The sequence below is a fragment of the Amblyomma americanum genome, chromosome 11 (genome assembly GCF_052857255.1).
Source record: "Amblyomma americanum isolate KBUSLIRL-KWMA chromosome 11, ASM5285725v1, whole genome shotgun sequence".
NCBI lineage: Eukaryota > Metazoa > Arthropoda > Arachnida > Ixodida > Ixodidae > Amblyomma > Amblyomma americanum.
The window spans coordinates 62,581,655-62,725,833 of record NC_135507.1 but is presented as its reverse complement, the minus strand read 5'-3'; the positions used below and the strand labels follow the sequence as shown (position 1 = coordinate 62,725,833).

Below are 144,179 nucleotides of genomic sequence, written 5' to 3'. Positions count from 1 at the left end.
CCCAAGGGGTCATACAAAACAACTCATTTATAATCGTTAAAATGAGTTGGTGCCAATTCTAGATCAAGGAAACTCATTATTGCTGAGCTTGGGCAAGAATATGCGGCTTTCCCTGTATTTAAAAGACAGACATTGTATAGGAGGATAACGTCTTCGATTATTTGGCCCCTAGAGTCAAATCATTCGCTTCCCAAAACGAGGAGCGAACATTAAAATCGCCAACTACCAGACATGGCTCCACCCGCCGCGGTGGCTCATTAGTAATGGCGCTCGACTACTTATGCGGAGTTCTTAGGTTCGAACCCGACCGCGGCGGCTGCGTTTTTATGGAGGGAAAACGCTAAGGCGCCCGTGTGCTGTGCTATGTCAGTGCACGTTAAACATCCCCGGGTGGTCGAAATTATTCCGGAGCCCTCCACTACGGCACCTCTTCTTCCTTTATTCTTTCACTACCTCCTTTATACCTTTCCTTACAGCGCGGTTCAGGTGTCCAACGATGTATGAGACAGATACTGCGCAATTTCCTTTCCACTAAAAAACAATTATATTAATTATTATGGCTCTCGAAGTTCATCGACCAGGCCTTTTAAATCTTGGATTGTTAATGTGATGCATGGAATGTGTACAGAACATACTGTTATTTCGTAGGTAACGATGCTAACTGAGACTCCGTCAGGTTTTCTGTTATGTTTGTTTTATTTAATAGGGACGCCACTTCGAATTACAAATGCGGTGCCTCCCGAGAGTCCAGACGCCTGCTCGCGATCGCGTCGAAAAGTTTTGTTTTCAGATGTTCACATTTTGTGGACGAAGCTTGGACTTTTGAAGACACAGAGTTAGAGGTAACATTAACCCTAGAGATAGAGAGAGAGAAAGAGAGAGAGGTTGCCAGGAAGAAAGAAAAGGAAAGTGCACAGGCCTGCCCACTGGCTCAAGACGAGCCACAATCGCTACCACGTGCCGATAGTAGGAGAGTTGAAAGACGGGATAGAAAGACAGGATAGTACAGACGCGGTAAAATAATAATAATAATAATTGGTTTTTGGTGGAAAGGAAATGGCGCAGTATCTGTCTCATATATCGTTGGACACCTGAACCGCGCCGTAAGGGAAGGGATAAAGGAGGGAGTGAAAGAAGAGAGGAACAAATAGGTCCGTAGTGGAGGGCTCCGGAATAATTTCGACCACCTGGGGACCTTTAACGTGCACTGACATCGCACAGCACACGGGCGCCTTAGCGTTTTTCCTCCATAAAAACGCAGCCGCCGCGGTCGGGTGCGATCCCGGAGGCAGTGCAATACCGGGCCAACAGGTGGCGGGAGTGAAGCATCCTTCAAACTCTGCGCCACATTTCCAAAAATAAGTCCATTGGACCCGTAACAGATACTCTACGGGGTCCGTACATTCCGGTTAACCCTAGAACGTGTGTTATGTCACTTAAATTCCGCAGCAGTCCTCTACAGTCACATTGAAGCGGAAAATGTGGAGGGCGCTTAAGCTTCGTCTTTAAGAGTAATACGCCACAGTGCGTTGCAGCGCTGCCAAGGAGTCCACGGAACGCCAACGCCCGTTAGGCTCGACGCAGGGCCCGTTGGACAGTTTAAGGAAAGGGCACCTGTCTCACATAACTCGGTGAACACCCGAACCGGGCCGCAAGTAAAGGAAATTGAAATGAAAATTGGTTTTAAGGAAAGGAAATGACGCCTGTCTCACAATTCTCGGTGGACACCCGACCTTCGCCGTAAGGGAAGGAAAATTCCTTCCCTTACGGCGTGGTTCAAGTGTCCAGCGAGATAGCCCATTTTTCTCTCATGGCCAAAGTCGCCGACGACAACGGCTTTTTGCAACACAAGCTGCTTAACTCTGTGGCGTTAAAAATAAAGTAAAATTAGTTTTTCGGGAAAGGAAATGGCGCAGTGTCTGTCTCGCATATCGGCGGACACCTGAACCGCGCCGTAAGGGAAACGGGTAAAGGAGAGAGCGAAATAACAAAGGAAGAAAGAGGTGCAGTTGTGGAAGGCTCCGGAATAATGTCGACCACCTGGGGATCTTTAACGTGCGCTGACATCGCACAGCACAAGTTCGCCTTAGCGTTTCGCCTCCATCGAAACGCGGCTGCCGCGGTCGGGTTTTGACTTGGGTACTCCGGATCGGTAGCCGAGCGCCCTAATCACTGTGCCGCCGCGGCGGGTCCAGATAATGGGTTGGTGAGTGCAAGTTGCCTCCTCGCTTCTTTAAATTAAATGTTTTTTTTGTCTGTGCGGTGATTATTTCCTTTTTCTTTTTCCAGGACGGACACGCCCTGCAGTACGCAGCGTGGCTGGCATCGCGATTTGCGTAGCGTGGGGCAGCGTCACATTCCTCGGAATGGTGGTCCTTCGAAGCGCGTTTCGCGCTAGTTTTGTGGCCGTGGCAACTCCGTGTGCTCTGGTCAAACTTCTGCCAATTGAAACATCGGCGAGGATTGGGTATTTCGTGTCTGACGTTCACTTCGAGGCATTGGCTGTTGGATTTTATATTTTTGTCTGCAGAGGCCTTTGATTGTACAATAGATATTTATGATGGTATTTCCGGCCACAAAAGTGCACATGCTACCATTATATTACCAAGAATTGCGCGAGAAAACAGATGGTGAACATTTAGAATTTCCGCGCAGCTGATGGCAATTCACTTATTGACCACTTGGAATGTGCCTTGGATATGGTACCACAAAATGATAGCGTTGAAAACCTATGGCATTGCTTCATCTCAACAGTGAGGCGTTGCATGAGGCAGTTTGTACCGCTGCAAAAAAAAGCGGTCACGAAAACCGGAACCTTGGATATTCTGCCAGAGTTGTAGAAAGAAAATTTATTTTCAATTCCTTCAATAATTTTCGTCATTGCGCACTGAAAGTAGCAATTGCATTGCAATTCTTACGCTTCTTTTTCCGAGGACGTTGTACACGGCGTTTCAAATTGGATAATATTTTGAGTAATCCAGGTAGTAGTTGTAAGTAGTTTTATTAAAATAATAATAAAAAGGAAGCAAAAGAATTTTGCTAGTCCCGGCATCTGTCATCGGTCTCCAAGTTAACAGGACCCCTGTCCTTCCGTCTTCCAATCTATCAGGCTACATCCTATTACCACTCCTTTTCCCGTCGAAACTTTCCTGTATCCAGCAATTAACCGCCTGTGTCTTGGCCACTCCTCCGTAGTGGGTATGTGCCAGCAACGTCTGAGGCCTTCCTTCCTTCCTTCCTTCCTTCCTACTGAAGCACCTGTGCTGGGGCAGCGGATATAAAGGATAACAGGTAGAATGGAGAAATTAAATGCAAAAGTTGAGGGGTCGGGAAGAAAGGATACGGGGAGATGTAATATAAAGAAATAATTTAGACAATAAGAAATGTGTTGTGGTTTTGCGCGTGATTAGTTCATAATGGAACAATAAAAACACACGCGCACAGCACTGTGATGACCACAACGGGAGTGCGGCGTCCAGTTGTAGTTTCTTTTCTACAGCACTGCCAGAATATATGCACAGCGCTCCTCTAAGAATCTAGAGGTCTCTCTTTGGCTCTAAGTTAAGGAAAAATGCCGTAGTAATAAATGTTGCGTTATGCTACGAATTTAAACTAGTCACCGAAGCCTCTAATAGAATTTTTTGTGTCGGTATTGACTCCGAAACAGCATTTATATTCAAAAAAAGCGCCAGGCGCCCAGCAGCACGATGACTTAGTCATACCACAAGAAGGTATTCTTCCATTAATATTAAAACTGGATTCAAAGAAGTCACCTGGTCTTGATAACATACCTAACGAATTTTTGAAGCGTTACTGCAAATGTATTTCCTATTTTTTAGAGATAATATTTACAGCATCGTTACATTATAGCACTGTACCGGGTGACTGGCTCTTAGCAAGAGTTGTGCCTGTTTTTAAAAGAATTGATCTCTTCCTAGGGATAATGCCGCAAAGCGGCGGCTGGAGTCTTCTTTTCTTCATACATGCGAAGCGATTCTGGTACACCCAGTCGTTCATCTTTAACTGCGCAAAAAAAAAACGAAGACAGAGAACAAGAAGCTAAGACATGGGCGCGGTGGTAGGGATTCATGTTTAACTGCGCAAAAAAACGAAAACAGTGAACAAGAAGACACGACACCGCCCGTCCAACCTACCAAGCTGTGCCCGTGTCGTGCCTTCTTGTTCTCTGTATTCATTTTTTTTGCGCACTTAAGCAAGAATTCCTATCAACTCGCCCGTGTCACCTCAGCGTTTATAAATACAGCCGCACATACGCACTTTATCCACACGACCGCACACACGGCCGCAGTGTCGGCCGAGCCCTGACGTCATGGACTGCACACCTGATGCCCTTTTCCTGTTGCATCGCATGCGCAGTCACGTGCGGGGTCGGCGGGCGTAGTCTGGCCGGCGCGGCTCCTGGCGTGGCGGCGGCGGCGACTCTGACGTCATGCGTCACGCATACGTACATTCGGCCTCCCAGGCTCACAGCGAAATGTTTGGCTTGGTAGCGCAGAGTAGCTTTCGCTACAAATTGTTTTTGAGGAAAGGAAATAGCCTAGCATCTGTCTCATATATGTGTGGGCATCTGAACCCCGCCGTAAGGGGATGGATAAAGGAGGAACAAAGAGGTGCCCTAGTGGAGGACTCCGGAATAATTTCGACCACCTGGAGATCTTCAACTTGCGCTGACATCGCACAGTACACAGGTGCCTTTTGCGTCTTGCCTCCGTCGAAAGGGGGCTGCCGCGGTTCGGTTCGAGCCCGTGAAGTCCGGCTTAGGAGACGAGCGCCCTAACCATTGAGCCCCCGTGCCGGGTAAACGTATTGCTCCGAATGGAAAACTACGCCAGTCAGCCAGCCTGCTCGGCTCGTCGCGTGGTCGCACTTCAGCCTTATGCCGTGGCCGACGAACGACCTTGATCCGCTGTTGCCTAGCAACGCCGCAGCCACGCTTTACCAGATGTGCTCCGCTGGGGTAGAGGGAGAGGAGATGTCGCTTCGCGGGGTATATATATATATATATATATATATATATATATATATATATATATATATATATATATATATATATATATATATATATATATATATATATATATATATATATATAGGGAGATTGCACGAAAGCCGGCGGCGCTATGCACTCTGGGTAGTCCGCCATTTTGTTGTCCTTGGTAGCAGCCGACGCAGGAAGCGCACTTTGGTTTTTACGCTCGCGTAGTACGTGCGTGCAACAGTGCTGGCGTTATGGTGTACTGTGCTGTTGTGGGCTGCACCAGCAGAACCCAAAGCAAAGCGCAGAAACTGAAGACAGGACAGGCCGACTGCCGGTTCTTCAAGATTCCAAAAATACGCCTGCACGAGTGCGAGAAAGCAAAGCAGCTTTCATATCGACGCCGACGAGAGTGGCTGGCACGTATTAGCAGGAGTGAGACTGACGCCAATCCAGACGAGTATGAAGTCTGTGCACTCCACTTCGTTTCAAGTGCGTACAGCGATTTCTTGGCTTACTGCGCGTTTTTTTTTACTTCTGCACCCGCGCTTTACGCTTTGCAAAACAGGCACCTCGCGACGCGTCTCTTCGTAGTTTTTCCTAAACATGCGCCTCGAATGTATTTGAAAGTTAGGAACTGCTGCCGAAAGTGATTTTGCTGCAGTGAACCAACAGTTGATCATACGTTAGTCCAACCGTACTTCTGTCATACAGCAGACGCAGATCTGCACCCTTGCAGCTTCGTACTGCAGGCACATACAGGTCACTGTACCGCGGATTTGTGCTGGCCACAGCCGGTCGATGCCCCGTCTCGATCACTGAGGCAAAGAATTGTTGCCATTCTGCGGCCGTCGGCGCCGGCACTGTTGGTCGTGGGTATGGTTTCGGCGCACAGTCTGCGCCCTCGGATTTGTCGTTAAGGCGGCGTTTCTTCATGGTCGACGACGACAGGTCCATTTCCGACACCGGGCGCACACAAATCGTCTTGATGGTGGCCGACAGCCAGGCGTTGGGGCCGTCTGTGCGTTGGGGCCGTCTGTGACGTGCGCGCACACCACACTCCACATAAAATAGCAGGGCAGCAACATGCGAGCAGGCCTCTCCGTTGCCGGCCATGCAGGTAGAGTGAGCCGACACAATGTGACCGTCGCTTTCTGCGAGGACCCACAGGTCCACGGGTGGCTTATTCAAACTTTGCGAGTGGTTCACCTGGGCGCAAATGACAACGGCGACGAAAGGAATTAGTACTTCACGAAAAAAAAAGGTTTTATGTCCTTACCTGTGTTCTTAGTATCACTGGGCCGGCTACGACCGTTTTCATGCATGGCTCGCGTACCCATCCACTTGTGAGGAAGTTGTGCCCTTCCAAAGCTTTTCTGGCCTTAAGCTGCTGCCGAGTAACAAAACTAGTTCTCAGAACTAGAAATTCGTGAATATCGGCGAAGTCGACGGGCGGCCACAAGTTGAAATCGACAGTGCAGCCATCCGCGCGTGGCATGAATGGGTCCACGCTGCACTGTTTTCTTTTCTCCTCGTAGCGCGCCCGGTCTTTCGGGCGCAGAGTCGACACGTAGGTCTCTGACGAAACTGCCGACATCTTCAAAGCACGCTGGGGCGGCGAATATGCAACCCCTCGTTAGTTCTGATGACTGTAGAAGATGATACGGCACTCGGACAAAAACACTGCTGCCTGGCCTGGGTGCGTCGGCTGCTAACAAGGACGACAAATGGGCGGACTACCCAGAATGCATAGCGCCGCCGGCTTTCGTGCAAACTCCCTATATATGCCCTTCGCCTCAGCGTATTGCAGGATTGTCCGGACCCTGTAGAGTATCTGTTACGGGTTCAATTGGACTTATTTTTGGAAATGTGGTGGAGACTGAAGGATGCTTCAATCCCGCCACCTGTTGGCCCGGTATTGCACTGCCTCCGGGATCGGCCTTGTACTTAACTCTTCTTTACTATCCTGTCTTTCTATCCCATCTTTCAACTCTCCTACTATCTGCACGTGGTAGCGATTGTGGCTCGGCTTTAGCCAGTGAGCAGGCCTGTTCATTTTTAAGCAGCTTTTAACAATATAATTTGTGTTTAGCGAGAAACGAAACCGCACAATAAAGAAACGAATTTATCATGTACGCAACTAACAGCGCCCGAATGATGCGGCACTGCGGCGCCGCCATGTTCATTCAGTTCGTGTTTATGTTGGTGTGAAAGCGTGCGGACCACGCCGGCCGTCCTTTGAGCCGTGTGCGTGGTATTTTGCTGTACAGCTACAAAGCGAACTCGCCGTCTTTGTGCCGCTTTGCGTGACTGCTCTTGGAAGCTCGCCGTCGCCTGTCCTTTGAAATTGTGCCTTAATTGTGTTGAATATGGCAGCTCAAAATGAGGAGAGCTGCCAAAGCAAAGAGCGCACGACTTGGACAGACGAGGAGACGCGTGCGCTGATTAATATATGGGAAGATGTGTTGCCAGATCTGCGCGGTGCCAAAAGAAACCTCAAGGTGTATATGGCCATCTCTGAACGGCTCCGTGCAGTGGGAGTCGTGAAAAGCACGAAGGAAGTAAAAAAAAAGATCCAGAACATGAGCAACAAATACAGGTAAAAGCTAATTTATATTCTACTTAACAGCGTCATTGTACATCTGTTTTACTTGAGGCAGCTGAATTATTTCATGTATTCGTCGTCTGTTATGTCGGACTCTTTTGTTGGCATTTGTGTTTGTCCCAAAGCTGCACGTGGGCCACTAAAGAAGGCATTGTGAACAGTCCCGGAATAATTTTGACCACCTGGGGTTCCCTAACGTGCAATGGCGTTGTACAGCGCTCGCACGTTTTTGCAGTTCGCCATATAAAAGCAGGAGTAGCTGACGGGATTCTATTGTGGCTCAGCAGCCGAAAGCCAAAGCGGCGACTCAAAAATTGCTTGTTGTCGCCGCAGTTACGCCACAGAATTAACATTTTCGGTCTGCTTTATTTCCCCTAACTACAAAGAAAGTATTGCGGTTGTGCATTGCTGCAAACATTGCAGCAAACTATGGCGTCATTTTGAAAAATTCTATTTCAGGCTACTGACCAGGACAGGCACAAAGACCGGGTCTGGCGGAATGCAATGGAAGTTTTACTGGGACCTCCACCGGTTCCTTGGATCGTTGCCAGCCAATGATTCCACCCTCATTGAAGAAAGTGGATGTAGTGCCATTGATGGCACCTCTCCAGAGGAGGTATTCACCGTAATATCGTTCGGTAGTAACTGGTGCAGGTGTCAGCCAGTCGAGTTGGTATAGCACGATGCACTGGCTGTCGCATTCACATTCAGTGCAACATATATTTTGTTGGCTCAAAATTCAGGGTTTGGCAAGTTGGTTCATGCTCTTATGCATGTTTGAAAACATTATAAATATGGATGAACTAGGAATACCGAGTAAAATGACAAATGCTACATTTATTGTCAGCAGAATAGCAGAAGCCATCACTCCATGAGCACATATTTTGTTGGCAGATGTTTGTTTATGCTTGCACTTTTTTTTGCACACAACAATGTTTTTATTCTTCAGCTGTTCAATGGCATGGTGCACGGTGGGGTGGGCCAGCCCTCAGACACACCTACTGACTCACTTTCTGAGCGAAGCTCAGAGTGTCACGAGGTGGAAGCCTCACCACTGGATTCTGGCACTGAAGAGGAACCTGCGGCCCCTACAGCAACAGCTGCAAAGAAAAAAAGGCTGGCTCCTCTCACAAGACTGCTTTAAGACTTGTTGGACGAGCAGCGTCAACTGCGCTGCTCACTAGAGCGCCACAGAACCGAGACTGTGGCAATACAAAGGGAGCGGCTCGGGATCCTGAAGCGGAGCGAAGCTCGGGAAGACAAGCTTCTCGAAATAATGCAAAAAATGTATAAATAAATAATTGATGCCAAGCATGGTGTGTGCCCTTGCAGTCCTCTTTTTTATTGGCGTGACAACTCAAATGTACATTTTAAATATTTTTTAGCCAGATAATGGCAACATGGCTTTTGAAGCTTGTTGGTTGATGGTCTGAAAAGCAAACTAGCCCAGCGGAGAACAAGACAATAGAATGCAGACACGCTGCACGAGCGCTCTCACTGCGTGTTGCCATTCTGTTGCGCTACAGTTCGTTTTCCAGGTGAAGACAGAGCTCTGCTCTCGTTGACATCCTCGTATCCTTTTTTACCTTCCTCTGTCTATGCCTTGGGTTGGGCTTTATTTTTCAAGTCATGTCACACCAAAACTGCCACATTAGTCGAAGAGCAAGATGTAGCAGTTGTCTTTAAAAAAAACATAGTGACACAATCAAAAATGCCTGCTTCGCTTCAGCTTGGTTCCTGTTGCACTCAGTCATGGCGCGTGCTGGGCCTCTTTCTAAAAATAACTTGCTAGGGCGTGCCTTACCTCTTACCCTCCCCCACTGCACTCTCCTGTGTTGCGTGATGGCTGTGCATACAAGTCCAATGCACGTGCGTCACTTTCCCACTGGGGCTCTACACTGTCTTTCATTGCCTCACAGATATTGTGAAGTACACAAGCAGCTCGAATAGCCAGTTTGGCCTTGTTCAGCCGGCACTCCATCCTCTTCATCACAAAGCGAACGCGTGCCTTTAGCCTCCCGAAACCATTCTCGACAATCCTCCTAGTCATTGAAAGATTGTAGTTGAACACTGCTTCACTGCTTCCAGGCTGAGCATTTGGAAATGGCTTTTGCAGGTTCGGTGACAAGGGAAATGCCTGATCACACAAAAGAATCGGTGGAACACTGGTACCTTCTATCATTGCCATGGGAGAGCTGAAGGTCCCATTCTCGATTAGCGTATGCAGCTTCGATCGGCCATAAACACTGGCATCATGGCACCTTCCCGGACTTCCAACGTTTATATACCGAAAATGGTATTTGTGATCCACTACTGCCAGGAGTATGATGCTGTACCTGTGTGGGAAAGTAAACGTGGGTTCATCAGCAATTGCTATGAAGATACGCATGGAAGTAGTCTTCACCACAGTTGTCTAGAGCACTAAAATGACTCCCTGTTGCCTACAGGAATTGCAATTTTTAAGCAGGCCATCAGCATTGAAGGTGCACAGGCATACAAACTGCCATGTGACTTGCACTGTAGTGATTGTACTGTTGCCAAGCTAGAAGTTAAATTTCTCTGAACTGAAGCTCACTGCTTCAGCACTGCAGACAAGTGTGTTGACTGTAATTTGCTGCATAAAGTAAAACAGAATATTATTAGGATGACTCCTGCGAGCAATATTTATACTGAAAGCATTCAACAGGGAACATTTTAAACTGGCACATATAAATGCACATATACAACAGGAGGCACATAGTGTTACAAATTATGCAAATCGTATATCTGTCAGAAACGGTGCAGATGCATGTGCAGTATTGAGTTACGCACACGTCATCTGCCATGGCTCTTAATATTCCATCATAAACACGTTGATACTATTAGGCAAGCATGCTGCTAGGTAGCAGGCAACTTTTGCATCTTTACATATACAATGCCCGATATGTATATATCATCCCCTATAGAATCCCGCATGAACCCTTAACTGCGAAGAAAACTGCCATTCATTTCTACGTCATAATGATGTCGCGCTAATTGCAAAATTTAGTCTGCCAGAGGCGAAGGGACCTACCAGCCTTTGTAGTTGTAATAGTCCGTGGCATGCTCTTTCGGCGGCGAGACAGGAAAGTGGCAGCCATCCAAGGCGCCGATGGCTTGCGGAAAGCCTGTGAAGGCGTAGAATTCACGCATGTGGGCACTCATTTTGTTGAGATGTATCATTTGTAACCATTCCCCTTCAAGCAGGTCCACCACGGCGACACAGAATTCTTGATGTAGAACATTCACAGTGGAGCGACCTATTCCAAAGAGGTGGGCAATCGTTCTGTCCTCGGCGCTAGAGCACAAGCGGTATAGCCCCACTGCGACACGTTTTTGCACAGAGATCGGCGTCATCATGTTGGTGGTTTGCCGCTCAAGGACCGGGCGGCACGATTCCACTATGTACCGAAAGGTGGAGGGAGACACACGTAGCGCTTGTCTGAAATGAAATTCGCTTAGGTTGGGTAAAGTGTCCTCAAACCATGTGTCACTCGTCACATAGCGCCTCCGTTCCCGATGGGTGGAAGGATAATACTCTGCCAGGACGGTCAGGATGGCGAAATTGTTCGCCATGAGCTGATCCTCCAAGTACCTGAAAGTTGTTTCTGCTTCTTCAAAGTCATCGTCTAGTTGTTGTTCTTGCCGTTGACGCCGGGCTCTCGCGCACAGATAATAGCCTAAAACTCGCTCATATTCTGTTCTAGCAGCATCAACTGCCGCCTCGCCGAACGCCGCCATGTTGTTTTGGATTGGCTAGGCATTCGTCTAGGCCAGCATTGACTTGCAACACACTTATAATAAAGACATCTTCGTATTTTCTTGAGACAAATAGATGAAGTTTGTTTTTATTTATAATTCTACTTAAAACAATCGCTTTTTAGCAGCTTTCAATTGTTAATATACATCTTTAAAAAACGCGCTCTTATTCCGTCGCCATTTTTTTTTTACTGCGAGTGCACTCTGTTTTCCCGTTAAGAAGCGCGTTGCCTAAAGTGTGACTCAAGGTCCCGAAGTGCACTCCCCGTAAGTGCACTTAACTTGCCCGCTTGACAGGGGTATAAGGTTGTTTAAATCGGAGGTTAACGCACTAAATTTCGTTGCATTCGAGGTGGCGCATTAAGGTTCGTTACTACACAATCCATGCCTGATGGGTGTAACTTTTTAGTTCCAAATACCCTGCTAATGCAGCGATGGCGTGGAGGTAGAACATCCGCCTCGCGTGCAGGAGGACCGGGGTTCAAATCCTGGTGCCGCGCAATTCTCCACCGGGTTTAAAAAAAAAAACCGCGTGTCGATGGAATTGCATAACCAGGCCTGGAGTGCGGCCTTATCTCGGTGACCATAACCGACAACGCACTCTCTCACCAGAACAGGATTTGGCCACCCTGGTGTAGTACTTGGCCACAACCTTCTATGATCAAACCAATTAACCCTCGGCCCTCAGTCCCCAGCGGCTGCAGAGCAACTGACCACGGCGGCGGTCAGACCTGTGACGCAGCGGAGGGTGCTAAGAATCTCTGGCTCCGGACAGGCCGCCATTGGAATCTGAACCTGGCAACGTTTAACGCTAGAACTTTAGCTAGTGAGGCTAGCCTAGCAGTGCTGTTCGAGGAACTAGCGGGAATTAAATGGGATGTGATAGGGCTTAGCGAAGTTAGGAGGACAGGTGAGGCGTATACAGTACTAAAGGACGGACACATACTGTGCTATCGCGGGTTAGAGGATAGACGAGAACTAGGTGTGGGTTTCCTCATTAATAAGGATATAGCTGGCAACGTAGAGGAGCTCTACAGTATTAACGAGAGGGTAGCAGCTATAGTAATTAGGCTGAATAGGAGGTACAAGCTGAAAGTGGTGCAGGCCTACGCACCCACATCCAGCCATGATGACCAGGCCGTTGAAAGCTTCTATGAGGACGTAGAATCAGCAATGAATAAAGTAAAATCGCAGTACACTGTACTGATGGGTGACTTCAATGCGAAGGTGGGCAAGAAGCAGGCTGACGACCACGCGGTAGGTGACTATGGGATAGGCTCTAGAAATAGCAGGGGAGAGTTATTAGTCGAATTCGCGGATAGAAATAATTTACGGATCATGAATACCTTCTTCCACAAACGAGAAAACAGGAAGTGGACCTGGAAGAGCCCCAATGGTGAGATTAAAAATGAAATCGACTTCATACTATGCACTAAACCTGGCATCATTAAGGATGTGGCAGTCCTCGGAAGGGTGCGTTGCAGCGACCATAGAATGGTAAGGTCTAGAATTAGCTTAGACTTGAAGAGGGAACGGAAGAAGCTAGCGAAGAAGAAGACCATTAACGAGCTAGCCGTAAGAGGGAAAGCACAGGAGTTTAGGATAGCGCTGCAAAACAGATACTCGGCTTTAACTGAGGAAGATGATCTTGATGTTCATTCAATGCACGATAACCTGACATCAATAATTACGGAGTGCGCAGTAGAAGTAGGCGGTAGGACAGTTCGAAAAGATACCGGGAAGCTATCTCAGGTGACGAAATATCTGATTAAGAAGCGCCAAAACATGAAGGCATCTAACACTACCGATAGAATAGAACTAACGGAGCTATCAAAGTTAATAAATAAGCGCAAGGTAGCCGACATAAGGAAGTTTAATATGGAGAGAATCGAGCATGCTATAAAGAACGGAGGTAGCCTAAAAACAGTGAAGAGGAAACTAGGCATAGGTAAAAACCAGATGTATGCATTAAGAGACAAGCAGGGCAATGTCATTAGCAATATGGATAAGATAGTTAACGTAGCCGAAGAGTTCTACACAGACCTGTACAGAAGCCAATGTAATCAGAGCGCTAATGAGAAAGACAGCAGTGCACAGCAATACGTCATCCCGCCAGTTACGAAAGATGAAGTAAAGAAAGCCTTAGAAGCAATGAAAAAGGGAAAAGCAGCTGGAGAGGATCAGGTAACAGCAGATCTGTTGAAGGATGGAGGGGACATCGTGCTAGAGAAACTAGCCACCTTGTATACGCAATGCCTTATGACCTCGACTGTACCAGAAGCTTGGAAGAATGCAAACATTATCTTAATTCATAAGAAGGGAGACGCCAAGGACTTGAAAAATTACAGGCCGATCAGCTTACTATCCGTTGCCTACAAAGTATTTACTAAGGTGATCGCAAATAGAGTCAGGGCAACGTTAGACTTTAATCAACCAAATGATCTGGCAGGCTTTCGTAAAGGATATTCTACAATAGATCATATTCACACTATCAATCAGGTGATAGAGAAATGCGCAGAATATAACCAACCTCTATATATAGCTTTCATTGATTACGAGAAGGCATTCGACTCAGTGGAAACCTCAGCAGTCATACAGGCATTGCGTAATCAGGGGGTAGAAGAGCCTTATGTCAAAATACTGAAAGATATATATAGCAACTGCACAGCTACTATAGTCCTCCATAAAGTCAGCAATAAAATTCCAATAAGGAAGGGCGTCAGGCAAGGAGACACGATCTCGCCAATGCTGTTCACCGCATGTTTGCAGGAGGTATTTCGAGGCCTGAATTGGGAATAGTTGGGAATAAGAATAAATGGAGAATACCTAAATAATCTGAGATTTGCTGATGACATTGCCTTGCTGAGTCACTCAGGAGGTGAACTGCAAATCATGATCAACGAGTTAGACAGGCAGAGCAGATCGATGGGTCTAAAAATTAACATGCAGAAAACCAAGGTAATGTTCAACAGCCTAGCAAGGGAACAACAGTTCACAAATGGCAGCGAGAGCCTAGAAATGGTGCCGGAATACGTCTACTTAGGGCAGGTAGTGACAGCTGATCCGGATCATGAGAGGGAGATAACTAGAAGGATAAGAATGGGGTGGAGCGCATATGGCAAATTCTCGCAGATCATGAGTGGCAGTTTACCAATTTCCCTCAAGAGGAAAGTGTACAACAGCATAATCTTACCGGTACTCACCTACGGGGCAGAAACGTTTAGGCTAACGAAAAGAGTTCAGCTTAAGTTAAGGACAACGCAGCGAGCCATGGAAAGAAAAATGATAGGTGTAACGTTAAAAGATCGGAAGCGGGCAGAGTGGGTGAGGGAACAAACACGGGTTAATGACATCCTAGTCGAAATCAAGAGAAAGAAATGGGCTTGGGCAGGGCATGTATAGCGAAGGCAAGATAACCGCTGGTCTTTAAGGGTAACGGAGTGGGTTCCAAGAGAAAGTAAGCGTAGCAGGGGGCGGCAGAAGGTTAGATGGGCGGATGAGATTAAGAAGTTTGCAGGCAAAGGGTGGATGCAGCTGGCAAAGGATAGGGATGATTGGAGAGACATGGGAGAGACCTTTGCCCTGCAGTGGGTGTAGTAGGGCTGACGATGATGATGATGATGACCCTGCTAATGGGAGGTGTTCTTGGCTACGCTCGCTGTAGTGGCGACTAAAAAAAATGATCATATGCACACTGCTACTCGGACAATTTCAGATACATACCCGGTACATTCAGGGGCATAAACCAAGCTTCTCCTGTCAAAAATACGAACCCATTACTATTTACAGCCAAAGAAACACTCATTGCAGAACATTTTCTGCTCCGCATTGCACTCAAGCGCACGGCAAGCAGAAATTAAATTATCATTAATGTGAGGCTTCCGTCATGGTAGTTGTCTAAGCTAATATTTGATAGAATTAGAAAAAATTTGAAATTGGCGAAATGAGCGACCTATCACGTTCACGATATGTGGTTGACAAGAATGCCGCTTAAAGATATGGATAGAGGTAAAGGAGGAAAGAGTACTGCGAGGAACAGTAAGCGGACGCAATGCTAACGCCGTAATAAAGTCGCCGACGGCGAAACAAAACAATGAAATACCGTCTCTATTTCCACATTGAATGCTTTCGTCTTTTTTTCAAACTTCATCCTTGCGATATTCTGCGAACACTTGATTTGGTCTTCTGTATGTGCCCTTCTATAAGGAACAGATCAACAAAAATGAAAAAAGCAACTCATATATATGTATATATATATATATATATATATATATATATATATATATATATATATATATATATATTGCTTCTTAAATATATATATATATATATATATATATATATATATATATATAAATATATATGGTGTTTGCGTGTGTGTATGTGTAACACAAAATATAGGGGACCCAATACTAAAGATACAAAATGCAAGAAAAGTAAACTGTACTTTTCAAACAAATCGATGCTCTCCGAACTGAAAGCACTCCAGGCATATAAACTCGGTTTCCATGAGAAAGGTCAGCCATTGCTTCACCGCCGTGTCTCACATATTTGCTCTGGTGTTGCCTCATGTAAACGTTTCTTATGTTCCTGAGGCAGAGGCATCCTTTTGCTCTCGCCTACATCTATCTGCCACATTTCCCTTGCCTGCTCGACATTGTGCATCTTGGCTGAGCAAGCCTTTCTAGCAACTTCTCTTTCTCATAAGTCTGTGAGTTTTCTCCTACTTGTCCGCCTGTGTGTTTTGGCAGTGCGTGTTATAGTTGCCTCAGCGGAATGCGTATTAGAACTCGCATGTTTGCTGCGCCATGCAAATGCTGCAGTCGAACAGGAAAAGAGATTCCCACCCTCCGAACCGCATTCCGCCTGGGGCGTTCACTGCCTTACGCTCAGCATGCTGTCTTCTTTGTGTCCGTTAGTAAGCGTTGCAGTTCCAGATTCTTGTGTGCCGGCTTGCTGGGTTCTGCTGCGTAAGATGCTCTGCCCCCCCCCCCCCCCCCCAAAAAAAAAGCTGATCTTTCAGGTACCGGAACGTGAGCATGCGGAACAAAATGCATCACTTCCTGCTTACGCTTGTGTTCCTTCAGTGCGGTTGACTGCAATATCTGGAGCAAGCACTCTGCAGCCGGAACTAGAAGATTTTTTCTTGCTCCTCTCAAGAGGAAAACAACTGAGGCTTCTAGCTTCTATTGCTTAGATAGAAAAAGCGACCGGAGCGAACAGAGGATGAAATAAATGCCTCCAGATTACTATCGCGACTATATTTTTTTTGTGTTTTGCAGCTTACGAGTTAGGGCTTTATCGGAACCAAACCTACATCCCGATTTCGTGGCTATTTTATGGCGGCTATTTCATTAGCGTGCATTGCGGTTGAAAAAAGGTCGTGGACGCCATTGTCGGCGCGCGTAAACAGAGCAGGTGTGGTATACATCTATACATCTATTCATCTGGAGCTCCGGTATATATCTATATGTCTCTTATCTTTCTGGCATTTTTTTGGTTGCAGTGCCAACACTTTACTGCTATTTAGCCATACGAAACAAGGTGACCACGTGAGCTAGTTGGGGTATTTCAGATATAACTTCGCCAGCGAAAGCACGAGACACCGGGAGAAGAAGATAAAAGACATTGCTGTCCAGCGTTGTCCTGCGTTATTTTCCTGGTGTCTCGGGCTTTCGCTGGTGAAGTTACGTCTGAATTCGCCATATGAACCCAGTCTTTACCATCTTGCTCTTGAACCTGTCAATAAATTGAATAGAGTAGCTAGTGACCAGACCTCGCGCCTTGAGATCCGTCTGACTTGGCTTGGAGATGCGCATGGCATGGTGGTGTAATCGAAAGATAAACGTGGTCCTAGGTTTTTGGACCTGCGGGTGAGGACATGATGACCGCTACCAACGTACATCGAATCTGTCATTTGAGAACCGCCTAGGACAAACAGAGTAATAAGGTATCGTTTCACTCCCAGAGAAACGGTAAGCATCATGAAGAAGCGGCTCAGAAAGGGCCCGTATGTGAAGAGCTGCAAGGAGACCGTTGTTTTTCAAGCTGGGAATGTTCATCTGAGCGTGCATACTAACAGAGCTGAGATGGGCAATTAATGGTTGTCTGCGCGGAGAATTGCAAGGAAGGTAAAATATCACTATGACCTCCAACTGCAGTCAGTCAGATGCCAGATTACTTGAAAATGTGCTTAAACTTGACGACTTTTATGTTGTTGCAGAGAGGGGAACACCCACACCTAGCATGCTGTGACATAGGTTATCAAATTATTTTCCTGCCTTTATTACCTATTCCCCAAAAAGGGCTACGCTAATCATGCTTCTGCACAAAATCCAGCGACGGACATTGTTAATGTCCATTGACTTGTGTTTAAAACCTCTAATGGTTCCAATAAAACCAACTTATTAGTTAAACAATCAAAGCTAGAAAGAAATAAACACCTAGTGCTTGTACAGAAAAATAATAACAAAACTTGCTTTGTTTCATATATCTTTACAGTGGTCCATTAGGCTTTTCGTACTTAGTTGATGTTAGACAGCACACACTGATTGGACACATCATTAAAACGCTACGCTCACAATATACTGCAGCGAATTTGGTTACGAAATACTGAGTGTCACTTACCACCCTCTATTTCAGCCGCCCTCTACTGTTCATACTGTGCAAAACCTGCGAGCTCCTTTCCTTCGACGTTCGCTTCATCGTGACCTGGGGGCCTATTCTCGACAGTTCGCCATTTTGTTCAAATTGTGACGTAGGCGTGACGTAACCATCAAGGCGGTGCAAGTTACGTACCCACAGAATCTGATTACTTGAAAAGAAAAGAAGAAGTAAAAACTGATCTAGAAATAAATACCATCGTCTGCTATTATTGGCGCCAAGTACGGAAATGAACGCCGCTCCGGGAGCTTGTGCTGAGCCTCTGCGTTGCAATCTTCGGTGCATACGCGTCGAGGGGCAGTGCGAAGGAGTTAAATATGTTGCGGCCTCTTGCGTATCATGTCGGATGTCCGGCAGCAGCTAAGCAGGCTACTCAGTGCGAAAGACTCGCACGTCGGTTGTCAAAGGATTCATCGAGTTCGATGCGGCGGTGCGAGCGAGGGCGCAGCCTAGACGACTTTTCAGTCGAGGTGAACTGATGGCATACCCGCGAGTCACGAGCGGCGTCATACGCGTGCGTACTGTTGAGCAGAGAAGCTGGCGAACATCAGGAACGGGGCCAGGGTATTCGTAATGGCGTTCGTGCCGAATGGGAGCGGAAAGTGAAAGCTTTGGCCGGCATGATGCCTTTGTGGCATTGCTCCTCATAACGATCGACGACAGCTTCGCACATTCGCTTACCAGCCACACTGTTTCCTAGGCGCCGCGTCAGCTACCGTCAGGTCAGCAAGGGTGCTAAAGCTTTTAATCGCTACGTATCGGCTTTAACAGAGAGCGGGGTGCAGCGGAGTTGTATCTAAGTGCGCTTGGAAGGCCTCCAAGATGTGTTTAGTGCTGAAATGCATGCTTGGCAAGGCAAGCCGATGTGCACATGTATTTTATGCAACGCGTTGCACCAGACTCTGTTGTTAGTCATGTTTGCATGCCCCCGCGCACGAAACGAAACTGGAAAGCGCGAAATATCGGAGTAAATCCCGTCAAGGAGAATGCACCGAGTGCGCATCCCATATTATCAACTTAAATGTGCAAAGCCGGGGGAAAAAAAAAATTCTTTTCTGGCATTAATAACAGACAACATAAAAAAGCGATAACTCCCCCCTCCCCCCACACACGTACACAACATAATTTGAATAGAGTGTACCCTCACAAAATTCAGTGATGCGCTCATATTTTGCTTCGTAAGCCTGCACGCATGCACTTTTGTGAGGTGAGTGGCACATATATTACTTCATAAAAATTACAAATGCTGTCAGCAATTTTGCTTGTTTTTTCCTTCCTAGAAAGCATAGATTTTTTTCTACTTGTTCAAGTGAATGCGTAGCACTCACGACAACCGCACAGAAGCAGCTACACTATATGTGCGATGCAAGTAAGCACAACATTGTGTGAGGTGGGGCAAAATTATTTTCTTGAGCACTTACAGGCCGCCTCACCACCCTTGCTGTCCACACAAGCAACACGAGTCAGGCAGCGTCTTGAAGTTTCTTCGTTGTAGAATAACAGTTATGCACCTACCATAAAATCAAGCAGCTCCTTTAGATGCCTGATCAAGTACAGTACAAAAAGCTTCCAAGTAAGAGAGAAAGCTATATGCCAGAAAAGGTGGAGAGGTCGGATAAGGAAAAGTTCCTTCACCTGTTATTCCACAAAGGGGCAAGGGAGGAACATAGAGGTAAAGAGTAAATATCGGTGGTGACACCATATTACAGTAAGACACATGCAATGTGCAAGATACTTGCTTTATTTGCTTTGTTTTATGGGGTTTATGATCCCAAAGCGACTCAAGCTATGAGAGATGCGTTAGTAGAGAGCTCTCGATAATTTCGACCCCCTCGGGTTCTTTGCCGTGAACTGGCATCGCACAGTACACGGGTCTCTACCGCTGCGGCCGGGATTGAACCTGCGTCTTTCGGGTCAGCAGCCAACCACCATAACCACTGAGCCACCGCGGCAGCTTTAGCTGTATGATGCAAGAAACTTAATTTAATATTCATGTATGAACACTCATTGCTTAGTACACGTCACAGAATGCCTGAACATGTGTTTTGGGGCCAGGTATTCCAGTTAGTCTTGCACGCAGTATTTAAAAAGACAACTAAGTGGCACCTTGAGCCGAAGAGCTGAAGGAGAACAAAAACATGACAGTAAACTTAAGAGCACTACAGGCAAGGAGGAAATTAATTTATTTCCATATTCTGAAGGCCCGGAGGCATACAAAGAAGAGGGGGGACACATAAAATTGGTAACCGCTTTTTTGAATTTAATACAGCCAGATATTGCAGCAATAGAGGCAGGAACATGGCAGGAAAAACAAAACCATAAGATTAGACAGAAAATAGGCAAGACATTCAATGTTGATGTCGCCCACAGGACAACATATGGGAGGCACCAATACAGACAGCGGTAGTGTTCTGGTTAGGGTACTATTAAGATAAAAGTCTCTAGGATGCACAAAAAGCAATCTAGCCAGCGACGGTATCCACTGGCTTTCGGTAGGTTTTTAATGTGTGCACCACGTAGGATATATTCATGATAATTAATAAACCACAGGAGATTGTTCAACACAAAATAAATTATCCTCACAGCACCATACAATACACAGCCAAAAGGAGAAGTCCGCAGTAGTATTTGCAACGATACAGTGCATGTACACCCCTACGTGAAGACTTCACGCCACGGGGTTCACTTTTTAGCCGTGTAGTGGAGTATTCAAGGCACCCATCATGCTATAAACTTCTGCAAGGTGAGGAAAACCCTTGTTTTAGCCTTTCAAGGCCCTTTAAGCTTCAAGAACACTGAGTGTTGCACTTTGGGGATCAAAAGCAGACCATGTGGCCTGAAGACTTGACTACAACCCTGCAATTCATTACAATTGAAGACAGCTGGCGCACCATTGAAAACAAAAACAGAAATGCCAAATACGAAGCAAAACAAGCATTCCAATTTTTGATCTAGGTATTGTTTACAAAAATACATACTGGAGCAGTTGCTATGCTGTTGTATTCTATCAGAAAAATATGTGCTGAAACCATAAAAAGCACCCTAATTAGAGGACGATGGATGCTAAATGGGATTGAAATGAATAAATCAGTGACAACTAAAGCAAACCCCGAGAAAAGTGAGTTCGCAATGTACGCAGTTGTGTACAAAGTGCCCTAAAGGGTTGAATGCAATTTTCTCATGCATTTAGTCATTTGCATCTTTTTTTGCCGAACATCAGCACAGCCACGCATGCACAGATAATTTTACACAGAGTTGGGATTAGACATTAGTGGCACTGACACAGATAATCGCAAGGGAAGGCCTGAGTACTGGGTAAAGTAGGCGATAAACTGGTGATCAGGATAGATGTAAGTGAAACTGGTGCATTTTATTGACTAAACAAATCAGCTGTAATACAAAGGCAGAGAAAACTGCAATATGTTAGTGGAAATTGAGTGCACTGGAAGATATATTGCACAAAATTTGAGCCTCCTCAGATATTAGCTTAAGCAAGGCAGCAATGTGGGCTGGTTTGTTATACATTTTGGTTTGAATAACGCGCTACACACTAACAAAACGACACCGGAACGAAGGACACAGGAAAATCATTGATGACAGAGAGACGTGGCAGAGGTGTGTCGCGAGGTTTCTACAAGGGAACCTGTCGAGACTGCAGGTGGACGATCCGTTTACAATCCGGGGTTCTGAAGAAGTCATCGTCTTCTTGAAGAAAAGCACGCCAGTGACCTGTATATCAGTGGATGTTAAGGACATGTACTTTAGTATTCCAGTCGCAGCTGCATTAACTGCAGTTGAAGAATGTGTTGATCACTTTGGGGCAGTCAGGTTCCAAAATGAGTGTGGCATTAGTGTTTCAGGTTTCCTAAAGTTGCTGGAAAAATACCTCAGTTCTTTGGTTGTGGAATTTAGCTCGAAATTGTATGTTCAAAAAAGTGGTATTAACATTGGGTCGTGCATAGCTCCGGTCATTTCGGATATCTACATGGCAAAGGGAAACCGGGCCTTGAAATCAAGATTGGCACAGTTTGAATTACTAAAGGAATTTCAATTTGTTGATGATTTTCTGCTTTGTTTCACTTTTGCGATTGCGAACCGATTGTCAGTAAGCGGCATATTAGCCGTTTTCCGAGAGGTTTTCGCATGGCTGGAATTCACGTTCGAGCTGCCACAGAACTCTGCGATTAGATTCTTGGACATAGAGATAAAAGAAGGTGGCAAGCACACGTGTTGGACGTACCTGACGAAAACGGGAAAAAGCTTCTTAAGTTATCACTCCGCGCACTCTAAATTGGTGAAAACAAGTGTAGCAAGTAACAGTTTGGCGCAGTGTCTTAAGAAATCGTGTTCCCATCAGGTAGAGCGTAGCATCAAGAGGCAAATTGGTAGGCTAAGGATGAGTGGGTACCCTGACGCGCTAATTACGTCAGTGGCTGAAAAGAATCTACAAAAGCTACTGAAGAGAAAAATGCCGCAGAAAAAGCATGCAGAGCAGGGTACTGGTGTTGTTGTCATCCCTTATGCACATAATGTCTCGCACGGCTTAAAGAAAGTAGCAGACAGATATGGTGTTCCCGTGGTGTTTACCGCGCCCAGAAAATTAGTGAGCCTTTGTCACGAAATGAATAAGTCGAAGAAAAAATTGGCTAACACTTGTGGTATCGCACACCAAGAAAAGTTCGTAGAATGTGCCACCGGTATAGTGTACAAAATTCCCCTGTCATGTGGCATGAGCTACATAGGTCAATCAGGCAGATGTTTAAACACCAGGTTGAAAGAGCACAGCAATAACTTAGGAAAAATAACGAATCCTGGAAATCTCGCCCCCATTGCGCAAATCACAAAGGTTCACCGTACTTTAATCAGACAGCAATTTTAGGTCGGGCAAAGGAAAAGAAAGAAAGGGAAATAAAAGAAGCCTTAGAGATATTGGAGACCGCAGAACAGTGCGTAAGCACACCCTCGGTGTTGTTATCAAGTGAGGTGGTGCATCTAATCAAAAAACAAAGGAGCGTGCGACACAGCCGTTGGCAATGAATTGATTGTTTCAGCAGGTTCGTGGAATGTATTTATGTACCCTCGTACCAGAATAAATTTTAGTTGTTAGTGCGCACTTGTCCTGTGTCCTTCGTTCCGGTGTCGTTTTGTTAGTGTGTAGCGCGTTATTCAAACCTAAAATATTAGCTTGTTTTAAAAAAAATAATTGCTTTGCTTCCAATTTTCTTTTGAAGCTCAAGCAAAATTTCGGAGCAAGTGAGCTGTAGAAAAAACTTCCTTTCTGCAAAGTATCACAACAAACACATTTGTTTTTGATACAAAAGAAAATTTCATGACTGCTGCAGGACATGTGATGGCAATGTCAGTAATGAGCCGATTGCGGCTGCCACACAACAGAAGTGGTAAAATCCCGCGCACATCAGGATCACAGAGGCAGATTTCTCCAGTAACAAGACAAGTTGCAATATGTGAAAGAAGTGTGATGCGGTAAATGTGCGCATTGATAATGCCCATTTCACGAAGTGCCAAATCCAGTAGATTCCTGTGTTGAATAAAAAAATAGCAATGCGTCTATTGATGCCCCAGTTTTACCAAAGAAACATAGCTTGAAGAGATTGTCTGGAATTTTTGTCAAATTCGCCTAACAGCATTAGCAGCAGCCAAGAAGCAAAGTGCCAGCAACAAGGTTGGTAAAAGCAGGGCCTTACACAGCGAAACTGGTCGAAGTAGCAGACAGCTGCCTTGTTTTCCATTCATACAAGCTTGGCAGATGGCAAACATGAAAGAGTTGCCTCACTTTTTGCTCAGAGGAAAACTAGTGGATTGCTGTATCACTACACATAGCATTTAAAAGCAACAGAGGAAAACAGGCACAGAAGCAAAGAAATGTCAGGAGACAAAGCTTGCTTTGCTCTGTGAGCACACACAGATGACACATTAGGGACCTTCTATCGGACGAACAGTTGCCTACAAAATCAGACTGCGCCCTGAGCAAGATGTGATAAATGACTGCATACACATCCCTATGTTTTGTGCATGTCAAGAAATTTCAGTGAAGCAGTAAACACGTCATGGAGCACAAACTTTTAACAGAAATCAAAGAGAAGTACTGGTTCGAAGCTCTGCTGGCAGGAGAAAAACATTTTGGTGACTTCCTCTGTTTCACTGCACTAAAGCACCAACATGCACATTCTGCATGAAGAGAGCACACAGCAATGCAATACATTAAGAATTAGCAACTGTTCAGTAGCGTTAAAGCATGTGTTTAAGCACACATCCGGCCAATTTGCAGATGGTAGGAGAAAAGTTTCTTCTACGCTTCCTGTCACGTGAAGAACTGCAGCACTAGAGAAAAGCCTAGTCTACACATCAAACACACCTGTCATTACACACTCTAGTGACAAACTTAAAGTAAAATTTGGTCCTGTTTAAAGAGCAGCACAAAAATCACAGACTTGAACAGCTTTCTTGCTGTGTGCAATAAAACTTGAAGCATAAAAAATGTTAAAATAGACTGATCATAGCATGACTACAGGTGAAAACTATGGCAGTGAGTCCTGCCGCTCAGTGCGGATGCGTGCAGTGTGTCGCACAGTGCATGTTGTGATCGGCTTTGAAAAGAATCCTGTTCCATATGTACAGCACTTGACACCTGTGAAGACATCCAATGCAACCGTTCCAAAGAATGATTCTTTGCTTGAGAAGCACTCCAGCTGAGAGGTGAACGATGTTGAACCTTGCAGCAGCATTCCTCAGCACATGACTTCCTAGGATAGCAGTGATGCATTGAAGAGGCACAATATACACATGTTACCTGGAAGGCAATCAACACTGTCTTTAGTGCGTGAGCTTGAGTGCAATGCAAGTTTCATACGCACAAGATAAAAGACTTTCAAATACGAGACATCACAGGGCTGTAATTATCAAACTAAAGTTTCACGTATGACTGTAACTACTACTCAAATAAACTGCTTTTGTAACAGTTATATTTTATTGGTCATCTCTATCAAAATGATGGAGGAAGTAATACAGAACTGTGAAAACAGCTTGACTACAGCCTGACTGATGGGTGTAAATAATTATTAGATATATATTTTTATTGTGTTGCAGTGAAGGCAACTGCTACAAGGCACATTGTAGGGGAAGTTCAAGGTTAACTTTACCTCAGAATATTTAACTGCACTAAAATCTCACAACACAAATGCTTTTGCAACTGCATTTATCAAAATGCAGATGCCAAGCCATTGTGTTTGTATGCAACAAAAGGAAACCATAGACATGCAGACGCGCCTACGAGTCACCCACATCTGCATATTGTAGTAATCTGAAAACTCGTTGTGTCTTTTACTTTACAGACAAGACTATTTTGAAATGCTGTTTTTATTTGCACAAGGCTTCCTCGCTTAATATGCTACAAATAAATGTGCCATGAGATTCATAGCTGTTTGCATGTGACCAAAAAAGGGTAGGAACATAAGGGACTTGTTATTACACACCCGAAGAAAGCCACCAACCATCAATATGAATAACCTTGCATGCAGCCATCTGAAGAAAGTCAACAGCAATTTTTCGTTTCTGTTTCCCTTACCTCATCGATGCTCGAGACGATGTACCCGGCACATGTACGCTGCCTTGCTGACACCGCTGCCTTCAGAAACTGCCCTTATGCACACAGACACTGATGCACATAAATTAAGCATACAGATGATGCACTGATGAGCACAGTCCCGCCGACAAGCCGAACACATTCTGGAAGCATGTTGCTCAGCCGGCAGACAACCTTTTGTGCCACCCTCTCATCACTCACGCAGTTGAATATCAGGTCAGCGACAGCGTGTAAATAGAGGCAAACACTGAACTAATTGGTGTCGAGACGTTCACAGCTACCGATCGCGCCTTGAAACACAGGATCAGAGTAACGGCCGGAGCACCTACAATACCATGTGTAAGGCAGACCAAGGTGCTCACGCGCTGCCTCTTGCCGCAAAGCTTCTTTCACAGCCACCACACCACATATCGCTGGCCAGGCAGTCACACTCACGAACCGTGCAGTCCTTCGAAAACACTGAGGCGTACTCACGAATGCTTCGCTTCTCGCAGCCCGTGACAACAAACGGCAGCTACGGACGCCGCATATCCGCGCTGTAGCAACCACGACCGCGCGGACCGATAATTTCTTAGCATGAGAGAAGCGTTTGAGACGGGAGCGCAGCTAGAGTCCTCACGCGGGTGTAAAATTACGCTTTGATAATTAAGGCTCTAAAAGGCTGCTTAATTAAGAGGTACCATTATAACGCCGTTTCAATGCTTCTATATTCAAAACAACCATGTTTCTGAACAGTTTATTACTTCAAATAAGTGCCTACCAAACTACGGTGAGCTAACAGCCGCATAAATCGGTGTGGTCATAATTCGACTGTGTCCACCATAATTCGACCATCTTGCGGCCGTCTCAAATTACGGCGGCTAAATTGGATATTTTTCAGCAATGGCAGCATTTCCTTTGCGTCACGAAACGTCATTTTGACTTCACTGAATTAAGCTTGCGTATCACGTGATTCACGTGACATTCCCCCAGCCAATCACATCCTAGGAAGCAGCCCTTCACAGTACGAACTTTTTTTCTCAAAATTGCTAAAACGAGCCAAGTTCTTTCTTTCCTGCCAGCTGTAGCTTCGTTCCCCTCCACAGACACTTAAATTTACCAACCTGGCACTAAGTATAACTGTGCTAAAAATCAGTCTTCAAGGCCAAGTCATTTTGACGTCACAGCAGAAAGCGTTTTCGAAGCCTGACGGTTTCGCGCCACAAATTTGAAACCCGTGACTTTCACGTGATCGCCCTATGAGCCAATCAGAGAGACAATATGGGGCCGAACGGCGGCCATGCGTGTCGAGAATAGGCCCCCTGGTGGGCTTTCCTAAAGTCGGCCTTTCCTCCGCAACCCTCCCTATGTACTAGTCACTGGATACAAAATGAGAAGTGACAAGGGCTGCTGTCACCGGCACGTGTATGTGTAGTAGTATAAAGTGTATAGGTCCATAATATTTGACCTCAATACTGTGAGCGGAAAACATGTACCCCTCCACATACTAGGGAAGTCATGACTATTGAAAACGGCAGTATTCGTTCATAAACGCGCAAAACAGTGATTGGATACTACTTAATGCAACAATCAAACTGCTTGGTTTCGTTTTTCAATGTATCTTCTGACAAATTTAATAGTAAAGATAACAATTCAGTTCATTGTTCTCGGTTTTCACTGTGAAGACTCAACAACCAGATGCCCCGTTAAGGACATTAGTTTGCTAAAAAGGCACTTGGCAGCAGCACATCAGTCGGATTTTGCTGAAGCACCTAAATAAGCTAGTTGTGTCAGATGCTTTCGGCATCAAAAATTCATTGGATGTTGTCAGCTTTTTGGAAGGGGAGCCGCAAATTGGATGCGCTTTTCCTATAGATCTTGAGGATTTATTTTATTCAGTACCACATAATCACCTGTTTACTGCTGTTAGTGACTGCATTGAGAGAAACGGCGTCATTGCGTTTCAGAATGCAGCTGGCCTGAGTGTCGATAATTTTATGTCACTTTTAGAGTTTTATATTCCACTTTTATCCAGTTTGACAACCAACGGTTTTTACAACGTCAGGGCATCTGCATAGGATCATGTGTCTCTCCTGATTTGTGCAACATTTTTCTTTCATCAATTGACAACATTTTGGCTCCACTTATTGACGATGGAACAGCCTTAAAGATTTTTAGGCATGTTGATGACTTTTTAGTGATATTAAAGAGACGTAATACAGGTGGTTACCAGGAAGTGACAAATGAGATTTTAGATACGTTCCGACAACACGGCAAAAGGCTGTTTTTCACGTACGATGTGCCTGAACAAAGTAACCTTCAATTTTTATACCTCAACATGAAGCTCGGAGGCAGATATGTTTGCTGGTGTTACCGCCCTAGAGCCAGAAAAGATTTCTTACCTTTTGATTCGGCACAGTCTAAAATGGTCAAGAGGGCTATTTCGACCCTTTCCCTGGAATCCGCTCTCCTCAAGTCGTGCCCTCGCATGATGCAGCCGAGCTTTCAGAGCGAGGTTGCTAGACTGCGTAAAGCAGGGTTCCCTGAACACATATCGACTGCGGTCACTGAGACACTATTGCAGAAAGTCAAAGGGAGACCAAAGAAAGCAAGGAGACCACAACGTAGCAGCGCCAAGCCAGTGGTTATCCCCTATACACATAGCGTGTCCCATAACCTGAAAAGGGTTGGCAACAAGTACGGTGCACCGCTGGTCTTCTCTGCGCCAAATAATTGGCCAAGATGTGTCTCAAGGTCAGCAGCAACAGCCCTGGCAGTTCCGGCTGCGGCACGATGCACGCAAAGCCGTACGTGCAGTGTGCCACGGGTGTGTTACATGAAATCCCCCTTAAATGCGGCAAAGTATATGTCGGGCAGACCAGCCGCTGTGTGAACGAACGTGCCAGGGAACATGAAGGTTCACGAAGTAACGTTTCCGAATCGTTTGAAAATCTACCCGCCCACTGCCGCTCGTGCAAAGATGAGAACGACCAAAACTGTGAGCCACGACTTGAGCGTATCAAAATTTATTGCAGAAGTAAGGATAGATTAGCACGTGAATTGGCCGAAGCATTTTTTATAAAACAAAGGCGTGACAGTTGCTTCAGAACCACATCAGTTTCCCTGCGAGATAGCGAATACAGATTACTAAATAGACGATAGCATGCAGTCTGCGCTCCCTAATCTACCAGAAATATTTCACCCGCATGCGCTCTGGTCCTTCGTTGTGTATAAAAGCGCCCGTCATGTGTACTTCTTCCTGTGTCCTTGTTTTTTTTTTTGTAGCGCTATAAAGAAATGCGAGAAATCAATCTTCCACATATGGCGCCAACTGCTCCAGCAGCTGGGCAGATAACCACGCAGCGAGTAGTGCGTGAAACGGCCACCTTGCCGCTGAACTCGGAGTTTTTACCTGAAAAATGAAGTGAAATGTTTTTAAATGAAATGTTTTTATCTGTCACTTCTCTTTTTTTTTTTCTCTAACAAAGTCTAACGATGTATAATGACTCTGATGTGTAACGGTCTCTGCTAATGCTGCCGACTTCGGCGGGTGACGAAGCTTGTCAAGCGGTCATTGCGAACCAAGGTTTTTGTACGACAAAGGCTGAAATAAAACTTGACTTGACTTAACCTATTGGCAGAGTGGCATAGTTACAGTGGCTTCGCCCCTGTAGCTTTCCCATCATTGCAAGTAAAAGGTGCCTCCGAGTACAGGCTTGAGCTAGTTATGTGAACTTCACTACGTGACAAAAGTGTGGCTAAGAAAATTTGTGCAACAAATCGTAGGCCTCCTTCAAGCACACTCGGCGTTCACGTCGTCAAGCGGTTTCACTGCGCTAGCGCTGCCAGTCGGTAGTGAATGCCGCGGAGGCGACACGACCCCGCGCACGATAAGTTACCGAAGAGTGACGTTAGCAGAAGTTCCACATTTGAGGGCACGGTGCGCCGTTCGATATAGTGAATGTTCCATTGAATGCGAGTTCGATGAAAGCGAATATTAATGCCATGCTTTTACTTGTGATTTTCAAGGGGATGTTCTCGCTGTTGGATGTAGAAAATAATCTGATATATCAGGGTCTCATATATCCGGGCTTCGTTGTATAGGTAGTAGCAATAGAGGCGAGCACAAGGGCTTTAAATATATGAAGTTGCGATTTGTTCTTGGCTTACAAAATAAATGCATGGAAGAATAAACGTATGATCGTTTATAGGGCAGTAATTCACGTACTGAATGCCATTTTGAGAATTCCTGTTTTACCGGTAAGTGCGTTTGGCACGCTTCTGTAAAGAAGTGTACATCAAGGCAGATTGCCTCACCTTATGCTTAAGAAGTAATTTTTCTTTACTTCGTAAGGAGATCAAGAATTATCAAGCTGGCTGCTGTTCAGGCTGTGTCATCTAAGCAGTGCAAGATGAGCATCTAGAAGTAAATATTTCTCTTGGACACCAGGTAGGCAGTTAAGAAGTATGCTGAACATTGGTACTAGAGGCCGCTGGCGCACTTCTGGTCTTCACGCATGAAAAGGAGACTATGCACTGCTGCATTCTATTCATTTTTGCGTATAGCCCTATGTCTCGTGGGGAACTGCAATTTTCGGCTAGTAATTCAGAGCTTTTAGCACGGCTTTGAGGCGCTGCTACTGCAAGACGTCCCTCTATTGCTTAGATTTGGCAACGCTTAAAAACTGGAAAACGGGAGAGGAGCCAAATGCTGGGCCAAATTTATACTTTGTGCAAGAGCAATAGTATGCAAGAGCAAATAGTGCAAGAGCAATAGTCCTGCACAAAGAAAACGCCTGCCGGCATTCTTACCCATTAGATGGGACGGGAAGCACGCAAGCCTCTTCAATGCTTACTCTCGACCAATTCCCGCCTTGCAAGCCTTGTATAGATTCACTTCGGTTCGTCTAACGGCAGTAGAAATGGCCGCCCCAGCTTTCACAGCCTACTCTTTTCATTCATGTTTTCTTTTTCTGTTACATCGCACAAGGCTGCGCCGTTTAGAATGAAAACCGGCGTGTTCCTCTTTCCATCTGAAAGCGTTCCAGTCCACCAGCTCAAATAGCTGCTACTAGTTCAGGCTTTAGTTGTGCTTCAAGGCAGGCAAGAGGCGGAATAGAAAAATAAATATAAAAGCATAACAAGATCGAAAAACTCACAGACAAAACAACGAACACAAAAGGACACAACGTGTGTAGTTGCCACCTTTTGTACCCCCAAGAAGACGACCATATTGTTGCATAGAGTTCAGGTTTGCTTTCACACACCTTCTCTTTGTTGCGGAGTTGCGCTAATGTGTTGCATCCGGGTCCACGAAGAGAGATGAACAAAACATGGCTGCAGGAACACAGTCATGAAGTGTAAATAAGGTTGCGAGAATTGGAAGTGGGCGAACACGAAGAAACACTTTTTCCTCAGTTCAGCTTTTGCTTTTGGTTTTTGCGGCGTAATGTTGCTGTCGCCAAGTCTACCCCGCTTTGAAGGACAACTTCAAAGGAAGCCCGCAGTGGGACATAAAGAAGAAATACGGTGCACCTGGGAAATTTCGTGCATAAAAGACCGGTGAGGCTGCTGCATGCTGGTAAACTACTTGTGCGGGGAGAATAAATGTTCTCCCAGTTGCCTCGAGATCTTGCAAGGCGGCCGCGAGGCGGTTCTGATTCGTGAGATTGCCTGAATGTGGAACATTGCCTTTCCTTCCTTTTCCTTTCTTCGTTATTCCCTCGACGTTATTGGCAGACGTCGCCTCCTTCGGCTGCGCAGTTGTTGAGGCTCCCGCAGGAGTGTTCTATTTTCTACCCCGAGGTTGCACCAAGGCTGTCCTCGGCCGGCGGTGCGATTATGTCGTTCTTATCTGGCCTCCTCGTTTAAATTATTTTTCTTTTGCTGGAGTTGTATTCGAGTTCGATTGTTGTTTATAAAGAAATAACATACCCTATGCTTTGCAATGAGCATTAAGGTGCCGAGGATTTATTGGGCTCATTCAAAATGTCGGTACTACTGAGTCCTAGCCCAGCAGTGCCTTCGGGACTGCGTTTACTATGTGAACGCATTCTCAGACGTTTTAAATGAAAGGAATAATTTGTATTTGGTCTAAACGCACAAAATATCTACAGTTGATGGGTGGATAGGGTATTCTTGATTTTAGGGATCCCAGTTCGTTCGCGATGCACGATGCCGGAGGGTCTGCTCAGGTTTCATTTGCTCACCTTGTGCTCTATACTCACTAATGGACGCGGACAGCAGCAAGGTTTTCTCTTCGCGGCTTCGATACTGTACGTTGTAGATTTCATAAAGCGTTTTTTTTTTGTTTCCTATATTTTAAATATTTCATAGTCACTGCTGCCTGCCGCAAGCGTCTTTAGGGCGCTGCACACCAATAGTGATTAGGCACAGGAAAGAATTAAACAAAAGCGGTTCAGAAGTGCCTTACGAAGGCAAGAAGATGACCTGGCTCCTGCTCTACCAAATAAAGGACACCGCGGGCACTATTTTTGGTATAAAATTTCGCGCGAAGCCTTCATCAATTCTTCGCATGAAGTCCTAAGCCACTCAGTTGGCCACCTGAAAGTGCTAGAAAGGCCAGTATTATTTAAGAGAATGGCATACCGCCGATTCAAAACGGCAGATTTTGGAGTGTAATACCGTGCGGCATAAAGTGGGAACGAGCACAGCACACAACAACGTCGACTCACAACTAAATGTTGAACGCTATAAAGTTCCGCATGGCGGAAATTTGGGCGAGTTGGTAAGTGTTCATAATTTTCGTCACAGCGCAACAAAAACAGGGCACGAGACGAAAGGCTAACACAAACAAACGGTTGTTTGTGTTTGTCTTTCGTATCGCGTCCCGTTCCTGTTGCGCTGTGAGCAAAAATGATGCACGCTCTAATTGCGGCTGCATCATGGTACGTGGCTAGTCCTGGTGCTTATTTCTGGCTGTAAGAAACGCCGTAATGTTCTTAACTTTCCACTTAGAGAGGAAAAAATTGTCATCATGAGAGTGCATTTAATTCATACTGAACAGCGCAAAAGACAGCAGGACACACGAAGAAGAACACACGACAAGAGGTGGCTTGTACTTGTGACCTGCGACCTGTCGTTGTCCTGTTGTCTTTTGCACTGTTCAGTATGAATCAATACCAACTTGCCCAGTTCGCAGCCTTAATCAAGAGCATTTAATTTAAATAGAAAACTTCTAGAAGAATGAAAAATTATGAACAAAATTTTTATCGCATGCTTTCACAGTAATACTTTAATAGATTTACCTTTAACGACATAACATATGAGGAGCCTAATAATAATGTGAACACTTTTTGCAATCCGTTTTCATGATCCTGCAATCATCTGCACACAATTTCACAGCCAAACTTGCACCGTTCAAATTTCTTTGAACTTTTTCCAGTGAACTCTGATGAAGTGCGCCTAACTATGTCTGAGCTTAAGAATACAAGCCCAGGTTCAAGCGGCATTTGTGTTCGCTATCTGAGATTAGCTTCTCCTCTAATATGTGACAGAATCAGCTACATAATCAACATAACTTTTAGCATTATTTGATAATTATCGTGATGCTTTAAAAACCAAATATCAGTCCTGTGTATGAAAGTGGCGACAAAGAGCTTGTAACTAATTACCTATCCGTTTCGATACATTCTTCATTCAGTAAGCTTATTTAAAAATTTTTCTTTACGATTAACTAAGAAGATAAATAAGTTTAGCTTACTCAGAACTCGTCAATTCGGTTTTAACGCTGGGGTTCCACTAATCTATCTTTGCTTAGCCTAACTTACTACATGAAGCAATCGGTGGATGATGTACAATTTGTTGGCACTGTATGATGAGATTTCACTAAAGCTTTAGACACAATTATTCTCAACATCTTATTCACCAAACAACAGAAGCATAAGCACAACTGGTCTTCGGTGGACGATGTACTATTTGTTGGCGCTGTATTATTAGACTTCACTAAAGCTTTAGATACAATTATTCTCAACATCTTCTTTACCAAACAACAGAAGCATAAGCACACCTTGTCTTCAGTGGACGATGTACAATTTGTTGGCGCTGTATTATTAAACTTCACTAAAGCTTTAGACACAATGATTCTCAACATCTTGTTCATCAAACTACAGAAGCATATTGCATAGCTGCTCTCGCACTAATATTTCTGAAAAGTAAATTACTTGACAGGCAGAAAGCGCCGTTCGTGGCTCGTACTTTTTCTTAACTAAAAGCAACTTAGGCAGGCCCTTGAGATCGGTTTCTGGCTTTTTACTTTTTTATTTCATAATAATGATCCCCCTGTCTCCCTCTTCGACACTTACTGAATATGATACGCGGACGACGCAGCCATGCCTTCTTCTGAGAAGTGTCGAATTTCTTAAACTGCGAAATAAATGCCTACTAGGCAACGATGTGACGTGGTCTCCTTATTTACCACCTAATTTTCAACCGCGGAATAACAAAATTTCTGATTTGCCAATAAAGGAGAAAGTTGGTATCTCACTTGCCTCCGTTATCACCTGGTCACCTGGTCATTCTTTTGATGACGCTTTGTTTTTATATGTAGCATGGGTGTTCTCTCTATTTTTATTTTGCCACTATTTTAATGATGTTCCGTAATTTTTAATGTGCGTTTATGCCTGTGTGTATGTCTCAGCTGTTGCGCTGCCTGTCGGGCTCTGCCACTCAAGCCCTATGAGGCTTTGGCAGGCCGCATTTTTTCTGTTTTTTAATATTTGGCGCAATAAAGTATTATTATTATTATTATTATTATTATTATTATTATTATTATTATTATTATTATTATTATTATTATTATTATTATTATTATTATTATTATTATTATTATTATTATTATTATTATTCCATTTACGCTAGTGACAGCGTTACATGTGTGGCATTCAACTTAATTCTCACCTTAAATTTCATCATCATATCAATCACCTGAAAAAAAAAACTGCATTCGGAATACGATAACTAATAAAAGCTCAACTTTTTTTAATCCGTCCACGCTAATATAGCTTTAGTGGTCATGTATTCATGCACACATTAACAACGTCATTGTAGCACATGGAAACACTTACCGTTGTTATTTTACCCGATTTTAACACATTAAATATCTGGCAATACGCATCATTACCAGCAGTTCACATATTTTCAATGCTATGCTTTTGCAACCTGAAAACAGTATCTTATCCATTAATAATTTATTTCAGTGCAATCTAGCTATCATGTTTTCGAGCTAATCAGCGACAAACTTTGTTTTCTGTCTATTGGCAGTAGTTTCTGTAGAATAGTAGCACCACTAGGTTTGTAGCTCAGAAATGTTTTTGCTACCACAAGATATTTTACTAATTACAGAAAACAGAGTACGCAATTCATGGGTATTTCTTCATGGAATGATATACCTGTTCGAGTAAAATAACCCACGTCTTTGTCTTCTTGTCCACGCTAAAACCAACTGAAAATTCTTCTAAAATAGAAGAATTAACAAAGGTATGTGCATTTCTTTTATTGTTGACTGCTTAAATTGATTGCATTGCGCTGTATTTTTTATGTTTTTGCGTTTCTTGCAATATCATATTAACGACGGCTATTTTATTTTCACATATTTTGTTTCTCGCTCTGATAACCCGTTTCTTTCGTCTGCGTCGCATCTAGCGTTTTCTTATGTTTATTGAATTTGTTGTTAATGTATAATTGCCTGTCTGTGAGGATTCTGGTTCATTTGTAATTTAGTTTATTCTTAATTTATCTAGTGTACCGTCACAGGCTGTGAGTAAGATTTATGTTGGCATTGGTAGAACTTTACGGCCGCCTTAGGCGAATCTCGCCGCAGTATTGTGTTTGGCAACAATATCCACATGCGGTTCGCTGTTTCAGTCATGGCAATTTTACCTTCAGGCCGTATCTGCTTATACAGCGGTGAAAGAGAAAAGTGGAGATAGTTATTAATCGATTAAAATTCACTCTCTACTGATAGAAGTTACCATACGATTCTGCATTGTCTACACAACCTTCTGATGCAAAATTTGGAGTTCGTGGGTTTGGATCCCACCGGCGGCATGCGGTTGTTTAAACTTCTGCTTTTATAAATCTGCCTTCGATAAAAACCAGAAATTAAAAGAGTCATCGCCTGTGCTCCTTCGTTTCGGTGACTTTTGGTTTCTGTCATTTATGTCACAACACGCATCTCCTTCCATTCCCTTCTCTTCCGATGCAATAGTGGTATTTGAATGCGCATAGTTCTTCACGCCCCCAAAATGCCGCAGCAGGAATTGTGAATGCGTAAATTTAGGAAACGTCTTTTCTGGTAACAATAGTAAACCAAACGAACAATATTTTCTGCAAGTGTTCACAACACAGCGGACCTTTTAATTGGCAGTGTATCCTTTTAGTACGGTTAATAATCTCCTTCTGAGCGTAAATGCGGTCAGCATTTGTTGGGATCTACGTAAGAGCTTTGTAGCGGCTGTTCGATCTATAGTAGTCCAAGTAACAAAGAAAAGAATGAATACGCTAAAAAGACATGAAAAAATAAATTAAAGCACTTCAAAAGATCTTGCTGTCTACGCAGCTAAAATTTTCCCAGGCCAAAATCAAAGCACGGTATTAGTAAGGGGAAGGGAGGCATCAGATATATTTTACACAGTTTTTATGCACGATCAACGGTTTCCAGCACAGAGTTCTTTCTATACAGAGTAAGGCTTCGTGGTTTTCCAGTTTGTAAAAGTCTATCAGAGACCTTTTTTTTTTCACTCGCCATATCTCTCGGTTGTAGTAGTGGTAGTTGTTGTTGTTTCTCGGTTGTTTACTGCTCTCTGATGGCAAAGTGGCGCTTTTCCTTCCCGACACAACAGCCAGGCAATCTCTTCGAACGGGAGCCGGCCCTTCAATGTTCGTTATCACCCTTTCGTGTTATGGTGGCAGGAGAATTCACATGCTGATAAAAAAGCAAGAAAACCCATGCGACGACCGCGAGTGCACAAATTTTCCGAAGAAAACGTTTTTCAGAGCGGGAATGCTTAATTTTTCTTTCGTTTTCTATCTTTTTTTACTCCCAAAACAGAGTGATCCGAAAGTTTTTTTTCTGGAGTTGTTTCGCCGACATTGCTCTAACAAGAGCCACCATTAACCAACGCCTTTACGCCCTTTTTCTAGGGCTCTTCGTCACCGCGTCCACAGAATACCTCTACTCGCTCCTGAGCAAGGAAGGAAATTAAAGAGAAAACTGATTGGGAAAAGTAGGAAAAGGTAATATAACGGCACATTTTCCCCCCCAACAATTCTTTTATCTGTATCCTTCTCTCGTCACCTAAAAAAGCGACGTAAATAAGCCCCATTCTGACGGAATGCAGAAAAACTCACCTTTGCGAGAATCAAGTTTTTATTCCCTTCCCTATACTCCGTTTCATACATCAGGAGCTAGGCTGTCAAAGCTAGCGCTCTTATTTCCGCTGAGTACACATCCGTGATCAAAAAGTAGTGCGTTCCTTATGGTGAACAAAACACAGTAAATGCTTTGACAGCAGGAATATTACACGACTCATATGTCATGAGCATGACTAAATGCATTCCTATTGCCGACGACACGCTGACGCTTTCTCGTGCCTTAAACAATTCGGCCTCACAAAAAGCGTGGATTAACACAGCTCCATTTAATTTTCCGTGCGGACTACTTCCGTACCTTTCACAGCGTCGCACGTGATGCATGGAACGGAGTAGAGATTATCTGACGGGTCCCGGTGAAACAAAGTACCCTTCCCAGAATGCCTCCACCTGGCGAGAACCTGTAAAATTTCCCTTCCATTTACGAATTTACTGCTCAACGTGTTCGCACTCTTCAGCCTTATACGATGGCCATGCAGCCGTCGTGATATTGGCATTTTACTCTTTGTAGGGCTTTTTGTACTCTCTTTACGCGATAGCATATACAGCTCGTTTGGTCGAAAAGCAGTCGGCGTAGTACTAGTCGGCACCGCGTGTGGAAAAAATTGGGGCTGTGTAAAAAAAAATGATATCATGTTAATTTGTGGTTCTTGTGATTTATGATTGATTGGTGTGTGATAGCTGATGAAGAGTCAATGAAATCATTGTCATAATTTACTGATTAAATAAATATTGCGAGAAATTAAAAATAAACAAATTAGAAAAAGTTGAGTTTGAAAGGTATCAGAACGCTCAGAATGAAAAGCCAATCCTTTATGATACTAAGTAAGAAACATTAGAGCGCGTAATTGATCAAATATATTATTGAAACAATTAAAAGTCGAAAAATGCGTTCAAAGGTGTTAAGCTGCTCAGAATTGAAAGCTTAACCATTATGCTATCGCTTTATACACTTATGACGCAGCTTAAGTGGCCTTTCCAATTTTTCTTTTCTTTAGTAAAGTACGCTTTGATGCCAAACTCAGGGGCCACATGTACGCGACGTAGGCGAACAAGAAGTTTCGGTTGGTGGCGTTTCTTCAGACCCCTCGATTTTTCCGGTTTTTTGCCCTCTATGAATCCGACCCTTTCGTGCTGCTTTGTTCTTACCAACTGCCATCTCTTCGCACCGGCGATATTCCCACTTCTTTTCGTACGGCAATGCAGGTGTGAATGATTGCTGCCCAGCCTAGAAAAGAGTAATGAAAGGCATAACCTGAGGTGAGTGCCACAGTGCACCACAAGAAGGGGTGTCGCAGGTTTCCCGAACGGCGGATAAGTCGACGCTCCTGGTTCAACCCGAAAAAAAGAAAAGATAGCAAGCATAGCTGGCAGGGAAGATAACCGCCAATCTGCGACTAGTCTTTACAATGTGATGGTCAAATCTAAACCTGAAAAGTTTTGTGAAAGTGCATAGACAAAAGCAGTTATTTTGTAAGATATAACTTTATTGTTTTTTTATTCTAACACTCACCAAATGATGTGAGAGAGAGCACCAGTAATTCTGCTCAGGAACGTAGCTTATCTATAGTTGGCAAAAGACTTGATGAACGAACCGAAAGGGTTTTTCAATCCACTGGTAGCATCTGGGCCAGGGCTCGCATATAGGCAGGCCGAGAAATGAAATCTGCACGGAGCAGCTTGAGAACCTTTTCACGTCGTTTGTTACATGCGTGGTTAGCAATCTTACTACGCCATGCGAAAAGGTTAAAATGGGGCGTAGATGCATGTGTATCACTGATGATAGGCTGGGTCAGCGCTTTGATTCCCTCGATTTCATTGGTGGAGCGCACTTTCTTCGTTAATACCGCACATCCAAAATCCCCCGACTCATTGTCAACGTCAGTATCCCCCGGAAGAGGGATTAATGCATAACCCACTTCTGGAAGCCTACTATGTTTTAATGCACGGCATTGATTGTGACAGCACACCGTGAGCCCCCCAAATAGAAAAAAGATACGGTTTTTTTTAGATGGCTGGTGACAGTTTTCGAGCTCGGCTTATGTAGTGATTACTCTACCCATGATCTGTTTGTCCTGTTCGGGTGGCAGTTTTTTTGTAATTCTCACTTGTGAGCCTAGTCTGCAGTTTAGGGCCTGCCTTTTGAACCTCCGAAATTTTAGACTCAACCCTTCACGAGATAGGAAATTTAATACGATTGTGCATGTGACTTCATGCCGTATACTGGCCTATTTGCTCTGCACTTGGGCAGAATCTCCGCAAAAGGCTGGTGAGCAAATTGTTGAACGTTGTAGAGACAATTTTGTTTCATAATTTGCATTCTTTTCTTGACAGAGGCTTACTGGCCTAGGATGTATTAAAATGAGTTCAAGTGAATTCGGCTTCTGCAATCGCCAACTAACCTTCTGGAATCGCTACACTTAAAGTCGCAGAAGGGGGCCGGCATCCACTAAGATTTTGGAAACTATAAAAAATTTACTGCTTAGGAGCTTCCACGTGCGCAAATCTGAAGGGGAACTGTACACGAATTTTTTTTCTTTTTTTCCTTTCGTTCGCCAGCTAATATACCGATGGCTGGTCGGTAGGCTCACCGGCTTCTTCGACATCGTCCGATAGAAAGCTCTCTGTTCTACAGGAATACGCCTTTGTTGCTGTCGCAGGCATCGTCGGTGGTCTAGAGTGACCGCGGAGATTTTTCACGGGTGTGGCAGACCGGTGTTTTGGTGGTAGGATTTTCTGACTAGCGCACTGATCGCTGTCATGGGCGTTGCAGCAAAGCACAGATCTTTAGCAGGCGGGCTCAGTGACGTCACAGAATGCGGCCTTGTGCCCCTCACCTTCACTCGATGAGGGTCACAGGTCAAAGTTGCTACTTGTTCAATAGTAAAAAGAATTTTAAATCATGTTACGCTAAACGCCTGCGAATAAAAGATGCTAGAAGGCATCTTCTTACGTCCAGAAAAATAGCTTAATATTTTTCAGCGCTGGCTGCACATTATGTGTCTGTACTCTTTTAAGTTAGAAATTGTAAAATACATATTGTTCCATGTGTTAAAGTGTTGGGTGTTTATTTTTCAGAGAATCCACAATGAGATGATCATGTAAATAACTTATTGCAGAAGCTAAGCTCGGTCACTGGAATGCTAAATCACCACCGTTACTGCTTTCCACAATCAGTAAAACTAATGATATATAATGCTCTCTTTGTGTCCTCTCTACATTACAGGTTTTTAGTATGGGGCACCACTACCACGACAAATTCAAACAGGCTGTTAAAACTACAAAAAAGAATCTTACGCATAATTGCAAATCTAAAATATACAGAATCGTCTGCCCATCTGTTTAAACAGTTCAACGTGCACCGAGCACATGATTTATACCGTTATATACTGTCTCGTGTGTTCTATTTTAGCGCAAAAAACTTAGTATCTCTCCTTTTGGACGCCACAGGATTGACGCAAAATGATCTGCCATATCCCACAAGAAATACAGCATACTGGAAAATCCCGAAATGCTGCACCAATTATGGTACACAAATGCTCCAGAATACTTTACTGAGGCTTCTAAATGATTACAATAGACAAGACACTGATCTTGTGAAATTAACCCTGTCTGAGTTTAAACAGCTATATACAAACTGATTGTCGTCGTGGATGTTTCTGTTCTTGTTTTTTGTGCATACATGCATGTACTACATAGATCATCTCTGTATAATCTGTATAATCTCCGTGTATATAATCTCTCTGTATAGTCTCTGTATAATCTTTCTATGTTTGCGCATGCTCACATACAAGTAGCATAAGGCTGTAATCTTTTCTTCTTGATGTGTTTATGCTTTCCGCTGCCACTGTATTTGGGGGCCAGGGACCCCTCAAGCCTTCGTAGAACGGCTTTTACCTTGGCCTCCTGTACAATCCGGTGTATGAATAAAAATATGAATGAATGAATTAATGAATGAATGAATGAATGAATGAATGAATGAATGAATGAATGAATGAATGAATGAATGACTAAGCCACATACACGCCCTGAGGCGACACCAGACATCTGTTACTTTTACGCATGCGCTAAGTACAGATGCGTTTTCTTTGTGACGAACAACTGCGTGCGGTGGCTCTCTGGTGTATAGAATTTCTACCTGCTGAAAAGCCCCGCAATATTCGAAGGTCACCTAAACTCCGGCTTGAGGCTATGACGCCATAGCGTTAACGCGTCCCATCGGCGGCTATCGGTCCACTTTGCATATAATTTCATATACACTGAGACCCTTTTATGCATCTTTTTATGAAAGGCTTCTTATCTCTTTCTATTTTTACCCCTAGACTTGCGAGGTTCCCTTTTAACCAAAGCGAACGAACGTTTATCAGTGGTTGAGGCATGGCACCCCCCTGCTCATGACCGAAGTGACAGCGGTTTGATTGCCGCCTCGATCACTTTTCTTTTCAGCGCCATTGGATCTTTTTTGAACGCAGCCACTACGCAATGCTGGAGTAATAACATCAGGACCCGGCAGGCCAATGAGGAATTGTGTACTGACGACAACAGTGTTGTACAGCGTGATCTTTGTATGGTATTTTTATTACCTGTGCAAGGGCATTTGGTTTTGACGTCTTACCTTCTCGACCAATCTGGACTCTCTCGTCACAACGCCGACGCCCGGTTTTGCGCTGGATGTGACCCCTTTCGCTGCACTTTTCTTCATTCTAAACTTTCTAATTCTTCATTCCTCCAATTCTTAATGGCTCTATGTGCGTCTAGCAGACAATTTATAGACAAGTCACGCCTAACATTTCTAAAATGCGTCTGCCGCACTTGAAGGAAGCTAGTTGCTGCTCGTTCTGCACCTCGCTATACCGATACCAACACGACAATTATGTCCACCTCCTTCACAAAATTTCGCCAAAAAATAAGCGGGAAAAAAATGAAAAGTAGTTGTCGGGGACAGGAAATGGCGCAGTATCTGTCTCGCATCTTGACGGACACCTGAACCGCGCCGTAAGAGAGGGAGTGAAATAAGAAAGGAAGAAAGAGGTGCCGTAGTGGAGGCCTCCGGAATAATTTCAACCACCTGGGGATCTTTAAAGTGCACTGATATCGCACAGCGCATGGGCACCATAGCGTTTCACCTCCATCAAAACGCAGCCGCCGAGGTCGGGTTAGAACCCGGGTGCTCCGGATTAGTAGCCGAGCTCCCTAACCACTGATAAAAGAAAAGAAACACGCAGGACGCGCCAGTCCGCGCCAAGAAAACATCCCTCAAAACCGCATTTTAAAGGAAGACGACAAGAGGCGATTGGCGTATCTTTGAAAGTGTTTGCTGAATATTGGTATCAAAAGAAATTTGCACATTTCACGATAGCGCACCTGCTGACTTGCACCACTATTAGCATATTCAGCACAGTGCCCAAGAGTCACTCCTCCTGCCAGTTTCCGGCGCACTGCACCTCACTCGCTGTCCACGATGAAGTTGCGTAAGCTCCCTTCATAATGCCTGAGAAAATATACGGACTCAGCTCGGCATACACGAGGCGGCTGAAAGCGACCCGACGAAAAGGGCTGTGGGAAGTCTGCTCAGGCTCCCAGCTCTCTCCTGTCGGGGCACTAAAAGCCGCCGTCGAGAGCTTGGTTAAGCCGCCGCCTAAGGAGCAATGGGTATGCCCCACGGAAAACACGTGTTGGCCCAGCTCTCGGGTGGATTAACTGCGATGCCTACGCGGATTTTAGGGCTAACTGAGCGGGTCCATTTTCCTGGCACACAGAATATTCCAGTACACAAGGTGCTTTGGACCACATCGTCGTAGTTTTCAGGCCACAAACGGGAAGAGGCAACAGAGTTATATTGCGGAAAGTATGAGTTCAGAGACGAATAGGATAACAGCGTTAACAAAAATTAAGAGCACCGCAAACAGCTATTGAGGCAATAAAGAACAATGTGTGCACACGCAGTACAAGTGGCAAAACAGGCAACAACCAGACGTGATCTTGCGAGATCGTGCTTGGAATACATGTATAAAGGTTATTATGTGATGGATATTACATACGTAATAATTTTGTCACTATACCTCCCTCCATGAAGCGGCCAAATCCAGCGTCTCGCTTCATTCCCATACCAAAAATGCCATCTAGACTGTCTACAAAGATTTAAAGACACAAATGACGTGGTATGGGTATATCATTTTCTCCATATTTCAATAATTTCTATAAACCGAAATTAACATTCTAGTTACCTTCTTTTCACGGTCGATCTAGAGACTGCCTGTAGAGCATAGTCAATACGAATATCAATTTTCTTCGATCTGCAATTCTTCTTGGACTATTTATAGACACTGTTGGGTGATTCGAATATTAGTTTGTATCTATAAAATATACGAAATACCTCTAGACCGGCCTATAAGGTTGGCAATCTTTTCCTCTCTATAGACTGTCTACAAAGCAGCCTCTGATAACCCCGCTTTTCCTCTGTGTCCCTACGATCTATCTGTGTCTACAGATCAAGGTCTTCATTAATTGTAATTTTACGGTCAGTCTTTTAGATCGGTCTCTGCATCAAACTTTGACTATCTCTAGACTCACTTCGATTGCATACTTTTAGGTTTTTGTCTGTTCATAGAATACTAGTGAATCGCAACGGCCTTCTTTTAATCATTATAACACGAAACAATCTTATATTGTCCTGGGTTCGTTATTACTCAATGCGTTTAACTCAAAAGCATTTTAGTAGCAATGAACGTTCCTACAGCTGCAAACAAAAACCAAAATGACCCGTGTGACAATTGAGGAACCGCCTTATCCCTTTCCGATGTTGCTAGAATAAATGGAAAAGCGGCTTTTGGCATGGGATTAGCACCTACCTTGAATAAATAGCTTTGTGCTTGCTTTCACGCCTAGTTGTCCTATGTCCCATCAGTCACACTGAAGTTTGTCTTTTCTCCCCGTTCACTAAAACTTTAGCCCCAGCGAGGCAATGAAGCTGCTCGTGCCAGTCTTCTAGCAGCAAACTGTGGGAGAAACTGGCTTATGCTATCAACGCTCTTCAATGTCAAAAACTCAGCCTTCAGGTGCAAAGCAATGCATTTTCGCTACTTTTAAACCACTTTTTATAAATTGCATTTATGCGTATTTACTGACATGCAGAAAAGGTTGACGGTGGTAATTAATTAGAGCGTATGCTTAAAACGCCATATAAGCAAATAGCCAAGCTACATCCGTAAAGCAGGTATTTGTTTCGAGTTTTACAAGGCGGTTGAATATTATTCGTGTTTTGTTAACCTGGTATTTTGACTTACACTTAGCAGTGCCACCAGTGTGCCCAGAAGTTCCCAGCTGTGCCCACAAGAGCATTGCAGCGGGGGGAAGGGGGGGGGGGGGGGTATTTCTCATAACAAAGCCTAAAAATCGTCAGTACAAGAAGTGCGAAAGCATCTCAAAAACTCACAGAGCACAAAAAACAAATGTACATTGTGACTTCAAGCAAAACATCCATCAAGAGGCAGGCGAAAGAAATGGTAGCACGCTGATGCGCAGCTATGGTAAATTTAACTCTCAGAAAGACTTAAGCTCAGAACAAGTTTTACAATAATTAACGCTAGCGGCAGGCCTAGTCCAGAGTATGGAAGAGTGCGGGGAAAATTAGTTGTGGAAAACATCAGGTTAAAAGCGCGTTTACAGAACATCAAAATCAAGATCACATTGCTTAAAGAGAAAAGTCTAGAAGAAAGGCAATATGGACGTGACAGATTCACTACAAGCGCTTTCCACAAATCCTTCCTTTATCTCATGCACTCGCTGTGTTTCCCTAAAACAAAGGCGTGCCTTGTATTCTCTCAGCGTCTTGAAATGTCATTTGTGGAAACCAAATTTGGGTGGATATGGAGCGAGAGAGATGTCCGTGTTGAGGGAGAAGAGTGAGAGACCTGAGCGGGTAGCAGGACATGAATTCAAGGCGCCTATTTTCCAGCAGTGGAACCATTTCTCAGCCTGCCACGCTCCCGCATGGCTGTAGTCTAGCGAACACAAAGTGAATCATGTGAGGTAGCGGGAAGGCGCGAAGAGGCAGAAATACTTGCAACGAGCGTGTTGCAACACACCGTGCCGTGCTTCTGCCAAGCAAGCACCTGGCGCCAGCAGACATGTAGGGGAAGGAATGGCATGCGCCGAGGTGAAGGAAGGTCAGGCGGAAAAGGTGCTAGAGGGAAAATAAATGCCTGGTCGGGAAAGGCTGTACACGGCAGCGTTTCTCTCCAACGCTTATGTATTCGCGAACCCGAGGGTATAACTCCGGCTTAGCCCTGCGCAACCGCTGCTGGCGGAGGACTGGGGTCTTAGCGTGGATTTAGCGGTGTTCCTGGCCGCAACGTAAGTAGTTCAGGCCCAGAACCAAGAGAGACGCTTTGGTCATTTATATTGCAAGGTATTTTTTTAACCGAGTTTCTTCTCTCCCAAGCTGCCACAGCTGCTTTTGAGGTTTTTAAGAATATCTCTCTAGAGAATTTCTTAGTTGTCTCTACCGCTGTTTCATGTATTTTAGTTGTTTTGTTTTAAGTTTTGGCGAGCCGAGGGTGACTTGTTTTGCTGGGGAGAAAGTATGTGGTGTTGTCACAGGTTTGGTGCCGTAATTTCTTGCAAGTAGAGAGAGTAACGGCGAAGTGACCTGTCAGGCTGGCAACATTGCCCGAAGGAACCGGGATCAAATAGCTACTGTTTTTAAATCCAGGCTACCTTTCCGCTGCAGAGTACTGTTTATGACATCGCGGAAGGGTGACTGTCGTTAATTTACTTTTCATAGCTTTGCGCAATGTCAGAAAGGCGGTGAGGGCGAATTCTTCGCACTCTCCCATGCTTTGTCCTTGAAGGCTCTGCCTGAATTTTTTTTCCCCGTAACTCCATACCGCCGCTAGAGCTCCTTTGAAATTACACACCACTGGAAGGTAGCCAGAATAAGTGTACTTCGTGTGAAAACTGTTCGTTTTTAAATTAACGATAGCTTCTCAACCGCCCACAATCATCTGCTATCGGGTTATGCTTGAAGAAAATGATTTCAGCGCAAGTTACAATCACACAGAGGAACTGAGCAGAATTGACGTAAATTTCTAAGCTAGTCTTCATTTTTCAGCACGGCGGTGTTCTGGGAGAGTTAGTCCTATATTTTAAAGAGGGTAAAGAGAATCGCTGCAAGAACAGGACGTGGGAAGAGAGGTGGACAGGACGAGTAGTCCACGTTGCCGGACCATGTCCTTTTCAATAAACGCCACTCGCTATAGTTGCCACCCATCCTGTCCACTTCCCTTACCGTTTGAAAAACACAACAAAATATTTTGTTGACACAACATTTATTGCTGCAATATTCTGGCACCTGACAACAGAAATTGTAGTAGTAACAACCGGATTTTCTGTAGTATTGAGCAGTATCTTGTCATATCGAAAGAGCCAGATCTGTCGCCACAGAAGAAAACTTCACTCTACTTCAGAAAAATCTGCCGTAACGACAAGACGCAAAAAACTTTCTGTTCTATTTTTGGGAACCAGTCTGTGTCGTATTGGCATCCGGTTCCTGTCGCGATTCTTTTTGCCCCTTTTAATTGTTATTGTCAATCTTATATGCCATGTTTAGTCTCCTGCAAGACAGCGGCAAGCAGAACTTATTTATACATTGCCACTCCTTGCGGGAAATATCAGCCTGTCCAAACACGCAGCAGTGAGAGCCTGTCGCCAAGACGTCGTGCAGCCAAGAAAAAGTTCGCAGAATGAAATTCTGTCTGCAGGATGTTACACATATGTGAATGCGATAGATGTGTATAGCCAAAAACGTGGAGGCTGGTTTGAATTATGCGAGGCCACACAGCTACGGGCATGCATCCGTGGGGAACGCAACACTAGTTCATATGAGAACAATTGAAGGGCCTCCATTGGAGACGAAAAAAGTGCCAGGAACGTTTAGAACAGGGGTTCTGAAACTTTTTTGCGTCAAGCAACGACCACAACAGCCTTTGAAATATACCTAGAAACCCCCCTCTCTCTCTCTCTCCTGCGTCAAATTCGGCCGTTTTTCATGTTACTAGCAAATTGTGCTTTTTTTTGCTCAATCCTTAATATTTACGCATTTGTTTGCTAACTTAACTTCAGCAATGAGTGTTTCATTAAATCACAATATTTCACTGAGGCCCACACTTGCCAATATTTTGCCATCTATTTTACCAATACCTCGTCTATTTCAGTCTAAGTCACACCAATCACTACCACATGATAGTCATCTGTGTGACTGTAATAATAATAATAATGATTGGTTTTTTGGGGGAAGGAAATGGCACAGTATCTGTCTCATATATCATTGGACACCTGAACCGCGCCGTAAGGGAAGGGATAAAGAAGGGAGTGAAAGAAGAAAGGAAGAAAGAGGCGGCGTAGTGGAGGGCTCCGGAATAATTTCGACCACCTGGGGATCTTTAACGTGCACTGACATCGCACAGCACACGGGCGCCTTAGCGTTTTGCCTCCATAAAAACGCAGCCGCCGCGGTCGGGTTCGAACCCGGGAACTCCGGATCAGTAGCCGAGCGCCCTAACCACTGAGCCACAGCGGCGGGTTGACTCTGCACGCTGATTTTGTTTCTTGATGTGCAGGTTACAGCCCGATCAGCTCCCTTTGTTGGTTATTTTCTTTGAAAGAGTATTTCACGTGGCATCATATTAGCTGCGTTCCCACATAGTCACCCATGCGAAACAGGCACGAAGCTTTGGAAACGGGGGAGGGGAACAAAGTATAGAAGAAGAGAGCATATTTCTCAAAACCGGCTAATCGGGCTGGCACTGAAATCGGGCAGGCATTTGTTGTGCTGTCCATGTTAAGATTTAAAACTAGTTTATATGAAACACACGCTAAGTAGCGCACTCGGTCTATCTAAAGAGGTAAACTCTAGAGTACACTCTTGTGATGCCACTATGCAGATATAAGCAGAGAAGGAAATGCAACTTTAGAACAGCAGCGCACGCAACAACCATATTGTTTTTAAAAGTGTTGCGGAAAGTGCCACCGAGTCAGAATGGATTTGAAAAGAATAGGTACTGACCAGCTATTTAAGGAAAAAATTGGGTGTATACGTGAAGACGATGAGCAGAATATATCGCCCAGACAAGGTTAATAAAAATGAAATTAAACCAGTTATCATGCGATACTATTACCACCGAAAAAAGCTGAAAGCATCCTCGTTAGCCGTCACTAATGATAGTGCCTCAGAAGGAGTAGAAATGCGTACGCAGTCAAGGAAAAGCAGTCGGCCGGAAAGAGCAAGTGTGAGGGATTCGCTGACTGATGACAAAGTCAAAATAAAAGATAAGCTTTGATTACGGCACGAAGGTAGTAAAGAGCTCACACTAATAGCGCAAGGTAAGAACAAAAAACATGGGCGACGCTTAAGCTCAACTTAAAAGAGAAACGTGATAGTGCACGGTCTTTACATCATCGACATGACGGCATCATTTCGCACTCTCCTAGAATTCCCCCTGCACCATGAAAACTCTCTACTCTTTTTCTACAAGGACGAATGATGAAGCCAAACTCACAGCGCTCCTAGCGGCCTCTGCGAGAAGTTGAAAGCTTCTGTTCAAACTGCGGAAGGCTTCCATCAACGGGGCTCATGGTATTTTGCAAGCACTAAAGACGCGACGCAGCCGTGGAAGCCTTAGGCTCTGGTGACGCCGGCAAAGAAGAGGATGACTACGCGGTCATGTTAAAAACGACCACAATTGTAGCTGTGTACAGAGGGACTTCCGCTGCTTATAATAGTACGGAACAGGAATAGCTACATCTTCTCTTAGTCACAATGTAAACAAAGGAGAGACAGTGCGACATGCTAATACCAGATACGCCACTTTTTCATCGAGGAATTGCGCTCTCATTGTACTTGACTCCCCAATCAAGAACAGAATATTGAACAAGAAGCTCTCTCCGTAATACATTGGAATGAAACATATCAGTGCTTTCTCCTGTAGCCCACACGTACCTAACGGGCGCTTATTCATACTCCTTCCCTCTTTACCTCCCAAATTCCTTTCCTATGAAAAGTAGCAGGCCAGCGATTTTAGAACGTCGCTTAAATTTCCTGCTTTTTCATTACAGGGCTTCTCTCTCTCTCTCCTAACCTCGGCCTCCTGATGCTGAAGTGTTATAACCGAAAGCGCATGATAAGCCATGCAGAAAGAAGCAAGATGAGAGAAACAACCAATATGCTAATTCTTCAATCAAAAATTGATATATAGGCAAAACATTTTCGGATGGCTAAAGCACGCACTACACATTACCTATGCACTGCGTTTGCGGAGACCGGCAAAGGGCGGTTGCATGTTCTTTTTAATGATGTCGTGCGGAAAGTGCTGGAATAGTGGCGTAAGCGTGAGTGAAGCAACGCCTTTTGGAAGTTTCAAGTAAGTTAACTATATTTCGTTTTCCGATAACTTTCATGGCGCCAGCAGTATCTAACGCCAATGCCCGTACTGACGCGAATGGTGCTTTTCATTTTGCGAATAAAACGAACCTCAGCACTCACGCAAACACACAGACACATGAACTTCTGGTGAGGCCTACCACAGTAGTTATTATGTAATAGTTTATTTATCTCGTAATACCACAAGAATAAGATGAAAAATTAACTAATTGCGTGGCTCAGTGGTTAGGGCGCTCGGCTACTGAGCCGGAGTTCCTGGGTTCGAACCTGATGCGGCGGCTGCGTTTTTATGGAGGAAAAACGCTCAGGCACCCGTGTGCTGTGCGATGTCAGTGCAGGTTAAAGATCCTCAGGTGGACTAAATTATTCCGGAGCCCTCCACTACGGCACCTCTTTCTTCTTATCTTCTTTCAGTCCCTCCTTTATCCCTTCCCTTGCGGCGCGGTCCAGGTGTCCAACGATATATGAGACAGATACTGCGCCATTTCCTTTCCACAAAAAACAATTATAATTATATAATTAACTATGTACTGGTTCAAGGCAACGCTGTGGTTCTCAAAATAACGTAGATTGTTATCGATTCCCTTTCTGGAGGTCCTCCAGGTAAGAGGAAATAATTTGCTGGCCTCTCTTGGTCGTTGAATGATGGTGTCGCCTCGCGAATATGCGGAAAATTATGCAGTTCTTTTTTTTCTTTGTGGAACCTTTATCCACCTGCTATGCCAACATCGTCAGATCGATTGGAAACAAAGGCAACCCTGAAACGTGCGCGATATAAACGTTTCGGTTTCACCTTCGGCCCACCACCTTCTTGGTCGACGTGCCTTCCTTCCGCGATTCTCTGCCTTCATTTTCTTTTTGTCCTTTACCCGGTCATAAATTTCCCCAAGTTTCACAATTTAGTTTCACTGATATCTGTTTCCTTTCTTTCCTTTCCGTGTACACATCTCTGCGGGATGAGTGGTGCCTGAAAAAAAATGAAAACAGTGCAGGTTTGAGGAAGTACGCGGTTTCCTTTCGGGAGCAGTCTTTCCAGTATTCCCCATATTTTTTCCACCAGAGCGGTAACCGTCACCGCTCGCTTCCTACATCGTCCTTGTCATGATCGCCTAGCGCCGCGTCAGATGAGACGATCTCGTGCTGGCGACGTGACCAAACTGCCTTTTAGCAATGGCGAATAGTGACACTCGGTGCAAGTGCACTCGGGGAGTTTGCTCTCACTTGTCTTTCATACCTTTTTCCCCCTTTTGCCGCTATTTTCTTCCCAGCTCCGACTGGGCGAACGAGACGTGTTAGCTGTTCGTCTTGATTGGAGAGATTTTAGTAATAATGTGTATGCGTCGCTCCATGCAGTGCGATGCCCGCAATGACTGAACAAGGGCCAGGTGGTCATCTGTCTCTATTGCGTCTCGGAGACATGAGCGCTGAGGGATGCATGATCAACGGGGGTAGCAAGCTTGGCCCTAAACCTTTCCGCCCTTGCAATGTGTCCAAGTGATGGATGACGACCTTGGGTCCGCTTGCAGCCTGTGCGCGAACGCGAAGCAAAGCTGTTGTTCCCGAGGCTTAAGAAATTCTTTCTTCTGCGCTGGCTTCGAGTTTCCATTTCCTAGATTTTGAAAGCGCACAGAAAAACATAGACACTTCTCGGGATCTCTCTCTTTATTGTGCTCTAAATTTATGTTGAAAATACAAGGGTATGGATCGTCAGTGGATTTGAGTTGGGGAAACACTTTCATTCATGCAACGGTAAAATGTAGGAGAACGTGGCAAACTGGAAATATTCTGATCCTTCTTGTGAATAAAATACGCTGGAAATTTATTTTTGTCACGATGGCTTACTGCCCATATTGTATTCGTTTAATATTTCGCTGGAATCCCTCGAGATTCCAACTGCTTTTAACACTGCTGAATAATGTTTTACGAGCCAATTTTTGATCGAAGTTTTGTTGTAGCAGTACGCACTTACGTGATACGACACAATAAATTTGTCCATTAGTTGGCTGTATTGCATAGTCTAGCTATTATGTTGGTTTTTTCTCAAATTGCATAGTGTCCACCACCCCTTTAGCCCAGAAACCTTCCTTCAAAGAAAATATGTACACTCGAGCCCACTTATAACGGGTGCAGATATAAGGAACGCTCGGATATGGCGTACAAGATTATGCTACCGTCAAAATACGTACTAGGGCGATGGCAATGCACCTCAGATGCCACGAACAACCTTCTCCACACCACTCAGATAAAGCAAATGCGCAGGCGCCAAAAACTCTGCCACAAAGTTGAAAAACTCGTGTTTCCAGCTATCGCGGTTATCTAAGATCGTCTCTGAGCCCTAGCAAACACTCCAGAAAGCCTACTTGTTTCTTTGTTTTCAAGGCTTTAAATGCATGAGAAAAGACAGAATATGTAGGTTCCCGACTAGACCATGGTGGTGTAACTAACAGCGCTCTGAATCTCTCTGGAGGAAAGCGCACCAGGCTTTCAAACCTTGCAAATAGTTCAATAAAGTATTCAGTACTTATCGCAAAAGAACTCCGGCACTCCGTTCCTTAAAGCCAGTGCACCAAGGTACCGACCATCACTGGACCAACTGTACTGAAAAAGACATGATTTATTTTGATGGAGATTTCACTGAGCTTACTTTTATGGAGCCGTTAACATAAGTGGCACTTCGAGACGATTTAGGAGCAAGTTTTGCAAACCAGAATACGTAGGGAAAAGGCCTTAAGACGGTACTGAAATGAAATTGAATAAGTGCATGTTAGCTGTGTATATGTTGTTACGTGGAGCTCTAAGCAACGAAATCTGCTATACTGGCAGGACATCTAGGACCTGAGCCTACATGAGCACTTATCAGCACAGACCTTCACTGTCTTTAAGAGCAGGGATACTCACTTCGCTATTGACTAAGTAACGCTATCTCTCTTGGCGAAGTCACTGTCGTCGTTGTCGAAGTCACCGGTGCCTGTTCGGTGGGTCAAGAGGAATTGGAATGGTAGGGCTTCAGGCGTGTAACATGCACCATTTTTGAATGCGGTGTAGCCGACGGCGACTTAGTATGGAGCGGTGCGATCACACATTTTTAGGTCGGTGGCGGAGCTTTAAACAGGAAAAGACTCCGTGCAGCACAGCAAACGTTTCTCACAGAAGCCCACACGGCAAGGCGGGAGCCGTAAGAAGACGAAAGCTCTAGTGCCGACTAGCAACCTGGTGGGCAGCGTCAGCTCGGGTGACGGCATCATGAGCCTAAGTAGCGTCGGAGTCGGCTGAAGGCAGTAAGGTGTCAAAGTGCATTAACGGCTCTCTTCCAAAAAAAGATCGAATGGAGAGCACCTGGCGGTATCATGGCGGGAAGAGTTGTTGTGATGGTCAGAAATGGTAGGCTAACCTCCAAGTCCAGGTGGTCGTTAGTGTTAGCAGACGACGACGGAATGACTATATAGGTGCTCATGAAGACGAAGATGCTGTGTGTGTGTGTGTGTGTGTGTGTGTGTGTGTGTGTGTGTGTGTGTGTGTGTGTGTGTGTGTGTGTGTGTGAGAGAGAGAGAGAGAGAGAGAGAGAGAGCGAGAGAGAGTGTGTCCTTCAAGCCTCAGGCGTTTGACTTCAACCCAGTGCAGCACGGATCTTTGTGGAGTCTTCTTCGCCGCAGTATATTAGGTACACTTAGAGACATCAAGCTTAAGATCACACCTCTGTCTTTTCATTCCACCATAGCCTGTTACATTATCTAATGAGAAAACATGTCAGGACAACATCCTGAGCAAATATCACTCCTCAAACAAAAACCTTTCCAGGCATTTACTCTAAATGCAGAATTTATCCAATGGGCAACATTTTCACTCAGCTATATGAAGCAAAATATAATTAAAATCAAATAAATTGTCGCCGATGTTTTTCGCTTGAAATTTTCTAGCTTTCTCTGTTTCCGCTCTAGTGGCATTTCCCTACAAACAGATAATTAGATGCAAGTAGTCCAATCATGAAGTCGTCACTACGCGAGGATTTGGGCATTGATTTATTAAACCACGTGGTAGCGCACAGTCGTTCTCGCTAAATGTACCACAATGCCACCAGCCTAGATTCTTCTCCAAATACAGATCTTTTAGCATTTAGAGCCCGCGCAATTACTTTATTCTGGAGATGAAAAAAAAAATCATGATGCCCGCTCACTTAGTGATGCTCTCGACCTCAAGGTGACCCCTGCGCCTGATATTCTGGGCGCCGACTTTAACCATACGCCATGATTTATTTGAAGCAAAGCGACTCCACTTGAAGCGTTCAGTGCCCTTACGTCGTCTTTTATATGCTGCGATGTCCGGCAGCTGCTGGAGTCCAAATTTATTAATATAATCTTTGCAGCGGAAGCAACTTTTTGATGGACGCGAAACGCAATAGCTTTCCACCTACTCAGGTCGGTATGTGGTTTCGGAACTCTCTATCGCGGTAATTGTTTTGGGTTTGTACAGGTTATATTTTCTCGTGAACAGAAGGGTTATTATGAGCGGCGAAATCTCCACAGTACTAATAACGTTTCGAATTGCTGAGTGTACCGATCGCGACCAGCAGAAACACCAGCTACTGAAGCTTTCAAAGGGAAATTGCATAAATGCTTGAACGTCTGCCGACACTCAAGTAGGGGGTAACTCAGTGTGGGCGATACTATTGTGCAGGTGCGACCGTAGACAAAAAAGGTAATTACCGAGGATGGAGGCAGTACTCGCAGATGCCTTGTGAACAACAATTTGGAAACAGGCATGCCTATTGGGGATTAGACTTGAGCCTTAAGTGTGGTGGAAATAAATGGTCTTGGACTCGAACAGCCGAAATAAATGAATACACTATATTAGAAGTGTTTCCTCGTTTTTACGTTCAATGTGCACGCCGTAATAGGGAAGGAAGACTTAGTATGTTTTTGTGAAGCAGAATATGTCAACTTGGTTTCCGGGACAATACCACGTGAACCAGCCAGTAACACCATAGGCAGTAAGGCAACGTGCAAAACAATGAATACAGGTGTATTTGTCTGCAAATTCCTCAGCTGTTGCGTTTGCAGTTTTTGTAAATTGTGCAAAGGCACTGTCGAGATGAGTATATAAGAAATGTGAAAACGAATCCAGCACAGGGTTACTGCTCGGAGAAAAGAGTCGTGTTTGCAACAGTTTATTCTGCGCGTCCCTGAATACGACACGTTCCCTCTTGAAATCACGTGTAAGGCAGCAGTATCGTCTATCTGGAGCTCAGAGAAGGAAAACTTGTTTAAACAAAAAACGCATGGGCGATCATAATCTCTGATGCGAGAGAAGATCGTAAGCAGTATTGGTTAGCATTTCGCTTTTAAACTGATCACCTTCGCACTTTATTTCATGCTTGCGAGGAAGTCGGTGGAGGGGTTAGTGGAGTATACATTTTAAGCGTGATCTTTACACGCGGACACCAATCCCACCCCCACCCCTAACACACACACCACAGATTTTTCGCCGGAATTGCACTGTACTATTAAAGCAGTAAAAACAAACCACGAGGAATATTCCCGCTGCCATATTGAGTGCCACGTTTCCTCTAAAAGGAAGCAAGCTGAAAGTATGAAAAACAAGAAGAGATTGCGTTGAGTATAACTTAAGACATTCGGATGACCGGCCGCGTCGGTATTACGTAGGCAGCACGTGTTACACCAGAGAAGCCGACCCCATCGGCAGTCAACGGCTAAAAGCTGAGGCCTTAGGTCAATGTGTTTAGGTAAGACAAAAAGTATATGCCCCTGTAGGCTACTGAGCAAACGAAACCAAAACAGTATACAGAAGAAACAAAACGTTAGGCACATCACATGAAGAAAAAAGGTCAGCACTGCGGCTTTGTACGGTGGAATGGCGCGAGACTGAGGAAATAATGGACGAAAGATGAAAGAGCAGTAAACATACGGGTCACAAGGACGCGTATGAGCGCCACCTTGCAGAAATTGACGGTTCGTTTCTGGCACGAAAGGAAGGAGACAGAGGGGAAGGTAAGGTGCGCGAAATCCACAGAAACACAGCGGACGTACCCTCTTGACGTATTAGCGACGAAGCAGCTGCCGCCACTCTGTGACGTGAGACGTCGCAGACGCGTTTCGTACCTTGCGCGGTTTTAGTTGTAATGTCTTGCATTTTTATTATTCTGGTTTTCTCGGGGCCGGACATCTCCGCGCGCTTTTGCTTTCTTGTTCGCCGAAGGCGACGCCGGTTTGTAATGGTAGCCACGGACAAGAATCTTATAAGGAAACAGGCAGACAAATTGTCCCATGTTTTCAACGCGCCCTTCTTTGGATTTAAGGCCTTTGGAAGAGGATTTTTTTTCTTAGAGCTCAGTTTGAGGAAAAAATGCTGCTCTCGACACTTTGAGTAAGAAGTGCTTTAGCTGCTATTTTCTTGTAATATAATACACTTTTTTTGCTCCTTACAGTCACTGAAACAAAAATGACCAGGCGCTCGGCTACTGATCCAGAGTTCCCGGGTTCGAACCCGACCGCGGCGGCTGCGTTTTTATGGAGGCAAAACGCTAAGGCGCCCGTGTGCTGTGCGCTGTCAGTGCACGTTAAAGATCCCCAAGGGGTTGAAATTTTTCCGGAGCCCTCCCCTACGGCGCCTCTTTCTTTCTTTCTTCTTTCACTCCCTCCTTTCTCCCTTCCTTTACAGCGCAGTTCAGGTGTCCAACGATATATGACAGATATGGCGCCATTTCCTTTCCCCAAAAACCAATTATTATTATTGTTATTATTATTATTATTATTATTATTATTATTATTATTATTATTATTATTATTATTATTATTATTATTATTATTATTATTATATTATTATTATTATTATTATTATTATTATTATTATTATTATTATTATTATTATTAATATTATTATTATTATTATTATTATTATTATTATTATTATTATTATTATTATTATTATTATTATTATTCTCACTTTACTGTTGGTTGAACCTTCTTTTAGGACGCCTCAAAAACGCTTCGCATCATAGAGCGTTCTTTGCAGCTTATGTCTCAATGCTTTCAAAGAAACGCGAATTGCTCGAGAATCGCTCTCGTTGGTGAAAAAAAAAATTGATCGTGTATTCTTATAAAAAGCATTTTATCCCTTCAAACGAGTACAAAAACTACGCGGACATGAAAGGACTGAAATGTAGCAGAAAAATTAGTTTTATTCGGTGTGCTCGAGATGTGCTGCAGCTTTGCTTTTCTATTAAAGATCCCACAATACAATCCTACAAACCTACGATCGTGCAGTCGACCGCCTGCTCATCACGCTGCCCAAATCTGAAATCCGTCTGGTCGCTCACAGCAGCTAACACTGGGAGATTGCAAAAATGGAAGGTAAACCAGCTTTCTCGACATTTTATTGAGCTTTCCTTCACATGTTCTGTTTTCAATACTTTTGCAATGAATTGGGAGAGAAAGTTAGAACAGTCGATGACTGTTGACTGTGGCCGGTAGAGTGCGAGCCAAGGCGAAGGTCAAGGATTCAACAGAGACGAGCCCAGACACAAAAGGTAATATTATTTTAAAGAAAACACGTTCCTATATTGTAGTCATGTGACCACTGAGTATCAGCAACGCATCCTTTGCGCTCGGACATTTCCTGGCTTGGCATTTGCGCGTTTGTTCCTCGATGGTCTATTTGAATAAAAACTTGAGTTTGCAGTCCAGCTCTTGTCCTCTGTTATTCTCTGTTGCGTGCGCGTAAGTTTTCGCTGGTAGTAACGGCAGTGAGCACTTGTAATTAAGTGGTGGGGGATAAATGCTCATTTTGAAATGAAATTTTCTCGACAATCAATTCGTATTTCCTGCTCAAGAAATATCAGAACGGCCGCGAGTCAAAAACAATCTATATATACTAAAGAAAAACTTGGATGGACATGTCCTCACTGTCGCTTCAAAAGCCCCATGGGTAAGTCATGGATGGAGTACATTGTGAAAAATATTGTCCGTTAGGCTTCGTCACAGTGCACCAGCAAACGCCCTGGACAGCAGGTTTTTATTGTTCCTAGAATTGCAGAACTACAGAACTGCCGCAGACCGGTGCATCTGGTTTAAGGCCAGACCAGAACAACCATTACAGAATTTTTTCGTAGGGTATTATCGTCCGGCGTCACTGCTTACCGCGTCCGCCAGCCGCTGGGGCGCATGCACTGATTGCTATGACGGGTCAGGTGCCAGCGCACGGTACCACCTACGTGTGCAGCGCAGTGGTAAGCAGTGACGGTTTACGGCACACCCAGTACTACAGCTTGCCATTACTAGAATTTATTTTACCTTCTTAAAGAAAGGCGGAGCGTGCCAACTTAAAGTACCGTTGTGTGTTCAAAGGACCGTTAAAAGCCCCAAACGCAAAGAACAAGTTAATAGTGACTGTGTTGCACTAGACGAAAAGAGAATTTCGTGTGCGCACATAGCGATGGTAGCAGCTGAGATATCTCCGCTAAACGAGCACGTCAGCAAAATTAGTTTTTGTGAGGGCCGTTTTCGTCTACAGTTTTCAAGACTGCTGAAGCTGAGTGGTCTCGTCTTTGCAGAAAAGTGCGTCTGAACGTCTTACAATGAGCATATCAGCAATGCTCTGGAGATGGCAAAGGACGCCCGTCTTGTGGTTCGCTTTTAAACTCCAAAAACTAACAGCTGCAAGTGAAGACAATGCACTGAAATGAACAGTCCACAAAATGCAAGTGCTAGCGAAACATCCTTGCCCTTAAAGGGACACTGAGGAGAAATTGAAGTTGGCTTGTATCGATAGAATACCAGCTCCTGATCACAAAAGCGCCGCTCTTACTGAAAACAAAGCTCTCGTAAAGTAGAAAAAAGCAAGAACCAAAATACAGGTATCGCCACCACAGGCCAATCTCGCAAGTACAAGCCTGGTGACGCCATAGGACAAGAGACGCAACCTTGGAGCAATTTTCCATCCTACATGGGTTCGCGAATCTCTGAGGCTGACAAAGGTAGGTTGCGCAGATCAATATTGAAGTAAGTTTTGTTTTAAAACCAATAGTCCACTTTTATCACACAAGGAAGGCAGGCAAAGGACAGCCTGAATGTTGGAATCAAAGAAAACTAATGCTTGGCGGCGCCACAGGCGGCCAGGAGAGTTTCGATTTTTTATGGCGCTTCGCGTCTATGAGCTTTGCGTGCTCCGTGCTTTTGTTTTTGACGCGCCTCGATTTACAAGCGCCGAACAGCAGAGGAACTCCAAGTGCCGCTTAAAGTGCTCGTTAACCTTTGAAGGAGCCTGTTAAGGCTGGTCAGATGATCGCTACGGTCGATGAAAAACTATGATGGCACGATGGTCGGTAATCGTACAAGGCAGCACTTGTGTATTCGCACGCTCGCCCGGCGAAACATTCCCGGCTGTGCCAGTCAACTTCAAACTACTTAACGGAAATCGTTTATTAGGGACAGGAGACAAGGTACAAGGAAGTTCAGGAAAATTCCTGATGGCCTAGCTCTGTTAGGCAAGGATATACCTAGCGAAAGCACGGAGATTTCTGCATCAGAAGAGTGCATTCACTAGACGCGCCTTTATTGACGGCTGAACCTTGAGCCGTCGTGCCGGAGTGGCTGCGTCTCCGCCTCAAACGCCGAAGGCCCTAGTTCGATTCCGAACCTCGGCACAGGACTTGTTTTCTTTTTTTCAGTGAGTGGGCGGGGGGTTTCAATGGCCCCCATGGATGCCGCCGCCGAATACGTTGGTTAGCGGTTAAGCGCAGGCTCTTTAAAGGCGCGTTTATGCTGCGGCGAGACGCGCTCGCGCGCTGCACGGCGGAGTCACGTCGGTTAAAGCGAGACCCCCTATGCTCCAACTGCGCTAGACCGCCGACGCGTTCGGCGGCTTCGGCGCACCCTGACCGCACCGGCGGGGAGACTTGGAGCATGTCTCTATTTCGCGCCGTGTGCGCCAACCGCCGCCGGACCGGCCAGACTGCTTTGGCTCCACGGCAAGGTGCGCGTTGTATTCAATAGCTGCGGCAGTTTTTCGGAGCTGTTCTTTTCGAGCTCGGCTAATTTAATCCATTCACAGTACATATCTGAAGGTACATGCAAGTGGGCGAGAGAGCCCGATCCAGTGGACCCGTGGGATCTAGCGGAAGCCCTCGAAGCGTCGTGCGCCGGCTTTAGTGTCAAGCCGCCGACTTTAAACGCGACCGCTCTTGAGCACCCATTTATTTTTTGTTTTTTGTGGCAAAAAATAAATAAATAACTTGCCCCTTGCAATCTTGGGAGACCTCGACGCCGCCTGCTGCGCCGTGCAACCGCGCCGTTCAAGGAATCACTCACAATCCGTTGGCCCCAAAGCAACGGCCAGCCTCCGCTGGGCGCAAGCGCCGACCTTGTCCTCGCCCCTTGCGACTCTCCGCACTGTGGTTATGGTATTTAGTTTGCAACGGCTGCTCTCTGAGGAAGGGGCGCCTAACCTAACCGCGCTCCCTCAAAAGCATCGCACGCTCTGTGGGGCTGAGGTCGCTGAAATGCAGGCCGGAGTTTTTGCGAGAACTACGTCGTCGGGTTCAGGAACGGGATCCATCGAAACGCTGGCATGACGCCGGTGCAAACGTAAACGAAGCGACGGCAGCGGCCTCCGATAGATGCATTCAACGTGCGGCTGCGGTAGCTTTCGTTTCGGCAGCTGCTAGACCGCACCGCTAGCCGCCAGAAATCACGGAGTCTCCGTTTGCGTCACGTTTCACGTCACTCCGTTCAGCGTCGTCATAAGAGTTCTCCGTGTCGTCATAAGAGTTCTCGAGTTTGAATCGGAGCGGCGGGAAAAAAATGTTTCAACTTCGAATCCAAATTTCTTTGAAATAAATGCATCTTTCGCCCCCGGAAAAGCGGAAACAAAGCCATGAAATGCCGAACTATCAGATATTGCTAACAAAAAAAAATTTGATAGCGTTCTCCTCAGTGTCCCTTTAAGATATAATGCGGCTGCCTTGCAGTGCAAGAATGGGATATAATGCGGCTCCCTTCCAGTGCAAGAATGAGAAGCGAAATCGTGATAGGAGAATTGCGCATCCATCTACTTTTTTCCCTTAACCTCTTTCCTCTTGACGTCCAAAATTCCTCTCTTTCGTGCTCTATGTGGTCACTCTATTCTGAATTTCCTGTTCTTCCCTCTTGTTTTTTGCTCTTAAGAGAATATCTTAACTAACCCTCACATGAGCTTTCTTCACCTATGTAACCTGCACAATAGCTACAAGGCGAGTGAGAAAGTTTCCTTTGTTCACAAATTATAATGTCGATGCCGCTGCCATCGCAGTGAAATTCCGCTATTTTCAGCATTCGGGGACCAGTCTATCACATTGGACGGTCGGCCATGCGCAAAAGCGCAAAGTTTGCAGCAGCACATTCGCGATCAGAAAGTGTCTGAAAGCTTAAATAGGTGGCTTCACCTGGATTCGTTTTCTGCTGGAGTTGACCATTCTTTGCTTGGACAGAAAGCTCCAGCGCCCTCCGCTCGAGCTTATATCACAATTTGAAGAACTGCCCCTAGTGCAAATCATTTAGTGATGATTTTATGTTTTACGTGGTTAGCTAGAGACACAAAGACGATACCTTGATCTAGCTCTTGCCAGTGAACGAGTGAGCAGCTGATCTAATCCACTGAAAGTGCCACAGCTGACAAATGTGTTTTGCCGTGCAAAGCCAGCACCTAGCTCAAAGTGCGCCATTGGCGACACGGTGCCTTCATCTTCATTTTATTGTCTTAAAGACCCCTTTCGGGCCATTACATACCGTGTGGGATTGCATGCAAGTATTGATAAGTTTTGTAGATGGGAAGTGCGGTCGTCACAAAACTCGACGGGCAGGTAATAGTAAGGCCGTTCCAGTCGATAGTCGTTTGGGTAAAAATTAACCAGCAAAAGTAGCGATTCTAGTAAGTGGTCAAGCAATATTGAATGGATATGCGCAGTGCGGTGGGATACGTATGAAGGTGGTGTTACGTATTGGGATGATTGAGAGAACTATGAAATACCTTATGAAACAAGCAGATGCCAGTGATACGACGATGGCTATAAGGCTCAAATATTAGGAAGATTTAATGCAGTTAAGGTGGCATTAGCATTTTATTGGCGATTAATTTCGCGTGCTGTGGTGTATGCTTCAGGTGACGTTTCAGAAATCCGATAGATATGTTTGCCCGTGATTGGACGTTAGTTATATGAGTGCACCAAGAAATCGGGAAAGCTCACTGCTTTAGGTTATGTCATGGTATGTAAAAGACTGTACAAGTTGAACACATCAGTTGAGGATAGTGTAGTGAATACGACTGGCTGTTGACGACAACGAAAGGATGCAAGATTAAATTTGTTCGGATTTAGTATCATGAGCCATAGCTCTCACCATTGATGAACATGCTTAACATAATTTTGAAGAGCTGTCTTGTGGGATATTTTGGGCGCTGTGTGATAGATAATGCAGGCGTCGGCAAACATGTGAACGTGACATGTTTTGATGCGTTATTCATAGTTGAATGTTAGAAACAAGAGTGGACCGAGGACAATGCCTTGTAGAACGCCTAAAGTCACAGAGAGGATTACATAAATTTAGTTTTTAACCAATACAAACTGGGAGCTATTAGTCAGAAATTATTTCATCATTGCGAGGACGTTAGGGTGTAAATTTGGCGGTTCTAGCTTTTGTAGTAAACCTGCATGAGATTCGGTGTCAAATGCTTTAGCGAAATGTATAAAAAACTACATCTGTTCGAATATTACGATTAAGATGAGCATGCGGATCATGAACGAAAAGTATGGGCTGGGTTTCGCAAGAAAAGCTACTGCGGAAGCTATATCATCAAGTATGAAAAATCTTCTTACCATGCAGACAGTTCATGACTTTGTAATGAATGACATGATTTCAGATTTTTCATGGTATACTTGGGCCCGCAGATCTGTGCATGGCATCCTGAAGAAAAATTAGTTCATCTGTAGCATAGCATTCTCTCAAGAGAAAAGCATACAACAGCTGTACCTTACCAGTACTCACCTATGGGGCAGAAACGTGGAGGCTAACGAAAAGGGTTCAGCGCAAGTTAAGGTCAACCCAGCGAGCTATGGAAAGAAAAATGATAGGTGTAACGTTAAGAAGCCGAAATCGGGCAGCGTGGGTTACGGAACAAACGCGGGTTAATGGCATCCTATTCGAAACCAAGATGAAGAAATGGACTGGGCATGACGTGTAATGCAAAGGCAAGATAACCGCTGGTCCTTAAGGTTGACGGAATGGATTCCAAGAGCTGGCAAGCATAGCAGGGGGCGGCAGAAGGTTAGGTGGGCGGACGAGATTAGGCAGTTTGCAGGCACAGGGTGGGCGCAGCTGGCAAACGACAGGGTGAATTGGACAGACATAGGGGAGGCGTTTGCCATGCAGTGGGCGTAGTCATGCTGCTGATGATGATGAAAGCATACCCACTGAGTAAGTGTGTTTCCAGTGTGTATAAGTAGCTACACTATGCACTACCGTCGAGTATCATGTTAGGTCAAGTTGTCAAGTGACGGGTGTGTTCTTAGAGAGTATTTGTCTGAATAATGGGCAGGGTACTAACCAGGACGACACAGATAATGAACGCAATTATTATTACTTGAGTCATTAGTCATTTAAACAACCATTAAAAATTTATAGCAGCCCTTATACAAAATTAACCTTGCTCAACTTACTAAGTTTACCTTAAATGTGAATTGAGAAGGACTTTACTCTCATTTCGATTTGCTCTCAACTTGTAACACGCATCTTTTTTCTGGATGCTCGCCAAAGCATACCAGGTTCTGAACAACTCAGTTGATGACCAATTTGCCACAAGTGAATACTTACTCCAGAGATTACATCGACGGGTTCTTTGGACGCCTTCATTACTGAGGACAAAGTGCTATTGAAAGAAATTCTTGAGTAACCTTCGCGTATAATTTTCTGAGGGAAGGTCCCTTTACTGGAGGGCTTTATTCCAATGTTTCCCTGTTTTCTTCCGGGTTAAATGGCTGGACATGTATGTCTGTTTCGGCACTACTGTCTTTTATCAAAGAATCCCGGAAACACTTGGCAGAGCGCGAGAGAATAGAGCGTGAGGGACAATGCGGATTCCACTTTTATCTCTTTTTCGCCGACTGGTGCGTGAAGAAAAGAACAAATCAAGAGCCATTACGGAGAATCACCCTTTTTAAAAGTACCATTCAGTTCTCTGCTCGCATAGGCTAAAGCGTTCTGTCTTCTTTAAAACTGTTTTGCCAGCAACAGACCCCGCAAGAGGAGAAAGGTTTTGGTGGCCGGTGTTTAAGTGCCAGGCCTTGCCATTAACCAAAAAAAGTAAACAGAACAAACAGGCGCTCGAGTAAAATTCTGCAGCCACTACGCATGAACACACTGTGGTGCAAAGCACAGCGTTGAAGTAAAAGCCGTGCTGGCAAGAGAGGGACAGCGGTGGCGACGCCAGAGGAAGTTCACAGCTAAGAAGCGAAGTGTGTGGCTGCTGGCTGCTTTCGTGTTCTGCACAACAGTGCACACGGCATCCAATAGCTGCATTTTATATTCCCCTGTTATTATTTATTTCATTTATTCTCTTCCGTACTGCTCTCCTTCTGCCTTCATCTCCCAAATTGTCTTCCCCGCGCACAGTCGCCTGCCAGCGATTTTCAAACGCCAGCTAAATTAATTTTTTTTTCATAACAAGGCTTCCCTCTCTCTCTCCCTCGCCGAAATATTTTCTGTTTCCGTTCTTCTTCATAGCTTTCCCTCTTCCTGATTGGCTGCTCGAGGCACGAGCAAATGCACTGGGGCCCCTTCGTAAACCATGCCATGCCGCTGATGCTCCTCAGAGGTGGCGCGGCATTGCCCACCTCCTCCCATCTCTGGCTTTCACGAGACGGCTGCGTTCTCCGCGATTGTTTGAGAAAGATGGCGCGGTGCAGCAGGAAAGAAAGTGAAAGAAATAGGGGAGAGAGACGTGGGGAACGAAAGTATCAGTCCTCTCCGCCATAATCTTTTTCAATGGGTCCGTTGGGTCCTTCAGCGGATCCGGGTCTTGCTGGGGCAACCTACTTCGCCTGCTTCGCAGTGCACACGCGCAATTTGCCGCATTTAGGCCGACAAGCCATTACGGCAATGTCTCGAAGGGGGACGGAGGAAAGTGGGGAGGAACAGGGAAAAAGAATGGAAGAGCAGCTTTAGCTCCCAGGGAAAAGGGGGTAGAGAGTAAGGAGAGCGAACACGAGCGGGGAACGAAAGATGTCGCTAGTGCATCTGTGCTTTGCGTGCCAAAAAGCGGACGTGGAAGTCATATGACCGCTCCGTTCTTAGTTTGGCGATGTGTTTGAATTTCGTGGTACATGCCGTGCCACTAGAGGGAGGCAGCAGACCCCCCGACGGCGTCAGCATTGGTAAGCTGTTGTTCTCCATTGCCTTCGACAGAGGGTCTCTATTTGTTTACACTTTTTGTTGTAGCACAGCCATTGACAGCCATGGCTTTTGTGCTAGCGTTTCTGCTTGCAAATTGGGGGGGGGGGGGACACTGCTTCAGAAGTGTGCTTTTCGAAGCGGCGATTCTTTGCTATCGCACCATGTGGTGGGTCACTTGCTGTCGACTATGTGTTCGATTGAGAACTCAGGGAAGGGTCATTAAACGCGGACGCGCTACCACAATCCCAGATAAGCAAAACTGACACGAGTAAAATTTATTCTACGCAATTATGGTAGATACATCAGTAATTTGCTGCATAACTTTTTGTAAATGAAATATAAAGAAACTCCCAGACACTCTGCATTCCTTGCTACGAAGCCAAATGTAGTCCACAGCCCGCCTTTTGTTCTCATAACTGCGCTCGCGCTGGTATACTGGTCTACTAAAATTAGTACATGAAGCCCATTAATAACAGACCTTCTTCACAACCATGTGCAGGTTGGGCTTTTTGCCACAATGAAAAGTGGGCAACGCGACAATGTTCTACTGCGGCGACGGCAGTGCATTTTATCATTAAGAAGGTCATTCACAGTAGCAGGACTCTATAAACACTGAAGATATGTTATCGAGAATTTTTTTTTTTTTGCGAACTGGGAAATACGTTATATGACTGAGGATGCGAAGGTCCAGTGAAATAGTTTCATTTGGCAACTTTTTCGAAGACATAAAAAAGAAGATTTCCGGCTGTGCATTGAGAATGGTGATAAAAGCTTGTTGATAACTTTGGTCCTGAAACCAAACGGCTCAGCACAGTGGGGAACCAACAAAAATCGCCAGCCAAAGAAAAAAAATTGCGTCGTCGGGTGCCAAAGCCATGGCACAGATTTTTTGTAAGTAGTAGGAAACACTTATTGTGGTTTATTTCCTTTTACTATCAGCGCTGTTTGATACGCTTGACGTGAATCATGTTAACCGTAACGTCGTAATACTCTAAAATCTTTGCAAAGTGTAAGCTACAAATAAAGCGCTGTGTTTTCTGCATTTCCGTAAAAATAAAATTCGACAATCTCTTAAGGTTGTCAACATATTCATCATATGTAAAAAAGTTGATTCGGGAATTCATGATTCCAAAAGGCAGAATTTGTTTGCTCCTGATGGCGCCTAATCGAACCCTGGCATCGTTCACCAGTTTTCAGTGCGGCCCAAAGCCAGACATAAGGCTATGAATATGGCCTGTTAATTATGAGCTCTGTATGCGTAAAAATCTGGGTGCAGTCATGAGGCCAGAAGGCGGGCTGTGGTCTAGATATGGCTCCTTAGCAAGGCACGGGGGATGTATTGTATTTTCATGAATTTCATTTAAAAAAAAGAAAGTGATGAGATAAATTCCCAGCGGATTTACTATTACTATCCTCCGTTGCATAATGTGCTTTTTAAATTTTATCTTTCTTTGCTGCATAAGTGTAGGGCGTTGATTTTGTGTTGATTCTGAAGAGAATGTTAACTTGAACCCAGATCTTGCTTAAGTCTTTGCAATAAAGCCAGTATAAAGCGAGCTGTGATTCGGAAATAAAAAAAAAATATTTAATCGCTTTGATTTCATGCTGTTTTAAGTCGAACAATTATATTTCCGAAATATATAGCATAATATATCCAAGCGACAAAACTCTCATAATTATGCTTCAACGCCAGCTGATTATACTAAATAGAAGCAAGGCATTTTTTTCTGCAGACCAATACAAAATTTCGGCATGGAAACCAATTTTTCTAGAAATAATACAGTCAATTTACCTTATGCCTGGGCTAATTCCAGCCAGTGTACTCTCTTAAATTAAATCAGAATATTGTTTCTATGGTTGTTTGAGAACAACCGATAGAACACTTTATTATGGATCTTTTATTTCCTGCAGATTTTTTGGGGGGAAAAGATTCGCCCTGGTTTCGGCGATAAACATGGACAGTCACTTCTATAGGGCAACCGGCTAGTGAGTTCGTTTCACACAGGGGAGACACATAAAGAGAAGATCAAGTCGAAGCGGGAAACAGCAGAGAACTCGTTTCAATGGAGAAACATTAAGTGCTCCAAATGCGCCTAGTCCGCTCCTGCCAGCAGTCCCCTGCTTTATCCACAAAGCAAAAAAACTGAGAGGCTCTGTGGTGTACGGAACAAAGGGATGTAAGTCGGGTGGCAAGAAGCAAAATCGAGTTACTTACGTTCACACTTTATTAGTTCGCCAAAGTGGATAAACCTAACTGCCTCCGAAGAAATGCAGCGTACTGACGACAATCAGTGAAATAAATGTTGAGGGAAATACATTGTGCGAACAGCAGCGCGCATGCGCAAATGGACTGATCTCGGCCGCATGTTCCCGGTAACCATCGCGTCGAGTAGTGAATTTATCTTTTCTTTTTTTTTTTAAATTCTGCAGAACAAGCGTTCAAGATTAGGAAGCTGCAGTGCCCAGCCACAAATATATTCCCCGACACGTCGACCTTGCTCGCGTGGATGCCCCGAGGTCGTAGGGAGGCGCTTTTGTTTCGATGAGAGGTCTGGCTTGAAAAGTGAGAATTCTGTTGTTTTTTTGCGTCCATGCGCTAACCTTCTGCCTCCGCCCCCTTCTCCTCAGCAACTTTTACCTCTCTTGGACACGCATAATTTTTAGGTGCAGCACCTAGCGTGGCACGGCAAGCTTTCCTTTGTATCCTTTAGGTGCATGTTTCTTCTCGTCGGCTGTTTAACAATCCCTCTCTACCATGGTAGATACAAGCCGCATTAAGCTGTCCGCCCAAACAGAAGCCTGCTAAAACCATGGCCCGACAGAATAGATGTCTTGCCAAGGTTGGTCCAACTTTGTTCGCTTTGTGGCGGCCAATTAGTCTCACGGAGGTTTGTCATTTTCTTTCTTTGTTTCTTTAGTTTCTTCGCTAGTCTCGCTAAGGCATTCCGTTCGAGGATGGAAGAACGCGCCAGTTTAAGTTTAATGACTAACACCTCTGATTAGATTCATCACCAAAAGCACCGAATGGTTTAAGTTTCTCACGAGAAACGGATTCATGCGCCCCGGTGCGGAACTGACGTGTGTTATTTATGAGTTCATTATTTTTCCGATGAGAATACTTCTAAATTTGTTTCTTGTGACGCTCAAGACTAATTGTGATTTTAATGTCAGCTGTTTGCGCTTACTTATGTGGAGGAATTTCGCAGTGGCGTCTAGGCATCTTCCAGCACAAAAGGTGAGAGGTCCTTATTTATTAAATCCATGCGCATAATGTTTGGAAGTTTTTTGCTACGTTGAGACAGAAAAAGGAGGTAGTTAATCTCGATTCTTTTGCCACTGCGAGTTTCGCAATGTGCAGGTTCTGATAAATGTCGCCAACCCGCTTTGTTGCTACGAGTCCTACTTAAATCGCCACCCTGTTTCATCTAACACCTGGAATCCGCAGCTTGCAGTTTCGGGTCGCATTAACGCACATTGCATCTCAGCACCGCATTCCGGATACATGCATCTCTTTTTCGTTACAGAGCCGTACATGTTATTGGCTGCCTGGAACAAGAATTCGTGTCGTGTAGTACATCCCGTGGTCCCAATAATCAGAGTGCCGTTTATGTTAACGACAATCAAGGGCAGTTTATTGTTAACGACCAGCCTAACTTTACAACTTCCCTTATCCACTTGTTCGCGAACGATTGCGTTATTTGTCCCGAAGTAGCTTACCCTACAAGGGTTTCTGCGTTACAAAGTTACCTAAACGCATATCTGAATGGCGTAGGCCACGGATTTTAAGGTTAGAAATCTAAAGCTATGCAAGTGTCACTGTAGTATTACCCCTGCTTGATATGCATTAAATAATATTCCTTTGTATTCCGTTACTTATAAATGCTTAAATAAGCACATAACTAATCTTAGCTGGAAGCAACATATTGATTACATTATTAATAACAGTTATCCCATGCTTGGCTACCCGCTCAAAACAATAAGCCAGCCAGGCTAAACATATGCCTCCGCACATCTACTCGGTGTAACTAAACGTTTCTAAGGGAACTGTTTGTTTTATACTGACTACATAGAAGTCTTTAGTACAGCCGTGACCGAAAAAAGATCAGCGCTAGTTTTCTTTTTTTTATGGGGGTTTAACGCCCCAAAACGACTCAGGCTATAGGGTTGTCGTAGTGACCCTGTTGAAAATTTCAACATGATTTCTACTGGAAATCATTATGGACACATTAGAAACCACGATTAGTGCGTTGGAAAGATAGTGGTGACGGAAATAGTACTGGGCTTGCTGGAGACATGTTGGGCACGCTGGAGACCACTAGACCTCATGGCGGCGTAAATGGAGAGAGTTTTTGGCACATGGCAGATATGGTGGAGGCAGCGGGAGCTCATGTTGGTGTCTTTGATGACAAAGCTGGGCTAGTTGGGCGCATGTTGGTCGTAGAGTGGGCTGCTGTAACTCACGTTGGTGACGATGGAAACATAGCTGGGAGGGTATGCTAGCCGGTAGCACTTGGTGTGCTGAACGATACTGGTCTCTAAATGCTTGTGCACAATTGCAAATGTGAAGCGCATGTGCGTGCCACTGTGCAATTCGCAAAAATCGTTCGGATGATATTTGAATGGGTTTAATGATAGGCTGCGAAGTTCCGGGTCATGCAAATACACAGACGATGCACCTTTCTATCGGCGTTATGGCGGCCACGCGGCAAAAGTACGCTGCCTGCTAGCCTCAGCATCGTGTCGCTTCGTATTATCTACCACCACCCACAAACGGGATATGAACGCCCGAGCGCGCCACTCTGAATGACATATACTAGCGTCGCTGAGCGCTTGACTCTCTCTGCGAGAATGTGCTGCACGGTGCGGGGGCTCACGGTTTTGATTGGGCTTCAGCTACAGCCTACCGTAGCCAAAGCTCAGCAGATTTGATGACAGACCAAGCCACGCACATGAGACGCTCTGGCCCATTAAGGATCACCCCGATTTCAAACCTCTCGTTGGGCAGAACTCTCGAACTAAGCCCTCCAAACTAAAGCACCCCAGGCGCAACCTGGAAGCAAGCCTATTTGGTTCAAGTTCGCGAAATTGGCAGCACATTTACTATATGTATTTCGTAGACCACAGACAGTCAGACGCCGTTCAAGTATATGAAAATGCGTATATGAAAGTGCGGACATGAAAACTTCTTGGCAGCTATAGAGGTACACTTGCAGGTCAGAATTGTGAATCCTGAGAAATAATTGTGCTAAAATGGCCACTACGTCCGAAGTTCAAAGGTCGGGCTGGATGAACAGAAGGTTTCAAGCTATCAGCAAGGTGTTTCAAGTTTAACTGCTTCGAGCCTAAATAAATACTTGGGAGCCAATAGCGGCACTGAACCTTTGCAAGCAACAATCAAAATCAAGAAAAGGCCCATGTCCTTGACTTGACTTGTCGCCGTTATATAATGTAACTAATCTGATCACCGCAAATTACGGGTTTACACAAAACAGTACCTATCTGGCACGCTACTCACCACTCTGTGCGTTGTGACGAGTTAGAAGTTGTGGTGCCCATTTCAAGGTAGCACACCCTGTAGGCATTTTCCAAACACGAACACTATGAAGCTTTACCGGCTGCCGGCAACCCCTTCCGTATTCGACTGGCTCTCAAATCACAATGTCGAATTCACGGATTCTTTTTTCGCGATTTCTGGTGCGAAGAAGTACAATATGAAGCCGGAGATTACATTACAGATCATAATAATTTTTATTACCACGCTTTCCACCTCACCTCGGGATTATTTTTAACAGGTGAGTAACGATCATTGCGTATTATTTTTAAAAGAGTGTGGCAGGAAGAAAAACCAAACAAATCAAAATAAGTGAAGAGCAAGGGCAGCTGTTGCAACTGCAGGTTGTTTTAAGAGAGAGCTAAAAGTTCAAGATCTTACTTTTTCTATGCAGTTTCGTTTCCTTGAGGGTGAAATAAAATAGAAAAAAATGGAAACACATCTGCTTCATAAGAGACTGTAATATAAGCAGAAAACTTAATTATTTCTTTAGTGCTTTAATTGGGTTTATGCCCTTGTGGTCCCGTGGGAAAGAATCAGTGAGTATTACTGCGCTCCATCTTCATTACAAGATGATTTAGCTTCAGCTAGTAGCACTTATCAGCCAATCGGCAGCATAACCTTGTTAGCAACGCTGTGCCTTTATGAATTTAAAACAGAGCACTTAAAATCTTCCTCCTCGGTTTGTGCAACATTAATTCTCCCGGAATTATCTCGGGCTATTCGCCGTTGCGTAGTTTTTCGTAGCCATGCATTAGCCTTCATTACACAAAGATATCTGGAACACGTTCATTTATATGTAATTAGATCCCAGATGCTGCTTTGTGAACGCACTGTGGAGAACGAGAAAAGCTGTTTCTGCGATCAGAAAACAATAACCTCAATTTTACTACTGGTTATAATATTTGATAGACCTCGTCACGTAGCGATCTAGACGCACAGTTAGATGAACTATTGTTGTATGAATGAATGAGCACAAGCGAAATTTAAACTTATATATCTAAGTTCTTCCTGAATTAGCAAGCATCGCTATTCATCATATCGACCTATATATTTGAACGAGGTTACTCAGAGCTCTGCTATGTAGTAGTACCGTGTGTGCTCTTGTTGGTATAGCACTAGTTGACAAGTAGACGAATATAAGGAAGAATAAATTTATATCTATACCAAAAATAGAAAACTTATGAACAAAAATGAAACAGCATATTCATAATGCAAAGCAGCGCCGGTTTCCACAGTTCAGGGGCAGAAAAATTTCAAAAATTTCCCGCGCACACACTGCTCACAAAAATAAATGCACCAAGGCTATAATGAATACGCACTTCCGTGAGCTAATTCTTGTCACTACTTGATGATTATTTTTAATTAGCGTTATCAAGTTGAAATGTTTTTCACCAGGCATTTAGACCATATTTCAGTAGAGTGAACATCGGAAAGGAAAAAGTCAACCTTGTGCCCGCAGCTTGCTTATGACATACAGAGATCTTCATTTGCGAAAGTGGTTTCATAAGTGCCATAGCAATTCTTGTTGCGATTACTTTTTTAGGGCTATGTTACTTACTCCAAACTGTTTGCTCTCCACGCGATCATGGTTCTTAGTCAGCCTTAAAAAGAGCAAATAACTCAAGAAGGACAACGTACTTTAATGTGCAATAAAAAAAAACAGCAGAGGCTACTGGATTTTCCCACCTTTACTGTGCCCGTATTTTAGGAGACACATCCTCCTCATAGCATTTTGCTTATATCGCTTCGTTATTTCTTTAATCTGTTTTTTTGTTCTTGTCTATGCGTATTTTCTGCTTTACACCTCCTGCTGATGTTTTTCATCTTGGATACTGCGCTTCCTGGTCCCCATTAAAAACTGTAATGCACCGTGGCCAAGCTGGTGGCGTGTCGTAGCGCCATCATGCGGCACCCACTAAAACGCCTCCTCGCAATGTACGACGCTGGTCCAGCAGATGGCGCCATAATGCAAGCACAAATGCTTTCGCATTACTGCACGTAAGTCGTATTAAGTGCCTTCTTGAGTCTTTATAGTGTTTTAGTTTAGTGCATAAGTGTATTGGTTGCCTAATGCTGCTTTCTGCTACATTATCTTACATTGTTTTTACCATATGTGCCCATCCTCCGTGCTCTATACATGGAACACATTTATTTCGTACGTGGTAAGCCAGAACATCACGTTGGCAGAATTATTATTCGGCCTTGCAACAATTAGTGCCACCAATACGATAGAAAGGTTGGAAGAATTAGGAATAAAAGGGGACGTTTACACCAATGTCGCAATTTTTCTGTGCTGTAGGAATGCACTATTAGTCTATAAAGCAAGAAAGCGTTGCATGGGAACTTCTGAACGAACAATATGCCTTTACGAACAATAAAAGCATTATTTATAATATTTTAGATGCGAGAGAGATTTTTTTCTGAGAAGGATATAGACTTAAGATGATGATGACAATGATGTCTGAAAATATCATGAAAGCTACAGACATCACATACTGAAGAAGTTTTCATTCAGCACAAGCGGGCATCAACAAGAAACATGGGACAAAAAGTACGTCAACTGTCTGGGAAGAATTATATTTACAACAAAACAGCTAGTAAAATCCGGAATCTACACGTGGACGCCAGGTCTTCAGTGAAACGACTCCCTCAGCATAGTGTACAGTGCTTTATTGAATGAATCATTTGTGGTCAGCTTTAATATAATTGGTAACAAAATAAGCGCTCTTCCTTGGTCCGAATTGTCTTAGCAGTGAGCACGGCTATGCCTTCTTTGTAGCGCTGCGAGTGGGTGAAAGCAGAAGCTTATATCATTAATTTGACGTAAACGATAGACTGCTTCGGAAATACCTATTTGTCGCATATGAGGATCCTGATTGTTACGTTGTCTTTTCATTTTAATACCGTAAAAGCTGCCATGGTATTTAAACAGAAGCATCGGTCTTGTCTGTCTCTTAGAATGGATGAATATTAGCTGTGAAGCTTTATGTCGTAAAGACTTGCGTCAGCGCCCGTCCTGTGTGCTTCTTCCTGCGTCCTTGTTTTTTTTGTTGCGCTATAAAGAACTTCGAGAAAGTATGCTTCACCAACTAGCCCCACAACGTGATTTTTTTAGGTTAACTTGCTTCATCTCTGACGTGTATTTCAGTGCCGAAATAACATCATGAGCTATGTACTTGACCAATGCCTGACACGTAGCGAAGAAAAAAGAAAGAAAATATTGAAGTATGCCAGCTCACGAACACGATTATGTATCTGAGCAAACACAACGCCGCTTTCTTGGGTCAGTACGGAAGCAGCACTAGGCTGTTAGCCTTAAAATTAATCTAACAACTCATGCTTTCGACTCACTTCTCCTTTTGCATATATTACGAAAACTGAAGGAATGTCTTCCGAAGAGATGATTGAAATGAAGTTGAAGTATCAACAATCTGTTCATTCAACATTTTAAATGGGTCGTGCTATCTGGGCACTCTCGAGCAGACGAAATTCCGCAGAACACTTGATTTCGATCTTTTGCGTGCACCTATCTCTATTTTACTGACAGCCCAAACATTCTTTGTGGGTACTGATTGCAGTTTTATTGTTCATAATTTCCATATTTGTGCCAAAAATATATATTGGCGTGATGTAATAGATACTATAGAGAGTAGAAAAAGTCGCTTGTGCTGTCCAAAGTGATGCTCCTCAGTAATCTAAAAGCGCTCTAGGGAAATAAACTAGCTTAATCCTCAGCAGTTCCTTCCACTGCCTGTTTTCGCATGTCTGCTATTTTATTCATATATGTCGTTTTTTTTCGCTTCGTTCTCCAGTGGTTCTCATGGTGGCATTCGTTGGACGTCACATACATGTGTTTGCGAATTCAGTTTCTTTGGACGAGGGATTTGCCTGAGTTTGCGCTCCACTCCTTGGCTGAGCAATCGTTTCCTAGCGTTTTCTACCGCTCGAAGTTGTGTCCCTCCTTCTCTTTTGCATTTGGTCGTCTGTGTGCTCGCCTATTCTTGCAGTCACAGTGTGGTTCACAATCGGACTCACGTGTTTGCTGTGCAATGCGAACACTGCCGTCGCAGTGCAAATAGACTTTCCACAGGCTGCGGTTCTCTCCGAACACCAAACAGCCGGAGGCGATCGATGTCTTGCGCTTACAGCAGCGTCACACTGCTTATGGGTTCTAGTAGGCAGTGGATTTCGCAAGATTCTCTCTGACGGTTTCGTGGGTCCTGGCCACTTTCCTCCAGTTATATTTTCAAGGATTTTGTCTTTTTGAAAGAAAGAAATTGACAAGCAGTCAGAAAAAGGGCTGCAGCGCAAGATATTTTCAGCAGAAATTGAGGGTCTTGCCGGTAACCCATCTAGACAGCGCAGAACCAAGGCAGCGCTTCCTGCTTTCGTGTCATTTTTCACTACGGCTGACAGCCTCCGATGAATAGAAGTGCGACATCTTGTTTGCTTAACGCGAAAAAATGACCACATCGAAAAAAAGAAGAAGTAGTGCCACGCAAATCTACCGTCTTGTCAGCATTCGTCTGGCATTTTGCAGGCAAAGGTGAAGGCGTGGACTAAACATGTTCCTATTTTGTGGCTGTGTTTTATTTCATATTGGATCATCTCACATGACAGTGGAAGCAAGGTCATGGACGCTATTCGCGATGCAATTGAACACAAAAGCAGTGTAAAGGCCTTCGTTCTGATTTACTCTTGCATGTCGCCTTCGTCTTCATCAGGATTGCGTTTGTTGCGGTGAACATTTTTTTAGGCCATTTATATATATATATCAGCCTAGGCTTAAACTTTTTATTCTCCTTGAACATGCAAAGAACATGTGAATGGAATAACTCGTAACGGGACCATACGTCCTGCAGTTCCTATTTACTTTGCTTGCAGGACAACCATGGCGATCCCGGGTGCGCAGAAGGTGAGCAGGGTTCAAACATTTGGAGCTCTCCGTTATTAAAAGGGTCAACAGACTTTCATAGACTTCTTTCATACTGTATAGCCTTCTTAGGGATATTTATTGTTGTCTTTTCCGATAAAATTTGTAGAGGCAAAAGTCTACTTAAAGTGTATGGCCATAAATCTATAGGCTGTGTATAGACTGTCAACTCAGTTGCGTGCGCTTATGCGTCCGCTTCCGGAACGTCCATGCCGATAAATTGCAGATTTGAACACGGCTCGACCGACACAGGTCAGACATCAATTGTCAACACGCAGTACGCCTACCATCGTGTGCCTTACTGAACCGTCAATTTTCTACCCCATCATTATAGCTGCTTGACAACCAGTAAACCCGTTGTTCCTTTCAAGATTTATTATTTCGTTCAGGCTGGTCCATAATGTGTAGTTGTGTGTTTCATGGAGTATTATCTATTAGTGTGTGCGTTTCAGCTGTAATTACGTCGTTCCTCTCCAGCAAGGTAACTTTCAATGTCGATCACCCGCCTCCCAAAACACCTTTTCCACGGCAGTAAAGACAGAAGCGGAATTTCAGAAATATAGTTCACACACGCCACCCACCAACATAGTGGGAAAAAAGATATGGCCGGCCTAGTGCGGTAAGGCAGCGAGCTCCTAAGGAAGGCGAAGCTTATCAAGGGAGGTTTGAAGGTCTTGTTAGCAGATGATAATAAAACTTTGTTTCTATAAGGTAGCCACAGCTGGTACCAGATTATATGAATCATTCGAAGAAGCCTTTGTACCGAGATGGACGCTGTGTGACTGGTGACGACGATAAGGAATTGAAAACGAGAAATTCATTGCGCAGTGCAACCAAGTCATGGACTCGTAAAGAAAGACTCAATGCGCTTGAACGAAATGATTGTGCTAAGAAAAATCTGTTCTGATCTTTGAGAGTACAGGGTCGAAATGCTTTTCGAATCATGCGCGTTAGAGTAAATACTGGACATCACAAGACTGAGCGCGACACTCTGCGAGTAAAGCTCTATATTTGTTGTTTCGCTCTGTGGCAAATATGACCAGAACCGTTATAACATGTGCAAGAGGCTTTTCCATGAAAGCATTATCTTCATGCACGACGGCTTGGCTTGAACCCGGAGCGCATTAAGGCACGACTGGCATTGTTTTGTACCGATAGCGACATTACGGTGGCATTTCAAGCCTTCAGCGTGTCGGTTGCACGTGATGGTGGCGGCGCCACCACCGCCACGTGGTCACGTGGTTGGTCACGTGACCAGCCACGAGGTACGGAGCAGCTGCTGTTGCCGGCGGCGCGGTTCGCCGGCGAAACCAAGCTGCAACAGCTGTGCGCGCATGCGCCGTGTCAAGTGGGACGAAGATGAAGAAGGAACGCCCAGCGAAGCGGAGCCGCGAAAGACTGACTTTGCAATTCCACTGAGCAAGTTCCACTCAGCCATCTGTAGCTATTGCGTCACTCCAGGTTTAACCAGAGCTTCACCACTGCCAATTTTTTCCTGAAGCAGCATAAAGCTAAAACGAAAGTTCGATTACTCTCTGGTAAATCGAACGTTAAGCGAACTACGCTCTGAGCCCACGCTACAGGGTTTTGACCTCAATACTCTTGCTTTTTCGCTGCTTCCTGGACCGGCCTCTCGTCTAGCCTTCCGCAATCGGTATTGCGCTTTGTCGCGTACACTCAGGATTTTCAACTAACGGTCTATGCTATGTCTTAGATTGTAATCATTTCCTCTCTGTTGCTTCTCGATTACACGCCTTCTCACGAGTCTGTGGTTCCATTCGTCATTGGCTCTCTTTGTCCATGGCCACGTGTGTTCCTCTCCGTTGGTCACGCGGTCGCCCGAGGATGACGACGCTAAAATTTCGACCTGAAAGCAGGGTTCCTGTTCATGTAGCGGCTATCGCTGTAATAGTTGCGGTGCACTTGGACACGATACTCTTTGGTTGAGCACAACCACAGGTGGAGCCCCCTAGTTGGCAGCAAATATGGACTTTCTAGTGTTACGGCCAAGTAGACAGTTACCGCTCTGGTTTTGTGGTGCATGCTTCATGCGGACTTGTCTTGCTCGCTAGTGTCTCTTTACTCGACCAAAATGCAACGCAACTTTTGGGCACCGAAATTTAAATATCCACGTGCATTGGACACTTCATTTTTGGGGACTTTATGCTGCATCTGCTGGTTGCTTTTATTTGGGCTGGTGTTGGCATGTTTTGCGTGCATTTACAAAAAAATACCGCAAGAAATCAAATTTTGGAATCTGCATCCACTGCCAAAGGGGGAAAAGTAATGATATGTGACCATGAACCCCAAAAAATGCGTCCAATGAAGCCCTAAGTTGTTTGACGATGGAAAAAGAAGGGCTTTCTATGCCAGCTAGCCCATTATGACTTGGGGTTTTTGGTTAATCTCGAAAGTATGTTTGTGTTGAATGGTAACCATTTCTGTGTCTTTCCGCAAATGCAAGAAACAATTTTAGGATAATGCTTGCGAAAATTTTTAAACTTATCTTAATGTTCTGTCATTTCAGCAAGCACTTATATTTCGCCGCTCCAGCCGGCTATGAATGTTGCTATCAACATATACATGACGTTTGTGACTACTCTGATAACCATTTACGAGCTGTCGCTTAAAAATATGATAAACAGTTTCATAAGCCACACTGAAAATTAGCCCTCTCATTGAAATGTCGAGAATACGTCAGTGTAAAGAACTAAACTCCGGAATGGCAGGTTATACTGAAGTCACAGAATATTAGACTGACTGATGTCGTTCATTTGGTTCATACTGACTGCCGTAGACCACGCCGTTAAGAATCATAAAGTAAAATGAGCTTTTCTCCAGACTTCATGGCTGTTGTGGAAAGGAACAAACAAAAGAGAAAGGAATAACAGAAGAAAAAAATAATATCAAGATGCATAAAATGGAGGGTAGTTCAGATGCTCCGTTCCTAAGCGCTCTCAGGAGTTCTGTAATTGTGGTGAATATTGAAGTTAAACAGCATTTTTTCGGCCGTTTTGTAAATAGGTACAGGTAGAAGACCTAGAAAGGAAACGTAACGGGTGCTGATCCACAGTCATCGAGCGTCGGTACTCGTTCTAAAGAGCGATGCTCGCAATGTGATCGTTGTGCACTGTCTGTTGCAGAGAGCTGCATGGCAGCTTAGGGCGCCTAAGTGCGCGCTTAAGTGCTGTGTTTAATGGCAGAGGCACTGTTCTTGACATTGCCGTGGTTGTTAAAACTTGGCATGCCCGGTTCAAAGCACGACAGGTTATAAGATTTGTATTCAAAACAGCGACAGTCGCCAGAGTGGCCCACATCGCAAGCACTCGTTTTTTTTCACATCGCCTTCACCTCTACGAAACTACGCTGACAGAAAGCGCGTAAGCACGCCCTGTTTTTTTATGAATTAAAATGCCTATACACATCTCTTAATTGATATTGTGCATTTGTCTCAGCTTTGAAATCGTAGCTCTTTTCTCCAGGAACAAATGCGCTAAACGAATATGGTTTTACTTCTCCCAGATCACAATTTCATCAGGATATTGGGTTACTTTCATAACAACTCTCTGATGGGATCTCTTCGTACATGGCGATGCATCTGTGCGAAAGGAATAACCGCCGAAAGGTATTTCTGCCAGCGGTCATTCGCTCCAGAAACTTTTCTGGAAATAATTCCGACTATTCATGCAAGTAACAGAAACGCCGTCGCCAGAACTAAGCTCACGGGTATAGAAGAATACAGTCATATTAAAAATAAAATTACAGGTGCCTTTCATTTAATAATTGGCTAACACTCGTTTAAGCCATTAAACAGGAAGAGCTCTTGAAATCGATAGCTGTTAACGAGAGCCCTTCCCGCGGCTACGGTATTCATAGCTGGAACCATCAACGTCCGATGGATGAAGGACGGAAGGGAATCGAAAGTCGGGTTTGAAGAGAAAACAAGACAAAAATAAGCTGGAAATGCGTGTGCGGCCGTTTCGCTGCAAATTTGAGGACCTGGTAACATGACCGGATATTAACGCGTAAGCATTAAAGCCCCATAGTGAAGAAAACCTGTGCAGCATCAGGTAGCTTAGTGTTGTGTACACTTGCCACTTACCATCTATCGGTAGTAAGAGACACCTGTCATCAGATGCGGCGTTTGGTACTCGGAAGAGCCTCTGGCGACCAGCCACAGTTTGCAGGTGGCATAGAAGGAAGAAAGTAATCACGCTCTACACTTGCTGGGGAGACAAGGGGCTGGAAGGTGAAGGAAAAGTGTCCGGCGTTCGAAGGCGTCCAGTTTTGCACACCTGTCACCTACTACTTGTTCATATATAAAACAAGCAGTTAAAATGAAGAAGACTTAATGCCAAATCATTTTCATCGCGCGACCATAATTAAGCGCCACCGTAATTTTGTTCATGGTCAGGTTAGCAGTCCTGCCTATGAGACCAGCGTCAAGGACGTGCCCGTGTACTCCTGGTGCTCGGTGGCGTAGTCCAGGTAGCACCCGCCCGTTGGCTCAGTAGTTAGGCGCTCGGCAATTGATCTGTACCAGATCAGATCTGTACCAGATTTGAACCACACCACGGCGTCCGCGTTTCGATGGAGGCGAAATGAAAATTCACGCCATACATAATCACACAATCAATCACGTGATAGAGAAATGCGCAGAGTATAACCAACCTCTATATATCGCCTTTAGGTATAACGAGAAAGCATTAGACCCACTAGAAACCTCAGCTGTCATGCAGATATTGCTGAATCAGGGTGTAGAAGAGCCATATATAAAAATAATCACTCCCTCCTTTATCCCTTCCCTTATGTAAGGAAAGGGATAAAGGAGGTAGTGAAAGAAAAAAGAAAGCGGTGCTGTAGTGGAGGCCTCCGGAACCTGGGGAATCTTTAACGTGCACTGACATCGCAGAGCACAAGGGCACCTTTTGCAATACTCCCTCCCTTATCCCTTCTCTTACGGCGCGGTTCAGGTGTCCAATGATATATGAGACAGATACTGCGCCATTTCCTTTCCCCAAAAAACCAATTATTATTCATTTTGCCTGCATTGAAACCCAACCGACCACGGTCGGCAGCGTTATATACGCTTGTAACGAGAGCAGCAGATTGGACACCCGTCGCCGTAGCTCAGTTGGGAAGAGTACCGGACGCGGTATTCGGAGGTCGTGGGTTTGGATCCCACCGGCGGCATGGTTGTTTTTTTCTGCTGCTTTATAAGTAATTTTCTTTAAGCGATTTATTAATCTAAGTATTATTATTACACTGATAAGCATAACACATTAAAAAAATAAAAAAAAATTAACGTTACCCTATGCACCTTGGTTTCGGTGACTGTTGGCTCCCTTCATAAATTTGTCAAACGGGCCCCTCATTTCCTTTAACTTGTCTGCTAGTAGCTTAACGAGGGTCTCAGTTCTGGCAGTCTTGATGCCATAGGTAGCATAAGAGGGCTCTCGCACAGTTTCCGCTCTCACCGTTAGATGACGTTCTACGTAACGCTCGCGGTATTACAGGACGTACTACGTCCGCCGCTATGGTCGAGGGTGGCGCTGGTGAACACTCTCAAGGCTCGCTTACACCCAGTAAACATAAATACCCACGAGAGCAGCAAATTGGACACCCGTCGCCGTAGCTCAGTTGGTAAGAGCACCGGACGCGGTATTCGGAGGTCGTGGGTTCGGATCCCACCGGCGGCATGGTTTTTTCTGCTGCTTTATATATAATTTTCTTTAAGCGATTAATTAATCTAAGTATTATTATCCCACTGATAAGCATAACACATTAAAAAAATAAAAATTAACGTTCCCCTATTCACCTTGGTTTCGGTGACTGTTGGCTCCCTACACACACACACACACACACACACACACACACACACACACACACACACACACACACACACACACACACACACACATATATATATATATATATATATATATATATATATATATATATATATATATATATATATATATATATATATATATATATATATATATATATTCATACGAAGGCCGGTCGCCGGCCGAAACATCAAGAAAAGTACAGTTTTCCTTCACCGCGTCTGTTTTCTTTGATGTCTATTGACAAGCTAGCTCTAGCAGCTGTTTCCACCATGTAGATTTATATTCTCATAGAGACCAAATTTATATATTGTATAAAAGCACAAATAGCACTACTAGCGCGTGCTGCATGAAAATGCCTCGCACGTGTAGTTCGCTCAAAATGAAATGAAAAAGGTGCCACACAGATTTCACGTTTTTTTCTTCCCCTATTCTCTTTCGAAAGACTACTTCCAACTCGCATCTCTTCAGCTGTCGTCGCTGTGAACGGGTTAAAACCTTGATTACTTGCTTTTTTCCTTCATTGTTTTCCTTTCAGCTACTCTACAAGGCTGTGCATATTAGTCGAAAAGGCTCCGTGTTTCCATCAGAAAGTCTTCCAAGTGTCAAGCTCAAATATGATGCTCGCTCATACTATACTTTACTTTTACGGAATTGTTAAATCACGAAAGAAGGAAAAAGTGTACGGCCGATACAAAAGGAAAAAAGGACACAAAATGACACATTCGTAAAACAAGAACAGAGCCTGCGCGTACTTTACAACATTTGTACGCACAAGAAAGTGACTATGCTGCTGCAATCATTTTGCATTTCTCTTCCCACTCATTCTCGTCGTAGCATTACATAGCATCCGGGTGCTCCAAGGAAGCAAGAGAAACCGAGAATGAGGGATACAGGTATGCATTGTTCAAATGATGACAAGAACAAAAAGAAAAGCGCTAACACGCTCAACCGTTCTTTGCCAAGTTGCGCTTTTGCTTGCGATTGCACGGTGTTCTCTTGTTGCCGCCGGAACTGTGCCGCTTTGAAGTACGACTTCGAAGAAAGCACGCAGAGTAGCAGGGAGAAGAAAAACAGCGCACCTGGGAAATTTAGCGCATAAAAGGCCGGTGTGGCTGCTGAATGCAAGAGAACTAACTTTACAAAGAGAACAAGGTTTGCCCCAGTTGCTTGGAGTCCTTCCAAGGTAGCCATGTGGTGGCGCTCGTCTTCGAGACTAGCTAAATCGATAAAATAGTCGTCTCTGCCTTTCTTTTCTTTCTTGTTCTCTTGGTGTTATTGACAGGCTTCGAATTTTTCGCAAGCTACGTTTCAGCCTTCGTTCTATTGGCTGTCCCGGGAGCATACAGGTGCATTTCTTCGACGGCGACACGATGAAGCAATGCTTGACAGATCTTTTCGTTCAGACCAATTTTCATTGGGCGGTGTTTGCTCATAGTTATAAACGTTTGTCTGATTGTTTATAAAGAACACGATTTGTAGCAGATTGCGAGTCGCAATAAAGCAACGCCTTCACAATTGCATATTACGCTGGCAGAAGCACCGTCAATCATTTCAAATGAACAAAATAGTTTCACTTTCGGCACATGCCGCACGACAACTGCTGTATTTTGGTGGGTAGCTCTTTGCCTTTAAGTTGTTGATAGCCTATCAGGTATGTTTTAAATGCCGGTGCTGACCAATCGTTATTACGTCCAAAAAGCGCCCACAAAAAAAAGGTAAGCTCTAGGAGGGCCGTGTCAAAGCCGGAAGAGGTACTGACGTGTAGCTCGGACAACTAAACGGCCTGGCACGCTATAATTTTTCGCGTGAAATTTCGCCCGAAATGTTCCACAATTCACCGCGTGTAGCTTTAGCCCTACTCACTCGCACCCTTATACTGCCAAAAACATCGATATGTAAAACACGACTTGCATATAGGGGAGTTGGGTACGTTTTAGCTTGGAATGTCAGGAGTCGCAACATAGAACTCTGACAAGAATTGCACACGTGAAGCGCTTATTTTTATTTAGTGTAGATTATAGATTTATGTTCAGGCTTTCTCAGGATTGGTGAAGACGCAGTCAGTGCGTGCGAATAAAGCCGTAACCTAAACGACATGCTTTTATCTGTTGTTCCATGATAAAGCATTCTGTCCATGCAAGTTGCGAAACTGCGCACCAAACTTATGGCTGTGGCTGTGCCAAATTTCGCAGGGTAGACGAATGATATGCATCCTGCGACGTTCAGGCGAACTGCTCAGGGCTGCCAAAATCACTATTGTTAGCGGCGAGATAGAAGTGCCAGCGCGCCACCACAAGTGTGCTGCCTTAATAATAGGTGGTGCCACGATCTGTTAGCCTGAGCGAAATGACCTTTCAAGATACCACGCTTCGAAGGTAATCTTCACAACTAATAATTGATTTCAGCTATCTATAGTCGCGCCTTATTCCCTTGTGCGTTTAGCGGAAGAGGATATCTCGGCGTTCGTTTCACTGAATGTAAATAATGTCAGGAAAGAACACGTGGTCAGTAAAGGTACATAGCTTAAACAGGAAATGAGCGAACCCATAACCATGGCTCTTTGTACTCGCAAGCCACGGTGGGCATCAACTAGTCCGGTTTTCATTTAAGCACTCTTTGATATTTATTGTGTGTATGCTGCGCAATTTTCTTCGCGAAGACTTCCTACCTTTTGACTCCAAAAAAGGGCGAAAGACATAAGTTATTTCTTCACTTTTATTTCACTCCAGACTTCTCATCTAGTGCTTCAAAGCAATCCATGCCACCCAGGCCGCCTTGCGTAGGGAATTTCTTAGCAAAGTTTGCCTCGCCTACTACTATGAAATCGCGCAAAATCTAGGATATATAGAGGGTTTAGCGGCACAATGCCCCGGGCCGGTCGTTCCGGCATTCAGGCTCGACAGGCATTATGCTGTTCTGAGCAGCTTTGACGCCGGTTGCGTGGAAAAGGCACAGCACCCAAAGCCTTTTTTTCTTCTTGAGCTCCACCGGCGTGTTTCCATGGGCCTGTGACAGACGGTATGGCAATAAATCGTGTCTGCCCGACTGCCTGACTACTGGCACAAGAGTTTTCCGATCGAAAGAGTTTCGAAGTGCGCAGTAAAATCTTTTGTTGCCCGAAACGGTGTAGCGTTGAGCATGAATGACGCCTCTGATAAATAAAATACTAGAAGGCAACAAAAAGCATTTAGCTGGAAATGCGGATTGTCTTTGGACATTGCTTTGCTTCTGTATTAGGGTTTTAAAACGAACATTTTTGCACTGGTAAAGGGCTGGGAGCCGTCCCGTGTGAGTTTGAGTAGACCTTCGCGATGTCCTTATTGGTAGCAATAAAAAAGTGATTTTGTAGCATGGGAAGAGGGTATGTTTAACTATGTATAAGTGCCAAAATTATTGTTGCAGGATTCAAGAACGCGGTCACTTGGTTACTTTGAGCCGGTCACATTCGCTCACTTGGTTAAGGAACGCCAAAAGAAATATGCAAGCACAATCGTCTCTAACATTCAAGTGAATGTGAAGTTACACAAGTCACTGGTGTTGCTTCAGAATAAAAAATACTGGATCGGCCTCGTTTCCACACCATTCTCGGCATTCTACACCTGCGAATTTTTCCATGTTCTAATGTAAATTGAAGCTGTCAACATTCAGGCGCTGACCTTAGTTCTTTCTTCTGCTGTAAGTGTTGGATTGTTCTTTATGATTTTGACCCTATCTTGCTGACGAGTGTAGCGACTGCTCCGCTTCTTGAAGACTTCTGGCCTGCACGATAGCTTGTGAGTGTACCGAAAGCGGTGACTTCGCATATTGACTTCGATTTTCTACTACTCTCTTTTCTCCTTCTCGTTTTTTCCTCATGTTTCTGAAACGAGCGCTGCGGTATTCTACGAAAGAAGCCAAGCATTTGGCGTATACTACTATCATTCGCCCAATAGTAGAATACGCAAACGCCGCCTGATTCCCGTACACGCAAGATAACGTAGCTACGATTGAGGCTGTAGCGAAAAAGTTTGCGCTTTATCTGCAACAGATATAGACGCACCGATTCTCCGACGCTGATGCTATCTGAGACTAGGCTTGACACGCTATCTAGTCGTGCGACACTTCACCGTCTGAAGTTTCTGTACATGATTTTACATAACAAACTTAAAGTTGATTCTGCTACATACATTACCTTGAACACTTCCAGGAAAACGCGTCACAAAAATGAACTCACCATACAAGAATATTTCGGCGCAAATAATACCGATATGTTCTCATTTTTTTCCGCGACCTGTGCGCGAGTGGAACGCTCTTGATGATTCAGTGATTGTACAGCCAACTACTGAGAAATTTTTGACGCTAGCTGGCAAACGTGTATTTTCAGCAAAGAAACTGATTTTCATTTACTTTTTGAAACATTCTTGGGAGTTTTCTGTGTATTTGTATTTCCATATATTGTCTATTCCTTGTATTTATATTGTATTTTTTTGCGATCATTTGTGGAGGGAAAAGTTGACGATTACTTATGGGTTATCTTTGTATTGCCTTTTAAAATGCCTATTCTAATGGTCCCGATAATCTTCAATGTACTTTTTGCATACTTGAAATAGTGTTTAAGACAGCTCGACTGCCTGCCTGCGGCCAGAACCAACTCCTGTAAAAATCCCTGAAACAGGGATTGGCGGCATTGAAAAATAAATAAATAAATCTTTTTATCCTCTCACCCCTTTCCACTCGTGCAGGGCATCAAACCGGTTATCCTTACGGTCAAGAGGACACTGTGGAGGCACAATGAAGTGTCTCTGGTCCCGACTACTACAAATTTCGTGTCCTATTCAGAGCGCCGGGCCTTTCATCTCCTTTCTTGAGTACTAAAATATGGTGACAGTGGCCTGGCGGTCATCAAAAAAAAAAGTATTCAGTGCGTTCCTGCACAGCCTGCGGAAACCTGTCGTGGCCATGTTTGGAATTATAGAACTGACGGAAACAGCATCGTTGGTCGAATGGCACACTCCTGAGCTGCAATCTGCTTCCGCGGCGCCGTGTGAAGCTGTCACGACCGGGAGCGAACAAATGCAATAAATGACAACCTAACAGGCACGTTCAAGGACGACAGATAATGTGTGCGCTTGAGGCCGGTAACCAATTACATAAAACAACCTGATTTCGTCATAGAGAATAAGTACACCGGTCGCCTCCGGTAAAGGCTTTTTGTTCACTACTGGAGGAACTTTAGTTCAAGCTGGTGCATTTAAGATAGGGGACACGGAGATTTTGCAAATGCAGATATCACGCGTTGCGCGTCTTGGGTAGCCTATTTTCTGTCAGAACAACGAGAAAGAAAGACTAATAAAGATCTGCTGCCAACTCCGCAAGTGACAGCACTGCAGGCATGTTTTTTACCTGATTGTTGAATGTCTCGTAGCGTGAAGGTTGAATCCTTTTCTTCAATCATAAAGAGATTGAATACAAGTGCGATGGAATGCTTGCACTCTTTTTAAGTCCTCCCTATATTCACTGAGCTTGCAATCAGCAATCTCCTCCACTGTCGATTTTGTTTTTTAAGGATATGGTAGAACTTCCCAATGGTTACTTCCTGATTGCCCGCGCCAGCTTTCTGTCATACAGCTGGGTTTCGGCATCTCGTAACTCTTGAACCGCCGAGATTTCCTGCGGACAAACGAAGCTTGTTAGCGCTCATGAGGATTCCGACTTAGAGCCTGAGTGATCTTCGTCGACCATAAAACTGGTAGTAAGAAGGCAGTGGATTCGCGCTGCACAAGCACGACCTGAAGTGACTTCCAAAAATTGGGGGATATAAAATATATTGAGAGCTTGTTTCCACAGAAGGCAATGCGACTGCCTTCTAGCTTTTAACCCTTGGAAAGACATATGAGAGGTCACAGCACCGGAATAAACGAGACGCACTTGACTATTTCTGAGAGAGGAGCGTCTAATAGCATTGATCACATGGAGTTTGAGAGACTCCACTACTCTCGGATGGCTTCCCTTGAGCGAGATACCTAATGACGTTCCTAGTGTGACCAGCTCAAGATATCTATAACGACCAGAAGACAGATATCTCTCAACATCTCCTTATTATTCTGAGCAAGCGGCTAGCACGAACACTTACCAGAAAAGCAAGCTTACAGCTGGCCATGACGTATTTTAGTAACGGTAATCAGTTTCGATCCCACAACCTTGGTATTCACAAGCTCAGTGCTTCTCTCCAGCTGAAGTTTTTTTGTTTATTTATGGTTTATGAACTTGTTTGTTATTTCCATTTTTGCGTCATACTGATTCGTGGTCCGTTGAAATTACGTAATTCTGTCGCTGGACATGTTTTTTGACACCTATATTCGTTGGGTAGCCACCGTAGTAACTGCTTTCGAGGACCATTTAAGAAGGAAGCACCCTCAAGCACATTGACATGCCGGTTGTCGCTACTCTAGTGCTTGTCATCTCGTAAACCGAGTAGGGAGCTAGCTTCCATGTGCATTTGAATTTTTGGGAAGGCCACTAATCATGATGTTGAAATACCGACTGAAAAATGAATAATCTGCTTTATGGCAAACACTAGAAACATTATTGGATGAAACACATTTTACCATAGTATACCAGTCTGAGCTGCGTAAGTTGGAGAAAGAGGTAATATATTTCAGCGCCGTGCATTTACTACGTGATTATTCTTTTCGGACTCTCCGCGGTGGCAAATGAAGTTGGCGCTCGTCTGCTAATCCCAAGTGCGTATTTTGATGGAGGCTAAATGCAAGATACGCCTGTGAAAAAATGTGATGTCGGGGCACGTAAAAAACCTCAGGTCGTACCAATTCATCCACATTCCCGCGAGATCAATCCTCACAGCCCATGTGCTGTGCTAACATTTTATTGGCAGCATACTGTCAGTGTCAGAAGAAACGCGAACAAAAGAGTTTCAAATCTAACAGTGAAATAAGATTATGTAAAACCGAGGAAGCTAAGTATTAGGATAAATTCTTTTCACATTGAAGACGCGACGATTGTATTTGAGCGGTGTTGACTAGCCGAGTCTGTATTTTTTCATGAATGGCTAATATACTGTTTCTTTTTTTAATGCTGATATTGGAGTTTCCTTATTCGCGCTTGATTTCACGCCTGCGGCACAGGCTAGTGCACTGAAAGTGTTACGACTCTTCAGGCTCTCTACTTGACTTGCACAAATCATTGTGTTCCCTTTTTGGTCTCGATAGTCTCAATATAAAGACACAATGGCTTGTTTCGTTTTTGTGTTAGTGATCATTTTTCTGCTTGCACTCAGTTATATCAAGCAGCTGAGTAACAATCCTAGCGTGATTTGTTACCATTTTAGAGGAACCGCTTAAAAGCTGCGAGACGTAAACAAGGCAAGCACTGAATAACAACTTAGTTTATTGAAGGATGGGAAGGCACTCCTTTGCCAAAATTAGCCGAACAACATGTTTTTGCTTCTGAACCGTGTAACGGAGCCTTTATCGCAATTATAAAAACTGAAAAGCGTCCAAACGTGAAAACAAGGATTCACCATACTTTACACAGATTCGGAGCTGAAAGGGCTGCCTTAGGCGCTTTGCTACGCGGCTAAGAAAGAAGCCAGCGTTGCCCGGTTACTTTTGACAAAAAATGTACTTATATACAGTGAAATATACGAATCAGCGAGAAAACAAATACATTTGAAAAGGCAGCAAAAAAAAAAAATGTTTTCTGCGGGAGTGGGAGGCATGATAAGCGGTTTGCTTATCATGCAGTTTAACCCGGGATTGTGTATGTAAAATGCTTCCATAATTTTACGTGTCACCTTGCTGTTATGACGTAAATGCATTACTGCCTTTTTGTAGAACGGTGCACATTTGCATTGTTTGCATTCTATTGTTTTTCACTGTTGGTTTCGCTGCATATATCTGCATTTCCTTCCTACAAAGAATTCCGTTGTTAGCTCTTGTTTTGTGTATGTCCCACGGCTCTTGCGCTGTCCCCACGCAATGGATACATATCAACTCGCTGAAATTTCACTTTTGCTCATTGTGGTGTGTTTCCCTGTTACCGGTTAGGGTTTTACGAGAAACTTTAGCTGAGGAGCTCGTTCTCTATATTTATTCACGCTGCGACCCAATATCGTGTCAACTCCAGTCACGGATGTGTGCTCAATGAATGCTCAGACGTTAATAATAGAGGCTCTGTTATGTTAGAAGAAAAAGAAGCCCCATCTACATCTGTGCCATAGGTCAAGCTTCATAACTCAGTTTGTTTTGCGTAAATATGAGTTATTCCCAGCCGATAAAAGAACACAAAGGGCATAGGAAAGATACAAGAAAGATGCCGGAAATTTTCATAAAAACTAAAAGAAATATCCGGACGTGTGTTTCTGAGACAAAGAAAATAAATCATAATTCAATAAAGCTCATATTTCCGTCAGCTTGAGGTTGATGTCAACGAAGTTTACAGTGTTAGTAGGAATGAATTTGTTCTTCGACTGACCGGTTTATCGTGTAACTCCTAACTGAATCTCCCCAGCTGAGAACATTATCGGGCTCAGCGAGCGCTGGGCGGCTGGACGAACACGCCAGAAAAATTATGGGATTGATCTCCTCTGAATTTCGTTGTACTGTTCTCCTGAGATATAGGGCGACCGCTTCACGCAGTCCCGAAGCCAAGTCATCTTATTCTCTTGCCACCTACCCCACCCTCTCTCTTAGAACTCTAAAAGCTTCTCCCCCCGCAACCGCTTCCGTTATCCGCCGTTTGAGTGCTAGTGAACGAAAAAAAAGAAACAAGAAGGAAAAGGTATGCCGTGCAAACACAATCGATTTTCAATAAGACTGGAAATACCAACCGGATCGACTGGCTCTCGCCGACGGTCCGGACGCGGTATAATGGCCTAACATGTAAGAAAACACCGCCAAAGAGTAGGCAAGCGACGCAGGGCTGGAGAATCGAGGGTTGAGTCTATTTCAATTCCCTCTTCTGGTCTCGCCGTTTCTTCGACGGCGATGGCTGACACTGCGCGAAGGTTGGTCTTCGGGAAAGCTTTCGGATCACTGTGTCCAGAGTGTTGTCTCTTTCTCGCTGCCGTGATCTTCTAGCGAAAGAGCTTTGTCGGAGAACAAGAATCTGCTTTCAAACCCTAAGTAAGGGCTCCGTAGTGCGCGCTTTTATTCTATCAATGATGTCCATGTGTACTGCAGCGTGAGATGTCTTTGTGCGCAGGGCTAAATTATTGTGTCCAGATTTTCCTAGGTACTTCTCTGAACACAAAGATATCTGCTCTCTGGCATAGCTTCGAGCAAGGTAGTGGATATCGCGAGGCTGCAAACCGAGTGGCTAGGATAGAGTTCGTCCAACCCCTTTCTGGACCAAAACCCTTTTCTGGAGCAAAAGCATGAATATAACCTTTATTCGATGGCTGTCTGCTGTGTTTCGCTCCGTTTTTACGTCACTGCGATCTTAATACCAGCGTTATGTGCCCTTAGGAAGAGTAGTATAGAAATATAGTTATAGTCAATGAACACTTCACCCCGTGGGAAAGACCCATCTGTTGTCATTGTCTGCTTGTAGCAGATGGCCGCTGCAGGATCCTTTGTAGGCTGTGTGGACACTGACAGAAGGAAGTGGGGCATGACAGCGCTGTTTCTGCCTTCAGGTTGACATTTAAAGAAACAGTGCTGTTGTGCGAAGGTAGCACGGTAAGAAATGCACCAAGCTTTTGTGAATTGAAGACGCAAAGGCTCGAGTGTTGTGCGCGCACTTCAATGTAGTGGTATCGATGCACAAGGCTTACCTTGCTACCCCCATTGTGTGACTGGACGGTAGATTTATTACGCCCGGTTGTGGCAGTCGGAAAAGCGGGAGGTTGTTAATGATACACAAAAAAAACGCGAAGCAGGATTAGGAACGCCATGTTTTTTTGTACTAGTTCACGCGTGAGTCTTAGAGTCCTCCCTTTTCCCCATTATTTTCTTTCTTTATGCCGTAGAGTGGCAAACCAAAGCTTAAGAAATACTGCAGGGAATGTTCTCTGCCCGGGTCAAGATCATGTCTAAAGGTTTAAAGGGGCTCTAATAAAGTTGCGGTATGCCTGGGATGTTAAAGCCCGCTTCTTTATGAATATTGTCCAGGGAGAATTCTTTAACGCGGTTTCAAGAAACAGAGTTATATCTAGTCAAAATATGAATTTCAGCGTCTTCGCGCGTTTACCTCTACTCTCGTCACTTTTTGCGCGCTGGAAGGTCGGCGGTCCTCCGCCGGCCCCCACCTCCGAGGGAGAGTTTCTTGACCCGCCGGAGCTGCGCGGATTACTGGCCGCAGCCACGGTGGCTGCCCGACGACTGAAAGAATCAAACCAGTAGCCATCTCCCAACATGTATACGTATTTGCGAGCGACGGAGGAGGGTGCGAGCACGAAAAAGTCGCCGAGTAGGGCTCGTCAACTTTCACTCGTGATTTTGGGTCCTCTGCTGCGTGTAGAAGCATATTATTTGGCTCAGGTGTTCATGACAACAGAATGCAGTGATTGAGCAAGTTGATGTTCTCTCCTCGGAGGGTATTTTAGAGCCCCTTTAAAGGGCGGTGGTTCAGTGGTTATGGTGTTCGGCTGCGGACCCGAAAGGCGCAGGTTCAATCCCCGCCGCGGCGGTCGACTTTCAATGCAGACAACGAAGAGCTAGAGGCCCCAGTACCGTTCGATGCCAGTGCGCGTTAAAGAACCCTAGGTGGTCTAAACTATCTGAAGCCCACCATTACGGCGTCCCTCACAGGTTGAGTTACTTTGGGATGCGAGACCCGCAAACAACAAATATACCAATGAGAATGTCACCAGCATGAGATCTAATCATGTGACCCATCGGTTACGTCATCGTTAACCATTTGTCACGCCAGCCTACACTGCGGTGACGTCATTCAAAAAGACGACTACTGCGAGATAACAAAGTGCTTGGGATTAGAACCTGCCATTAAGTGTCACATTGAGAAGTGCGCTTAAATCTTGTTATTCTTGCCTGCCTTCTTGATTTTTGCAGTATTGAGATTTCCGCAGTCGGAACAGACCAATGAGCTGGTTGAAGTTTACAACAAAACGGCTTCACGTGCAGTAACAATGACATTTTTTGTTGTATTTCGTTGTTGTTTTCGTCTGGTAGTTACCGGTTCTGTTATGACGAGGGGAGAATTTGAAACGCTACAGAAAAGTCTGTCGTTATGCCATGAATTTTTGGCGTTACGACAAGTTGGCCTCCCAAAATGATATGCGCTGTTGGGAAAGGAGAAAGTTTTTGGGTGGCTTTTTCGACTGGATCTTCAGTCAGATTTTTGAAATAATTTATATAGGGAGAAGTACCTGTACATAACAAAGGTGCAGTTTTCAGATTTGAATATTGAATCCTATGAGCGACACAGCAATGTAGCCTCTGCAGATAGATTGTGTAGCACGGCGTTCTGCCTCAATGGAAAGAAACGCGAACAACCCGGCGCCAAAACGACCCGCTATTGGAATTTATTTTCATCGCGATTTTACCTGCGTGGTACGTAAAAGACGGTAGACTCGTCCTAGAATGTATCACGGACGAGTGTAGGGTTTTTTTGTTATAACCGAAGTAAAAGCGCGGTGAAAATAAATTGACATAGCGGAGCGTGTTGGCACCGGGTTGTTCGCGTTTCTTTCCATCGAGGTAGTACATTCTGCACTCGAGACAGCTTCAGAAAGATGTGAATAATTAATTAGCTTTATTAAACTTTCCAACATTTGGTTTTAGGAGACACATTCATTTGGCGAAAATTTCTGAGTGAGCACTGCTGTTCAAAATATCGACGTTGAAAAATGCGCCTTTAAAAACTTGTTAAGTTTGCTTCCTCGCGTTGCGCATTACTAAAATGGTGCAGCTCACATCTCTATTGCGGAAAATATAGACGCAGTTTTTGCTTAGAAAACAGATAACGCGATTTCGGCAACAGTACCAAGAGCAAGCACGCCGTTTTATATGGGTGCAAAGCTAAAAAGTCTACCCAACGATGTTCGAAAACAATGTTTTTCGCACTCCATATTTGGAACCACAAGCCCGGTTCAGAGAACTTGAAAACTGGGCATATAATCGATTATGAAGGTATTCGTTTCGCAGTATATTCTTGCGCCCTGAAACAACGAGCTAAAAAGCGGATTAGCATTTCGAGTTAACCGCAGCAGTGACCTAGTGGTCTGAGCATCCGCTTCGCATGCGGGAGGTGCGGGGTTCGATCCCCAGTGCCGCCGGGTACCCACCGGCAATGCAATGAGTACAATCTTTCCCCTGCCTGGTGCTCGGCTTCTTAAGGATGAAATGCTTGGAAAATGGGTCTTTGACCCCAGATTGAGTAGTCGGAAACCTTGTGCCATGGCGCTCTTTGGCCACAGATGCCCTTGCGCCATAAAAATCTATCATAATCAACATTCACAGTTAATTATTCGTCTCTTGTCTGAGCTCTATCAGGTATGAAACGCCTGTTTTGGTTTACAATCCAAACACAATACTGATATACATCTCATTGTTTTTGCACTAAATCCTGTACGTGGTTAAAAAGATCATCCCGCATGCTCCGGCTCACATTCGTTGGCGGACGTCATGAATTTCCTTTCTTTTTTTCTGTCCTTATAGTTCGTTGTTCATTAAGGCAGGGGAATAGACTTTGACAACCCTTTTGTGGTCGGACCCACAGTGCCCTCATCGATGTAAATAAAAAGGTGGTAGGTTTCTTAACGTAGCTAAACCCAGTAGACGTGCGAAAGCATGTGTCTAGCCTGGTTTGCTGATGGTTTTGGTTTGCTGGGTCATCGGCTCGTCCGGCAACGATATTAGACTCAGGTTAAGCTCTGATCGCAGTTAAGGTGATCTGATCTGTTGGCGCCGAAGATGGGAGTTAATGAACACGACGATGTACAATGCACAGCGCGAGAGTGCGTTCAGTTTAACATCCGGCGTGATTGGCTGCGGAGATAGCATAGTGGTACAATAAAGAAAAAAAATAGCATAGTGCTATTGTGCAGTGGCCAGCGACGCTGATTTTTAAAGACGCCGTGGGTTCGAAACCCTGTCGTGGCAATACTTATTCCATTTTCGCATGGGCTCTTTTCATGCCAAGGTATGTCGAGGTAACCTTCAAGGTCAAACTTCACTCAAACTCGGTGAGCCGGCTAGACCTGTGCGGCAAAAACACGTATCCTTGCCTTCCGGGCGTACTGTAGATTACGCAAGGAATATTCCGTTTAGCTGCTGGCACGATATTCATGGTTTTTTCATTGCATCGCAGGATCCTCTTTCAGTGCCTTTTCTTCTTCTTTCGTTTCGTGGCATCTAAAATAAGAGATACAAGTTGTATTTCTTCTTATCTGTTTGGGCGGAAAGGGATGTCGATGGCTGTAAGCCGGATTTATTCGAAGTCAGAAGAAAATGGGAACAGGTCCACACGATCGAACACGCCCTCCGGAGGTACGTCGTGGCAGCAAAGTGGCCCGCAGTGGGGGGGGGGGGGGGGGGGAGGGGGGGGGCAGCAAGAATTTGATTCTGGTTTGTACCGGAGAACATGGAAATGTTTTCTATTCATTAATGCTTTTCTTCGCAGCCCTGCCGAAGTCTGAGTTCTCCAGTGGATGGCAATGACGAAAACGGAAAACCTATCTCAGACAATGGCAGAGTGATTGGAACACGACCGACTTAAGCAGAGTTTGTTGGAAGGAGCAGATTCCGGGCCTACGTAAGACTTCCAGAAAAAGATTATCACCTGCTGTAGAAGAGTGAGATAACAACTAAGCCGTAGTAGATGAATACTGCTCCCATGCCAGCTTCGTGGATGCTTTTTTTTGCCATACTGTGCAGTGAGCTTCCAAAACAATTAGATAAGCATTGTTTCGCGTCAAGATAGAAATGACTGCCTGGCCGGAAGGAAATATATTTTATCCTAACTGTTGAAAACGAACAGAACGAGGTGAAGTGAAAACGTGGTTTGGAAGGCCTGTTTGGTAATTCGATAATTATAATTTTAGTTTGTCAAGACGCAGAAGTGATAAAATAGAAAATACAAGTGCATCATATCCTTTAAGCACTGCAGTAAACGAATCCAAACAATAATCTACTTCAGCAAAACATTTTTTTATTTACGTTTGCTTCGTAATTTCTTGAAAACACTCAAAGCCCACAGATTAGTAATTTACTCGAACAGTTCGGTTAAATGCGTCTGCTCCTAACAAAGCATTATCGGCGCCATGATTTCCTAATCACTCCAGATAGAAGGGTGATTGGCATGCGTCGAAAGGAAATGCCGAAATTCGATCCGCTGTCTATAAATGTGTTAAGTCAATAGCAAAGCGGGAAGTCTCGAGGGATGAGCCGGCGTTTCGACAAGGGGAGGTGTCTTCGTGCCCCACTCTCTTGTTCACTTCATGTTCTCAATAACAGCCTCTTCAGCTGACCTCTAAAAAACCGTCCCCTGCGACAACTGCGTTCACCTTGTACCTGTAAACATCCCTACCTCATGTGACCCCTACACCCTATGCCCCCCGTTGATACCATTTCCTTATCTAAGAATCCGCATGGTTGCACTGAGGAACGATCTATTTTATCGCCTATCCGCATGCCATGCTCATGCCGATGTCTTCCTGATTTCAGCCAGGATGATAGCGATACTGGCCCACTTGAATCGCTCTCTATCGCTTTATCTCAACCCTATCATCCTACTTCTCATTCCCTGCGGCTTTCTTCAGAATCCAATATCGAGCTTTTTCTTTGTCCTCTAGTTTTTTGCTCCTTACACAAGTATTCGGAAGATACAACTATTATATAGCTTCGTCTTGAAGGATATGTGCACATAGTTTTTAAATAAGCCTAAGCAAGCCTCTGAAGCAGAACACGCCACCTAGCCCAGCATCGAATCCTCCCGCGCGCGAGAGTGGCTGAGCGGCTACGCAGATTGGCTGTTGAGAATGAAATTGAGGCTTGATCCTGGCCGCAGTAGATATATATTTATTATCGCCGAAATGTAAGAGTGTCCAACCTCTAGGTTTCCGCTGTACGCTAAAGATGAAGCCAAGTTGCCGAAATAAAGGACGAGACTTCAGCTACACTGCTCGTGGCATCCTACATCGTTTGCCATTCCACAAACCACGAAAATAATCTGTGAAACGTTCTTTTTTCTTCCCTACTCACAGCTCCTTATTTACGTAGTCACACTTTCTAGGAGACCGCAGACTGACCTCAAAGTTTTTGTCTAACCATACCTGATGGCCACACCGTAAAAATATCGTTAAAGGGTGAAAGATTTTGTGGAACGTGGCAGGCTCGAGAAACAAAGCAGCACTTGTGCAAGGAGCAGCTGCAAAAGATTTCTGCAAACATCTCTCCTTGCAGTTCATAGTCACGTGAAGAACCTAGTCGAGATGTCTACGTGATTAACAGTTACAGATAGGTTTTGACTGCATAAATGCTTCAACCTTAGTAAAGGAACTTGCTGGCGCCCTCTAGAGAGCGCGATAAGGCGGCGACAGTCCCGTTAGAAAGGCAAGCTTTTGTTTTGCAGTGCTTCCCAGCAGGAGCTGTTACGTACGCTTCTATAGGCGACCATGGTTAAAGTTGAGACACTACCAGAATTTGTTTATGGTGTTCTACAAACCTGGTCCGTCCGCCGTCCCCAATGCAGAGATACTCAGCCTCTATTCTGCGTGGTTATACGACATCAAATTAGGTCAGCAGATTGATATATTTGCTTCACAACTGCAGGCTGCATAAAAGAAAAAGTAGAAAACAAAAACGATGCTGAATTTATTAACACAGCTACTTAGTGTGGACCGGCGCAGAGCACCATTTTAAGTCCGCCTTACTTCGTACTACGAAAAAGTAAATGAAATAAGCAGGAAGCTTAAAAACAAGCAGCGACCTCTAACAACACCAAGTGAGGTTGTTCTGGGGGCACTAAAGTGTTGCAAGCGATAAGGGTAAAGAATGAACGTTCTATAGGCTTCTGAAATATTTTTATTATTGGGGGCTAGCCGATAACAATATTTCAAAACAAGTGGTACACGCCTGGTTTCTCGAGAGTTTATGTACCCCAAATTATGTTCTTCGAGAATATCAACGCAAAAAAGTTTTAAAAAATTCACACAGCTAAAATGCACAAGGAATAGCAATGCCCAGAGAGGGAGCAGAATGAAATAAAAACACGCGATTTCATTACAAAACACAACGAAAAAGTTTACGTTCGGAACTCAAGGCAATAACGGTGCAGCGACGCTGGTAAACGAAGCTAAAAGGAACGGCTGACAGGCTGAAAATAAAAGTTCCAAAAACAAAGCACCCAAGTTTTTTTTTTTTTAAACGAGACACTCGGGCGTAGGGAAAACGAAATTCTGGAAGATGGGGATGTCGGCGTGCCTGGGAAGAGGGGTAAGGCAGTGGTATGGGCGGATGGTGCCGCTTGCAAATTAGGGACACAAATCAAGAGGGCGCCTGCTCTCCCGGCTTGTATAGGCGTGAAGGGTCGCAGCTGCCGCAAATGGCTCCACTGGAGACGTGACGCGGCATTGGAGGGAGAGAATGAGAAGCAGAGGAAGGGCACGGGGAAAAAGATATGGCCGAGGGAAAAGGCTGTTGCTGAGCAATTCGGCGGTGGTTTAAACCAGGGAGTTCTTCGGGAAAATGGGGATAGCGGGCGCATTTTAAAGGGAACTAACCAAGAACACTGCGGGAAAGAGTGGGGCTTGGCGAAAGGAGGTGAGATAGTAAAAATGATGATAGTGGATTTCTATGGCGCAAGGGCATCTGTTGCCAAAGAGCGCCATTGCACAAGGTATTTTCTGCACTCAAGGTGAGGTCAAACACCCATTACTCAAGCATTTTCACCCCAAATAATCCGAGCACCACGCCAGGGGAAATCTTGCACACACTGTATCACCGGTGTGTACCCGACGACGCTGTGGATCGAAACCCCGCACCTCCCGCATGCGAGGCGGATGCTCAGACTACTAGGCCACAGCTGCGGTACAGTGATATGGTAATGCTTTTATTGGTAGCCTGCTGCATTCCTCTGGTTGCATGGACTCAGCATGAAGGGAGCTTTTAAACTGAGCTAGGGCATCTGGGGACGCATGCCATTTTCTCTAGGTATTATAGAATCTACGCTGCATTCTCCTAAGGGCGCTCGTTACGATTAGATAGCGCGTGCTATTTGTTAGTCTCAGATTGCGGGCGTGATAAGAAAGGAGTCAGATTAGGAATGACAGCTATTACAGACGCTGCTTTATTGTGAGAGGATGCTGTCAGGCGTTTGCGCAACGAGGAGTTGAGGAGCGCATCCTGGTTTATTAGAACTAGAAAAAAGATGCCTCATCTGAAAACTCATTCCAAGAAGTAAAAGGGAAAGAGTTTCAGTGTGGTGCTGTACCAGTAGACGCTGGCTGCGAAAAGAAAATAACATCGCTAGTTGAAGTGTAGCGAGCACACGCGAAGATAAAAGGAAGAAAAAAGAGAAAATCTCTGAGGAGCTGCAACCAAACGAGTGCTCCGGATGGACCGTGAAAAGTTGGTGATGCCAGTCGTGTGAAATGTGTCTGCTTTCGTCGAAGAGAGCACGACTGTATATTGCAGGCAGAAGCATTTGAGAGGTCGGAAGGAAACAGACAGGTTCCCGCATGGTGTGTTTGAGATAGGAGCTTAGAGAAAATGGGATGGTGTGTGGCAAAGTAGCACACCTCGAGCAGTAAACGAGAGGAATACCTACTGACTCTTTTTCCGTGCATACACGTGTGTTTGCTTTGGCTTCATGCATTGCCAAGGGGCAAAAGTACGGAGGCCGCGAAAAGTGCAAGGAGATGTGTTCGGCGCTGGTACTGCATTCGAAGAGTACGCAAATGCGTGCCGGCACAGGAGTGTGAGGAAAAAAAATTTCTGTCGGTGGACAAGAGTCGTTTGTTCTCTCTTTTTCGTGATGGCAGCGCTCCTATGGAAAGTACGGTAGAATTAAAAATGAGGAACAGTCGGATAGAGAAAGGACGTCGGGCAGCAAATAGGAAATACAGCGCTCCTGGCACGGCAGAAATAGTAAGAGGCATCTGGGAGCAAATAAAGGAGTAGCCAGAAGGTACTTCGGCCCGCTCCTCCTCAAACCCAGAAACGGCAAGAAGCAACGGAATCACTAGGGTTCAAAAATAAAAAGACTGGCGAATTAGGATGGAATTTATTAAACGATGAAAAGGTGCATACGCGGTGAACTACGCGAATAGAATATGGCGGTATAGCAGCCAATAAAATAAGCTGCATATTCATAACTGGGCTCCAATGAAGACAGAATATCCTCCAAGATACTTTCACTGTTTTACACGATTAAAAATACATTTTTACGTCTACGTAATGCCATTTGTCCTCGCTTCCAAAAAGGAATGTATTGAGGCATATAATGAAGCAATATAAAAGCACCCTGAGGCTGGCGGCTGTGTTGTATGAGTAACCAACATGCCAGACTTTCTGTCCTATGTTGTATAGCAGGAAAGAGTAGAAAATAAGTAGCTCATAAATCTTTGTCGTTGGCTAAGTTAACGACATTTTTTTTTACTGTTTTGCACACTCTGATGAGAAAATACAACCTGAAAAAGGCTGTAGGCAGGAGCCCTAAAAAAAACCCTCTCTGTGTTTAACATAACAGGAACACTGCAGTAGAATACTAAATTAATGTGTTCGAAACAGAAAACGTGCCATTTCATTTCAGTAAAGAGCATGCATAAGAGAGAAATTGCGGAGAAATCGCCCTGGCAGTAGAGGTAATTAACCCAATACTGTAAATGGACGATTTCACTGTGGTTAATTCTTTGTAGCACCGGACTTTGCCAATACGTTTCTAATAATGGGCTGATAACCTGTGCTGCTTAAGTGGAAGGCAAGCAGTGGTGGGCCTTGTGAATTCCGCTAACCGCGGAGGTGGCGCACTTTCTTCGCCATCCATGACTTCCCAAGCAGCACAGGTAATTGGCCCGACATTGAAAATATATTGGCAAATGCTGGTCCTACAAATGACCAGTGTGAAACCATCCCTTTCCAATTTTGCTCTAATTACCTGTCCTGCTTGGGATAGTAGACACTGGGGAAAAACGCGACACGGGTCAAAACATCACATTTTTCTACTTTGGGCCCATAACGTTTAAATGTGCTTTCACACAGAATGAATATTTAGCTAGCCAGACCTGTCGCGTGTACACTGCCACTGAACTTAAGCGGGACAAGGCTCTCATTTCCTTAGCAGAAAAAAAATGACGAGATTAGTTTTTGTGAAAAAAACGTGAGAAATGAGCGAAATTATGCAGGGCACATTTTTCAAAACTGTGCATCTTAATCGACAGACTGTCCTCTATTGGCGCAAGTCTAATCGATTCGTAATTGGTCGTGTAATTATTTAGGCAACACAATTCATATTTGAAGAGATATTTGGGGTATAAAGTAAGGGAAATTTTATTTCTTGCTCCAGAGCTCCGTCTTTGTCTTATCGCGCTCTGGAATAGTTTTATCTTGCAAACCGAAAAACAAATATTACCCTGTGCTATGACCAAGACACGAAGAACGCGGTGAAGATGCAAAAAAGAAAAGCCAGTGCCACCAGGCGTTCTTAGTATTTGTTGAGACACCCTCCAGAAAACCTTAAAGAGGGTGAGAAAATATGATGGGAAAGAAATGCACCGATTTTCAATATAATCTGATGGCAATAACGCGCTACACAAGAAAAAAACGACAACTGAAACGACGGACACAGGACACAAAGTTGTTTTTCTCTTGTGTAGCTCGTTATTCCATTAAATCTACAACCAACGAGCCGAAATTGCTGCCTTGCTTACAATATAACCATAGAGCCCCACTCCCCCCCCCCCCCCCCCCCCCCCCAAGAGCAAGGAGTGCTAGTTGTACAGAACACTGACATAAGAAAAACCTCTCTTCGGTCTGATCTGCAAACACGTTCAGAAGTTCGTCTTCTTGTGCTGCGAATCTGACCATGTGACCGCGATGAAACTGCTTACGAAGATAAAATTACTGAAATGATGTAGAATATAGGGAAAAAAACGTATGGTGAAGCAGCGGCAACAATTGTTGCTTTGTGTACGGACAGCAGACCAAGAAATAAACACGAAATATGCGGGGAAAAAAATAAAAAACAAGCATGCGGAGATCGCTGAAAGCATAACACGGCAAGGATCATTTATCAGCAACAACAGCAGCGTCATCTACCACGCTCGAAGAAGCTTGCCCTTCATGAAAGGTCGATATAAGAGGACGGGAAGGAAGGATATATATAAGATGAAGATGCTCACTAGATGGCTGAAAAGCCGCCGCAGAAGTACACAAAAGAGGCCAGAAAGAAAATAAAACCTGAATCACAGAAGAGGTACGGGGAGGAATTTCTTATTAACTCGCCGTTGACAGACCAGAAATTCCTGGCAGGAACGATCATTGTTTACCGGTCAGGGAGGGACAAAGAATCAGAAAAAAATGTAGCGGCTGGGTTTCTATTAATAAAGACATGTGCGAATAACATAGTATAAAATACGAGCTGCTGAGACAAGTAAGCGTGTAAAAACCAATTCTAGCCATGGATGAATGTATAAAGCGAACATTTAAGACCGTTCAGACATGGTCAACAAACACCGGTTCCTTCGAGGACACCTACACGTGGCTGATGGTGAGCAGGCGATGAAAAGTGCCTTGCAAAACACAGGAAGTATTTCAAAACGAAAGAAAGACAACAGGGAAAGTAACCAGTCGCTGCGGCAGGGAAAGCACAAGAAAACTTCGCCAGGCCGGCTCTCTGAGAGACATGAAAATAATAGAAAGTGAGAGGCCACAAAGAAAGTGGAGGAAGGCAGAGAAAACGCAAAGAGCGCTGGAGATAAGCGTCAGCCCCCAGAAAAAGTGGTCTATGACGGTCCTCATAATGGAAGGTTCCTTCTTTGTCGTTTGCAGCCATTTCTTTCCGCCGCAGAGTGGATCCCGGAAAGATCGGGCAATTCTCTCCTGGACGTCGTTTCGCGATTCGGTTTCGCTGCTTATGGCTGCATTGGCTCGCGATGTATGGCCTCCCATTATTTACATTTAGTCCATTACCTGTATTTGTTTCGCTTTCACGTCTTTTCACGTCGCTTCGTCTTTCTTCTATTCCTCTGCTCCATTTAACAGGCTGGACGCCGCTGCAGTGATCTTAATGGCAGTCTTTTGGGGCCGTAGACTGTACACAGTTTTCTTTATCACAATTTTGTTGACGCCTGAGAAACTTTTTTCCCTTTTTTATGTCACAATAACAAGCTAGCCCGTAAACAAGTTAGCGCAAATTGTTACTAATTACTTGCACCATCATCCAGTTTTCTGATCTTTTTTTGTTTTTCAGTGGTTGGTAGACACGACGCCCTTCTTCACACTACTTTTAGCACACGGCGCAGGGAGAACTTTTAACGAGATAAGAAAAACTGAAAAGATTCTTTTTGAGGCCAATTTCCAATTTGTTCGAGGGGTTGCAGGCAGATAAGAAAGATGCTACTAATCAGTGCTCACCCAAAAAACGAAGTAAAATAATTTCCGCCCTCCACAATTTCCAACTTACCCACACATCCGAGCAGTAACGTTAGGGCCAGCACAGGTCGGGCCTGCATAAGTCCGGCCTCATCACCGCATTCAGTCCTGTAAAGAGTTCTTGCCGCAGGATAAGATAGTGAGGAGAGCCGACACATGCGCGCCTCACGCCGCTAATATCATCATGGCGTCACACCACTCAGCGTTACGCTGTGTCCTCCCTCTTATCTCCAATTATCTAGCAGGCGTGGATTTGTGTCAGTTTCTTCGGTTTCATCACTCTCACTGCAGACGCAATCAGGTCGGCAGTCCACCTGTCTACAGTTACGTAAATCAAAGTCACCAGTTAGCGGCGGCAAAGAAAGTTGAATGTATATAATACATTCTCTAAGTATATATGTCGCGGCGCTATCAGTTCACTACTGTGAGAAATGACATCTCTGATCTATTAGTCGCGTCCTCTTATCGGCAGAGTCGGCTAACTCTCTGTTTTTCTCTGTAGCGCCGACTTTTTGAACAGCCTCGAAAACACGTGAAAGCGGACGTTTACAATTACGCGACACTAACGCGAAGCCGGTAGTCTATAATAAAGTCCCACATGCAGCTATCAATATAAAATTGCACTGCGGTGTAAAATGGCGCCTAGTACAATGTCGATGTCAGTAATAATCACACAAGTGGCGTAGTCGGTGTCATCAGCGTACAACCTGTCACGACCCAAATTAGATAGGAAAGCCGGGACAGCTGATATCTCGCCCACAAGTATTGCTTCCATGAGATGAACTTCGTAGTTCATGCGATACATGACGTGGCTACAATACCAGAGATGATGCGAGAACGTAACTGCCACCTCGGCCACCGGTGTCGGCTGCCTTTTCTTTGGCGGCAGTGTCGACAGGTGGTGCACCATTTTAGACTCGTGAAAAGCTACTGCAACTGTGGCCGTGTTCGCGAAAGTTGCGGCTAAAGGGAAAAGTGGACGCGTCTTTAATAGCATAAAAACGTTCCTCCCTACTGATAGTAGGTACCAAACCTATCTCCAGCGATAATGTAACCTTCAATGATACATTTGTTCATTAGTTCATGACCATTTGTTCGTACACACAAGAAATTGTCAAATAACTACAAGTGCACCATTTAAGATATCTCTTTTCTGGAAGCAATGAATACTATAATGGACAATATCTTGCGCAGCAGTTCGCAATACAGGCGTAATTTTATTTGACAGTTTCTACGTGTCGTGTGGCGTGTTAGCGCCTAGTCCGTGTCAGTGGCCGTGGAATAAAGGTTAGTCCACGAAACAAGGAAAATTAAGGCACTGGCTAAAAGTCCAAGAATTAAAATAAGAAAATTAATAGTTCTTCCAAAGTTTTTTTTGCCATGCCTCTAAAGGGTTGTAGTTGAGCAATATAATTCCAAGACATTACCAAACATGCAGGAGGTAACGCATATGTTTCTGATAATTTTCGCTACTTCTTCGACGATATAAAGCAAAATAGCCCTCTTTGGCTTATTGTCGCAACAACTTCATATTATTCTTTAGGCTTCCGGAAATGAATGATGTTGATCGGCATCCTAACATCGGTATTTCTCGTATGATTGTTTAACTTTGTTTTTGCTCTTGAGCTGCATATCTCATAGAGATCGCTGTCTACAAAGAGTCGGACCCCGCGCTGTTACTCTCAGTAGAAGCCTTTCAAAGAACTGCCCTCTTTTCATGCGCCATGCCTCTCAGTGAATTAGTGCTCTCAGGAGCCAAACTGACGCTTTTTATTCCCGCACAATGGCGAGGCAATCTAATCGAAAACGAGCTAGCCCTTCATTCTTCGTTATCAGCCTTTCCTGTCACGTTCGAAAAGGACATGCACACGCTAAAAAATAAAACCAATGAGACGACATCAAATGCGCCAAGAGGCCAAATAGGGACGTTCATGTCAGCTAAAACCCGTAACTTACCTTTCACCCCCTTCGCTTTTCCCTCTCAGTAGACACAGATCCGAACGTTCTTCTGGTATTCTTGCCTTCCCAACCTTTTCTGTCTTTTATGAGAGCGTGGGCTGACGCCTTTACCGCCTCTTTCCCTCCTCTATTCACCGCCTCGTCCCCTAAATTAGCCTCCCTTGTTCCTCAGCCAGGAAGCGAAAGGGTTAAAATGAGGAAACGGGCAATGGCCTATAACGCTACCTTTTTCCTGCTGAAGAATTCTTTTTCCTTCTCCTTCCTTCATCACCTAGAAAAAGGCGATAAACAAGCCCCATTCCCATGCAAGGCAGATGACATCATTTCTGCGAGGAGCAGTTTTTTTATATACGTCTTTATTTCTGCATAAAATAGGCCTAGCCTTGCGGCAGAAATGAGGGCCTTCATGGGGGTGGAGGTGGGGGAGGGGGAGGAGGGCCGGTCGTCACTTCTTCGAAGTGGGGTGGTGCTGTGGTCGGCTCTGCGAAGAAACGGCCAGGCCCTTCTTCTTCCTTGAAGTATAGGAGAAAAGCCCGCCAGAGCCGGAGTGCGTCCGATGATCCGATGTGTAATGGTGGATCGACCAATTCCTGCAAGGTGCCAGGTCGGTGCCCGCCCAGGGACTGAAGTGCTCGCTCCCGCACCACGTCAAAAGCAGGGCAGCGCCACAAAAGGTGTTCGGCCGTGCCTCTGGCCGGGCATGCCGGGAATTGAGGGGTCGGGTATGAGTCTGAGTTGATGAGGTTGAGCTTTGCTGGCGACAGAAGCTGGCCAGTCTGGGCGCGGCGGAGGAGTACCGCCTCTACCCTTCGGAAAGTTCTAGGTGGGCGGCGGTATCATTGCTCAGGGTTCGCCACGTACTGGAAGATGCGGCGGCGATAGCATTGTGCGCGATGCCATGTATCGGCCCTATCCATAGGAGGTGACGACGGATGTGCAACGTCATCACGGGCCCAAGAAGCGGAAACGAGTGTGCATCCAGGCAAAGGTGCGGAAAGAGCTGCAGCGCGCGCTGCCTGGTGTGCCTTTTCGTTTCCAGTGATTCCTTCGTGTTTCCACGAAACTTGGTTTCCACGAAACCCGGAAGAGGTGCGAGGCAAGGAAAATAAACTGCTCCTAAACTGCTCCTTGGCTCTGCCGAGGAGCAGTTTATTTTCCTTGCCTCGCACCTCTTCCGGGTTTCGTGGAAACAAAGTTTCGTTCCCACCTTTATAAAAACGTTCTGTAGACGGTCTGTAGACTTCTCATAGACTCTATTGCCTTCTAATAGATATTTATTTTTGTCCATTCGTAGCTTACAGACTGTGTATAGACAGAAGTTTAATAAAAGTGTATGACCATATATCTATAGAATGTCTATAGACTGTCTATAGGATTTGTAGTGCCTATAGATTGTTCTTTGGGGCTTGTCGATAGATAGTCTATAGACTTTATCGACAGAAGTTTGTACACAGTCTATAGACTGTCTAAAGAATTTTTTTTGTAAGCGCAGACTACCGCCACATTCCGAAAAAAGAAATCATGTTTCGAATTGTGAATTTATTTCGGCACTACTAACTATTGTTACGTAATACGCTGCCGACGCACCTATCATGATTTTGGTGTTTACTTCTTTGCAGGGTTTTTAATAATTTTTTATGCCCAGCCAATAGAAGGGCACGTAGAAAGGAGGTGCCACGCATACGTCTCAGATGCCACGATGACATCTCGATTACTGACGTTGTTGAGATTTCCTCACTTTGGCCATTTGGTGGCTCTCGGTGATTTCAACCCTTTGGGTTCGTTTCTTGTACTTAACTATACATTCCTACTCCTAGTGTGGCTGGTTGCTTCATACCGCATGGTGACGTAGGTGCACATGATTGATAACCAGCATAGAAAAAGAGGAAGAAACGGCAAACCGGCGGTGCATGAGAAAGAGGATAAGAAAGGGGACAGTTCAGGCTTCTCGAGCAGCGGACGGAGGACATGCCAGTTGAATATATTAAAAAAGATAACAGTGATAGCTAGCACACACTACAAGTCTTAATTTGCTACAAGCCTTTACATCCTGGTAACTCAAATTGAAATCATGAATGTTTATTTTTTTTTCAAAATGCCTACATTCGCAGCGTTATTCTGAGATTTAGCAGCGGTACTGTTGAGTAATATCTTCAAATGTCCCATTCATAAACTGTTTAAACATTCTTGGTTAGAAAAAAAGCTCTTTTTCAGGCACGCGTTAAAAAGGGTAGGTTTTATTTGCGGAGAAAAATAACGGACGGTGGTGTCTATGTGGTGTTCATTTTCTGCAGAAGAGCCATGTTATGCACTATATTAAAGTTCAGTGCGGCCCCATGTACGGGTACCAAACCTTTAAAAACCAGTCAAGCCAGATATTTCGAATCGGTGCGTTTACTTAAACGGAGCTTCTTCGTGATAGTGTCGCGCCTCACACTGACGACTTTCTTCACAAGTCACCGCCAAGAGGAAAACGGTACGAAGAGAGAAAACAGGCACAACACACTCGTCTGCTCTGCCAAAAAATTCCGAAGAAGTGCACTTTAAGCCAGACCGGAGGACGTTATGGGTATATATGTGAAACTGGTCTCCGGTTCAGCTCCGGTAAAAAAAAATTTGGTCCTTTGGCGATATCACGGTCGTTCAGATACACGATCATTTTCAGAGGGTCACCCAGTGCGCAAACGCCTGGAAGTGTTCCCTGAACTAACCTGACACTCTTTCAGACTGTATCTGTCCGCTTTACCGTGTTTCCTATCTACGTGCTCAACCGAAATCACGTTTCAATGCTCCAAATAAAACCCCCGGGCAAATACTGAAAACAGGCTTCTGAAGCAGCGTGACGATAAGAGATTTTCTCAGATTCCTACTCTGCTGCCGGCCCCTGGAAACCACATCGGAATGTATGGTTAAGCCATCGCGCAGGAGGAATGACTGCGGCCCCGGAAGATGTACGTGCTTTCTTAGATTTAGACTGGATTAGGATCGACTGCGGCGTCCTGGAAAAAAAAATAGCTGCGGTTCAACTACTGCTGAACCTGGTTAGAGAGCGAAAGCTGTGGTGTATCGGGTAAGTAGACGCTGCTTGGCTTGTAACGTTTATTGCGTTCCGGACACTGGATAGGCAACGCGCCCACCCTGCCACCCATGGCAGGTGGCAGTTAATGGTTGATCGCGGGAGGCTGGTCACCCAATGAAAGCTGCGGCCTATTGCTGCAGTGCCGAGTGTCTGCCACAACGTTCTCAGCGCTAATGTATGCAGCCCACATCTCTCTCTCACTACCGCCACGCATCTCAAAAAGCGCGACTGAGGCGTCCACTAAGCCAGGCAGCCAGTTATGCGCACTTACTTTCCTCAAAATCATCGGAGTCTAGAGCGTTGTCAACGCCAATGAACACAATGAACGCCGACGGCCTATAGAAACAGAGGCGAGCGCTCGGTTTCGGCGGCGGCGGCGGCGGTGGCGGCGGCGGCTGAGTGACGTCATAGCTGTCATATGGCTTCTCCTCAGTTCAAAGTCAAAGGAGGACAAATTTGATGCCACGCGAAGAGCGGCTTTACGTAGCGTAGTGAAGCTTTCCCTTCAAAAGGGGTCGGCGGCAAGGCATGAAAGGGTCTCCCATCAAGTCGCCGTCTTCCCTGCCCTCCCAAATAGTTTTCCCCAGAGCAGGAACTCTGTCCGCACTCTCCCTACGCAGTTATCGTCGCTATCGCGCTGATGCAGTGAAAGACGTGATGGTCTCACGTTCGCGACGTGATCAAGCTTCCTTTCAGCCTAGATGAACAGACACACTCGGTGTGCGTCCGCACGTGCTGTTTGGCCTCGCTTACCATTTACAACGTCCTTCTTTTTCCCATAATTTTTCATTACTTTCCTCACAGCTCGGACAGAACGAAAGAAGCGCGTACACTGCTCGTATTGATTGGAAATGTTTGTTTTCATCTGGCGTGCCATTCGCTCATTGCTTTGGTTTCTGCGTGATGTGTAGGTGAAGCAAGTTGGGCGCTGATGCTTTTTACAATTTGCAATGTGTCCAAAGTGATCCAAGGTAGGTGGGATCCAATGGCGGGAAGTACGCGTTCTCTGTAGAAACCTTAATGAGCGAATAAAAGTAGATGTCCACAACACGCACGCAGACGTGCAGTTATATAACTACACACGTTTGATCGGCCTTCTGACACGGCAGTTTGCTCAGGATAAATAAATACAAAATAATAAATATAAATGAATTCTTTCATGCTTCAATAAACGCTTTAGAGGAGATCACGTTCGTTCCATTATTAATCGCTAATAAGGATTTTCCTTTCCCCTTAGCACTATGCCAAACAATGACGAGGGAATAAGTTCGAAGAGAACTCAACAGACACAAATAGGCTTAAATATTTTTCTTAATCATGCGCCAGCAAAAAATGTACATTCTCAGCTCTTAATGCTCGAACGCACACAGTTCTGAACTGATCAGCTCATCCCTGCTGTTTCCAAAGCACCCGCTAAAAAATCAACGGTAAATATCGAAGCAAATATTTTGCGCGGATCAACACACGTACTGCGCAGTTAATAAGAAATTATCCAAGTCCTAGAGCTAAGAGATGAGATTTTCATAATGCAAGCGCGCGAGGACAGCGCAAGTGTGCTACTATAGTTTCCCGTGGCACTAAAAGCAAATAAGACTGAAGGAAATCGACGCTCCTAAGGCATAGCCCGGTTTCCATTAGGCGGGATTAACCGCAAATCATTTCTCATTTCGGTGTCATCAGAGAATCCCTGCGTTTAATAATTCACCTTCTCGCTAGGGAGAACAGAAATCGCCCCAACGTTTTCTGCTCCTTTCTGCGGCTCGAAACCTTATTTCTTTTGTCTGCAGTTGTTGCTCGTGTGGCAGCAATGCTTTGTTCGAGAGTGTGTATCAATTGGCCGTCGCATATGTCGAGCTACACAAAAGCGCAAATTGTACTAAGTAGGGTAATACTCACTCTCCGAACAGTAATATTAGTAGTTATAAACTATCAATTATTTGTGACATGCTGGTTTCAGGGCGCATTGTGAAATATTTTATTCCGAAGAAACAGTGGCAAGGTACAAGCTGCTATGTAGTTTGTTATTACGCACCATACTGATCATGAAAAACAGGCAATCAGTGAGGTTTTGTTTACAACGTATTTATGTGCCATATTCGGATCTCCTGTATTTCTTACTAACTACGCAATACTGACACAATTGTACTATTGGCAAGCACAAGTTTAATTTCAGCCGCCACCGCCAGCTCCTCCCCCCCTCCCCAGAAAATACTTTTGCTTTGTCAGCCTTTCACAACCGCTAAGCAAGATGTTCAAGATTAAACATTACATATTTCTTAAATTAGGTACTTCTTGCGTTCAATGCAACTCTGTACAAAAGTGCTGCACTCACGGGGACACAAAGTGAGAGAATAATTATCACCGCCAAGCCAAAATGAACACCGAAAAATGAACATTTCAGCAATTAGAGTAAGCGGGCATGTTTATATTGGAAACTCAAGCGCGTAATTAACTAAAACTTATTAATAAACTTTTTATTCACTCCACCAAGCGGGAATGTTTGTAATGAAATTAAAAGGTTGCCGTAACACTCCATAATGCAATCTTGTAGAATTGTCGCCACGAGATGCGCTTGCCAAGATATTCCGCATGCATGGGCTGTACGACCTGCATGAAACTCATACCGACGTGACGCTGCGTTTCGTCTTGCAAAGGCGTCGAGAGACTCACGGAGAAGCCGGGGCAACATTCGCTTCACACTAGACAGGAGTTTCGTGCCGGCTGTCACCGCTTGCACGCGAAATTATGCGAATTGATTGGAAACATGGGGGCGAATATTTCGAAACACGCTAGCTTCAGTGGCTAAAATATATTTATGAAAAAAAATTAAGGACGGCAAGGACCATCTCTTTCTAAACAAAGCATTGACTTATATAGCATACCGGTTTGAAGTCTGACAGGTGGCCATTTATTTAGATAAAACAGTAGTTGTGCCAGTGGCGAGAAAGAAAAAGAAAAAAACCCCTGAACCTGTCATCAAGTTAAACAAACAGAAATACATTCGGTGCATGAATATAAATACCTTGGTGTTGTATTCCCTTCCAAGTTAAAGTGCCGTAAGCAGGTCTCTTATATAATGCATAAAGTTCTTACCACGGTTTTCCTCCTCAAACGATCTATCCCGTCTTCATCCGAAACTAGTAATATACTGGCTGACACGTCAATTGTTGGTTCTAGCTTTACTTAAATATAACATTACCGGCTAGCTCACTTAAACAACACAACTAATAGCAAAACTAGATGTGGTACCAAGGAAAGGAAGTTCGAAGTATTTATACTAACTGCTTAAGAAACGACTCCTGAAGCGATCTCCTTATTCAAGCTTGTCTTTCCGCTATCAATAGCCGAGCCCGTTACTTGCGCTTGAAGTTTCTTCAGTTACTTTTTATACAGCCCTTAAAGTTGACGCAAACCAATACCTATCGCCTTCATTAGGAATAAACACGCGCACAGTGAATTCTAATCATTTAATGCAAATAGAATTAATCGTGACACATTTAGGTATTCTTAATTCCCGCAAGCAGTCACACAATGGAGCGCACTAAAAATGATACAGTCAGCAGCCTGCCACTAAAAGAATATTTTTCAAGGCTGTATTCCGCTCATACTTCTAGGCCGTTATTTTGTTTCTTACATATAGCATTTTGCTTACTGTAATTTTTTATTGTTTGAATATTTTCCAAAAACACCTCTGCTTCTCAATTTGCCTTGTGTAATTTTGGTATTGTGCCTTTTTATCTAGCACATGATGGTTGCCTTGAATTTACTGTGACCTTGGCAGTTGAAATGCTAATTTATTTTTTGGCAGCAGTGTCTTTTCTCAATTTTTTAGGTTCCTGTGCCTATATTCTGTACGTTCCTGTATATTTTGCACGCAAGCCTCTGAGGAAGCTGACAGTGTAATTTAAATGAATAATCAGATGTCTCGAACAGACAGAAGGGGAGTGGAAACAGTTGTCATGATACAGACATTTCGTATTTCAGGTAGTGGAAGAAACAGGCCATGTTTATATGTAGGCAAATGGTACAATAACCTCCAGAACTCGCAAAAGACATGCCGGCGAAAACTTACCTATCATCAGCCTGAGTCCAGTATGCCACATATGCCCCTACCATATCTCTCCTACTGATCTTGTGCTGTGCCGATTGGGGAGAGCCTAATCCCGCATATTTCTTAATCGCATTAAGCCACCTGACCCTCTAACGATGCCTGCTACGCTTGCCCCACCTCTGAATCCACTCTGTTCTTATTAGGGAGTACAGGTTATCTTGCAATGCGTGTCCTGCTGATGCTCATTTCTTCTTGACTTTCTTAGACCTGCTCTGCTCGTTTAATGTTTCTTAACGTTACACTTGTCATTCTCCTTTCACAGCTCCCAGTGCTGTCTGTAGTTTAATTTCAACCCTTTCCTTTACCCTGAACGTTTTTGCCCGATAAGAAGAGTAATCTAACATAGACCTGTCACATATTATCATCATCACCATCAGCCTGGATAAGCCCACTGGAGGACAAAGACCTCTCCTATGCCTCTCCAATTAACCCCGTTCAGTGCCAGCCGCGGCCACCCTACCCCTGCAAACATCTCAATCTCATCTCCTCACGTTCCCTGCTCAAGACCATTTCTTCCTCTTGATTTCGACAAGCAACTCCTTAACCCGTGTTTGATCCCTTGCGCACTCTACTTTCTTGCTGTCTCTTAACGTTACAGCTATCATTTTTTTCCGTAGCTCACTGCGCTGTGCATAAGTTGATGCCTTTTCGTTAGCCTCCACCTTATTGCCCCATAGGTCAGTAGTGGTTAGATAGTGGTTACCGCTCTTATATACTCTTCTGTATACTTGCAATACGCACTACAGCTTTTACTTTGCTATAGCCGTGTACTTGTTATCTCTCTCACCTACCATACTTATACGTACTATAGCTGTTACATACTCTCCTCTTAAGGCACGTTTGTAAACTACTATTCACCACCTCAGCGTGCCGCTAAAGGCACTCTACCCCGCTAGTTATTTCATTACGGTGATCCGGATCTGCGGACACCGCCTGCTCTAAGCAGGCGTATTCCCTACCACTTCCAATGCTTCTCTGCTCGTCGCAAGCTGTTGTTCTTTATTGAGGCGGCTAAAAACATCACATTTATTCACATTATTTATAGACCCAACATTTTCGTTTCCATGCCTATGTACTCGATCATGGGATGCCGACGCCTAAGAAAATAAACAGAGACCTTGAAGTCAGCGACGGCAGTTCGAGGCATTTGCTGAAGGTACGTAGGTAAGAAAAACAATAAGCCTGCCTAATGTCTGCAGAACAGTAGCCAAATGTGAAGAGTGCCGACAGGACATGTACGCCACATTCAAAGAAAAGACAAAACTAAGCACGCTGACTTTTTAGGAAGTGTGGTTCCCTTACAAACATTTTTATCAGTCTATATACTTTCTATAGACTTCTGTCTATAAAGTCTATAGAATCTGTTTAGACAAATCCTAAAGAAGTTTATACGCAGTACAAATGCTATAGACACTCTTTAGACAGTCTGTAGATAATCTGTAGATTTGTGGTCATACACATTCAGTAGACTTCAGTCTATAGACAATCTATTGACTATGCATAGAGAAAACTTAATATCTATAGAAAAGCAATACAGACTACAAGAAATCTACACACTGTATTTAGACCATTTTTATAAGGGTTAGTGGCAAGGAAAATATTGGAAGGCGGAAGAAATGATAGTAAACTGTCCGGACAGCAGAACGCAACAGATAGCCACCGCACTAATACTGCCTATTTTTCGGCCTGGTAGGAAAGCAAGGAGAATAAATAAGGAAACGGGAAAGAGGAAGCAAAGGAAATGTCGGCTCTTGCCCCATAAACAGTGGCCGTTCCCTCTTGACGAATCAGCGACGAGTCAGCTGCCGCCACTTTGTGACGTCAGAGCGGCTCCCACGTCTTTCCCGCAGCCGCGGTTTTATTAATAACGTCCTGCCCTTTTACTGCTGTGACGTTGGCCGCGCCAAACCAATCCGCATGCTTTGCCTTTCTTGCTCGCAATTGCACGTCGGTTGGTCATGGCTGCCACAATGAAGAGAAAAAAAGGCCATGTTTTCAAACAGGCCTTTTTTATTTAGCTCACTTGCGGAGGCACGATTTCGATTCGCTTGCAATTTTTCACGGACACATGTAAAATAAATCACTTTCGTTATGGGTACTCATATATCTCTGGAAATTTTCGTCGCGAGACCCAAGGAATAAGAAAAACGGTGAATTGAGAAATCGATCATTTAAATTGCCTAATAATTTACCGCACCTTCCGCCATCAAATAAAAACAAAATTAAGCACACCATCACGTAAACAATACTGAGAGTTCTTACTGATGCACAGCATGAGCGACTACCTCTTTCTTATGATCCCGAATTCTAAAATCCCTCTTTTCGTGAACTGCAGGTTAAGTTGTATACCGCAAATTAGAAAATATAACATATTCCTTCACATTTTGTTGAGGTTATCTTCACTCCTGATTGCAATACTTTTGTAATAAAGTAGGACAGAAAGTAAGACAAGTTGGTAGGGTTCGTTAAGAACGGAACTGGAAAAACCAAGCTACAGGCAAAGGAAGCAAAGCAGGCAACTCTGGCTCAGAGTTTGTTTTTGTTAAATGATATAAAATTTAATCATTGTAGCCATATTATCTTACAAAAGCCTAGATCTCTTTAGCAGAGCATATTCAAAGTGCTCCTTAAGTTGTCGTTCCATATGATGTTGTCCCTTCGTGAAGAATAACAAACAACATCCTTGAACTGATTTAGAAGTATAGATCGCAATCTCAAAGGAGGTGTGTTATTTTAACACAATGGTACATTCCGGGTAACAGTGATTCCGGGCTGGAGGTACGGGTCGAGCGTGCGACCCACAGGAACACATTCATGCAAAACTTTCCAAACTATATTTCTAGTCTCTGAGGGCAGCCGTGAAAGCCGACATTTCATAACTGTTGGCGAGGGCCTCGAAGAGTGAGACAAAATTTGCTGTGTCATTTCGAAGCTATTGCTTTGAAATATCACGATCAATTCGTGTTGTGAAGCCAGACATACCCTCAAAAGGCGCTCTTATCCGCCAGGTGTTTCTCCGAATCGGGCAAACTTCTCGTGTAGTCGCACATGCTGCCTCGTCCGCCAAAATTTCTCGCAAGTACTGTCATTCTAATCAGACACACCAAATGGCTTTACATTGAATTCAGTGCTCAAACAACCCGATAAACTAACATTTACTGTTGTTTGCATTATGTTTGTTTACTGTTGTTTACGCCATTTACTGGTGTTTACACCAGTAAAAGGCATTTGCGGACGCAGGAGCCGGAGGCAGCCGAGGTGTCGGTTGCGCAGGACGCCTTCTACAGTGCGTGGTAATCTTTCGTTCACTTACCAAGGCGTCTGATAAGTGCGTATCCATGAAAAGCTGTCTAGGTTGTCTAATTTAAACGCCGCCATTTGCAAGGAAATGTTGCACACGTGGCATCTTGTCGGAATACGAGAGAAGTCTGCGCGATTCAGGGAAACACCCAGTGGACAAGAGCGCTTTTCCGGTGATGTGCGGCTTCACAAACACATTTTCTAAGCCTTTTTAAAGCGATTGCTTCGAAATAACCTTGCGTATTTATTCACACTCTTCTTCAATGCAATCAACAAATGTTAAAGCATGGGCGCCTCCAAGGGGACCCTGAAAGAGGAGAAAAAATTGTTCGGAAAGTTTTGCTTACATGCGTCTCTATTGGTCGCGCATTCGCCTCGTACTGCCAGCCGGGCCTGACTTCCACACGAACATGCTGCTGGTATTTTTTTTAAAATTACTCCGCCTTTGATATAATAAAAAGTGTTCCACAATCTGTTCTAGGATGTACTTGGATAGATTAAGGCGAAAGCCCTTGGCTCATAAGTGTGCGCAAAGATCTGTCCACAGGAAACGTGTACAAGAAGTGTCGGCACCACCTGTCCATTAAACAAAAAAAAAACTTAAAAGAGAAAATTGGAAATAAGAAATAAATAAATATATAAAGCGAAAAATAAATAACAGGCAAATAAATATAAAAAATGAACATAAAAATAGAAATGAAAAATATAAAGATAAATTGAAAAGGAAAACTGGAGGAGAGAAAGAGGACAAAAAAAGGCTTCCTCATTTCGGGTTATAAGTAGACTTAAGTGCAAATGAATTTTTCATCATAAAGGGAGGACATCGTTGTGTCACTGTGAAATCAGAAAACTGGCCTGAAAACTTTTCTTTACATGTTTTCATATGAACGCTAACCTTAAATTACACCCCCAGTCGACTCAGCTGGTGACAGTGGCGCTATCGCATCTTGCTTACACCACATATTAGCTTTTCTCTACACGTTGCTACACCAGGCACAAGTGTCAAGCCACGCCGGAACGCGGGCAACACTTACAAGCCTATCCCACAGAGCGCACGGATCTTTTAATTATAAGAGCCGCAAAGGTAAGGGCACAAGCAATAATCACAAAGATAACGAGGGCTCTCGCTCGAGAATTGTAGAATCAGTGGGAAATTCCGTGCAGTCATGATGGAAATACAGGCGTAATAGATTGACTATGTTTATGACAACTGAACTGTAAAGATGTCTACTCCGGTTTAGATTTCCCCCTCAGGCACTAAAAAGCGTGGTTGGCGTAGCACTTGTCAAAATATAGGGATCTGACTAAATCAGATAATGATCATTGCTTCACAAAAGAGCACTTGCATTCAGTTTATAAAAACTATAAAAACTACTGGGATTTGTTACATAATTTAGGGACGCGTTCACTGGACGGCTTTATAGCTCAGGGCCAAACGTTCTTGGACGAAATTACTGTGAACAGTACTCTTCTATTTGTCTGCACGATGTGCCATTTTGCAGAGTGCATGTTTTTCGCATTGCTCTCTTTCGCTCCCAGCTAAGTGGCTGGGTATTTTCAGCCCGTTTTGGCGCTTATGCTTTCTGTTGTATAATTCTGGAGACACTGGACAAATTATGAGAGAACAGCGTTTACGGGACAATGAAGATTCATATTTTATCTCTTGGCTGGCTCATGCGCGAAGAAAAAAAGGTCAGAAATAATATTAATCAGTCTTCACTGAGAAACAACTCCTTCCTAACCACAATAAATTATCCGTTCCCCAAGGCGAAAACAATGGCGACTGTTTTCATTGCTTTTTTCGTGAACAGGCTCTGTTTGAACCCAGGAACAGCCGAAGTGTTTTGATGCCCGGCCGTTAAGTCATTGGCCATGGAAGTGCACACAAAGAAAAGGGACATTATAAGGAACACAAGTGTGGGTAAGACTCTTCTGCTACAGTGCAATAATAACTACGGTGTTAAACCGAAGCAGAGAAGAACAAAAAAATGGTAATAACCCGACTAGTATGAGAGCGGTATAAGAAGTTTACAGCGAAGAACCGAAGTGCCTGAAGGGCTGCTTACGTCTTCTGCTCAGCTTCCCACAGCACATCATTCCTTCTTTTTAACCCTTCTGCTACGCTTCCCTCCTCACCTTTATTTCTTAAAGGCTGGTTGCTCGAGACGCGAGGAAAAGCACCGAGCCGCTTCATGGACCACGCCTTGCTTCTGACGTTGCTTAAAAGTGGTGCGACCGAAGCCACCTCCTCTCATATATGCCTTTCACGAACTTCCTTGATTAAGGGTGATGGTTAGAGAAAGAAGTCACACTGAAGAAGGAAGGAACAATGAACGGCAGATGGAATGAAGAGAAAGAAGGCTTAAGATCCCCCTGCCATCGTTTTGTTCAGTGGGGTCCAACGCACGCTTCACTCATTGCTGGCTGGTGCAGTTTCGTTCGCCTGCTCGGCAACGCAGACGCGTAATCTTTCGCATTTATGTCTACAAGCCATTAGGCTAATGGCTCGAACGGGAAGGCGGGAAGATAAAAACAGGAATAGGCAGAGATCAACATTGCCGCCAAAAAAGAAAGGGGGAATAAGTTAGGGAAAGCGGAGGAAGGGCTAAGCCTAGACGGAGTCACTCGAGCTCGTGGCCTGGGTATGACTACGCACTCCGTGGCAACAGTGGACGTGGCGATCATATTAAGACGTGTACAGGGCAGAAGGGGAGTCCATGACAGTGGTCTCGTTCTTTCGCCGATGTGTTCCGAAGTCCTGTACGTGCCTAACCGCTAGCGGCAGCTAGCAGTCCGTAGACGTCTTTAGCCATGGTCCGCTCTCGTTGTGAGCAGCATGCGCTAGCAGCGGCGCAATGTTTGTCGTCCGCTAAGCCGTTTGCGCAGACTGTTTGCCGTCTGTATGTAACGCAGACGTCCGGCGCCATATTTTTGTGCAAGGGTTACTACTTGTTGAGGGAACAGAGGGTAGAGGGTGCTAAGAGCTTTTAACGGAGTATTTTTAGCGTTATAGCGTTAAGGGATGACGCAACTTGCGGGCGATAACTCGATTTCAAAATTTTTTTCGCGTTTGAAACAAAACTCACCTCGACTAAAGCTTCAGAAATGAAAGGCAATAAACTTTCCTACTAAACTCGCCATAGTTTGTATCCAAAATGCACTGTTCTGCGACTTCAGTATTTTATTCCGCTTCGAAGTATTGAGTTTCATCAGCTGCACCATTTTTATAGGTAATAAGTATCTAGAAAAGCTTGATGGTCATTTCTTAATTTGAGAGAATAAGATGTTTTTTTTAAATAGATGCCGACAGAGTATGATTGTTGCATTTATTTAACTTGTAAACGATATTTATACTGCACAAAAATGCATGATGTGAATCACATCAAAAGCCTAAATTCTGCAACATATTGAGTGGTTTCTAAAAATTATGATTTTATTATAGATTTTAGAGTGGTTTCTGGTTTCACGCATTTTCGAAAAGTGCAATCTGAGCTCACCTCAGGAATAACTTTTTTTCGGCAAAAACATATCAAGCTTAGGTTACGCACGTTGCGATACGTTTCAATGAATCCTTTTGAACAAAATCGCAGACGGTCGAGCGCAATGTCTGAAACGCTTGGCGTGCAATCACCCCACAACGTCGTGAAGACTGTTGCAGTTCATTTTCCTGGCCCAGCACCTCGGAAAGCATCTTGACGATGTCGCCTTGATGACAAGCTCGTGTGTCTTAAATTTTTGTATTTATGCGCTATTTCTTTGGGAAGCGAGAACAGCAAAAGCAATAGTAGCACTTACGGTAACTTCTTTCTAGGAGATGACGAAGATAATGATGAGTGGCCTGTCTCTCTGAGCGCAGCCTCTAGTTTCTGTTTTTTTTTTGGCTTTTCGCGCTATACACGTGTAAATCTGTGTTGTGCATCCGTATTTCTGCAGTCCATCGTCCTTCAACTCACAGTGGACTCCATTTAGGTCCTTTAGCCAGCTACAGAAAGCAGCAATGTATAATGATATTTTTATTTCCCTAATTAGATGTTAATGGTGTTTTAGACAAAGTCTACATTGCCCGAACACTTGTCAAACCCACTGTGCATGCAGAGAGCTTCACTTCGGTCTCATCTAAAGAAGCCATCATGCAGCGAATTATTGTGTTACAACCCTCTCAAATAACTGCACTCTTTTCTAACACCGTTCTACCATCTTTTCTCTCTAATTCCCTCCGCTACGCAGAGTAGCATGTCAGCAAATAATCATTCAGGCTTAAATCTCTTGTTTTCATTAAAGAGCTCTCTCTCTTCTTTTCTAGCAGAAGCGGCGTCGACCATCACTGCGGAGAGTTGCGAAGTTTTTTTTTTTTTCAAGTGGTGCTTCTGTTGATGGTCCACAATCATGTTAACGAGGACGGTTTGGAAAGCGGCGAAGCATCGAGCGTGGTACGCCATCTGTTGTGATGGGAGCCCTGCAGTTTCAAAGCTCAACAGGGCGCCGAAAACGCAATCGTTCGGAGACGTCGCACAACACATTTTCTTGAAGCACTACTATTTATCGACTGTGACTGGCTGCGTTGTGCAGTGAGCTTGTGTGTTCAGGTCGTTTGAAAGCTCAGCCGTGCCTCATTCTCTCATTACTGTTATAGGTCAGTAAGACATAATCTAGAACAGGCAGCTCGTTCACTGGATTGCGTTAGCTTAAGCTCATTTTGTAATCGACAGTGGCCTTAATTAAGTAGAGTGAAAAATTAGTAACACAATCGAAGCTTCAGAGCTCCGTCGTTTGCTTTGAAATTCAAGTGTCACACATTATATCCTCCCAAACTGTTAGGCTGTATTAGGAGCTCGCAAATAACAGTCGTCGCCATATCTTTAATTGATGCAATAAGAGCAATGTTTGTTATCTGCAAGCAGTTTAATAAACACGTTTGCTCGCTGCAACCGGCACCTTCTCCTACAGAACCTTCGCGCTGTTAGTACGAGTCGGTCCAGGCACCAAGCGTTGCAATCATGCACCGAGGTGAAGTCTGATTGATAGGTACCTAACAAAGGTTCAACGCCTCTCTGCGGCGTTTACCTGGTATTCATAGTCCACATCTAATGGCCTTATATACGCCTCTGACAAAATGTGCGTTAAGGGCCGGTTGTGGGTGCTTTTGAAAATCTGCCATTTTAAGTCACATGATTTTTGCATGGCGGCCTGAATTGTAAACCGGCCAGCGTTTTACAGTGCGATCTGCTATACGCTGAATACTGCTTGCGCTGGTGCAGTCATATCCCATGCAAGCTAAACTTTTTGCCACCACAAAACCATCTTTCGGCCTCTCTAAGACGTGCTTTTTCTGTGTGAACCATAAAATTATGCGCGAAATTTTCAGTCACCTCATTTTACTGAATATTGCAAGCCGACAATTTCAGAAAGTGGACCACATCCTTGGTTTGCGACTTCATGTCGATAACTCGGGTACCTGCAAGGCTCGCCTACCAGCTGATAAATTGTCTCCAAGAGGGCTACGAACACATGGCCTCATACCCAGTATTGCCTATCTCTCTGAAGGCGCTCGCTAAGATAAAACCCGACGTCTTGTTCGGGCCGTCCTCCAACTTCGTCTCAGCCATCAAAGCCAATTTCACCGCGGTACTGAAAGTCAATGGTCCAGTCTTCAAGCCTCCAACCGTGAGACCTTATAGGTCATCCCCATAATCCTTCTGGCCGCTAAGATGCCTTTACTCAGGGAATATGCCAAACTTGACATCCGACAGAAATAAACATCCCAATGACAAGAACTGAATCCGCAAACCTTCCGTTCGCTTCTCGTTCCATGCTCAGCCGACTCTTCGGGACTAGTGTCAACTCACATATAACAAGCTTACTCGTCGCAAGAAGGTACAGTTTATCTCATAGCCATTTCGGGCAGATCTTTTCCATGACCAGACGGTAGCATTCTTTGCACAGATGCCGCCCTGGCCACTTTGGGAGGGCTTATCACTTTCATTAGCCTTAAAAGCCAGAAAGCTTACAGCAATGACATTCCTCATTTTCCTGCCTTGGAATCCGACACAGTACTACTGATATGATCACAGCTTTGCCTGACAAAACTCCCTACCGTCAATGTAATATTTTCACCACTTCATAAGAAACGCTCAGGAACTTAGGCATATCCGCGGTATCCTTGAGGCTGCACAACCTACACGTGCAGGTGGCCCCTCATTCGTGGTGCCTATCATTTTTAAGCACATTCAACTTCCCACAGATAAGCGCATTATCGCAGCTGATGCTCTGTCTCCCTGAGGCAGCGCAAATGCCTTCTCATTCCAATCACTACATACCTCCATACCCGCAGTCGAATTGCGCGGTAGGAGGTCGTCCAGAGGTGGACGAGGCTTTGAGTGGCCTTAACGCCACCAGACCCTGACCGGTGTGCTCACTTTAAGACACTTCTTTGAGACACTACTGTGCGGCCTCTCGAGTGGACATGGCAAAGACCATAACTTGCATGGGCACGGTTTCTGCAGGAGGCTGGGGTTGTGGCTGACGGACAATGCCGATATTCGTTTATGGCCTTATAGGCGTACAAGAATTCTTAGTTACGGTATTAGTACGTTCGTTCTCACTGTATTTTTATGAAGTGATTGATTTTGTTCTGTATATAATTCCGCTAAACACGAAGAGTAGCATGACAACCTCATTCGAGCTTCGTGGGAATTAAGCTACCCCACAACGACGTTTCAGGTAACAAGCAGTAACGGAAGGAAATCTGCTTCATATTTCTCGCCGCGCTTAACCCTGAACTTTTGCCGTAAGAAGCACTGCAATCAAAGCCTATGCCAAACTCTAGATTTCATTTTACTGTGATGTGTTTCATTGTGTTACACAACCGTGGCGCCGTTTCCTTTGTTCAATAGTTTGGCAAAAAAAGAAAATATGAATTGCGGCAAAGAAGCGGCAGAGACAATGATTCCATAAGATGTTCAGCCACTCCAATGAAGGTTCGTGAGAATTGAATCCATTAACATTTATCTTTGAGGATGTATAAATTACATGTAGAAAGAACTTTTTAGGCAAAAGGCGCCGACCAAGATTGAGGGGCCTGCGAGCTGACCGCTATGCACAGTTTTTGTGGAAACATTTTGTTTTATATCAACTTTAATATATTTAGGCTTCTTCGCTTGCGTCTGGCCTTTGATTAGTGTTTAGATATTAGAGCTCTGGTGAAAATTGATTTTAATTACGCCTTTATTTTAATACCGATACTATAGCGTTCTAAAGTGAGCTAGGGGTCATTGAAATGGTCTTGTATATTTACTCCACTGAAGAGACGCGATCAGATTGTGGCAGTATAACGACGTTATTTAAGTGCTGCCGTCTTCCGAAAATTTATAATGGCAAATGCTTCCACGATGAAACTGTTTTTTGCTATACCACGCGAAAGTTAGAGAGCCGTTTGAAGACAAGTTAATGCATATTTCTTGTAATTTCGTGTTTGAACGCGGAAACCATTATATGCTATTAACGAACCCCGTGAAAAATTTCGACTGCAATATGTGGTTCGCAATGCTTTGACCGGACTCGTGCATCAAAGTAATAAAATAAATCAAATTCATCTTTTAATAACATTGCACACAATAGAAAGGTCAATACATTAAACAGCACGCATTTCAATACAAATTGTATATGGCGAGACCAGATGATGACACCATCGATAAAAAGGAAATCAATTATTACGTATCGAATGAAATCGGAGAGAAATTAGAGGAAAAAGAAGGTGCGCACTTAAAAGAGCGCCCTGCTGTTCTGCATCAGTAGTGTGATCATGTTATCCCGCCTTGCCAAGGGAGAATTGAGGATTAGGGGAGAATTGAGGATCGATACTCCCTACGGCCAGCATTGTGTGGATCGATACTAAAAACATCAAACAAGAAAAGGCAGAGAGAGCGCGAGCGCAGTGAACTGGACAACAAAAACCTTTTGTTCTAGTTCTCCTCCGGGCTACCCTTTTCTCCCTTGTTTCCCAAACCTCGCTTGCAAGGAAGCGTCGCCCCAACGAGTAAATTGCTGAACATCGGTCCATTAGGCTTGTAACAATCCCCGAGTCTGAGGCCGCATCCTTGTTTTAAACTCTGTGTGCTCCGCTCAAAACCGGTTCTTTTTTTTTGTTGCCCTCAAAGAATCGTTAGTTTTTTTGTCGGCTATTGTTTTTCTTGCGCTATCTTGGCAGAAGTATGCAGCTATTGAGACGTTTCCCACTGGAAAAACACAACAGCAAATATTTCTGTTCGCAAAAATATTCACGAAATTCTAAAAACTTTTGTTGGCGAAAGTTTTTGACCAGAAGTTCGCAGTAACAACACAGATTTTTTGTATTAACAACATTGTGTGTAGTTACAACACAAAAATGCTACAAAGTACAGAAATGTCCTGGAGAAAGAAAAAAGATGGTGCTGCGGAAAAATACCACCGACGAAATGAGAAGTGTGTCGTTGCGGCAAAACTACAAAATACTTTGCCGTATTTTTGGCGCGGTTCCGCACTTTTTTCGGCTGGGTTTAGTTTACGTCCGGCTCACGACTTCCGCTTTCTCTTCGCTTTCTCGGTATCTATGAGACATGATCCGCTAGCTCACATCACAACTTTTGCATCGTTAAAGATTACTTTTGCTTCTCCGCCACTCTTTTCCTCTTTCCCTCATGCAAAGATCCCATGCGATCTGCTGTCTGAACTACCTAAACGATCAAATGTCCTGTTTCACGCTGTTCCGGAACTGGTCTCGCAGGTGTTTCCTCTGATCTCCTCTTCAACGACTTTTTGCCAGGACCTCGCTGCTGTCTCCTTAATAGAAGGTTGACGCTACACTGAAGTCGCAGGAATAAAATGGCGGTCGAGTGAAGTTAACTGAGCGTCCGGTTCCTTTGAAAAGAAGTGTTTTTTTTTGTTCTTTCACGTTCTCGAGTGGTGCAGCTTGCATAATTTCCTGTCGCCGGCTTCCGGCGGTAAAAGTTTGGGCAGGTTTTTATTAAGCTTTTTTTTTGCAATAGTGAACATTGTGCTTATATATTTTTAGGTGCTTTTTGAAGGGAACACAAAAAAAGCTGAAGTGAGCTGATGTAGAACTTTGGTGAAAGGTTTCTAGCGGGTTTGGAGACGACGTGACAGTCGCGCTTATGGATCTAAAGTAGTGTCGTTGGCGGTCGCCTAGAGCACACAGGCGCACTTTTCTTTCCATTGTGAAAGTGTTGAGTCAGAAGTATTCCGCACTTTTCCAATCACGAGGAAACAAGAGGCAAGTTTCAATTGCAAGAATATTTGGAAGACAACCGCGAATTATGAAGTTTCTGGAAATAAAGCTTTTACAGCGATAGCTGTTAGGCTCCCCTCCCTGGTTTCCGCGTCGTAGTCGTCCGCCGATGTCGCCGTCGGCGTAACCAGTGGGTGCGCTAGCTAACACCGGTTGCGACGCAGTCAACCTGGGTCGCATAAACCTACGGGTGGCTCTGTTTGCAACAGCCGCCGGATGCAGCACTCGACTAGGTCACCTGTACGCCACGAATATATCTCAAAAACCGAACGCCTAAACAGCTATCACTGAATCTCGCGCGGCACAGTCGGAACCATTCTGTTAACTTTTTCTGCAACGGCTTCTTTTACGTTGCGCAGGAACGATTGCTATTGCTATGTAGCGGTTTAGGAGCTAAGCAGCAGACTAGGTACACATTGCGTGAATAGCGTAATTTTTAAAAAGGTTTGTGCACTATCAGAAGGAAAAATTATTACACCGGTTTTCCCAGTGCTTCATATTGCCATTTTATCGATTCCTTTCACACACATACACCTGTATGGGAGTAAACTGTCCCCTGACGAAGACGCTTTTATAAAAGGGTATGCTGCACTAGAGGAGAGTTTTACTCTCTTTTTACTCCTTTCGTTTAGAGTGTACTCCTCCATCCCGCCCCGTCCTTCCTCCTTAATTCTCTTTTTCCCTGTCTGTCCTGTTTCTTTGGTAAGTGAGCGTTCAAGTTTTACCCTATGCCCTACACCTCCTGCTGTGATTTCTAAGAAGCCCCTGGCACCCACAACTCCTTCTCCCTCCTTCCTGTCACGGATTGTAAGCATTCTCCCTTTTTCTCTTTCCGTTATTTTTTATCCACCGGTATTTCGTTCTGCTCCCATGCTGCTTAATTTCCTTATCCTAGTTTTTCATGTCAACCCGTGCAGTCATACTAAGCCACCCGTTTCAGCTGGAGACTCAGCCTTTCACTCCCACGTTCGCTATCTCTCTACAACTCTGGATTCCTATCTCCTGAGCTAGCCTATTTCTTCATCACATTTTTGCGGGCCAGCCGGTCAATCCCCTTAGCAGACCTCCTGCCTGGACCAGATTTTCAAGTTCGCGCTCCCCAATGTGACACCCTTCCCACATTAAATCTAAATGACATTCATGTATCTCACCTTTAACTGTCTTGTTCCATTCCGCCAGTTTGAACAACTTTTTAGCTTGTCCTTGGCAGTGATTTCGGCATTTAGTTAAGCATAAAGTGAATCTGTCTCCTTCAGTGGAGAGCGTATTCTCCTTATAAGAAGACAGTTGCATGCTAAAAACAACATTCTCCAAACATCTAGTCTTCTGTCTAAACCAGCAGGAATTTTTCTGTATCCATTGTCATGGTAACTGCGCGATAATAGAATACGGGTATACAACAAAACTTTTATACTTTCGTTCCAGGCTGCGCTGATTTGAACTATTAAATTAGTACCATTTATTCCCTTTGTACAAAGCAATCCAAGTACAACATCATAATCATATCTTACAATTAATTCTTGTCACTGCATATTTTCTAGGCATTTGGCAGTACGGGTTTTCAATTTTCACTTTTCTCCGGCTCTCATTACCGTCATAACGAAATGTGTGGTAAGTTAACCATTGTAGCACTTTACGTAGAGAACAAGCTGATTCCTGCGGACAAGTATTTCCTTTGTGTAAATGACTCTTTGGTGCTCATAGCGGTCTTAGCACAGAAGTCACAAAACACTAAATTTGGCGCTTATACTTCCCACAGTCTCTTTTGCGGAAAAATTCGCCCTTGTTTACGCCAATGAACTTATACAACGACCCACGCGGCAGCCGCTCTACTGATTCAGTTTAACACAAGGAGACACCAAAGGAAGTTTCAAGCCAAAGTGGCAACCATGCAAGAAACCTGTCTGAAAAGAGGAAAAGTATGGGAACTTTGTGCGCTTAGTCTGGGTTTATGTTCTCAGATATATATACAGTATTTGTAGTCCGCTTTTCACAGCGATAGTCTACTGTATCCAGGAAAGAAATAGAAAAATGAGATTTTAAAATATATCGTCAATTTTGGGTATGCACGCAGTAGCCGAGAATCAAAAAGTAGTCGGTTAGGTTTGCATCTCAGTATTTGGCCGGCACTGGCTTCACAGAAATTCCACGTATTACGTGCAGTGCCGTGGATTTTACCACAGTTCAAGTGGCACGTGGTGCATTCTGGGACGCAAAGTGTCGTACACATACCCACGCAGCGACGAAATCCTACGCGAGTGCAACCGAAAGCAAGCAGAGTGCAAGTCAGCTAACCACATTTGGGAACATGTTTGCCCAGCATCGCGAAGTGCAATAGCTTCATCTTTTCTATTTGATGCACACAGAAGGACCGTTCAGGGTCGGCACAACGGGGTGCTCAGCCAGGAATGTGCGCCCCGAGCCGTTGACTCTACTCGCATGAAAGCGCAGCCCAGTTAGGGAATCACTCTGAAACCGTTTCAACGAATGTTCTGGAAGGTAGGGCGATAATTTTCTCTTCCTTGCACCTACACCTTGGCCTCTCTCGCTACTCTCTGCTTAACCGCCTTTGCTTAGATTTTCGAGCCATAACATTTGGTTGGAGCGCTAAGCGTAGAATTCTGTGGCCTTTGTGGAATTTAGAGCCACATACCTACCAGCTGTTAAGGAACGCGACATGCGGTCGTTTTACAAACCCTCTCTACTAATTCGCGCCGCATTAGGCTCTCCTTCAAAAAGCATGTGACCTTCAGGAAGCCTGCCTCGGCAGAATCTATTTTGCCAGCCTCAGTGCAGCATTCCTTGCTTAGTGACGGCCGTTAATCTCGGGAAAGTTCTTCATTTTCTTCCTCTTTACCTTAGCTTTTTTCCTTAACCTCTTTAAGGTATTCGCTTCGGGAAGGAAGAAAGTGCCGGCTTATGTATGGCTAACGCCTCCGAATAAACTACTCCGCACAGGCACCATGTGGTCGCTGTTTTCCACGGGCAACACATTCTTGGTAAGGGTGTGGAAATTATGTGAGGAATTTCTTGAGTTGTTTATTTTCCCGAGGGAAATAATTGCTAGGCTTCTATCTTTTGTCCTACTTAAGACGCTAAGTTGTCAATATAAACCGCGCCCATTTGAATTGAATTACCGCTCCCATTTGAATTGAATTTATATCCATATGTGCAGGAAACTCATTTTTTTCTGGTGTGAACAAACAAGAATATGATCTAGGTGGTGTTAGCACATGGTGAAAAACTACGCTCCTTGAAGGACACAAGTATACACACACTAAGGTTGAGACGACGGACATGATACTTGACCAGGTGCGCTTGAGCTTCCTACTTGTGAGTGTTTCCTGACGTGAAATGACTTTGGCTTTTCACTATATTCTTTACATCGGTTATAGCACTTAACATCTGACTGTATTCTTTACGCCGGTCATAGCACTTCACATCGATCAGTTGTAATGACAGCACTGTTTCAGTGTACAATCATTGAGCTTAAACTATCAAGCCAAATGCTCATGACATGAACGCCAGGCGCTGCAAAATTACGAGATCAACCAGTGCTCTTTGAGTTCCTTCGGCTGTAACTTCAGTGAGTGCTGCCTTCAGTGACAGGACCTTGCTCTTTTTTTCTGTCACGCGGCTCTAGTCTGTGATGTATAGTTTAGGACTTCACTGCCTCTTCGTCAATATTTGTGTTTGCACAGTTAAGTCACCTGCTTCCATGATGATTCTCTCAAGGTCGGTGACAGAGAATGCAGTTTTCAACACATGCTAGTGCAGCTTGTATGCATCCAGGACGTAGCTACCACCTACTTGACAACAGCCTTGGAATTATTTAGATGACCTGCCGCTAGCTGTCTGAAGTAGGAAACTCAACTCACCTTCCTGTGTTATTTCTTCGAGCTTGGATTGGTTTATAAGTTTAACGTCCCAAAGCGACATATGAGGGGAGCCGTAGTGAAGGGACCCTGAAATTTCGACCAACTGGTGTTCTTCAACGTGCGCTTACATCGCACAGTACACTGGCCTCAAGCATTTCACCTCCATCGAAATTCCACCGCTGCGGCCGGGATTGAATCCGCGTCAATCGGGTTAGCAGCCGAGCGCCAAAACCACTGAGCCACCGCGGAGGCTATTCGATCGTGCATGTCTTCACTTTTCCATTTGGTAGAAGGTAGCGTCAGAGTCACCACGCCGCCAAGCGTTAGTGCAGACGTAATACTCGTCACAGCCGAGCAGGAAAGCGGCAACAACTCTTTCGGAATCAGTGCATGCGAATGGCTCACTCGAAGGCTGCGTACGTCGATGCAAGGAACTCCTGACTTGTGAGTCAGCATGAGACTACGCCTTTTGAAGTCCTTTGCCCTGCATTCCACATTTTTTGGCTCTGTGATCCGCTACCGTTGACAAGAAAAGAGCTGATGGCCGTGACCTGGCAGCGCGCAGTTCCCGCGAGAAATTCGCACCTCTTGTCCGTTTACAACGTGATTATAATCTTTGATACCATCGTCATCCTCAAAATCACGCCTCCACACCTTAGACGAGCGAGACCTGCGACGCAATATGTGCTTCCAACTTTTAAACTGGGTTTCATCGCGAGGTTGTGTGAAAAAACTATGACAGGCTACGTATTTTCTGTTGCCACATGAGCAATGGGCGCATGGCATGCGTAACACACGCTTGAAGTCACCACGTGCACATATTGCACCACAAAATGTTTTCACGATCACTACGAACACTGTTCACGCGAAAACCATCTTGAAAAAGCTACTAGCTTGTTACGGCAGCGAACAAAACTCTCGCGACAGCAGAGGATGTAGAAAATTCAGGCTACAGCATCACTTGTTATCGCGACCGCCACACAAGCCACCTTCGGAGGGGAGCGGCGAAAATGGAACTGTCGTAGAGGGTTGTTAAAAAAGCCAATAAACACGGCAGCGCAAAACCGCCACTAATATTTATTACTTGAAGATAAAAAACTAAATTTGAGAATAATTTCTCACATGGACACATATGGATATCTCAAATAAGTACTGTAACAAGAGATCGACATCTTTTCCTTTGCTGCCTGTATATGAGCCTAGAAACCAAGACAAATATGTTATTTAGAGAGTCAAGATCTAGCTTTATGATTTACGTGGAAACGCACGGTAGGAACCTGACTGTGTTCGGAAAAAAATCACTTACTAGATTCACCAGCTCGCCTAAAAGATCAGCACAGTTTTGAAATGCATTCTTCTAAACTCATCCGAAGCAGACACTCCCCTGCTATTTAGGAGGCCATCTAAGATATAATTGCAATCCCATTGTATGCTCCGTGGTGTACATAGTGCCTAAAAGGTTACATGCGTTGAAATATGCTTAGAACCCCTAACTGCTTCGTAGGAAAGTTTTGAAAATGCCTATTATCAAAAACCTTTCTTGCGGAACAAGAATTGAGTGCAAGAAGCGCGTGTTGACATGTTGACATATTACCCGCGCATGAACGCGCAGGCGCTACCAGTTAAGATCACTACTTGGATGTTGGCGAGTAGGCGGCAGCGTCAATTTCTGCCCACAAGTTAAGTAACTGACCACGCTTTAACGCCCACGCTAAGCAGAACCACTTTAACTATACAAGATATATTGCAAGCGAGACGCTAAGGGTAGCGTGACCTGTGCTATATTTCTTGCTAATATTTCTTCTGGAGCTTGCGAAACTTCGCCCCCACAATCGCCAACGCCATTAAAGCATATACTGTAGTAGAGGCACAGGATGCATTAGGCAGGCCACCATTTTCTCTGTCCACCAGACACGCCCCGCCTCGGATGACGAAACTGGGGATGTGTTTACTGCAAGCATCTAATATTTTGTAATCCCCTTTTTGGGCATCTGGTTCTGGCGCTCCTGACTGGAAAGATCAATACTTGGCTTCCCGGCGTGGAAAAACGCACACGTAGCGCTTGTGCCCATAAAGTTCTCAGTCACTCGACGCGGCCGTTGTCGAATGATGTGGAGAGTATTGCAGTCACCGAATATGGTTCCACAACATTTTATGCATAGATTGCGCTGCTGAAAATGCCGACAGTGTATGCTTTCTACAAGGAAGTAAAGGCTTTATTCTTTAAGGCAAATATTATCTAGGTTTTCTCAATGCTGCTTTTTTATATTTATCGACGTAGGAGAGATTTCTCGCCAACGTATTTGGTGCTAATCTCTCATATTCAAAACTTGCGAGGAAATACGTGGTTGCGAATGAAAAAAGGACATCACTGTGTGTGTGTGTTTATTTTGTGTTTTCTTCCTCGTATTTTAGCGCAGTGTTTGAGAATGAACGAGCAAATATGCAACGAAAATTCTGATTAATGATAAGCTTTCGAATAAACATCTTTCTGAACATTGGTGTAATTGTATTCATGTGTTTGACAGATGGCATTCAAATATGAACTCTGTTAGTTCCTTAATTCTGTTAACTGATTTCTGTTCTAATCTGTAAGAAAATATATAAATTAGAATTTAAAACATGCCTAACAGAAAAGCTGATTTTGTTTGCAATAACGCTGACGTTAAAAGCAATTACAGATTGTAATATCCAATCCAGAAAGCGTACTGAGTGTTCACGTTTTGAAGTCCAGAATTCACAGCACTATGAAGTAAGCGTTGTGGCCGATCGGGAAAACTGACGCGGAGGAGACAGCAAATGTCTTGTCTTCAGCGATCCGCTGTTAAATGAGTAAAAAAAAAACGTTGTTGCACCAACTCCTACAGTCAGCAGTCAACGTCTCTTTTCCTAAGTATTAGGACATATTACTGCAACGCTTAGAGCACCGAATCTCCACTTGCCTAAAGATACGTTCATTGCATCTCTACAAGCCTTTGCATGTATGATATGCGCTGAACATAGCGGATCGACCACTACAGGTTCAATATGAGTTGCGGATGCTCTTATGCTGTATCTCGAATCTGCTTAATTTGTCGCAGACAACGCAGTCGCAGTGATAACTCAAGGTATGTGGCGCCATCTGGTTTTTAATGTGAACGATTGTTCTGAACTAAGCGACGTCTGTCCTTAGCCCTAAACGTTGCCGCATTACAGAAAGAAAGCAGAAAATGGCAGAAATATATATATAAAGGACAGGAAATGCGTCCCGAAAAGAAATAAAGATAAACATACACATCTCAGGTTTAACAAACCGGAAGTAACATACAAAGGTGGAACAAGCAATTAATTTTGTACAGTTTTCTGAAATGTTCGCACATGTTAAGTTGATTTGTATTCAACTCTTCTAATAACTACATACTGTGCGTGGTGGAGAATTACAGCCACTGCAACCCCACTCGCAGCATTTTGTTTCAGTGAGCATGGGGGTAATCTCAATGACTGCAAGAAAGAAAAATTATTTTTTTAGATTGCGCCAACTACTTTGAATGACCCCAAGCTCGTTTTACTTTTGGCTGTCTCCTGTTTTTGCGGATGCAAACGCGTGCGGTTGGAAGAGAAAAAAAAAGACTGATGTGGTTTTTTTTTCCACTGATATGATTAGAAATGACGGGCTTCGTTTTTTGTTATTTTTTTTTGCTGACACAAAAAAAAAATTGCACTTCAAATTCAAAGCACACTAGATTTCTTCGACCATAGTTGTTTCTCTTTATAAAGAAAAGAACGCCATCGTCGCCTTCAAGCACTATTGCTACTAAGAGTGACCGAAAGATCGCCGCTACTTAAAAAAAACACATATGCACAGAAATTACACCTATGTCAAGAGTAGTCATTATTATGCAAATATTTTGTCATTAGGCGGCACTGCCTTTCGAAATTACCGATTAAAACAATGGTCTGCAAACCAAGGCACGAGAAGACATGTACGCTAAATAAATGTGCTATCGCCCAATACATTCGGAAAATATGCATGACATGCAGATCTGTTTCAAAGAAAAATCTGAGCTGCGAGCCCGCTTTTATGCGCTTGTATTATTTTTTACTTCAAAGATGGAAATTGAATAACCCCTTAACCTCCCTCATCCCCCCTCATCCACCGCGCCTCTAGTTATCGCATAGCCTTCGCACTCTTTCTGTTTTTCTGCATGCTGTCTAGTCGGTTCATCGTTAAATTTGCAGATTCAATCAACTGCTCTCAAGAGACGATCGGAGAAGTAGGGCGGTTCTTGCCTATATTTTCGTTTACATATATTAAGAAGTATAAAGTTCGTGGCACACAGCTCCCTTCTACTGTACACTATGGCTTTTTTGCTACACCTTCACGTCGGTAGTGTGTGACATACTACTAGATCTCTGATATATGTTAGAAGTAAACATCCTGCTTGGGCCAACCCGTTGCCTGGAGTATTCTTAAATAAATAAATAAATAAATCATATTATTTTTTTGTTTTCTAGGACGTGGCGAGAATTTTCCTGCTTTCATCTCGTGAGTAAATTTTCATCGAATGTGCACCCTGAATAAACACATTACATACATACTAGTATGAATTCGAAGCACGTATGTGTAGCGGCAGTTAACATTTTATAGGGAGTTGACAGCCGCGAACTTCACACTGACGCTTTGGTACTGGTTTGGTTTGGTTTATGGGTGTTTAACGTCCCAAAGCGACTCGGGCTATGAGAGACGCCATAGTGAAGGGCTCCGGGAATTTCGACCACCTGGGGTTCTTCAACGTGCACTGACATCGCACAGTACACGCTTTGGTACTATATGGTACCATTTTGACAGGTATGAAAACAATGTATTTATTCCAATCCACAACGAAGCTGCACGGCATAAAGCTGAAATCGATCCACCCATTATGAATATTTTATACTTCTCGCAGATCCTGGAAAAACACTTCTTCTGAACTATGTCTGCTTTTCTTCACAGTCATTGTGTTATGTCACTCTGTCAGTAAGGTTAATTTGTTCAAGGAAAAGGCACTTCGGTGCCGCTCGATGATTTCGCTGATGTATTGAGCGGAGTTCCTCATTTGATTTCAACGCTTCAGATATCGTGATTCTTGGTCTTTTAATGTTGGGTTTTCTGGTTCTTTGCACTCGTTGCTAAGAAACGTTTTACTTGACTGTCAATAATAGGTTTTTTGAGGTTTATATGAGAATAACTTTTCTCAAATTAGAGCAGTTGTTCCCCAGATTCCTATTTTCAATCTGTTACGGGTCAGTATTACATGGCGAATCTGCCCGATGCTGTATAGCTCTTGAGTTTTCAGTGTGCAGATGACAATGTTGTAATACCTCATGCGACTCCTTTTATACAGGCCATATCTACGTTTTAAATTCCTGCGACAAGGCTATGAACTAGTTTTCAGCGAATCTGTTTACCATTAATATATTTAAAACGCAGCTTATTTGCTTTAAAAACCTTTGAAACAACTTTATCTTGACCACGCATTTTTGATACACACACCATACTGCTCGTCAGGCATATATAATTCCCTCAAATATACATGTTCCGTGAAATCTCCGGGCTTACATTTCGATAGCAATATTGCACGGAAAACGCACCTTGTTCATATTTTCAGAATAGTAAGCAAGGTATCATTTCTTTCTTATAATATTAGTTTACAATGCTAACACAGGGGCCAGTTGGTTGATCACATCGGAAACGTATGAGCTACTTGGAAACACAAGAAGACAAAAAGACGAACCACACACGACACAAGTGAAAACTTCAAGTTTTCATTTTTTATTAAAAAGGAGAACGTATACACATAGACACAAACTGTCTCGGAGTCCCGGACGCTTCCGTCATTCTAGCACGTGACCGTGACCAAGGCCTCGCATCTGAACGATCATTTCAATTTCTTTTTCGAGCGAAAGCTCTACTCCTCCCGCGCAAATCTGAAGGCCATGTGGCTCTTGAATTTGACCTTAAAACCAGGAGGAGCGGAGGCTTGGCTCTGACGTCGTGCCACGTGACTCACCACAGCTGCGTGCGTTAAGCCGACGGCGCTCGCTCGCCTCGCAACGTATGCAGAGTCCACGGCACTCTCGCAACGGCCGGAAATCGTGTTACGCGCTGTTCGCTATATAAAAGCGTGTGGCAAAGGCACAAAACAAGCTCTACAAAATTCGACTTATTTTGAAGTCTTAAAGTCTTAGAAGCTTGTTTTATAGAAGCTGTTTTGATTCAGAACAGAGACAGTTCATATAGCCAAGGCACTAAACGAGCTCTATAAAGTTCGACTCATTAAAAAGTCTCACGGAGGCAATTCTATTGAATTTTTTTTAATGTTAATGAAGCGAGTGTTAATAATGAAGGCACGAAACAAGTTATATAAAATTTGATTCGTTATGATCTTTTTGAGACAATATTATAGAACCCTTCTTACAGAGCTAAATTTATAGTTAGGTCTTGTTAAAGAGTAAATATAATACTTAATGAACTGGCTCGATAGGCAGCGAGTTTCTATAGAGATCCTTTAGAATTATTAGGCTTCCTCTATATATTTAAAAGAAACTCGATATCAGTTTTTGTATAGCTACCTAACGTAACGCTGCTAGAAAATTCAACGAAAGCAACGAATGCACAGTAGGAACTATTTCAATGAAACAATTAACAATTAAGCCATAATAACAGAGCGCGAGCAATTTTGCATTCGTGACGCAAATAAGCGCCGAGCTACATTTGACAGCCGGAGATTATAAACGCATACTTTGCCTCTTGCACAAATTATATTGGAGAAATTTTTGCATGCATGAGGGGTTCACTAGCAACGCTAGCAACGAAATAAGCCATCTCTTGTCGAGGCGACCTTTACTAATAATTCAAAATGTAGCACCCGCGGGCCAGCAGCGGCAGCCAACGGCTCGGGTAGCAGGGATGGGCAAATTAACACGTGTGCAACAAAAAGGGAGACGGCATGCCGCTCGTAGGTTCTTCGCGGTGTTTATACACGCAGGCCATTCGCGCCGGCGACGACGTTTATTCAGCCACCACACTAGAAGCATTTCCTCCAGCGCCGCTTGACTAAAACTTCCGACAAACGCCCCGTGCATCAGTCATAGCGTTGGAAATCATCTTTGGTGAAACGTCGCTGTCCACCACGCATACCGAGCGAGCGTCTGCACGCATTAAGCAATGCACACCTCTCAATGAACAGCACTGCATGGTCCGGGCACGAGATAATGCGAATATTAAAAAATAAAAATAGCCCATTTGAGAACATGAGTTTGCGTTTTTCGAAGGTACCAAGTAAAGCGAGCTCACATGGCGCTAACTAACGCATAGTTCCATTTCGGCCCGTCATTCACCGGCCACAAGCGATATTTCTGGCCGCGCATCTACCTTGCAACACGGAAAAGCCAGTAGAAGGCTCGCGAAGTGCGGCTTATCATTTCGGGTTTCGCGCGGACCGCCTTTCCGTCAGTTAGTAAAGTCATAGTGGCACAGAAATTAGCGGCATTAGTCGCGAACCCGGTGGCTTCCGCTGCTTGTAACTTCGCTTATAAACGAGGATAGGAATATTGCCGCTGCGCACATAATCTGTTCTGCACCCACACCTCTGCTTAGAGTGGTTTAGGAGACTAAATGAATAGAATATAACAGTGTAGGCTTACCGTAAGTGGCCAATGAAGTTGGATTTCGATGAAAACGTCATCCACGAGAGAACACGCCGACGACACCCACACATGCGCGCGCACAGTTGTTTGCAGCCATAATTATTTTCGGCCGTCTCACGGTAAAATAGGTAAAATGTGAAACAGAAACCCATTTCACAGTCGCATCTTTACCGCTCGCACTCTTGCCGTGTGTAGCTAGATCTGGTACTCAAGACTGCAGAGGGCCCCTGGTTTAGAAGCGTATATTCTCTGCTCGCACTTAAAATAAAACTTATTCTTTTCGCGAAAACAAAACCGAAACCTACGGCTTTGTCCATACGCGCCGCATCTCCCACTGTATAACATGTGGCGCACTCTTCGAATAATAACTAAAAAGTTGCATAGCATAACGTATTTTTTTTCTTCTGTTCGGGTTGAGAAAACTCGTATGGGCGACATAAGCTTGTACTCAGCTCTGAAGCAGCATTTGTATGGGGAGGAACGAAATATACTGGTTTTGTGAATGTTCCGACGCAGCACTTTTACACGTGAATGCAAGATTCAAGGGTATATATGGCAGATATTAATCCCGCAGAGGAGTATGCTCTTTGACACTCTCCTAACGTTGTTTCTAAGAAAGGGGAACATGCTTGAATTCTCACATCCGTTTTTCCTCATTTGTTTCAAGGACGTTTTAAAGAGAAATGTGGAATTGCTGTCAAATCTTCCTGGATTATGCGCGCTGGACAGCAACAATGAAAAGATGACATGGAATTGCCTCGAGCGATTCCTTCAAGGGTGAGCGTGTTCTTTTGATGTAGGTCAGATTACGGGCCCCCTAACTTCACGAATGGTTGCCTGTCTTTGCTTGATCTGTTAGCATTAAATATTCTTAAATTTTGTTCACCACATAGGTAACCGTATAACGAAAAGAAGCTTTTCAAAGTTTCTAAAAACATTATACAAGAGGCGTTGCGTTGTCCTAACAAGATATTTTTAAATTCCTGAAATACATAAGGAGGTGAAGGCCTCTAGCCACAATCGCGGTAAGCTGTTGCAGTTCACCTTCAGCATGCAGAGCAAAAAAAAATTGTCATTGTTCTGGACTTAGTCGAAAGACATTGTAAAGATTCTCAGATAAAAATAAATTGCGATTGTTATCAACTGTTTTTTAGAATATCGACTATCTATAGCCTACAGATAGTCTATAGACTGTCCATAATCTATATACTATTCATAGTCTTCTATAGATCATCTATATCTTAATCCAATCGCTTCCTGAAACATTTTTCAAGGCGAGATCCTCAGGAGCCTTCCCGCCACTCGAATCGGATGGGCAGTGCGAGATTCTTAACAGAGGAAAGCAAAGGATCTCTCCTATGGTTTTGGTTTTTTAGGAAAGAAATTGGCGAAGTATCTGTTTGAAATCTCCGCGGGGACCTCAACCACGCCGTAATAGAAGGGATAAAGGGGGGAGTGAAAAAGAAAGGTGCCGTAGTGGAGGGCTCCGGAATTATTTTCTACCACCTGGCGATCTTCAACTTGCACTTTAAAAACGCGGCAGCAGCTCCTCTAGAACTCCTGTTTGTTCATTACCTACCTGAAGCCTTCAAATCACACTAGTTTAGGATACTAGTTGTTTCCGCCAATTCTATAGTACGAACTCCGTCAAATGAACCCTGTGGTATATTTACCGATCGTATTTTCATCCATTCGAATGACGTTGAAAAGCCGCCCATGTACGAAATGTAATTTGCTTTTGCAGGTACCTCCACCTAATGACATATGCTTTCATTTTACTCTTTAATTGAATGAGACGTCGTAATGTAATTCACATTTATATCTCCTTTATTTTATTGAGAAAGCGCACTTCGCAACCAGTCCTGGAAAAGCCGATTTCGGTCTGAAGCCTCTGAAATGCTTGCAGAAATAGAATAAATATTGCCGCGACTGGGTTTCGAACCCGCGGTTGTTCGAGCAGATCAGTTGTGCCGGCCAGTGCACGAGAGCACTCTGCTACGGCCGCCACCGATCGCGTTTCGTGTTAAACTGCAGCACAGTCTCGCGCTGTGCAATGCATGTTGTCGTCATCATCAACATTTATCTGTGCGAAAAAGTCACGAAAAGAAAGGAAATGCTGACAACTGGCTCCCTAGGTCGGTGGACACCTCAGCCGTGCTTTTAGCTACGTGGTGGTAGTGACAGAAAGATACGCGCCGTTTGCGTTCGCGTTGGCAATGTTTTGGAAGAAACGCGGCACTGGAGGAATAGGCCGCCAGCGAGGCTCAGTGGTTTGGGCGCTCGGCAACTGAGCCTGAGTTCCCAGGGGCGATCTCAGCCGAGGCGGCCGCGTTTCGATGGAGGCTAAACACAAAAGGCGCCCGTGTGCTATGCGATGTCAGTGCAGGTTAATGATCCCCAGGTGGTCGAAATTATTTCCGGAGCGCTCCACATATTCTCCATTATCTTTTTTTCCTAACCCTTCCGAAACAAATTCCCTGAATACCTCCTGTAAAGACGCAGTGAATATTATTGAAGCCGCGAAGTTTCCTTGGCTGATTACCTTCCAACGGAAGTTTATTACTTTCCTTGTTACGGTACACGGCGGCTGTGCTGCAAATCCACGTATTTTCTAGTACACCCTCTGTCAAATGTTTACAGCCCAGTGGGGTTTGCTTCCCAGCCAAACCGTGTGGCTCGTAATACATTGCCTGTGTTCATAACCGCCAAAAGGCAAGGAGGTTTTTGGTTCAGCCCCCTGCGATAAGTAGGAATCGTAAGAATGCTACAGCAGCCCCACAACACGGCTTAAAAGGAAACCTCCTGGGCTCTAAACTTCTGACGGAGGCTGTACGCCTACACACACCTGCTCTCAACTGCTGTTCAGCAGTTCCTTCATGCCTTATTGCGTTTCGCTCAGTCACGCGCTTTCTCGTGTTATATGAAGAATATATAGAGAGGTAGACTACATCTTGCGCGTTTCACGGCCACCTGTCACTGATGAAGTGAATATGGTCTATTGTTGTGTGGCCTTTCTGAAAGTGAGCCTCGGCCTTTCCTTGACAGAAGGGTCAGCATGCCCTTATTCTACCAGGGAATATCTTGATAACAATCCAACAGGCAACAGACAATAAGTTATCCGTCCGCAGTTTTTAAAAACTAAGACACTAGGTTAATGTTATCGTTCTTGCAAAATTCCGGTACGCTCGAATTATAGAGGCATTGCGTATACAAGGTGAAAAGTTTTTAAATATCACTTCCTTAAGCATCTTTTGACGATCAACGAGAGTCTCTATGGAAAGCGCACCAACGCTTGGAGTTAAACTGCTTATGAAGGTTCAGGTTCTGCAACCGCGGCATAAACATTTCTTCGCTCAGGACATCAAGGCGTGCCTCAAATTTTCAAGTGCCACATGTTTGAAATCCGGAGTTAATGACGGACTATAACCATTCTTTGTTCCTGGACGACAACGAAACGCCTCGGGCAAAGGAATAGGCCGAATTTTCGATGTTTTACATCGGGCCCTATTTTTACCTCCTCACGTCTCATGTAGCCTACCGGGTATTTGATAGTTAGCATCTCTGTCCTTCGTTGTCTGTCACTCTGAAACACACCTGTGCAACAGTACCCACACAGTCGATGGGAAGAGGGCGCTTTCTTCCACTGATGTGCTGAAAATCAAGTACATCTTGCGCCAAAGTTCTCGGGGTTACAGGAACCACCAGCTTGTGGCGAGGAAGACAGAGAGCGAGCAAGCACACCATTAATATCGCGGTGGACTGAAAAGAATTTACCAGATAACTGAGGGTGCTTCATCCAGCGGCATCTTCAAGGCGCCCGCTACTCTACACCCGTGCCTCGTCTCGGCCAGGTATAATTACACAGCTGTGACGACGAATAGACGCCGAAGGAGATGGCGCCTCCAACTCTGATGGCGTTTAGACGGAGATATTCTTTCAAGCACTTCTCGCTTAGTACCGCATTGTGAATGCCAAGCGAAGTCGGATTGAAGGAAGAGCCCACAACGAGAGCCGCCAGTTCAATTCAATTCAATTCTTTTATTATTCCAGAATTAATAAATCCTGGAAGGGGTCAAGAGCTAAAAGCTGTCTCGACAGCTTGACTAGGTCCATGACCCCTTCTACAAGGGAGCAGTGGTTTACAGCTCAAGGTAGTGTCCATATTAATTGACATCAAGGATTGGAAAGAAAAATGAGTTATACAATAGCAGAAATGCAATTAAATTATTAACTTATTAGCATATGATTTCAAAATGTGTCTACAATAACTATACTTATAGTTTTGAACACAGCACAATACGAAGAAGAGAAGTTAAGCAGACAGAAATATAAAGAAAAATAGAATACATACATGTTCTTGAAAATAATAATAATAATAATAATAATAATAATAATAATAATAATAATAATAATAATAATAATAATAATAATAATAATAATAATAATTGGTTTGTGGGGAAAGGAAATGGCGCAGTATCTGTCTCATATATCGTTGGACACCTGAACCGCGCCGTAAGGGAAGGGATAAAGGAGGGAGTGAAAGAAAAAAAAGAAATGTGAAAAACAGCACTTGCAAATGAAAAGGTAAACACGCATAGTAATTCATTCTATGAACAGAAAATACATACTCAGTTCTTTTACGCCGCAACTCATCACACATTTATGCTCATTAAGAATGAATGGCAGATTATGCTGTAGTGACTGAAATTTATAATTAGTTCAAAATTTCGGGCGGACCCAGACATCATCATTACGCATGGATAGTGTAACATGTCTTCATTTTAGAGATCCTAGATTCATTAAAAAATCTTGGAAAGCTACAGTGGAAAAGTAAAAAGAGCGGAGCAGGCGATATGGATACATATATTCAGCACTAATGATGTTGTAGCTTATAAAAGCACTTCGCGTGGGAGACAGGTAGTCAAGGTTTGCAATATGTCGAGCCGAGAGCTGCTAGTACCACGACCGCACTAAGGACGTGCATTAAGACGTTCCCGAGCCAAGCTTGTGTTCACAGGAATTTAAGCGCTCTGTATCCTGCTCGTCGTCATTCTGCTTTCTAGAAAGCCGCTGGCGCTCCCACTGTGTGGTGTTAAGAACGGCGACAGCAAGTGTCGTTATTAGCAACGGCGGCAGCAAGTCTCGCATGTTGACAGCCAACGCTACTGTTTCTACTGGCGGGCTCTGAGCAGCTCGATGGTGATTGCTCCCAGGCCCGCCGTCAAGGACCTCGCAGAATGGACCCAGGTATCAGCTGGTGCCAATTACGGAGCTTTGCCCAGACGGAGTGTGGGACGCGAAAGAGCGGAGGCCTGAAGCTTGAGCACAACCGGGCCTCTTTCCGAAGTCTCCGACGCCAACACGAAGAGCGAGCGGCCGTTATCCTCCGCAATCGTCGTGACTATTTCGGGGAACAAAAGGGCCTCCTTTCCGGTGGCTCTTCAGTAGCCCTGTCTACATGAACCCGATAGAGTAAAGTAGAGTTTGCTTGTCGGGTAAAAACCTGTTGCCGGGTTCATGTAGACGCTGTCGGGTCGAGTAAAATAAGCGGCAGAACGAGTCGAGTTAACTCGCCTGACCCGCCTTTCCAAAAACCATGTATACGCAGTCGGGTCAGGGAGTCGGGTAACAGGGAACTCTGGGAAAGATTTCGGTCATGTGATCAGTCGACCAAAATGGCAGCAGCCGTCGGTCCCCGCGCTGTTTCCACCCGAGCTTCTTGGACCGACCGGGAAGTGGAATGTTTTCTGGGGCTAATAAATGAAAAAAATGGTGAGCGAGGCGCTGGACAGCAGACGGCAGCGCAACCAAGATGTGTTCAAAGATCTGCAGGCCGAAATGGCCAATCTCGGCTACCACTGGACGTGGCAGCAGTTGCGGAACTGCTGGAAGAATTTGAAGAAGCGATTCACGGCCTGAGTATAAACATTCCCTCACCCGAATTTCGACAACCATACGGAATGATACGAAGTTGCAGCACAATTCTGTCTTGTGTGGCAGGAACGGTTGGAGCAAGAGAGAAGTGGAGCTGCACCGTCGGCTTGGAAGTGGTATGACCACATGAACGCGCTGCCGGAACCCGCGGGCCAAAAACAGAAACCGGAAACTTGCACGATAACTACGAACCTCGACGCTAGGCGCCGCTGCGATACTTACGCGCTTGAACAGAGTTCATGTAGACACCAATCGGGGCGAGTCAGAGGCGAGTCACCTAGCCCGATGCTGACTCTACCCGGTCCTTTCGGGTTCATGTTGACAGGGCTAGTGTGCCGAGCACAACGGTGGGCTTGTGATCATCGTCCCCAACCATCGCAAGCATCTCTAAGGACAATGGACGGCTTTCGGCCCCTCTTCCCGACCTTGCGTTCTGGCCTTGCGCGTCGGCTGTCATCTGATGAAGAAAAGGTGCCAGCAGCGCGTAGGAACCTTCAGCTGGCCAGAGGACATTACTCCGACGACATCTTCCACTCTGCCAAGCTAAACATGTGACGGGGGCGTGTCTGTATGTGCGGTGGTGTGAGTTTGTGCGATGAAGTGAAAGTTTCAGGCCACTCCCACCCCGGAGAGGGCATCCTCAACCTGGAGATTTTTGGGAAGAGGAACGCTACAAAACTCGACAGCGAGTGCAGTTTCCTCTTTTTTCTTCTGATATTAACGCTTATAAAAGTGTAAATAAACCTACTGCACAGTTTCCTTCTTAACGGAGTCCGAGAACGTCCTTCGGAGCCGGGACCTGTGGTGGTGAACTAGTCAACCTACTCAATGCACCACCTCCTCCCCCCTCTCCAGATGTGGCCACAGAGGAGGTTGTTTATGTGTGTTCATGGCACGACTTTTCGTTCCGATACGAATCGAGAGGAAACGGTATGTGTTGTAATGCGTTTAGGAAAAATAAATTTACGTTAATATAATGCGGAAGCTGTTGCAAAATGCGGTACTCGAAACGCAAAATGCGAGCTGCAGGCTCGCTATTGAGCGCAGAGTGCTGGGATAATGGAAGGATAGGATAGATTTTATTTGACGCCTACTCACATGGTTCGGATCTTTTATGCCAGCCTTCTGCGGGAAAATTTCTTAGCAAAAGTACTTGGATGAATTTTCTTCCTACTAGAGTCAGTTCAACCAAAACCACGTCAGCATCTTCAGCCTTAAGTAAAATTGTGGTTTCACAGCCTTGTGAAAATTTACTGGCGATCTTTGCAGATTGAAGAACGTTCTGCACCGTCTTATAAAGCATATTTACTTAACTTCCCACGCCACGAAATCACATATTTAGGAAAACGATGAAGAAAACTTACGTGATATTTAGTGAGAACTTCGGAATGATTCACCCACAAGAAATCGGAAACTAAGAATAAGCAACCAAAATGGAAGGCAGGTCACAGTGCCTCAGAATTCGTGTGCATCTAGGGAAGGCGACTGCGCGGGAGCCCAGTGGCTACTTTCTTACTTCTATCGATACTTTGACAGCTTAACTGATGCCATATTTTTGACGCTGTAAAAGCCGTGTGCATTAACTTTCCGCGGTTTTAAAGAAGGTTACATTATGGATGATGGTTTTAATGCAAGGAGATACATTGAACTTTGCACTAGGGGTGCCTTAGACGCCGACAAATAAATTCAAGAGAACTCGAGATAACAGCAAGAAGTTAGCACCCACCCGAAATTTGTTGGTAATGTTCAGCAGAAAAATAATGAACTGAAAATTTTCACACGTCATTTGGGCACTTAAGTACAAAAATGCGTTGCCCATGAAAAAGTTCGTACACGCAATTACGGTGGCCGATAATTCATTCGGAGGTATTAACAGTAAGGTTTGTTAATCTTCTGAAGTATACGCCTAAGGAGGTTAGGAACAAGTGAAAGTAGGGAATTCAGGAAGAAAAAGAGAAACTTCAGCGAGATTAACGCGCCGTCACGGAGTGAAACATGTCCTTCGAGCGAGGACAGAACGTCAATTTATCCTGGCCAGGCTTTGAGCAGCGTTCGGGGTGGAAACAGCGCTTAATGCGGCAGGGATTAAAAGAGCGGGCTTGATAAACTATATGATCATGCGTTCCTTAACACAGAAAAGAAACATGCCAAGTAAAACTTCAAAGAAGCTTCCGGCTTGCGACTCTTGGC

The 144,179-nt window shown here is 44.4% G+C and overlaps 1 long non-coding RNA gene and 1 other non-coding gene across 2 annotated transcripts; one reads left to right on the top strand and one right to left on the bottom strand.

The window, feature by feature from the left end:
* Positions 1-30,848: 30,848 nt before the first annotated feature.
* Positions 30,849-102,864, bottom strand: LOC144110750 (uncharacterized). The gene is made up of 3 exons (XR_013309916.1): positions 102,809-102,864; positions 38,164-38,242; positions 30,849-30,960 (listed from the first exon to the last, which is right to left on the bottom strand). It is a non-coding gene; the product is annotated as an uncharacterized LOC144110750 (long non-coding RNA).
* TRNAP-CGG (transfer RNA proline (anticodon CGG)) lies at positions 81,000-81,073 on the top strand. Its single transcript has one exon. It is a non-coding gene; the product is annotated as a tRNA-Pro (tRNA).
* Positions 102,865-144,179: the final 41,315 nt, after the last annotated feature.